This window comes from Heloderma suspectum, chromosome 12 (genome assembly GCF_057233095.1).
Source record: "Heloderma suspectum isolate Gila_16-S chromosome 12, 16-S_ref, whole genome shotgun sequence".
NCBI lineage: Eukaryota > Metazoa > Chordata > Lepidosauria > Squamata > Helodermatidae > Heloderma > Heloderma suspectum.
The window spans coordinates 9,772,335-9,888,373 of NC_139469.1; the positions used below are offsets into that span (position 1 = coordinate 9,772,335).

The 116,039-nt window shown below is 45.3% G+C and overlaps 1 protein-coding gene across 2 annotated transcripts; it reads left to right on the forward strand.

The window, feature by feature from the left end:
* The first annotated feature begins 4,534 nt into the window (after nucleotides 1–4,534).
* Nucleotides 4,535–96,657, forward strand: FOXK1 (forkhead box K1). Of its 2 annotated transcripts, none has more exons than XM_084818293.1 (9): nucleotides 4,535–5,230; nucleotides 54,906–55,103; nucleotides 80,997–81,153; nucleotides 82,842–82,988; nucleotides 83,096–83,289; nucleotides 84,602–84,768; nucleotides 87,129–87,410; nucleotides 90,362–90,586; nucleotides 93,372–96,657. In XM_084818293.1, the coding sequence occupies exons 1-9, from the start codon at nucleotides 4,803–4,805 to the stop codon at nucleotides 93,590–93,592; spliced, it is 2,019 nt and encodes a 672-aa protein (XP_084674419.1). In that variant the 5' UTR covers nucleotides 4,535–4,802; the 3' UTR covers nucleotides 93,593–96,657. The 2 variants fall into 2 exon arrangements, with proteins under 2 accessions (XP_084674419.1, XP_084674417.1); XM_084818291.1 differs by having other exon boundaries at nucleotides 4,702–5,230; nucleotides 87,129–87,398.
* The last annotated feature ends 19,382 nt before the right edge of the window (nucleotides 96,658–116,039 follow it).

Here is a 116,039-nt window from a genome sequence, read left to right on the forward strand (position 1 = left end):
GCTTAGTTTAAAAAAACACATTCAGGGTGCATTTTATTATAAATGAGAATATTTCTGCTTCCAAAGATGCGGGATGGGGGTGGGGTGCCTCTTCATTAAATGGAAAATAGGGGCAAAATGTTTCTCAGTTTACCGAAAACCTCAGCTGAGATCTGCCCTTGGGGTTTGGGGGTGGAGGTGCCGACTGCATATGGTTCGCCTAGGGTGCCAGTTGCTGGCAGCTAGTTGATATTGGTCACAAAAATTAGCTTTCTCCTTGATACTGAATACTGAATTTAGATTACCTCCATGGATATAGGTAGCTCCAAGTATATTCATCCTGATTTATAAATGATGGTAAGAAGAAGTGATTGATAGTGACAGAACTACGACTTTTACGGGTGTGATATTTGAGTGATTTGAAGTAGGAGCAGTTAGGTGTTTGATTTCTGAAACAGGTAAAGGATATTAAAATCCCGCAGAACCCAACAACTTGGGTTCAAAAGGTAAACTCTGTTCTAACTTGTATCCTTATTTTATTAGGTGACATTTCTTTTACTCTGAGCTTATTTTGCGAATGAATTATTTAGCCATCTGGATAATTTACATATCTATGCCCTTTTTATGAAAGACTTTATGGGCTCAGGTTGATGAGGCTTTCACTTTTAAAAATGATAAACACATAGAGTTGTGTGTAAGCACAATGAACTTATAATGAATGTAGTTAATAATAATTACATGTATAATGATCATTCTCATGTAATTGTGATCACTAGGTGTAGAACTCCATTACAAATGGCGCTTCTATTTACATGTTTAACTTTTTAAAATTTTATTTTTATTGAGGTGTTATGTTGTTCTAGGTTGACCAAGACCACAAAGTAGTAACTTCTGTGTCAAATCAGGAAGTATACAAGCAGCTACATATACATAAGTATTTGAAAAGTATAAAATACTTTTCAATGTATATCTGGTCCAATAACAATACAGCTACATAATTTGAAGGATGGGGGTACTGTGGAAACACATTCACTGCATTTTGTTCAGACATACAGTGGTCTTTCAAGGACTGAGCTCAGTTTTGGTCACCCCAACTAAAAAAAAAGAGGACATTGTAGAGTTGGAAAGGTGCAGAAAAGGGCAACCAAAATGATTAAGAGGCTGGAGCAACTCCCCTATGAGGAAAAGTTACAATATCTGGGACTGTTTAGTTTAGAAAAAGGGTGAGTATGTGGAGACATGATGGAAGTGTACAAAATTATGCAAGGTATAGTGATGGCTCCCAATTTAGAAGGCTTTAAAAGGGGATTAGACAGATTCATGGATGATAAAGCTATCAGTGGGTACTAGTCATGATGGCCATATATTACCTCCAGTATTGGGGGCAGTACACCTCCATATACCAATTGCTGGAGAACATGAGCGGGAGGGTGCTACTGCATTCATGTCCTCCTTGTGGGCTTCCCACAGGCATCTGGTTGGCTGCTGTGGAAACAGAATGCTGGACTAGATAGCCCTTTGGTCTGATCCAGCATGGCTGTTCTTAGGTTCTTACATGGAAAATGGTTTTGCCAGCTTGCAGCTGAAACAGGCTGTGTCAAAGGTACTGATTGGCTAGTACCTGTGCTGTCACGATTACACAGGCACACACACAAACAGAGCTCATGGTTTTTCGAAGACACCAAATGAACTTTTAATTGCATTACTGTACAAGTGGAACTTTAAACAATGGTGGGTGGGGGAGGGGAGGGGAAGCTACACATCCTACTTGAAGCATTGAGGAAGGGGAAAACTCGGAGCTAACTCAGCATTTGAATTAGTAACATGTTCATCTGATGACTGTACTGTGACAGCACAGAGGAAATATATATAAAAAACATGGTCAGTTTTAGGGTTATGCGAGGATTGTTTAGCCCTCATGTAACCCACACTCACCAGGTTTACACAACATGACAACCCCCAAGCGGGGGTTGCATATTCAAAATGGCCCCCACGGCATGTCATCCGAACCCAGTCAATACGACTAATTTCTGAGTAGAAATTATAGGATTGTGCTGTTAGTGGGTTCGTGGCGGAGGCAAGCAACAACTCAAGCTCACACTTAGCCATGGGAAGGGGGGAGCTTCACCTGCTGAATGTCTGCCTGCCAAATAGCTGCAATTGCACAAAAGCCCTTTCTCCCCCACCCCCAAATTGTTAACTTTGTAGCTGGATCTTATGTGCATTTTCTCAGAAGCAAGCAAAGCATTTGTTTACTTTGTTCGCTACTGTTGATATATAGATTGGAAGCTCCTAGAGGCAGAGATCTGCCTCTGGTGCTTATCTGAAGTACCATACAATACTGGTGGTGGGGCAGGGTGCTGTGAATGCCTACCCCCAACTGAAAGACCACCTAAAGCTGCAATCCTAAATACACTGATTTGGGATTAAGTCCAGTTGAAATGAGTGGGACTACCGTCTAAGAAAAGGTAGAAAGTATCACACTGCACATATGCATGGCTCCATTTGCACAGATCCACCCCACGGTAACCTTGCCTTTCTGTCCTTGCCCTTGTTTACACTACAGCTGATACTTAAAGCATAAGCTCCTCTAGGGCAAAGACCTTGCTCTCCTCCCTTATTTCCAGAGGGGGCAGTTGCTGCGATCTGTTGCGGTCTTTGTGATGCCACAAGATTCCTTGTTGCTTTTCTTGCTTATGTTATAACGTCAAAGTCCAAGAACGTTGGTGGTGCCGCTACATAAGCAAACCAACACTGAGCCCAAAGAGATTTACTCCCCAATTAAACGTGCCCAGGACCGCAGCCCTAGAAGGGACCTCTGGGCATGTCATAAAGCACTGCTGCCAATCGGAGCACATGCATTTTAATCCCCCCTCCCGCCAGTGCCACGTGGTTGCAGTTCAAGTTTTCCCCTTTCCCAAATGCGCATCTCACAGCCACACAGCCGTCACTGGTGGGAGGGAAGGAGGGGGGCAGAGGCGCGCCGATGTTAGCTGCACAATGCACGTACCCGCCCCCTCTTGCAATTGGCCCCGACCAGAGAAAGAAGCAAACGGGCCACGTTTGTTTATCGTGTCACGCGGCTGCACGAGCGTAGCCGCCTCTGTTCCTTCGTTGCACGCCCCGCCTTCGTGGCCCAGGAGGACTGACGTTGCGCGCCGTCTTTTCCCCTCCCTCCCACTCACCGACCCACCCACATTTCGCGATTGTCCCCCACAGGGGCTCGAGGTCCCCCCCCCGCGTGGCCACGCGGCTGCAGCCTTTCCCTTCCTCCCTTGCAAGAGAGTACGTGTGCATCGTCGCTACTGCGGGCGTGTCCCACAACGCACTCAGCATTTGCGTTTTGTGTGTGTCTGTCTCTCCGCGTGTTTTCCCTGCTTCCACACACATACGCACACCGCCCCTCGACTGAAAGAGACTTCGCCAACCTGGTGCCTTCCAAAGCTGTTGGACTGGGGGATTCTGGGAGTTGTAGTCCAACACATCTGGAGGGCACCAGCTTAGCTAAACCTCTTGTAGTGTCTGTATTCACCAACCTGGTGCCCCCAGATGTGTTGGACCACCCCCTAGAATCCCCAAACTAGGGGATGCTGGGAGCCGTAGTCCAACACATCTGGAGGGCACTAGCTTAGCTAAGTCTCTTGTAGTGTCTGTATTCACCAACCTGGTGCCCTCCAGATGTGTTGGACCACCCCCAGAATCCCCAAACTAGGGGATGCTGGGAGCCGTAGTCCAACACATCTGGGGGGCACCAGCTTAACGAAGTCTCTGCTAGTGTCTGTATTCACAAATCTGGCGCACTCCAGATGTGTTCGACCACAACCCCCAGAATCCCCAAACGGGGGTGCTGGGAGCTGTAGTCCAACACATCTGGAGGGCACCAGCTTGGCGGAGTCTCTTAGCGTCTGTCACCAACCTGGTGCTGTCCAGATGTGTTGGACTGCAACCCCTAGCATCCCCACACTGGGGGATGCTGGAAGCTGTAGTCCAACACATCTGGAGGACACCAGCTTGGTCTGTTCGCCAACCTGGTGCCCTCCGGATGTGTTGGGCTGCAACCCCCAGAATCCCCACACTGGGGGATGCTAGGAGTTGTTGTCCAACACATCTGGAGGGCACCAGGTTGGTGAAGTCTCGTTTCGTCGAGGAGCGGTGTGTGTGTGTGTGTCTATGTTTTAAAACAAGCAAATAAATAGCTTTTCACGACCGGAAGGAAAAAGTGGCATAGGGGGAGGCACGCGCTCCCCCGCATTGCCACGCGGTCCCATAAGTACATCCCCCCCCTTTTCCAAGTGTGTGTTTGTTCCGTGTCACACGAATAACTGCCGCCCTATGATCCACCCAAGCAAAGCAGCTGACGTTGCACCGACATATACAGACACACACCCATTTCTGGAATTACTCCCCCCCCTTTCGCTCTAAGGGAGGAGTGGCAAAAAGGGGGGGAGGAAGAGAGATGTTTGTTTACTTGTTTGTTTTCCCGTGCCACGCGGAGGCAGCGCGAGCGCCTGGCCGGTTTCCGCCCGTTGCACGCGTGTGTGCGCGCTGTGTGAGACACGCGCGTTGCCGTTGCGGCGGGCGGGCGGCAAAGCGAGGGAAGTTGCCGCTGCACACGCCCCTCGCTGCCACGGCCCCTCCGACACGCGCGCACGCGTTCACACGAAAGGAAGGGGAAGCAGCCAGCGCGGCAGGGCGCAGCGCGGCGCGGCGCGGCGCAGCGCAGGCTGCCGAGCCGGGCGAGGCGTCTCCGCAGCGGGGCCGCTCCCCCCTGCGGCCCCGCCCCGGAGGCCGGCGGTGTCGGCTGCTGCACGCTGGCTGGGAACATGGCTGAAGTCGGGGACGACGGCAGCGGGGCCCGGGCCTTGCTGGCGCTGCGCTCGGCGCCCTGCAGCCCCGCCGCCGCGGCCGCGCCGCCGCCCGCGCCGCAGCCGCTGCTGCTGCCGGCCTCGGCGGCGGCGCTGATGGCGCCGGCGGCGGCGGCGGGCCCCGCGCTGCTGCCGGCGCCGCTGGCCCGGCTGCAGGGCCGCGACTTCGAGTTCCTCATGCGGCAGGCGGCCGTGACCATAGGCCGCAACTCGTCGCAGGGCTCGGTGGACGTCAACATGGGCCACTCGAGCTTCATCTCGCGCCGCCACCTCGAGCTGGCCTTCCGCGCGCCCCACTTCTACCTGCGCTGCCTCGGCAAGAACGGCGTCTTCGTCGACGGCGCCTTCCAGCGGCGGGGCGGCGCGGCCCTGCAGCTGCCCCCGCAGTGAGTGCCGGGCGGCGGGGCCGGTGCGCCGCGAAGCCGCCCGCGCGTGGGCCGGGCGCTGGGCGCGGGGGGAGGCCGCGCGGAGGCTCGCGCGTGTGGCGGGCGGAGGGGCCTGGGGGCCGTCCCGAGGGGAAGCCCACGCACGTGTGTGTGCGTGTGTGTGTGTGTGGCGGGGGCTTGGGCACGGGTTTGTGGGGGCCTGGAGGAGGAGGAGGAGGAAGAAGGGGAGACTCTGAGGGGGTCTGGGGAGGCTCACGGGTGTGGCGGGCGGAAGGGGTCTGGGGAAGCGGGACCATCCCGAGGGGAAACGCGCACACGTGTCCATGCGTGTGTTTATGTGCCTTGTGAGGGAACCCTTCAGCATGGGTTTATGGGCCTCGGGCATGGGGTTAGGTGAGGAGGAAGAAGGGGGGTCTCTGAAGGGTCTGGGAAGGCGCAAGCGTGTGGTGGGCTGAAGGGGTCTGGGGAAGCGGGACCATCCTGAGGGGAAACGCGCACACGTGTCCATGCGTGTGTTTATGTGCCTTGTGAGGGAACCCTTCAGCATGGGTTTATGGGCCTTGGGCATGGGGTTAGGTGAGGAGGAAGAAGGGGGGTCTCTGAAGGGTCTGGGAAGGCGCAAGCGTGTGGTGGGCTGAAGGGGTCTGGGGAAGCGGGACCATCCTGAGGGGAAACGCGCACATGTGTCCATGCGTGTGTTTATGTGCCTTGTGAGGGAACCCTTCAGCATGGGTTTATGGGCCTTGGGCATGGGGTTAGGTGAGGAGGAAGAAGGGGGGTCTCTGAAGGGTCTGGGAAGGCGCAAGCGTGTGGTGGGCTGAAGGGGTCTGGGGAAGCGGGGACCACCCTGAGGGGAAGCCCACACAAGTGTGTATTTATGTTCCTTGTGAGAGAACCCTTCAACATGGGTTTATAGGCCTTGGGAATAGGGGTTAGGTGAGGAGGGAGAAGGGGGGGCTCTGAAGGGTCTGGGAAGGCGCAAGCGTGTGGTGGGCTGAAGGGGTCTGGGGAAGCGGGACCATCCTGAGGGGAAACGCGCACACGTGTCCATGCGTGTGTTTATGTGCCCTGTGAGGGAACCCTTCAGCATGGGTTTATGGGCCTTGGGCATAGGGGTTAGGTGAGGAGGAAGAAGCGGGGGCTCTGAAGGGTCTGGGAAGGCGCAAGCGTGTGGTGGGCGGAAGGGGTCTGGGGAAGCGGGACCATCCTGAGGGGAAACACGCACACGTGTCCATGCGTGTGTTTATGTGCCCTGTGAGGGAACCCTTCAGCATGGGTTTATGGGCCTTGGGCATAGGGGTTAGGTGAGGAGGAAGAAGCGGGGGCTCTGAAGGGTCTGGGAAGGCGCAAGCGTGTGGTGGGCGGAAGGGGTCTGGGGAAGCGGGACCATCCTGAGGGGAAACGCGCACACGTGTCCATGCGTGTGTTTATGTGCCCTGTGAGGGAACCCTTCAGCATGGGTTTATGGGCCTTGGGCATAGGGGTTAGGTGAGGAGGAAGAAGCGGGGGCTCTGAAGGGTCTGGGAAGGCGCAAGCGTGTGGTGGGCGGAAGGGGTCTGGGGAAGCGGGACCATCCTGAGGGGAAACGCGCACACGTGTCCATGCGTGTGTTTATGTGCCTTGTGAGGGAACCCTTCAGCATGGGTTTATGGGCCTCGGGCATGGGGTTAGGTGAGGAGGAAGAAGGGGGGTCTCTGAAGGGTCTGGGAAGGCGCAAGCGTGTGGTGGGCTGAAGGGGTCTGGGGAAGCGGGGACCACCCTGAGGGGAAGCCCACACAAGTGTGTATTTATGTTCCTTGTGAGAGAACCCTTCAACATGGGTTTATAGGCCTTGGGAATAGGGGTTAGGTGAGGAGGGAGAAGGGGGGGCTCTGAAGGGTCTGGGAAGGCGCAAGCGTGTGGTGGGCTGAAGGGGTCTGGGGAAGCGGGACCATCCTGAGGGGAAACGCGCACATGTGTCCATGCGTGTGTTTATGTGCCTTGTGAGGGAACCCTTCAGCATGGGTTTATGGGCCTTGGGCATAGGGGTTAGGTGAGGAGGAAGAAGGGGGGGCTCTGAAGGGTCTGGGAAGGCGCAAGCGTGTGGTGGGCTGAAGGGGTCTGGGGAAGCGGGGACCACCCTGAGGGGAAGCCCACACAAGTGTGTATTTATGTTCCTTGTGAGAGAACCCTTCAACATGGGTTTATAGGCCTTGGGAATAGGGGTTAGGTGAGGAGGGAGAAGGGGGGGCTCTGAAGGGACTGGGAAGGCGCAAGCATGTGGTGGGCTGAAGGGGTCTGGGGAAGCGGGACCATTCTGAGGGGAAACGCGCACACGTGTCCATGCGTGTGTTTATGTGCCTTGTGAGGGAACCCTTCAGCATGGGTTTATGGGCCTTGGGCATAGGGGTTAGGTGAGGAGGAAGAAGCGGGGGCTCTGAAGGGTCTGGGAAGGTGCACGGGTATGGCGGGCTGAAGGGGTCTGGGGAAACGGGGACCACCCTGAGGGGAAGCCCTCACAAGTGTGTATTTATGTGTCTTGATGGGGAAAAACATCAGCATGGGTTTATGGGTCTTGGGAATAGGGGTTAGAGGAAGAGGAGAAAGAAAGGGAGCTCCACTCTGAGGGAGTTGGGAGGTGGTTATATGTGTGATGGGCTTAAGGGGTCTTGAGAAATGGGTGACAATCTTAGGGGGAACCCACACACGTGTGTGTGTGTGCGCATGTGTCTTGAGAGGGAAAACTTAGCCATGGGTTTAGGGTCCTTGAGAATAGGGGTTAGAGCAGGAGGAGAAAGTGGGGGGACTCTGAGGGGGTTGGAGAGGTTCATGTGTGCTGGGTTGGTCTTGGGAAAAGGGGGACTATCCTGAGGGGAAACCCACACATGTGTGTATATGTGTGTTTGTCTTGAGCGGGAAAATTTGCATATGAGTTAATGGGTCTTGGGAAAGGGGATGAAACTCGCATGTGGGATTAAGGTATGTGTCTTAGGAAAGTTGAGCCCAGAGAGCCTGGGGAAACAAACACATGTGTTTTGTGTGTCTGCGGCCAGTGCCAACAAGGGGAGTGTCTGTGGGAGTGAAAACCCATACTTTGTGTAATGGGAGGGGAGCTGTGTATGGGTTAGTGGATCTTGAGAATGGGGGGAAGAAAAGCAAGGGGAACCCAGATTTGAAGGGGTGGGGGAATTAAACATGTGCATGTAAGAATTACTTTAAAAAACGGTGTCTAACCTGAGGGGAAGCCCACACTTATGTTTTGTGAATCTGTGAGAGTGAAAACTCACACGTAATTTTGAGAGGGGGATCCACATATGGGTTTTTGGGTCTTGTGAATGGTGGAAATGGAAGGCAAGACCCCGGGGGAAATCATGTGTAGGTGGAATAGATCTCAAGAAAGGGTGTCCCCCTGGAGATGGAAAGCCATACAGATGTGTTGATGTGTCTGAAGGGGCGAAAAGATTCCTCTTTTGATGGGGGGAACCCATGCATGGGTTTAATATGCCCGTTCTGAAGAGAAACCCACACACTTATATGTGTAGTTTTGTAAGGGAAACTTACACTCACTGTGAAAGGGGGAAGACGACATGTGGGTTGGTAGGTCTTGCAAAATGGAGGTGGGGGTGGGAAAGAAAGACGTGTCCATGCCGAGGAAGGACTCAGCGTGGGTTTCTGTCTTCAGAAGGGAGGAGACCCCATGTGCGGGTTGATGGGTCTTAGGAGGAGGGAACTTGCATGTGAGCTGGTATGTTTTGGGGAGGTGGGAGGGAGTGAAAGGGGCTTCAGTTCTGAGAGAGGGAAACTAGGGTGTGTGAGTGGTGTCTTTGGAGTGGAGCAAGTGTCCTACTGTAGGAAGGTTCTCCCTTCCTAGGAAGGAATTGGTGATCATCACGTGTACCATCTCCTGTCTGTGGCTAATTTTTCTTCAATCTATTAATAGAACAAAACAGGTACTAGAGCTCAAGCCTGCCTACCCAAGAGCACAGGTTTTCTTCACTTTTCTTTTCTGAGCTTTCACTCCCCCCCCCCCCATCTCAGGTAGATAGGTAGTGGCGGTGAAAAGCATAAATAGGTGGCCTGCCCATCATCTGGCAATCTTGCTAGGTGTAGTTACTCAGTGGAGCAGAATTGGATTTGGGTGTGTGTGCAGGGAAGAAATCATCCATATTGATCACTGGATTATTTTTATTTTCTGGGGCTTCAGCAGTCTTGGATGCCTTACTTCCCTAACCTCGGATGCAGTTCCTTCTTCTGGGCCGCCTGCTTTCTGCATATGCTTGAAAGCACTCTTTTCCTTGTTACCTCACAGTGTTCCATGCCTTGGCTATGAGGAGGAAAACCTGGCAAATGCAAGGAAAATTTTGTTTGTAAGGGAAATGGAGAGGGGCAGAAATCCCACACACAAATATTGCATGTGTTGAGACCAATTTTGGTTACTGAGAATACTTCTTTATAACTACCTCAGGTATTTCCGGGTTGTCCCTTGAAATTAATTCATAACAAGTTTGGGGGTGGGGGGGACTGGCTCAAATTAAGACCATGTGAATAGTCGTCTTCTTCTTCTGGCTAGGCAGTGCTTACCATTTAAGATATATTTGGACTCAAGCTTGCTTTGATTAGGGCTTCCCAACCCCCATCCCTGATGTCTGAGAGGCTGCCTGCGGTTATTCTATATGGAGAGAAAAGTTGGGAATGAATCCTGGTCTTGCGAAGTTAACTTGCATCACTAACACATGTTTCATGGCCGAGTCCCAGGTGTTTAAAACTGTTTTGAAAGTGAACCTTGGATCAAATTATGACATATCAGTAGGGGAACTATATGTGAAGGAAAGAGAGGGATTTGGGGGATCCCAACCGAAGAGGAAGTACGTGAGGTGGAAATTGTAGGAGAAGCATTTCCCATCTTGAGGTGAGGCATTTGAGTGAAGTGGGAAAAGGTGGGGGAACTTCTCAACCTTGAGAGGGGAAAAAGGATGCCATGAGTCAAATAAAGTGTGTGTGTGGGACGGGGGATACTAGGCCTGATGTCCTAAGTTTGGAGGCTTCCCATTTGAGGGAGACAGGAGCCCCTGAAGCAGATGTGTAGAAATGGGGTTCCCTTGGAAGAGAATGTAGTTACAAAAATTGATGATTCTGATAATGGAAATGTAGTTTTTAATCCAATAGAACATGTCTGGGAGAAAAAGTTATCTGTGGAGAATGTGATGGAAATATGCAAGAAGGAAATTAATTTTTGAATGAAAGGGAAGTTGTAGGAGGAAAAAAAGTTGTCTTAGCCAGCAGACTGCTGTGGAAGGTGTGGGGAAAGGCAATTATTCTTTGATCCTAAAGAGCATAGTTGGTGCTAATTATACATTAAATAGCCAGAATAGAACATCCCGGAGGCAAGACTGGTAGTATTAGATATCTCTGCTCCTTGGGGAATAGGTAGTCAGTATGGGAAGAGAGAAATTCCTGAGGGATGTTGGTTTGTGGGGGTGGAGAAAGAATTCCACAGATAGAAAAGGAGCAACAGCTGTGTATCTATCCAGGGATACACTTTATGTAGGATAAAGGGAAAGGGAAATGCCTCAGTTCATAAAGAATGGACAAATTATATGAGGAATTATGTGCTACTCTTTTGGATTCTATGGAGAAAGCAAAGTTATGATGCAAGAATCTGCAGTCCCTAGTCTTTCCAGTAGGAGGGGGCAGCCAAGTCATGACCTGGAGATCCCACCTGTCTCTGAAAAAGCTATGTAGCCGTACCTTCTCCTGCTCCTCCCCTGGTCTCCTCACACTCCCTTACCTGCTTGCTGAGGAGCATAGCGAGAGCCCTGCTTCCTCAATCTGGTTGGAGAGGAGAATGGGCAAAGGGGAAGAGTGGGGAAAGAGAAGCTGCAGCTGCCTCCTTTTTTGTTGGAGCAGGATGATCTGGCAACCCTACTAGTAGGAGATGCTCCGCTAGGGACTGGGGCACAAACAGGTTCCCTCTTGGCTTCCTCCTGTGCCACCATTACATGCTCTCTTGGTAGCATTCGGAATTAACGTGGCTATTGGCAATTAACGTGGCAGCACATTGCAGTGGTTTTCAAACAATATTTCATGGAACCTCGAGGAGGTTCCTTGAAAGGAATTTGAAGATCAGTAAGGGCGGACGTACTTCCGTGAAAGATAGCTTGCCAACCATTAATGATCTTTTCCTGCAATGCATAGCTCCAAGATAGTCTTGGGTACGTTCAAGGCAGTACTCTTAATTCATCCAGGGGCAATCATGAGACCCAATAAATTTGGCCAGTGCTCCATGTGAATTGAGTGTGCGCCTGAGAATGTGTCCAAGAAGCTTTTATATTGCCTGGGGGTGCCACTGCTAAGGGCCAGCAGACAAGCAGTGATTCCTTGGCTGACTAGTCGAAGTGAAAAGACTGCCCTGAAGGTAGAAAGTTTTGAAAATCACTGGCGTATTGGTATGAGGTGTCATCCCCCAGCATATTTATTTTTAATATCTTTTCACAACATACACAATGTTGTTTAGCTATGCCATATTATGAGTATCTTAAAACTTGACATTTGGAGGGGTGTGTGGAGGACATAGTACAATGCACCTCCATCACCAGAGACCTAAGGGTCTGACTCTTTTGCTCACCAGCCTCCTCTTTAATAAATGCTTTTAAAAAAAATAAGTTTCTTTTTCTGCAGGGTGTTTTCTTGTGTTTAGTAATTTAGTTATAAATCCCCAGCCACTTGCGTTCTCTGAGGCATTTAGGCTTTGAAATGTTTCTTTTTAGAAGGCGATACCCTTGGACTATGTCAGTGTAATTAATTTCTCCTTGTAAAACAAGCCGACTTTCCCCCCTCCCTTCTTGGAGCCAGCGGCATTCTTGTACTTCTCCCATAAGCTCTTAGTTTACTTGTGTACATTTCTTCTGTGCCTTGTTACTTCCTTTACTGAATTGTAAGCTTTGTGCTGAATTAAAGGAGGGTGAAACAAGCAGCCTCTACTCTTTTTTGAGGTGGGAGAGAGCCTTTCTCCTTTCAAACCCTTAATGGGGAGGGGTTTATTTACTGATTTTTATGCATCTAGGAGCCCTGAAGAATAAAATGCCTTCTCAACCACTGTTGGTGATCAGAGTAAATAGCCTTCATGCCCCTCCCTTTCTGAGTTGTAAAACAGATGACGCAACTACCCCTTTTTTCCTGAATGGAATTTGCCCTCTAGTTTCTTGAAGGTAAACAGTTTCAGTTCTTCCTGTGTTCTTTAGGGCATACCAGGGTTCAGGCCTCAAATATAGAAATGATTCTTGCTGGCTGTTGTTTCACTCAGCCCTGGAGGATGCATAAAAATGAAGTTTGTTTGTGTCCTACTGGGGAAGGGAAGTGCATGGAGTATGGGTATAATTGCTTGTTCGTGTAATGAACTCTACATATCTGTTGCTTCTAACAAATACTAGAAGGAAAAATGTAGGGGGGGAATCAACTTCTGTAATATATGTTCATCATATACCTTCCTATGTGTGATTTTGTTTGTCATTCGCCCTGATGCCTTGCAATTTTGGTAAGACAGAGGGCTGTTGCTTTCGTGCCCTGTTTCCAAAAGTATCTGGCTGGCTGCTGTGGGAAACAGGATACCAGACTAAGTGTATTCATGGTCTGATCCAGCAGGGCTCTTCCTGTGTTTGAAACCTGTCACTTACTGATCGAGCAGCAATCGAATCAAACGGTTGAAAGCAAGACTCACTTTGAATGTGCAAAGTGCTTATTTATTTTTCATGTTGTCGTTTTGCCCTTGATACAACTCTGTGAAGTAGGTGGTCATTCCTGTTTTACAGATGGGGAGTTGGCATTGAAACACGGCAGTCATGGAGATAGACAAGAATACATCACAATCCTTATCCACGCTTCTTGTCTAAAATGGAAATGATTTCCTACTCCATGGTTTTCAGCATAGAGATGCCAAGGGATAGAGCGACACCACTCTGCACCCAAAGAGAATATGGCCATTGGTATCTTTCCATTTGTACCAGAAGTTGTGGCCGTATGTCACTGTAGTCATTTTCTGTTTCTGTCATGGGGGGAGGGATTTGAAAACAAGTCAAACATTTTGGCATTAATTTCCAGTCTCCCTGAGGCGGATATTTAGGCCACGTTTGCACAAAACACTAAGCCAGAATTGCTGAGAATTCTGGCTTATTGGTAATGAGCAAGTATGCTAGTGTATGCTCCCCTTGACTCCTCTTGTAAGCGGAACTGCTATACTTATCAGGAATTTACCAGCCATAGAAAGCTTAGTGTTATGTCTGAACCTAGACTCCTGGCGTCTCGGTCCTCTAACAAGCCAGAGTTTGAAGCCAGAGTTTGTCATTGGCTTCTAGATCCTAGCTTGTTAGAGGACCGACAAACCAAAGTCCAGGTTTGGAAGTAACACTAAGCTGTCTATGGCAATAAATTCCTGGTTACTGCAACTGTGCTCACTTGGAGGAGGCGCCAAAGCAATCGGACAGCATGCACCAGCACACTTACTTGTTACCATTAAGCTAGAGTTCTCAGCAATTCTGGCTTAATGTTTTGCGTGAACGTGGCTAGTCTGTTTTGCAAACTAGCTGGTTATACTGACCAGGTTCGCATGATGAGGTGGGGGGGTGGGGGGATAAGCCACCGTAGCTTATTGCCTTGTCCGTGATAATACAAACAGGCCCATAGTGATGGAATACAGCTGGTGAAATATGTTTTTTTTAAAATATTAAGAACAAAAACACTTCATTGTTACTGGAAAGATAATGTGAATTGTAAGTGCACTTGCCAAACTGATATGTGATAGGTAATTTCTGTGCCAAATACTTCTATGAGGAAACATTTGAAGTTCCTATATAAGTTTAATTATTTGCAACACAATTAGGAAATTCACATCAAATATCCCTGACTTCTGCCTTGCTGTATAGCCATTTACATTGGATACATTAGGAAAATGCCATTTGTTTTTCTGTGTTCTATTATCCATCTCTATTAGAAACTGTGTCTCTGGATTAGCAGAATTTTATAGCTCAGTGGAACCTTAGCAGGGTCTACTGTGTCGCTTCCATAAGCCATGTGAGTTTATGCTCTGCTTCAGATAGAATGTCACTGCTGATCAGTAGGGTCATCTTTCACAGCTGTGTTGTTGTTGTATGTGTATACTTCACAGATTAAACAACATAACTGTGAAAAATAATTAAAGCACAAATACTAAAAGAGAGGCAAAATAATTAAAACACGATTACTAAAACGGGAGGCAGTTTCTTAGAGGTCACTGATCAGTAAGAAGCAAACTCAGCTGGAAGGCAGGTCTTGAAGTAAAAGCTGAATTTTTAAAAAAAAAACACTGATGGTTAACTGGAAATTCCCATTCTCTAGGATACTATTAGTTATAGAAATAGATCTGTTTGTTGGATTACAAAATTGCTTGATTTGTCTTGGAGAAGTATGGGGCCTGATACCAGTTTGTGTTTCTTTTGTGCCAGATTTGGAGGTGTGTGTAGGAGGAGCACACTCAATACCCCTGTGGTTGGAAAGTCAGCAGCTAACCACTTGAGTGACATTGTGACCTATATTTGCTGTTGCATGTGTCTGAGCTTTTTATTAAGGCATTTTAAAAGACCCAGTTGATACTGGAGGCATGTTAAGTCCAGTTTGCAAACCAGAATGGAGGTGGATATTATTTCTCATATTCCTTTTCTTGATAGCTTGACTTTAAAAAGCATATATTTGGAAAACCAGAAATGACCAGCTGCAGTCTTTTAAGCTGCAGGGCTGAACAATGTCACTAAAAGCACTGCACATCATGATTCTGCTTTCGTGTGTTTTGATGACCTCACAAGCCTCCTAGATGCTTCATTCTTGTGGTTAAAATGATGTTATCAGGATCCATATAGGTGTGCATGTGCCCAGGGTAAGAGAGGACAGCAAGCTCTGTTCTCTGAAAAACTATTTTGACCACATAACCACCAGTGCAAAACCAGAACTGTTTCTTAAGTACATACCTATTTTCTAATCATTTTCATCTGATGTTCTGTTTCCTATTCACTGCACAGTATAAGCTCAAGTAGAAAAAATTAAATCATGTCCCTTTTCCTCCTCTTAAGATTACTCTGAATTCAGTGTTATGTCTATGATTTAGATAGTTACTTTTTGTTCTATTGATTTCAAGAGACTCAAGCATTTATTTCAATCACTCCGATGATATCAACAGGACAGAAAACTGTTTAACGTTGATTTTGGTGTTTCTTTGTGTGTTTTTTGAACTGTATCTATTATTTATTTTTTCACTAATATGCTGGTGTTTTTCTAAGCAACATTATGGGAAGGTCTGTAGCTCAGTGGTAGAGCCCCTGCTTTGCATGCAGAAGATCCCAAGTTCAATCCTCAGCATCTCCAGGTAGGGCTAGGAAAGAATCCTGCCTGAAATCTTGGCGAGCCTCTGCTAGGCACTGTTGACAATACTGGGCTAGTTCAACCAATGGCCTGACTCATAAGACAACTTCCTATGTTCCTATAAACAAGCAAACAAAAAGTTCCTGCTCCAGGGTGCTTATAGTGCAAGCTTCAACTGGGAGGCAGAGGCACCAGAGGGAACTCCTTGAATATTTTAAACCTGTTTTGGAAGAGAATTGTCCATCTTCAGAGATGGAGCAAGTGAGGTGATATTTCTGTTGATGAAAGTGTTTATGCTTTAGAACCGTACTTTAAGACATTTGGAATTACCATTTGCTTCCAGCTGAAATTATCTCTTTGCTTGGCAACAATTTGAATTCTGTATTTTTATTTTTGATAAAGTTAAGGGAAGGCCCAGGGCAGGGCTAGAAAATTTACTCAAACACATAAAAAGTGATGTTTGCACCTAAGAATCTAAATATTTACTCAACTCTCCACAGATCTTGACTCATAGAAATCAGAAATACATGGTAAAAAAACAAACAAAAGATTGCCATGTTGGCCCTAAAAAAAAATCCAAAATCTATATTAGGCCAGTACCTTTATTAGACTAATCAGAATGTCACAAAGTCATGTGCACGTGATTTTGTTACATGTTGGTTAGCCTAATAAAGGTATTGCCCTAATAAGGATTTTGGAATATATTTGTTACCTAACACCATCCTGGAGTGGGACTTGAATTGAAGATCTAGTCCTGGACCCTGTTCAGCAACAGTGTTATAACAAGACTCCAACTTTTATTAATTTGGGTGAGGAATTAGACTCCCAAAGAACTTCTGCAATGCAATTTTTTAAATTCAGGATTACAACATTTATGCAAATATGCCTGTTTCTTTTAACTTATTCCAGTAATTGGTTTTTAATACAAAAGTTGGTTGTGTGTGTGTGTTTATTATATGTGTCAACTTCAAGGTCTTGTACAAATTCATGGTGGACAACCCTGTCAACTGCTATTAGCTATGATAGCTAAATCTAATCTCCCCATTTCGATGCAGTCTATCTCGGAATACCAATTGGTCAAATAACTGGACAGGGTTGAAGAACTTTCAGCCAAAGGGCCAAATTCCACTTCAGAGAAGATTTCAGGGGCCGCTTTCCAAAAGCAAAAGGAGGCAGAGCCAAAAAGACTAACACATTCTGCTTAAAGCTCTTACTGCCAGTAACTAGGAGAGCATTTCAAACTTTTAGATTGTGGTGAAAAACTGCACAAAAGCGGGGAAACCACCAAATGATGGGTGGTTGGGAGAAAAGGGGTGAAGCCACGGAAGGAGGTTATGGCCATCTAGGGAACCCTGGAGGGCCAGATTCCACCCGCAAGAGGGCTGGATTTAGCCCCTGGACTTGATGTTCCCGACCCCTGCAATAGGGGAAGGATGCTTTCGTTCCCTCCTTGTAAACTTCCCAGTAGCGTCTGGCTTGGGTCCCGAGCTAGGAAATTACATTCTGAGTTAGAGGAACCTTTGGTCCAATCCAGCAGGGGCCCTTGCTATGTTTTTCTGTTCACAGTTGTTGGAAACCACAAGGACTGGGGAAGCCAAGTTTGGAATGTATTGTAGAGAGGGGAAAAGAAGGAGCCTTTAGATAGTGGTTAAACCATTTTGGGGAATTGGGCAGCTGTCTCTAGCTGGCTTTGTTTGTTCTGGGATGGACCACTCCAATTGCCCAGCATCACGTCAAACCACCTGACATGTGCTGATCTAGTTCTGGAGTTGCTTCTGGCTGTGTGTCTGTGAGCCAGCAATGTCTGTGTGTTCTGTGTTTGTGGAGCCAAAAGGCGCTGTATCCTGAAATTCATAACAGAGCCAATCCCTGTTTGGCTTAGAGCGGCACAGATGCAGAGGAGCCAGTTTCCTGTCTCCAGTTCCGAGTGGAAATGTGGCATCTGTGGTTGAGAGCACATCTTGAGCGTTTGGGAGTTTTCCCCTTACTCCTTCATGACCTTGCATGTCAAAGAATACAACTTCAGGCAGCTCCTGTTGGAGTCCCATTTAAATCAGTGGTTTTGTATAGTGTGAGCCATTTGCAAATAGTCCCTTCAATATTTTTTTTTTCAACTTTTAAGGGTTTTTTTAAGTTGCCAGTTAAAATGGGTACTTACAGATCAGCTTCCCCTACTTATAAATATGTAGCTCTAGCCAGGGATATTAAGGGTGCATACTCATGGTGGTTGAATACAGATTAGTAACCCTTTAGCAACAACCTTGAATGGCTTTGGTTGTACTTGCAAAATGGGTGGCTAAAGTTGCCTTAACTAATTGCCTGGAGAAGACTCTCCACACCATTGGCGACTAAGCCAGTGGTTATCTCTAAACCAGTGTTAATAGCTGCAGAATAGAATGTACATATTGTTTCAATAGCACTGATTCCCGGGTAAGTGGGTATAGGGTTGCAGCCAGAGGGAACGATCCTATGGCTCCTAGATAGTGTCTATGATAGGGCCATAGGATAGTTTGGATTCCCAGATCCGAGGTCAGAGACAGTGCTTTGACCTCGGAGCTAGGAATCGGAGCTCTGACCCCTCTCCCCCTTGCAGCTGGGGTGGAAACAACCATGCCGGCTGCCTCTCTGAGGTTGGAAATGCAACCTCAGAGAGAGGGAAAAGGTGTTGGGGGTGGTGGGGAGAGACTGGAGAGGCTAGGATATGAGCTATCCTGAGGCATCCCCAGCCTCCTTCCCTCCCTCTCAGGCTTTTGCTAGATGGGCAAGAAAGCCTTCCTAGCAAAATTGCAGGGTCAGAGGTTGGGGAGGTAAAGATCACCTCTGCTGCTCCTTCCACCCGAGGTCGGAGGCTTACGATCATCGCAGTAGAATTGCACCCTTAGTGTACTGCACTGTGCCTTGGTACTCCAGAAACACTCCTTTACATATAAGGACAGATACTGTTAGGCTTTTGTTGTTACATTTTACATTTTCAGTCGGGCTTCAGGCCTGGGCATGGGACAGAAACGGCCGTGGTCACCTTGGTGGATGATATGAGGAGGGCTCTGGATAGGGGCGAATGCTCCTTCCTTGTTCTCTTCAACCTCTCAGCAGCTTTTGATACCGTTGACCACGGTATCCTCCTGGACCGCCTGGGGGGTTTGGGCATTGGAGACACTGTATTGCGGTGGTTCCAGTCCTTCCTCTCCGGCAGGTACCAGAGGATAGCACTGGGAGAGGGGGTTTCGGACCCGTGGCAGCTCACTTGTGAGGTGCCACAGGGTTCCATCCTCTCCCCGATACTATTTAACATCTTTGTGAAGCTGCTGGGGACTACCATCAGGAGGTTTGGGGGTGCGGTGTCATCAGTATGCGGATGACATGCCGCTCTACCTCTCGTTCAAATCTTCACCAAGGTTGGCCGTAGAATCCCTGTCCAAATGTCTGGAGATGGTGAGTGGCTGGATGGGGAGGAATAAGCTGAAGCTGAACCCTGACAGGACTGAGGTACTTTTGGCGGGAGACAAGAGGAGGTTGGGGGATGTTGACCTGGTGTTGAATGGGGTACGGCTACCCTTGAAAGACCAGGTCCGCAGCTTGGGGGTCATTTTAGACTTCCAGCTGTCCATGAAGACTCAGGTGTCAGCTGTGAGCCGGACAGCGCTGTACCAACTCCATTTGATACGGCGGCTGCGCCCCTACCTTCCCGACCATCTGCTCCCATCGGTAGTACATGCTCTGGTCTCCTCTCGTTTAGACTATTGTAATGTGCTCTACATGGGGTTACCCTTGAAGATGGTTCGGAAGCTGCAGCTGGTACAGAATGCGGCGGCTCGCCTGATTAAAGGCAGCCGCCAGCGAGATCACATCATTCCAGTGCTGAAGGAGTTGCACTGGTTACCAGTTGTTTTCCGGGCCAAATTCAAGGTGTTGGCTTTGCCCTTTAAAACCCTATATGGTTCCAGCCCAGCCTATCTTAAGGAGCTCCTCCAGCAACACCAGACAGGCCGCTTAACAAGATCAGCCTCGGATGGCCTTCTCTCTGTCCCATCAGCCAGGTCAGCTAGAGTGGTGAGGACGAGGGAGAGGGTCTTCTCTGTGGTGGCCCCCACTCTGTGGAACTCCCTCCCTAGGGAACTCCGCCATGCCCCCTCTTTAATGAGCTTCCACCACGCATTAAAAACGTGGTTGTTCAGGCAGGCATTTGGCGTGGGTTAGGGTATTTTTAGAAATACAATATTTTTAATGTAGGATTTTATTGTTTTAAACTGTTCTATTGTTGTACATCGCCCAGAGTGGCTGAGCGACTAGCCAGATGGGTGATTAATAAATTTAATACATACATACATACATACATACATACTGCTTTCTCATACATATCCAAATATTCTGTGCCTTTCTCTTGAGAAGGGGCTCTCTAAGAGCTAGGTTATGAATAGGGTTGCCACCTGGCTAGAATGTCATTCTTCTAGCCAGCTGCCAGAATAGGAAGATGCATATAACAGTCAGGGCCAGAAATATTGGAACAAGGATAACTGTTTTGGCAGTTGGCCTCTGCACACCACCACATTGAAGTTGAAAGGAAACAGACCTTGGTTTCATCAGTCCAAAGAATCTTATTCCAGAACTGGGCAGGCTTTTTTGGGTGTCTCCTCCCAAAGGCTAATCTGGCCTGTCTGTTCTTGAGCGATATGAGTGGTTTGCACCTTGTTATAAAGCCTCTGTATTTACATTCATAAAGCTGTCTCTTGACTGTAGATGTTGACAGTGACATGCCTACCTCCTCAAGAGCGTTCTTGACGTGGCTGGATGTTGTGAAAGGGTTCCTCTTCACCATGAGCAGAATTCTGCGGTCATCCACTTTAGTTGTCTTCCGTGGTCTTCCGGCCTTTTGCTGTTGCTGAGCTTGCCAGTTAATTCCTTCTTTTTTCAGGATGTTCCAAACTGTTGTGTTGGCCACTCTCACTGTTTTTGCTATCTCTCTGATGGGTTTATTTTGTTTCCTCAGCCTAATGATGGCCTCCTTCACTCGCATGGACACCTCTTTGGACCTCATGTTGGGAGTTCCAGTGAACAGCTACCAAATGCAAATGTAACACTCAGAACCACCTCCAGGCCTTTTATCTGCTGGATTGGTCATGGGGTACCCAGGAAACAGGCCACACCTGGCCATGCAGCTGCTTGTCAGCCATTCGTTCCGTTACTTATGAGCCACCAACGATGGGTGTGTGTGTATGCCACTGGCTGTACTTCCTGAATGGGTAGTGCCCCACTTTGTCCAACCCCTTGAATTACAGCTGAAAGTCCTGACTTCGCTCCCATCTGGGTGTGTTTCCTTTCAACTTCATTGTGGTGGTGTACAGAGGCCAACTGCCAAAACAGTTATCCTTGTTCCAATATATCTGGCCCTGACTGTATATGGAGGAAAGTTTTCTGTGAATAATTACTGATAGTTGGTGAGAAAGTTAATAATGGTGCACAAGTGTCCCTGAAAGACAGCTTGCCTACAACTATTCACTTTCCTCTGCAATGTGCAATCACAGTGGGAGTACTGGGTATATTCTAGTCAGAAGTCTCAGTTGGCATTTGGAAACATTCATGTTGGGCCTGAGAGGACCACCTGTAAAATGCCTAAGAATCTGATGTGCAGGAAGAATTCCATGGCAGCGAGACGAGACACTTGAATGTAGAAAGTTTGAGCACCCATTGTCTTGAGGTTTTACAGTCTTAGTAGAGTAGACTTTAAATTAACAACAGTTGGCAAGTTTCAGTTTGCGTCTCTCCCATTGGATTCAGGAAACCATTAGATCCTGTAAATTAACACTGCATACAAAAGTATTTCTTGTTGGCTTTGAATCTGTACGTTCATGTCAGTTGCCCGCAAGGTACCATTGGCTTAAAAGTGTGCATTAGGACAGGCTAAGCTTTTATGGTTCTTCATTTTCTATTATCCATGAACATTTCTGCACATCCATCTCCTTTTCAAAGACTGCTTTTGGAGCACTGCTTGTACATTGCTTATGGTGGTTAATTTTTCATGAAATGCATGCTTTTATTGGGCATTAAAAGGATTTTTAAGCTCTTAACTGAGTAATTAATATTTTGGGTGTTGCTGAGTTATTGTTTCAGTGTGATTTCTCCTGTATAATCCCACTAAAGAACTCTTGTGCCCTGGTCGCTTTTATCCGAAGTCAAAGTTTGGTGGAGGAGCTGAAGCAAAATAAAACTATGTAGTATATTTGTAAGTCCCATTAACAGGCTTAGAATTATGTTCTACAGTGTGGCTGCTGAAAGTCCAATGGGACTTACTCACTAGTAAACATGTTTAGGATCATAGCCTGCATGCATTATATTAAACCATATGTAGCATATAGAATCATAGAATTATAGGGTTGGAAGGGGCCTACAAGACGGTTGAGTCCAACCCCCTGCTCAGTACAGGAAGCCTGATTCCCAGGAGGTCTCCCATCCAAGTACTAACCAGGGCCGACCCTGCTTAGCTTCCGAGATCAGATGAGATCGGGTGTATCCAGCCTTTTGCTAAAATGGCTGTTTATAGAGAACGTGTTGAGTGGCGAAAAAAGTTTGTGAACCCTAATGCTAATTACAGAAATTCCATAGTTTTATCGTGATAGCCCTTGTGAATGAAAACCAGTCCTTTTCTAAATATACAATAGGGCTTATATTAACCAATTCCATGTCTTGTGAAATACAACAATGTATAAATTAGGCAAACAGTACTTAAGAGTCAGAGCATGTGCAAAAGTAAGTGAAACCCTAGTTGCATCAGCTAAGTTAAAGGGAATAATTATAATCAGGTGTTTAAGTAATTAGGTAGATCTTCAGGGGTGAGTTTGGGAGGTCCCACCCTATAAAAAGATAAGAAACTTTGTGAGTTTGGTTTTCACCATACTGTTGTGTGGTAACACGTCATGCCACGATCTCTGAGGACCTGCAGAAAGCAGTTATTGCTGCTCATCAGTCTAGAAAGGGTTACAAAACCATTTCTAAGGATTTGGGGCTCCACTAATCCACTGTCAGACAGATCGTCTACAAATGGAAGTTTAAGACCAGTCAGTCACTCTACCCAGGAGCGGTCATCCTACCAAGATCTCTCCAAGAACAAACCGGTGCATCATCCAGGAAATCAAAAAGAACCCCAGAGTAACATTCAAGGATCTGCAGCCCACTCACACCTTGGCTAATGTGAGTGTTCCTAGACGGCTTGCCATCATTAAACACAACCATGAATTCTGAAGTGTATCAGCAGATTCTAGAGGACAATGTCAGGCTATGCATCCATGTGCTGAAGCTGAACAGAAAGTGGGTCATGCAACAAGATAATGATCCTAAATATAGAAGCAGATCTACAAAAGAATGGCTGCGGAAGAAGAAATTCCATGTTTTAAAATGGCCTAGTCAAAAGTCCGGACCTAAACCCCATCGAAATGTTGTGGCAGGACCTGGACTGAGCTGAGGACTGAGCATGTAGCTTGGCCACAGAATGCCAAGTGTGTGTTGAGGCAAAGAAAGAAAGAAAAGGAGGAAAATTAGGTGAGGGGAAATGGAATGGAGTATTATGAAAGAGGGCATGTTTGGCTGGAACCCTGAACAGGAGCATTCCACATGGAAACATTTTGTTTCAGTTCCTGCTTGTTCCGTCTAGTACCAAACTTGGGTAGCCCCATGCCTATCCGTAGGACAGCAAAATGGGACCGCTTAAAAATAAGGTAGTGGTTTCTACATACTTGGTCTCCCTAAGTACACACAAACATATTTGTAAATTAAAAGAGAGACATTAAACAACAACAAATGGCTCACTAATGTCCTGTGCTCAGTGGTCTCCAGGATGTACAGAATGGTGTGGGGAGTGGACTCCCACAGTGTTGAGGGGATTGGGGTTGGGGGGAGGAAAATGGGCATGAGGGCATTGACCTGCTAAAACCTGCAGCTTATATTAGCATAGAGAGCAGCGACATGAGGTTAAACTTGCCATCGTGCAGTACATGTGGAGGCTTTAAAAAGAAGGAAAGGAAAAAGGACAACACCTTTTGTTGCTTCTACTCTGCAGAATCCCTGCCCTCTGCATAGCAATAAAGAATTCAGGTTTGTTGCTGGCAGCCAGCCCTGATCCCAAGTCCTTTAGGACTTTATAGTGTAACAACAGAGGAATGGTAGAAAATAAAAAGTGTCCTTTGAACCCTTTGTCCTCCCGCCTCCCTCACACTTTACGAATCCTTTCCTCGGCCTCTGTGAGTCCCAAACAAAATTACGAGGTTCCTGTTTCAGGTTGGCTGGAGTTTGGAGCAGGAGCCACTCCTATTAGGGGCTGGGAAGACAGCACAATATTTTGTTGTGGATGCTCCCTAGTTCTGCATTAATGCTTGTTAAACTATTGGAAGCTCAGCATTAATGTTTCTACTAGAATACTATAGTAGGATGGAGCTTAGAAGCTGGACCCAGATGAGTTTCTCACCGTCCTGCTTAAACCTGGGGTATAATCCCTGCTGGTCTGTAAGAAAGTGTGTGCGTGCATCTCTCTCTCTCTCTCCCTCTTCCCCCGCCCCTGCCCCAATTGGTCTCTGCTGGATAATTTACAGCTTGGCGTACTTAAAGAGAAGGAATCCTTGTGCTGTAGCCGTGGTTTTTAAACTGTGTTCTGGGAAGCACAGGAGTTCTTCAGAAACTTATTGAGGGTTTTAGAATGAGAAATTCAGTAATGGCAGACAAGCATCTTTGAAACAGCTTGCCCACTATTGTTAATGTTCCCATTTAATGCATAGCTGCAGGGGAATATTCGGTATGTTCTACAACACATTTCATTTACACAGGGTGATGGCGAATCCCAAGAAACCTGGCCAGTGCTTCATGTAAACTGTGTGGAGCCCTCAAAATATTTCCCCAAATTCAATTTGATTAAAAAAAAAATTGGAGTTCTTAGGATACTGAGGCCCAGTTCTGAATTCCATGCTTTTGCACTTTTTAACCCTCGAATAAACCACGGTGGCCGGGTTTGGATGACATCCTGCAACCCCATCAGGGGTTGCATATTCGTAGTAGCGGCTGCACACACTGCTGCTCATCATGGATTAAACAAGCCCAGAGTGTCCTGCAAACCAGGTCATGGTGGAGAAAAATATGTGCGTGCACAGACACCAGCAAATACGTGCAGATCTCTTTCGTTTGTGTAATTTATACTGGGTTCAGAATTTGACTTAAGAATTACGGTGAGTGTGTGTTTTTAAGTGCAAAGTATATAGAGCCTTTGCACTTAAAAACAGACACTCACCATAATTCTTAAGTCAAATTCTGAACCCAGTATAAATTACACAAATAGATCTGCATGTATCTGCTGGTGTCTGTGCACGTGCATATTTTTCTCCACCATGACCTGGTTTACAGGACACTCTGGGCTTGTTTAATCCATGATGAGCAGCAGTGTGTGTGGCCGCCACTATGAATATGTAACCCCTAATGGGGTTGCAGCATGTCATCCAAACCTGGCCACCGTGGTTTATTTGAGGGTTTTGTTTGTTTTTCTTTTAAGTGCAGAGTATATAGAGCCTTTGAACTGTGGTGCTGGAGGAAAATTCTGAGAGTGTCTTGGACTGCAAGAAGATCAAACCAGTCCATACTCCAGGAAATAAAGCCAGACTGCTCACTTGAGGGGATGATATTAAAGGCAAAACTGAAGTACTCTGGCCACATAATGAAAAGACAGGACACCCTGGAGAAGATGCTGATGCTAGGGAAAGTGGAAGGCAAAAGGAAGAGGGGCCGACCAAGGGCAAGATGGATGGATGATATTCTGGAGGTGACGAGCAACAGGAAGCTCTGGGCCGTGGGCTGGTCCATGAAGTCACGGAGAGTCCAAAGCGACTGAAGGAAAAAACAACATATAGAGCCTTATCATTGGGTTGTCCAGGTAGTTTGGATTAACTGACTCTTGAATCAGGCCGTTAGCAACCTTTAGTCTATTTAACGGTTAGTTAACTTCCTTCCATGCATAGAAGGAGTAAAATGAGTTTGTGAATTTGAGATTTCTCTATCTCTAATTTTACTTCAGGGCAATTCAGGTTTTTTTGAAACCTAAGATGTTTTGGGAGACCTCTGAGGGAGAGCAGCTGGTTCCTTCAAAGAAAACTTTGCAGTGATGAATGGCCCATTAAGAGAAAGTTGATGGCATAGCAAGTGTAATTTACATAACAATTAAACCAGTCTGGTGTATCCAACAAAGATGCCAACACAATGCCTCTCCCTTAGAGATTTTGCTATTAAGCTGCTTCATGAACTGGACTCTTTAAAGGGTTGCATTTTACTACTTCAGAGTGTGAAAATGCCTGAAGACTGGGGAGGCTGTAGTAATAGATTTTCCCTGCCCCTCCCTGCCACCCCCACCCCCCACTATCCCAATCATTAGATGCAATATATCCAACTGATTTTATGTATCTTTGTTATGCCAAGTGGGGAAGACTGTGTGAATCCCCTTCATTCTTTGTTAGTTCTGGGGCAATAAATAGGTAATATCACTAAAAGGTAATTGCTCCTCTCCCCCCCCCCCAGCATTTGGTGGGTTCCCTATAATTAAAGCAAGCATGAGGTAGGAGAGGTGGTACCTCAGTGATTGACCACACACTTTGCTTTCAGAAGGTCCCAAGTTCGATCCCTGACAGCTCCAGGTAGGGCAGGAAAAATTCCTGCCTGAAACCCTGGAGAGAGCTGCTGCCGGTCAGTATTGACAATACTGAGCTAGATGAACCAATGATCTGACTCAGCATAAGGCAGCTTCCTGTGTTTGTGTAAGGGTGCTTCATACATTCATGGTTTTTAGGTGAATATCTAAACATGTAAAGCACTCTACCCCAGCCTGGCACTCACCAGATGTTTTGGACTACAGAGCCCAGAATTCCTGACCATTGGGCATGGTGGCTGGGGTTGATCGGAGATGGAGTCCAAAACATCCGGAGGGCACCAGGTTGGCGAAAGCTGATGTAAAGCACGGATGTCGCAGTCATAAGGAAACTGCCTAATATGAGATGAGCAGGCTGTTTTGTGGGCACTGATGGGCAGCTGCTCTCCAGGTGCCAGGGAGAGGAGTCTTTCCCCATCACCCAGTACTTAACCCTTTTAACTGCAGATGCCAGGAATTGAACCTAGGACCTTCTGCATGCAAAGCATATGCTGTACCACTGAGCTATGATCCTTCCCCATTTTTGCAAACACATGTATTGCACAGGAGCCAGGATTGGCTGCACCTCCATGACAGGAGGACTGTTGGTGATAAGCTGCATTTGCTGCCTTCATAATGTGTGAAATGGCCCTAAGTGTTGGTTTGAACATGCCCTTCCTGTTGTCACAAGGAAGCCAAATCATCTGACCTATTCCTTCAGTCTTTTAACTGGTGTCTCAGGGTAGGTGAAAGTAGTAGCTGTTACCAATGGGCCATGCCAATTCCGCCCTCCCTTCTTTCCCAGCTCTTTTTGTAGCCCCATATGCTAAGGAGCTGATGACCAGGTTCCCTTAGGGATTGCCTCACCGCTTCTGTCCCTGCCTGGTTTTTGTGATCATTGGAGGGAGCGCTTCTGATGGTCCTGCGCTTGCAGTAGATTGTTTAGCATCCACCTTCTGGAACACATTACCAATTGTCATTAGACAGGCCTCCACAGTTCTGACATTCAGACATCTTCTTAAGAGCCATCTTTTCACACATGCTTTCCCTGAAGTGTGACCCAGTCAGTTGTGGTCTGTAGCACACAGTAGAGTGTGTAGTTTTACTGTTGATTAGCATTTATTTATTATTGTGCAGTTTTATTGTTATGTTTCATTGTTTTAATGGTAATGACATTGTATGTCCATAGCTTTGATAACTCTGTGGAAAATGATGTATAAATTTGAGTAAATGCAATAAATACATAAAACAAGAAAGGGGTTGTGCATGTCTCATTCAGCGCAACCCATCTAGGCTTTTCGTCAGTGCAATGTAGTCTTTTTGTTTAGCCTTTCATTGGGACCCCTTTCCTTTCTCTTCTACTTTGCCCCTACACTACCGCTGGTAATTCCATAAGAGTTGCGAAAGTGCCTGTTAATTACACACTATTATTGCGTATTCTGTGCAGCTGACTCTGGGAGGTGGTGTGAGGTGGTGTGCTGCCAGTGGTGCAGCCTTTCGATATGTTGTTAAACTGTCAGAATGACCCATCACTCTTTTCCAGTAAAGGTGCATGTGCATTTGTGTGGCTAAACAAACTTGGAACTGGATTCCAAAGCCAATAATACCTGCACAGCCAATACATGCATAGAACAGTCTATTTACCTGGTGAATGCGTTGCACACCTTGAAATATCTTTTAACATAATGGTAGTGTAGTTCTCCACCAAAGGTTACACTGGCAGGGAGGGAGCTACACTCCCATTTGATGTAGACTGCATGGAGAGTGTGCAACAAACATGGAAGACCAGGAGATTCTGCTAAGCGTTTCAAGTAACCAGGGCTTCTGTTTTGTATTTGGACACATAAACTGTTCTTTGTATATCCACAAAACACACATGCATACACTTCCTCCTTCTGATTGTCCAAGGGTCTGAGGGCACATGGTGTATCCACCTTGCCAAATCTTAGCAGGTCTGGGTCTGCTCAGTGCCTGGATAAGAGGCCACCTGGGAACCCACCTAAGTTCCACAATGGAAGAAAGATGGGATATACACATACTAAATAAAATAATTACAGCCTAGAAGAGGGGGAAAGCCCTGTCATACGGGGAATTAGGGTTGCTGATCCTTCATTTAAGCCTCATGTATTGGTCTTCAATGAGAGCCGTTCCTCTGTTCTTATTCTTGGGCTTGTTCAAATCTGTTTATTATTAAACATTGTTCAAACAGCCACATTAAGATGTATTGACATAGGAAGGTTGGGAGGCAGAGTACAGAAAATGATCGTCCAAGTACTACGCCATTACTTGTTTCCAGATGATCAGATATTTGTTGGCACACTTGAGGGCTGGTGTAACATAATGGTTAACAGCAAGGACTGGAAGCTCCCCCACCCCACCCCAGTTTCAAATCTCAGTTTAGCTGTGAACCCAATAGATCAGGGATGTGCAGATTCCAGGCTTGTGGGATCTATTTTGCATTACACTAGAACCCTGAAGTCTGCCACCCAGAGTCAGGTGCAAAATACTGTCTCAGGCGGGCTTACATATGCTAAGCATTAAGGATCAGGGTGCCTCTGAGCACATGCTCACAACAGGAATTTGTGATTGGTATCAGTACCAAACTCACAAGCCCTTTCACACAAAAATGCACTTCTGCTTTCCCCCAAAGCATTCTTTGCAGTGAGTTTTAGTGGGGAAAATCACTTCCTCATGCCCTACATTAGTCACTTTTTCAGTGATTAATTTAGGGGGAAAGGCTTCTTAGTTTCAGTTGTTGGACAATAGAAATCAGAAACCCTTGTGATCTACTGCAGATCAACCAGTAGATCCCAATCTGCCTTTTCCCCATCCCTGCAATAGATGGCCTAAGGCAAGATAACCTCTTCCAGCCTCCAAAATGTGGGGCTTACACATTACTAGAGTTGCTGTAAGAATAAGGGAGTAATCCCATGGCCCCTAGACAGTGTCTGGGGGGCCGTAGGATTTTTCAGATTCCTAGATCCGCGGTTGGAGATGGTGCTGTGACCTTGGACTTAGGAATCCCCGCCAATTCCCCTCGCAGTTGTTAGGCTAGCCTTATGGCAAGGCATATAGGGGCACTGCAGACTATCTGCCTATGAGGTCTTCAAAACCTACCATGTGGTTGCTTGGGTTTCCAAGACGTTGTGCGAGGTCACTTAGTGCAAGGGGGCTGGCAGATTGGTGGACAGGCAGGGATACCTTCCAAGTATCCCAAGTACCATGCAACTTCTAGGACATTCTCCTAGGTGAGAGCTAGGGCATGTGCCTGTTTTGTTATGTTTCTGAGATACTTGGAGCACCTCAGAAGTACAGTGGAACTGTGGGGGTGATAGCCTGGTTCCTTCCCCCTGGCTCCACGGTTGACAGGAAGGCCAAGGGTCATCACGTTTATCAGAGGAGAATAGAATAGTGAACCTTGGTTACTGTGTGTCAGGGTGGACACTGAGCCCATAGAATTCCAGAGTAGTTCTGATTCAGAGGAAGAGCAGTCGCTCCTGGGAGAGGAGCGCGCCCCTTTTTCCCAGGGCCCGCAGCTGACAGAGATTCCTCCCACCCACATTCCTAGATTAGAAAGCAGTCCAGGGAGCGACCCAGCACCGATAGCAGACTGGTTGGATGCGCAGCGCAGACGCAGAGAGCGGCACCAAATGGAGAGCGCGGAAAGGAGGCGTAGCGCCCAGTTGGCAGTCAAAGAACAGTTGCGCCCAGAGGATCCAAGGGAAAAGGGGAGGGATTCTCCCTAGTCCTTATATTCAGGGGACTGCCAGTAGCTGCTTTTCAAATGGGGACCAACTGTTCCAACTTAGGGCATAGGGATGCTGCTGCTCAGATCTAGTTGCTACCTGTAGAGTTGTAAGTTGTAAAAGAAGAATAAAGCTTTGAAAAGAATCCCTTTGTCTGCGTCTGGACTTGGCTACTGGATTAGACTGAGAGAGCCCTCCAAGGAGCCCTTGACACTGTGAGGGAATGAAATTTAAGTTATTTAGAAAATGTAATGAATGATAATAACCTTTAGCAATGTTGGGTAAAGTTTCTGTAAAATATGAACAATTCACTGAGCAGTTCTTCTCATTGGCTTTTATCCTAGAACAAGAGGGTCAGCCTGCAATTATTTTTTTCAAATTGAAATTAAAATGGAAATAAAGTCACAGCAACTATTTTTAAAAGGCATCTTTTAAAGGCAGTTGTGCTAAGAAGGCAGTAGGTCAATTCTTCAAGCATCAACAGCAGCATGGCTTTGTGGAATATCTTTATAGATTTGACCGTGGTCACATAATAGGTCAGTTGTAGAGCATACAACCCCTCGTTTCTAGGAATGGGGGAAAGTCCCAGTCTGCAATTTGTAAGATGGAATGGAGAAGATTTTAATCAGTCTTAACTCAATAAGATGGTTCTAGGTGCACTAAAGCAGTGGTCCCCAACCTTTTTGGGACCAAGGACCGGTCTGTGGAAGACAATTTTTCAACGGACCGGGCTGCAGTAGGGGTGTGGGAACCCCCCTTACCTTGCGTCCGCCGGGGGGGCGATCTGCTCCTCTCCCCCCGAATCCTCATCAGCCCTGGACTCGCCGTGGAGCTGCCAGCTGGCTCTGGCTGAGGGAGGACTTCTGGCCGCTGGGACGCAAATGCGGACACCATTTACGTCCCTGTTCTTTGCAGTAATAGGCTATTATTGCAAAGAACAGGGCCGGAGCAGGCCGGCAGCTTTGCGGACTTGCCGCGGAGATGGCCAGGGCCAGCAAGGATTCCGGGGCAGAGTGGAGGGATGGATCGCCTCCCCCCCCCCCATGGACCCAAGGTAAGGGGGGTTCCCACACCCCTACTGCAGCCCGGTCCCTAACAGGCCATGGACCGGTACCAATCTGCGGCCCTGGGGTTGAGGACCCCTGCACTAAAGAATTCAGGTTGACTAAAGGCAACTGGGAGGAAGCAGTAATGGCCTAAAAGCCAGCAGGTGTTTGCATCTGTCTATATCGTGAGTGCTTTGAGCATTTGGGGAAAGTGTTATACAAATACTTAATATTGTCGCCCAAAACATCTAGAGGCCACCAGGTTTCCTACCTCTTCCTTCGAGCAACTGTGGCAGTTAAGCGCGTTGTGTAGATATGTAATGTAGATATAACGCATGATCCTCCCCAATCTCAAAAACTTCAGCAGACACTGGGTTTCTCATTTTTTATGATAACTAAAAAGAGGCCATCTGATTTGTTGTTCAGTCGTTCAGTCGTGTCCGACTCTTCGTGACCCCATGGACCATAGCACGCCAGGCCTTCCTGTCCTGCGCTCTCTCCCGGAGCATGCTCAAGTTCATATTCATTGCATCCGTGATGCTATCTAGCCATCTCATCCTCTGCCGTCCCCTTCTCCTTTTGCCTTCAGTCTTTCCCAGCATCAGGGTCTTTTCCAGGGAGTTTTCTCTTCGCATTAGGTGGCCAAAATATTGGAGCTTCAGCTTCATTATCTGTCCTTCCAATGAGCACTCAGGGTTGATTTCCTTTAGGATGGACTGATTTGACCTCCTTGCAGTCCAGGGGACTCGTAAGAGTCTTCTCCAGCACCACAGTTCGAAAGCATCAATTCTTCGGCGCTCAGCCTTCCTTATAGTCCAGCTCTCACAGCCATACATTACTACTGGGAAAACCATAGCTTTGATTAGACGGACCTTTGTCGGCAAGGTGATGTCTCTGCTTCTTACTATGCTGTCTAGGTGTGCCATAGCTTTCCTCCCAAGGAGCAAGCGTCTTTTAATTTCATGGCTACAGTCACCGTCTGCGGTGATCTTGGAGCCCAAGAAAGTAAAATCTGTCACTGCTTCCATTTCTTCCCCTTCTATATGCCAGGAAGTGATGGGGCCAGATGCCATGATCTTAGTTTTTTTAATGTTGAGTTTCAAACCAGCTTTTGCACTCTCCTCTTTCACCCTCAACAAGAGGCTCTTTAGATCCTCTTCGCTTTCTGCCATTAGGGTGGTATCGTCTGCATATCGGAGGTTGTTGATAATTCTCCCAGCAATCTTAATTCCGACCTGTGATTCATCCAACCCGGCATTTCTCATGATGTACTCTGCATATAAGTTAAATAAGCAGGGTGACAATATGCAGCCTTGTCGTACTCCTTTCCCAATTTTGAACCAATCAGTTGTTCCATGTCTGGTTCTTACTGTTGCTTCTTGACCCTCGTACAGGTTTCTCAGGAGACAGGTAAGGTGGTCTGGTACTCCCATCACTTTCAGAATTTGCCACAGTTTGTTGTGATCCACACAATCAAAGGCTTTAGCGTAGTCAATGAAGCAGAAATAGACGTTTTTCTGGAATTCCCTTGCTTTCTCCATGCAGCAGCGAATGTTGGCGATTTGATCTCTAGTTCCTCTGCCTCTTCTAAACCCAGCTTGTACTTCCGGTAGTTCTCGGTTCGCATACTGCTGAAGCCTAGCTTGTAGGATTTTGAGCATCACCTTGCTGGCATGTGAAATGTGCGCAATTGTGCGGTAGTTTGAACACTCTTTGGCGTTGCCCTTCTTTGGAATTGGAATGTAAACTGACCTTTTCCAGTCTTGTGGCCACTGTTGAGTGTTCCAGATTTGTTGGCATATTGAATGCAGCACTTTAACAGCATCATCTTTTAGGATTTTAAATAGCTCGGCTGGAATACTGTCATCTCCGCTAGCTTTGTTGTTACTAATGCTTCCTAAGGCCCACTTGACTTCACTCTCTAGGATGTCCGGCTCAAGTTCAGTGAGCGCACTATCATGGCTATCAGGGGCATTCAGATCTTTCCTGTATAGTTCTTCTGTGTATTCTTTCCACCTCTTCTTAATCTCATCTGCTTCTGTTAGGTCCCTGCCTTCTTTGTCCTTTATCATGCCCGTCTTTGCACAAAACGTTCCCTTGAGATCTCCAATTTTCTTGAAAAGATCTCTAGTCTTTCCCATTCTGTTGTTTTCCTCGATTTCTTTGCATTGTTCATTTAAGAAGGCCTTCTTGTCTCTCCTTGCTATTCTCTGGAACGCTGCATTCAGTTGGGTATATCATCCCCTTTCTCCCTTGCTTTTCGCTTCCCTTCTTTCGTGAGTTACTTGTAAAGCCTCATCAGACAGCCACTTTGCTTTCTTGCATTTCTTTTTCTTTGGAATGGATTTCGTTGCTGCCTCCTGAACAATGTTACGGACCTCCGTCCATAGTTCCTCAGGCACTCTGTCTATCAGGTCTAATCCCTGAAATCTATTCCTCACCTCCACTGTATATTCATCAGGATATGATTTAGGTCATACCTGAACGGTTTAGTGGTTTTCCCGACGTTCTTCAATTTAAGCCGAAATTTTGCAAGAAGCAGCTCATGATCTGAGCCACAGTCAGCTCCAGGTCTTGTTTTGACTGACTGTATGGAGCTTCTCCATCTTTGGTTGCAAAGGACATAATCAATCTGATTTCGATATTGACCATCTGGTGACGTCCATGTGTAGAGTCGCCTCTTGTGCTGTTGGAAAAGAGTGTTTGCTATGATCAGCATGTTCTCTTGGCAAAACTCTATTAGCTTTTGTCCTGCTTCATTTTGTACACCAAGGCCATGCCTGCCTGTTATCCTGGTGATTTCTTGACTTCCTACTTTAGCATTCCAATCCCCTATGATGAAGAGGACATCTTTTTTTGGTGTTAGTTCTAGAAGGTGTTGTAGGTCTTCATAGAACCGATCAGCCTCAGCTTCTTCGACCTCAGTGGTTGGGGCATAGACTTGAATTACTGTGATGTTGAATGGTTTGCCTTGGATTCGTACTGAGATCATTCTATCATTTTTAAGATTGTACCCCAGTACTGCTTTTCCCACCCTTTTGTTGACTATGAGTGCTACTCCATTTCTTCTAAGGGATTCTTGCCCACAATAGTAGATATGATGGTGACCTGAATTAAATTCGCCCATGCCTGTCCATTTTAGTTCGCTGATTCCCAAGATGTCGATGTTCAATCTTGCCATCTCATGTTTGACCACCTCCAGCTTACCTTGATTCATTGAGCTGACATTCCAGGTTCCTAAACAATATTGTTCTTTACAGCATCGGATTTTCTTTTCACCACCAGACACATCCACATCTGAGTGTCCTTTCGGGTTTGGCCCAGCCGCTTCACTCTTTCTGGCACTACTTGGAAATACCCTCTGCTCTTCCCCAGTAGCATATTGGACACCTTCCGACCTGAGGGGCTCATCTTCCGGCGTCATCTCTTTTAGCCTTGTGATACGTTCCATGGGGTTTTCTTGGCAAGAATCCTGGAGTGGGTTGCCATTTCCTTCTCCAGTGGACCACATTTTGTCAGAACTCTCTGCCATGACCTGTCCGTCTTGGGTGGCCCTGCACGGCATAGCTTATGGCTTCACTGAGTTACGCAAGCCCCTTCGCCATCTGATTATTCACTTGCTATTGAGCAGGCATTTCGTGTGCCAAATGCTAAGGGACTGGCTATACAATTATAGTCCAATTTGCAAGAATTTCCACAAAGAATTAAATCCTGCGTTTGGCGAGAGAGGGTGGAAGTCTTTTTTGGAAACAAGATAAAGTTATGTTATTTCCAGATTGCATCAAAGAGGTGGCTGATAAAAGAAGGCAATTCATCAAGGTGAAAAATCTGGCAAAACAAATGAACTTACAATATCGCTTAAAATATCCTGCTACATTTTGCATTGTTTCTGAAATGATGGAGGCATGGCTGAATATAAAAATGCATGAGATTTCTGTTCCAGCCCCATGAACTGGAATCTCTAAACAAATTTTGTTAACTGTCTACGTTTAGTCTGCATGATTCAGGCTAGGCCAGAGATAACTGATTATACATATATTTGTTTGCTTTCTTTCATTTCATTTCATTTCTCTTCTCTTTTTTATTTTTCTTTAAATTCTTGTTCACTAAAATGGATATGATATGCTGTATTCAAATATATTGTTTGAGGGTGTATTGTGTACACTCATTTATATATCAAATATAAAATATATTACTGATGGTTGTAAGGTTGCTTCCAAGCTTTCTTATTGTATAACATAATTTCATCTATTATTATTATTATTATCATCATCATCATCATCATCATCATCACTACTATAAGACTACTTAGTAAAATTTTTGGTTGGTTAAACTGTTAAGCTTTATTATTACTATTATATTTTAACTTAAGGGCAATATATGGTTACTGAGAATGAATTGTAGACCTGCTGCCTTGCTATAAGACTGATGATATGATATTGAAATGTAAGGTTGATTATTAAATTGTAATATTGCTAATGTTATAAGTATAGATTTTAAAATAGAATGGAATCTGAAGCCCATGTGTATTGGAGTTTAAATTTAACCCTTTAAAAAAGAAAAAGGAAAAAATTATCCCCCCCCCCTTTTCCTTTCTTCTCCTTGTCGTTATTGTTGTGTCCTCCTAAGAATATTGTATTGTTGGGAAATTGTAGTTATTGATCAGATTGTTGGTATTGTTTATTTCATTTATAAAGACAAAAATAAATAAAAAGTTGATCATAATCTGCAGGTAGGCTTATACTGGGAGAGGTGCTGTGTCAGGTATTGTTGTCCTGAGCCATGTAAGGCTTTATAGGTCAAAGCCAGCACCTTGAATTGGGCTCAGAAAGGGCTGAGAAGGGCCCCTGTCTGAAATCTTGGAGAGCCACCACCAGTAACTGTAGACTATACGGAGTAGTTGGATGGACCAATGGTCTGGCTCCATATAAGGCAACTTCCTGTATGAAGATGGCCACTGCTTAAAATAATGTTTCATTGTCTTCCTTTTAACTGATCAAATGTGCCCTATTTTTAAAACCTAAATATAGGTGCCTTTTAAAGACAATTTAATAAAGAGCTGCCACTTGTTGGTAGAAAGTAAAGTCTTCTTTAATGTTTTCTTTTCATTCCCTGCTACGCTTATACGCCAGAACCAAAATAGTCACTGAGCAAGAAACAAATGTGCCCTTAAATCAACTTCTAAAGCTTCTAATTTATTGATTGATTAACCCCTTTGAAGTTTGCAGCCCTCGTGTTATGTTTGATCTTACTTATTGGCTCTTTTCTCTTGTGACTAATGTGTGAAGAAATTATAGCTCACTCATCCAGAGCTGTGATATTGTGGACAGAGCTTGGAAAGGATGCCCTTGTGGTTTTGAGCAGATCATTAAAATAGGTAATGATATGTGTATGTGAGGTGGATAAACAAAAGCAAAAGCATCCTCAAGCAGAACAGAATAAAATTTAACAATTAAGTGAAATGGCCCCATTGTTTCCTAACCTAACCCTGAGCCTCAATAGACAGAAAGCTCCTAGAGCTACCTATCAAAAGATACTGCAAAGCTATTCTGTCTTTCCCTCAATGATTTGTGTGTGTGTGGGGGGGGGGGGAGATAAAAGACTGAAGAAGCAGTGGGAAAACATGGGAGGATTACAAGTGGAAGATTATGACATCTGGATGCACACATCCTCCTGGTGCAATTCAGTGAATGAGGCAGGGTGATTGCATGATAACAGCCTTGTCTGGGAATCACCCTTACTCTTGGAATCTGAAGGAGGAGATAGTCCCATAAGAGAAAGGGGAGCTTCTCTTTGTCCCCTCCTGCTGGAACCCAACACATTAAAGATATAATTCAAAGGTTGCCCGTGGTAGATCTTGAGGACTGTAATAGATGCAGGGGAGCAGAAGGTGTCTAAGAGTTAATTCTGTTCCCTTTGTCTGTTCCCTTTGAATGCTAGACTGCAAGTTCCCCAAACATCTCATGGTGAGACGGAGAATCTCATTTTGGTATTTTGTCCTTTTGGGGGGCCTGCCCCAGAGCCAGAAGTGGAACCTTGCTTATTGTCCCCCAGAACCAACAACAGTCAGTTTGCTGACACACCCAAAAGCCTGTCATGAGCCACCATTTCATGTAGTTGCATCGTAGACCAAAAGCAGCAGGTTTGTTACAAAATGTCTCCTCCAGCCAAGCTCATGGAAAGTGCTTGAGCATTGAAATATCACAGAATGCTTTTCAACAAACCTGAGTGGGAAATGTTCGTTGCCTCTAACTTAACTGGTGTTCATAAAAGAGAAATCGCAGTGCGTAATTAGAGCTTTTGAAGATAATATTCTAAGGGCACACTCACTTTGCCTAAATGTGTGCATTGCTTTGCTGAAAATACCTGATCAGCATGCAGTAACATCCTGTGCTATGTTGTTTGTCAGATTATTTTGTGTTAGTGAATCTTTTGCTATATGCACACTTGCATGTATGTGTCCCCTGTGGTAAGAGACATCAGTAAAATGCGTTTGAGTGAAAACAATTAATGGTAGTTGGCAAATTTATTATTCAAAAGCAAAATGTGTTCCCAGTTTTATGTTCTCTTCTCCCTCTCCCCCGGCTTGTTGATGAACAAATGTTGGAAGCAAAAAGTGCTTGTGCTTGTAGGATCATAGCCTCCCAGTTGGAGCTGCACACTACAGCACTAACATTCCTTGCAAACACAATTGTGGGTTGCTATGGCAGGATTACCAAGGGGACAAGGTAATTTGGAAACACCCAATGGAATGCAGAATATACTTATGTGCTCATTCTCTACTGCTTGGAGAGGGTGGGATATAACAGGGCGAGGAAGAAATGATCCATATAATGCGTGTTCAAGTTGGAAATGATGCTGATTCAATTTGAATTGGTCTGTGGCAATTAAAATATATATATTCAGAACCTCTGACGTTCTGAATGTGTCAAGCCCCTGGTTTGTTTAGGTCAGAGGTTCTCAGACTTCATTCCATTTTGTGCCCCCAGGCTGAATAAAATATAAGTAAGCCACCTCAAAGGACCATTCAGTCAGTCCACAGCAACAAACTCAGGTTTGCCACTGCATGTAGTCTCAAGAAGGAGTAATTCCAGTTATCTCATGAGTGTACCTGTATGATAAATATGTTTTTCAAATACGTGCTGAAACTGTTTTTGTAAGTATGTACTTAAATATATATGAACTTGAGCACGCTCCGGGAGAGAGCGGAGGACAGGAAGGCCTGGCGTGCTATAGTCCATGGGGTCACGAAGAGTCGGACACGACTTAACGACTGAACAACAACAACACTTAAATATATAATGTGTAAAGAGATCTCAAGTATAACCAAATCAAAATAAGGGCTATGAGGTTTGGCAGTGGAAGCAGAATTGCTCTGGAAGTGATCTGACTAAAAGACCATTGTCTTCTGAGTAGTGTGTTCACCTATATTATCTTTAGCCCTGTTCTGGGTGCTTCTGCCTTCATAGTCTGGGTGGATGGCAACCAGGGATAAGTCCTGTTCTGTAGTGCTCCTGTCTTGGGAGCATCCTCTGCTTGGGACATACTTTTTTATTGTTTAGGTGCCCAGTGAAGACTACTAATTTCTCAGGCTTTCACTTCAATGATTCGAAGATTTTTTTCTGTTTTGCTGCTGTTGAGGGGAGGGTGGGGTGTGTGCTAGTATGAGGCTCCGCTCAGGCTTGCACAGGCTTTTGCACATAATGCTAAATCCTGGCTTAGAGTAATGTGCGAACCTAGCCATTCAAAACAAAGACAATCATACAGTGTTGAAATGTCTTCTTTGTGACCCAGTAGGGTTGATAAATTTTGCAGCAGCAGCCCAACACAAGAAGAGAAGGTTTGTGCAAGTAAATGCTGTAAGCTGTAAGTGATCATCGCTACGGTTTTGTTTACCTTATCTCCTTTCTAGAAAGCACAGATTTTTGTTTTGACAACCTTTACTATTTTTTTAAATGCTGATACTAAAATAATGTCAGTAACTAACATTTTTTTAAAAAAAACAGTTGGCCACACATCATTGTTATGACTTGTTTGGTTAAACAGTAAACTGAAACTGGAACTAGAATTATCACAAGCTCATTTCAGGAAGGTAGTATTATTAAATACCTTTCCTCACATAATATAACATTTCCCATAACTGGGAGATGGGAACTGGATGCACTCCTACAGCCAAATATGAAATGGCAACTTTCTTCTTTTTTACAACCTCCTCTCACCCTTTCAGTTTTCTTTCTTTATCTAATGGCACAAGAATGCAGACTACAACCAGGTACTGCAAGAATAGCAGCATTCAGCCTAGCTTAATAGGAGACACTTGAGGTCATATTATGGGGACTCTAGCAATGGGAGAAGGGGGTCTCACCCATTTGGTGACCACAGTTTTGTAATTTTAATCACAAAATTAAATGTGATTTTCTGATCAAACTTTGTTTTTAGCGGAACTAGGAAATTGCATGGTTTGTGTACAGAATGGTGAAGATTTTATTTTTTATTATTCAGTTTAAAATTCATATTCTACCACCTCTCCCAGAAGGGACTCAAGGGCCTTTTCTGTAGTGGCCCCTTAGTTGTGGTGGAAGGACCTCTCCAGAGAGGCCTTCCTGTTATGTACTGAACATCTTTCCAGTGCCACGTAAAGACTTTAAAGAAAATTCCCAGGCCTTTAAAATTATGTTATGGTTTTATACTGTTTTGGCTTGGATAAATCATTATGAATTACACCTTGAGGACATAAGAGAGGTGCATTTGCTCCCTGTTCTTGCACCTGCTTTATTGCTTACCAGTACACACCCAGTGTTGTGCTAAACAACTGATGATCAAATACAATCTGAGTCATCCAGCTCCTGTTCACCCGTCACAACTTACCTTTTCCCCATCTTGACTGCACTGCTTCAAGCTACTCCACAGCCTCTGAGATGGCCAGTGGCTGCAGGACTCAAGCAGCTTTGTCCACTGTGACCTGTGGCTTCTATGTCTCCTACCACACAGTCAGTGAGTCATTATGGGGTCTGGGACAGCCAACCCCTTTACTCTGCTTGTCTGCTTCCAGAGGCATCTAGCTTACCACTGCAGGAATAAGTCATATATCTTGGTTTGATTTTGCAAGGCAGTTTGTGTGCAAGTTGTGAGTGTAAGACGAGAGATAATAAGGTCTTCCAAACCTTTTTGTTTCTTACCTGGCATTGGGCAGAATCCAACGGAGTACTTATGCCCCCACTGACTCTCTTATGCCAATTCGGTTGCACTTGTAGGTCCCACTGCTGGCACAACAATGATTTAGTGCCTTTAGGGCAACCCTAAACAAGCAGAAACAGTTGTTTTTGGAAGGAGCGCATTACTAGAGCTCACATAAAGGAACTCCACTGACCTGCCTCCTTCCAGAAATGAGCGTTTCCACACATTTCAAGGCTCCGTTTAGGAAGTGCTAAATCTCCTTTGCATAAGCAGTGGATCCCACTTGCACAACAGAATTGGTGGGACCCACCGCTTGCAGAAAGGAATTAGTGGGGGCGTAAGTACCCCATTGGATTCTGCCTTTTATCACCTACTATGTACTTTTGTAACATGAAAAAGACTAATTAGTAAAACAGTATACTGTCATGTTAATGGTTTTGCAGAATTTTGCATTCCAGCAGAAGTTTTTTGCATTTTATGGGTACCTCTATTAAGGTCTCAAGGCTAAATAACCTGTTAGGAGTTGTAGTTCTTTTCAGGTTGCTTTTCCCTGATTCCCCTGGACTAATGGTGACGTGTTAACCAGTTTTAGCAGATGTTTTTTGTGTTGTGGGGAACTGTTCCCTAGAGCTGTTTTTAAACTCCCCATGCTGGCTGAAATTTTGCAGCTGGTGAACGTTGACTATCATCAGCTTTTTACTATTACAGTAACAGAACACAAATGCAGTGTTTTCCTACCCAATATTAGCAAAGTGGTGTGGCTGTATGCAGACTTTCACTGTGCCTAATTGAGAGGAGAGGTACTCGTACCATTGCAGGAAAATGACTCCTACCCTCCACCCCCAATCTGGCAGGGATCAAAGATTGTGCATGTGTGCTAACCTCATGGTGCCAAGGAATATCCATGGCAGCAGAGCTCAGGTGCATTAGCCCTTGACCAGCTGGGCCTTGTAGTTCAAGAAGCTGAAGGGGAGCAGCTGTGAGAAGATTTCCGTATCGTTCAACAGTATGGGCTGAAATACTGGATTCTGCTTCCCTTGCTCTTGTGAGGTGCCTCTTCCATGTGTGACATGGTGTCAAGATTCCACTTATGACCTGGACCCTCTCTCCTCCTTAAGAGTCCCACCTTCATTCTTTTAAATTTCCTTTTCCCAGTAACGTGGGGTTTAGGCTGTAGACGTGGGGTGATTGACACTCTAGACACTTGGGGTTTAACCACAACAGTTTATTGGTAAATTTAAAGCAGTCACAACTAAAGGTGTTTACACAATAGAGCTGAGTGATACAAAAAGCACTAAAAGAAAAAAGTTGCAAAATGCAAGTTCCTTTACCATAGCTGTCCTTAGACTTTTCTAGGCTGCTTTTTCCTGCTCACTCTTCAGACTCTGCTCTCACTTCAGACTCTGGCTGTCTCTGCTTTGCTGTTGCTTCGGCTGCTTGCCTGGTCTTTCTCTCTTACTGGCTCTGTCCCTCTTGTTATATACCCTCCTCCCTCAAAACCAAAAGTACTGCTTCAGACTTGAAGAAATGAAACTGATATTTAACTGGAGAAATGAAACTGCTCCTCTCATGGTTACCCCCTCCCAGCAGAAAACCTCAGGCCTCTAAGCCTGCCCTTTTCCCCATTATCTGTGTAGGCCTCAAACTTTCAAACATGGTGTTTAGAATACTTAGCAAGTATGATTTTTCTCTTGTTCTTGGTCTCCCCATCTTATGAATCCTGTGCTTATTATTTTGAATGCTCTTAGTGTAGGAGTGGGGAACCTCGGGTCCAGGGGCCAAATCTGGCCCTCCTGGTGTCCCAGTCCAGCCTTCCGGAGTTCCCTACATGGCCATGCCCCTTTTCCCCAACCACCGATAATTTGCTGGTTTCCTGGCTTTTGTGCAGTTCTTTCCCCCTTCTAATAGATTGAAATGCCTCTCCTAAGGCTTAGTTACTGGCAGAAGGCGATTTAAGCTAACATATACTGACTTCTTCTTTTTTGCTCCACCCCTTTGCCCCCACCCCCTCTGGAATCTGGCCACCAAGAGCTTCTCCAAAATTGAATTTGGCCCTCAGGCTAAAAGAGGTTCCTCACCCGTGGCTTAGTGCATAACTAGGTAATGCATGTGTTCAGGGTTCAAGACATGACTGTGTGGCTCTCTGTGTACTGTACTAAGTCTCGGGAGTGTGTGCTTGGAGCTCGATGAATTTGGAGATGTATCCAAGGTTTTCTAGCACTGCTGATAAATTGTCTTTTGAACACCAAGCAAACTTTGGAATGGGAAAGTATCTTCTGAGTGGCAAGGAATTCCTTTCAGTGTATAGAGTGCTTCATAGAGGTCCTAAGAAAAGAGATAGGTCCCTGCCCTAAAGAGCTTACAGTCTAAATTTGGACAGTGTAGGGGAGGAGAGGGAGAGGCCCCAGAGTAAGAAACAAAAAATATGAGCAAATACAGATCCGTATATTCAGGCCTCATGTGGAGGATTAAGGATTTGCCAAAGGCTTCACAGGAAAATGTTGGATTTTTGAGGACAGATTCAAAGGAAGTGTGTCCAGTGGCATCATATGTTAAGGAGCTATTTAAATACATAAAAACTTGCTAATAAGCAGCAGTGCTATTTACTCAGATCTTTGGCATATATTACTTATGTTTGTCTGCTAACGCCATTGTAGTGTCCAGCTACAAAAGCTTCCCTTAAAGCTAAGAAGGGACCTTGCTATTTTAGGCCGGTTGGGGTTTGGCTGAAATAATCCTTTCAGCCAGCCAGAGTGCTTTCCATGCTTAGTTTCAGGCTAAGAGCAAATATATTTTTGCCAGATTGGACAAAATATTGTAACTGGAATGCAAAAAGCAAACAGCTTTGCACTCTACTGTGTGTGTTTCTGTTTTTCTCTTTTTTTCTTCATGTTCGGATGAGATAAAACTAGCTTTGTACTGTTGAATGTGCTTGGATGTCATGTGCCCTATTGAGGCCACATATATTTTGCATCATTCTAGAGAATAAAATGGGATGAATTTAATCTGCCAGCTGAAGCATTGGAGTATGCATAACTCACTTCCATATTGAATAAAATTAGTATTATAATTTGACTTGCTTCAAAGCAGAGGTAAATTAGCTGATATGGTTTTCTGTGGACTTTGGGAACATTAATCTACTGCATAGTAATCCTTATAAACTGGGGATATGAGTTTAGTTTTCAGGGTCTGCCCCTTTCAGTAAGCACCTGGCCACTAGTAGGTTGCATTTACCCTCTCCCTTGGATTAATGGAGTCTGGCTATGATATCCATGCATCTAGCCTAAATATCTACTGATAACCCTCACAAACAAACAAGAATGCATATAAACGCTACAGCACTGGATACATTCACTATTGTTTCTAATAGTCAAAATCATCCTCAAATTATCTCCAAGCCTAATTCTTGCAAATGAGAAAGCTAATAACTTTGGCAATGGAAATTGGTATTCTCAGTGAAGTAACTAGACCTTGTATACATTGTCTTTTAAAATGTCCTATGTATGCATTTTTCTGAGACAGATTTCTTTCTCAGCTTCTGATAAGTACTAGTCATCTTCTCTGGGTTCACTTTCTGTTAATCACTTAAGTGTCAGTGTTGTTTAAATCCGCAGTTTTTGCTTTTCTTGTGTCACCTACCATCACAACTACTGTAATTAAAATGCTTTGGCCAGTTCACAATTTGTATGAAGCATTCTGTTCTTTTATTGCCTTATATAATGTAATAGTGCATTCCATGTTGTGGCCTATGGCTAATAGAGAAATAGACTTGATTTGAACTGAGTGAAATAAGTGCTTGCTTACTAAAGGCTTTGTGACTAAATAAGGTCTAGAAGATGTTTCCGATGGCCAAGTTAAGAGAGGGGTTTTCTTCATACATCACAGTTCGCACACTTTCTCTTCTGCCTGCCAATCTCTCCTGAGTCAAGCTCCCTTTCGCTTAATTTTTTCTATATGTTCTATTTTGCAATTAAATCAAGCTTGTAAAGCTACCTGATCACTCTAGTGAGTGGGAATCTCACAAGGGGTATCAGGTAGAGAAGCTCTAAACCAAGATTAACCAACGATTAAACCAAATGTTTGTATTTAGGAGTACACTTTCAGTTTGTTGTGTATCCCTGTGTAAGCCACCACCACCACCACCCATTTTCTTGGGGAAACAACTTGGGGCACACTTGTTGGGGGTCAAAACAGCCTAGTGCTGATGTTTTGGTTTGAGGCAGTCACTTGTCAATCTATAATATAAGGATGATATAAGGGGTAGGACCATAGCTCCGTTGGTAGAGTATACGAGTCCAGTTACATTCCTCCAGATAAGGTCTAGGAAAGAATCCTGCCTGAAACCCTGGAGAGCCGCTGCCAATCAGTGTTGACAATACTGGGCTAGATAAATGGACGAATGGTCTGATTCAATATGAGGCATGTTCCTATGATAGCAGAATGCTGCATTTGGTACCAAATGATGCATATCCTAATTTTTGCATCTGGTTTAATTTACCTGTTCCACAGCAACCTTCAGCTCAAATACAGAGTGATTAATGGACTAAACTGGATTGTTTAGTGAGATTCTACAGGGATTTCCTTGGACCTGCATTTGTTCAAAGCTTCATTCATGATTTTGCTGTGAAAGAAAAGACTGTACACTCAACAAATGCGTGAGTTAATTAAACTGCAAAATCAGTGACTTACGATGTGAGTGCCCAGAGACAGTCAGCATAGGTGTGTCTTTTGAACATCCCAGCGCTTACTGTCTAGTGTGGATAACAAGGATTACTGTCTTGAGATAACACTGCTGAGATAGCCACCTCTGAAACAGTTTGTAGCTCCTTGAGTGTGGAAACTAGCTCTTACAGTGCAAATATTTTCAAGGATTGAGTTATGTAAGATGTCTGTAGAATTTACAGTTCCACAGTGATTTATAGAAGCCTTCCTATTTATACAGTCTTGTTTACAGTTCCTAGTGCCCAGTGAACTGTAAAAAAAGGTATGCTTTTTAAAAAGAAAAGGAAATAAGGCCATGGGTCTTTTTCCATTCGGTTTGCTTTCAGCTTTCTTTTCTTTTTTTCTGTCATGGTTAATTTAAAAAATATTACTTTCTCATGTGCTTTCTGATCCTTGGCTTTCAAATACTGCTATTTCTCCTTTACAATTCCTTTTCGTTCGTATTTTGCATGCATTCCTAGCAGCAGTTGAATGCCAACTTTTTTTTTTTTTTGAATGCCACACAGAAGGGATTCACAAAGAAACCGAAATTTGCTATTCTCTTTTACTACTGTTATTTGGGATACAGTGTTTTATCCAATATACCAACTGAGAATGAGTGACTTTTGGGGTGAAAATGCATTCCTTTTGAAATTTAAAAAAACTACATTTTTAGTTTATTTATTACATTTCAGTGTAATAATTTCTTACTTTGCTGTGGCATGGGGGTTTATATATCTTGTAGATTTTTAATTTGAGATAATGTGATTAAAATGGTAGTAGTTTTCCATTACATATAGGGGTCTTTTCATTGTTTATGCATAAGGATACAAAGAAGTGCCTTGCTGCTTATGGAAATATAGTGGGGTAGGTGGGGAGGACACAGGTTCACAACTGGGGTGCGGGGAGGTCTGAGGTCAGCAACAGTGAAACCAAGATGGCATCATGGTAACTTTTACTTTACTCTGTCCTGGGGAGGACTTGCTGATAATGACATAGAAGAGCCCTGCTGGACCAGACCAACAGTCGATCCAGTCCAGCATTCTATTCACACAGTGGCCAACCAGCTGCCCATGGGAAACCCACATTCAAGGCATGAGTGCAACAGCATCATCCTACCCATGTTCCCCAGCAACTGGCGTACATAGGCACACTGCCTCTGATCGTAGAGGTGGCATATAGCCATCTGGACTAGTAGCCATTGATAGCCTTATCCTCCAGGAATGTGTCTAACCCTTTTTAAAGCCCTCCAAATTGGTGGCCATCACTATGTCTTGTGGTGGCAAACTCCATAGTTTAACTATGTGCTGTGTGAAGAAGTCCTTTGCACTGCAAGGGAATGTGCAAGGGAATGGGAGGTTGGCACGATGGCTGAGAGGGTGCAGAGTCCGCTGTTGACCAAGCAAAAAAATGGGAAGGAAGGCAAAGAACGAAGCTTTGAGGAAAAGAGCTGAGGAGATGGGAAACTGGTGGAAGAAGGAGCTAACTGTTTTGGAGGCTCTGAAGAAACTTCCTAGCACTTACATTCAGCATTGTGGAGGGAGAAAGAAAAGAGTTCTTGAGGAGAATGCCCCACTTTCTTTAACCACCTTGTATCTTGAAGAAAGACATCAGGCAGTTGCCTGAAAAGCTGGAATCTGAGGAGACAATAGGTGGTGCAGACTTAGGATGAAGAGTGGAGGATAGAATCATAGAATAGTAGGGTTGGAAGGGGCCTACAAGACCATCGAGTCCAACCCCCTGCTTAATGCAGGAATCCAAGTCAGAGCATCCCTGACAGATGGCTGTCCAGCCTCATCTTGAATGCCTCCAGTGTGGGAGAGCCCACTACCTCCCTAGGTTATTGGTTCCATTGTGGTATTGCTCTAACAGTCAGGAAGTTTTTCCTGATGTTCAGCCGGTATCTGGCTTCCTGTAACTTGAGCCTGTTATTCCGTGTCCTGCACTCTAGGATGATCGAGAAGAGATGCTGGCCTTCCTCTCTGTGACAACCTTTCAAGTACTTGAAGAGCGCTATCCTATCTCCCCTCAGTCTTCTCTTCTCAAGACTAAACATGCCCAGTTCTTTCAGTCTCTCTTCATAGGGCTTTGTTTCCAGTCCCCTGATCATCTTCGTTGCCCTCCTCTGAACCCTCTCCAGCTTGTCTGCATCCTTCTTAAAGTGCGGTGCCCAGAACTGGACACAGTACTCCAGGTGAGGCCTAACCAGTGCTGAGTAGAGGGGAACTAATACTTCCCAGGATTTGGAAGCTAGGCTTCTATTAATGCAGCCCAAAATAACACAATTCCAAGATCCTTCCCATTTGTAGTGTTGTTGAGCCAAGTATCCCCCATCTTGTAACTGTGCATTTGGTTTCTTTTTCCTAGGTGCAGAACTTGGCATTTATCTCTATTAAATTTCATTCCATTGTTTTCTGCCCAGCGCTCCAGTCTATCCAGATCACTTTGAATTTTGTTTCTGTCTTCCAAAGTATTAACTATCCCGCCCAATTTTGTGTCATCTGCAAATCTGATCAGCATTCCCTGCACCTCCTCCTCCAAGTCATTAATAAAAATGTGGAAGAGCACTGGGCCCAGGACTGAGCCCTGCAGTACCCCACTCGTTACCTCTCCCCAGTTTGAGAAGATCCCATTAATAAGCACCCTTTGAGTCCGATTCTGTAGCCAACTGTGGATCCACCGGATCGTTGCTTCATCTAACCCACTTTGAGCTATTTTGCTCATCAGGATATTTTGGGGCACTTTGTCGAAAGCTTTGCTGAAGTCGAGGTATACTATGTCCACAGCATTCCCACAGTCCACTAGGGAGGTTACTTGATCAAACAGTGAGATCAGATTAGTTTGGCAGGATTTGTTCTTGACAAATCCATGTTCGCTTCGAGTAATCACTGCAATCCACAGATGGATTGCTTTATAATCTGCTCCAGAATTTTCCCAGGGATTGATGTCAGACTGGCTGGTCTGTAGTTCTCAGGTTCTTCCTTTTTACCCTTTTTGAAGATAGAGACAACGTTAGCCCTCCTCCAGTCATCTGGCACTTTACCCATCCTCCATGATTGCTCAAAGGTAATAGACAGTGGTTCTGAGAGTTCTTCTGCCAGTTCCTTTATTACTCTAGGATGCAGTTCATCTGGCCCTGGAGATTTGAACTCATTCAAAGTAATTAGGTGTTCCTTGACCATATGCCTATCGATCTCAAGCTGCAATCCTGCCCCTTCAGCCTGTACTTTGCCTTTGCCAGGGGGGTCATAGACCCTCTTTTGGGAGAAGACTGAGCCAAAGTAGGAATTGAGCACTTCTGCCTTTTCTTTGTCATCTGTTATCATTTTGCCACCCTTACTTAATAGCTGAACCACCATTTCTTTCTTCTGTCTTTTACTATGCACGTAGCTGTAGAAAGCTTTTTTGTTGCTTTTAGCATCCCTCGCTAACCTCAGCTCGTTCTCAGCTGTAGCCTTCCTGACACCATCCCTGAAATTCTGTGCTACCTGCCTGTACTCTTCCTTTGTTGCTTGGCCTTCCTTCCACTTCCTATATGTGTCCTTTTTTTGTTTTCAGGTCATCTCTAAGCTTTTTGTGAAGCTACATTGGCTTCTTCTGTTGTCTTCCACCTTTTTTTCTTGTTGGAATTGTTTGTAATTGTGCCTTGAGAATTTCCTTTTTTAAAAGCTCCCACCCATCTTAGACTCCTTTTCTCGTAAGAATCACTTGCCATGGGACCTTACTGATCATTGTTCTGAGTTTATTAAAATCAGCTTTCCTAAAATCCAGGGTACGCGTTTGGCTACACCTGGCTTTTGCTTCCTTTAGAACCAAGAACTCAAGTATAACATGGTGTCAGGGTGGATACTGAGCCCATAGAATCCCAGAGTAGTTCTGATTCTGAGGAAGAGGAGTCGCTCCTGGGAGAGGAGCGCACTCCTCTTTCCCAGGGCCAACAGCTGATGGAGATTCCTCCCACCGGCATTCCTAGCTTAGATAGCAGTCCTGGGAGTGACAAAGCGCAGGAAGCATACTTGATGGACGTGCGACGCCGACGCAGAGAGCGGCGCCAAATGGAGGGTGCGAAATGAGGCATAGTGCCCGGTTGGCGCGCAAACAACGGCTGCACCCAGAGGATCCAAGGGAAAAGGGGAGGGACTCTCCCTAGCCCTTAAGTTCAGGAGTCTGCCAGTGATTCCCTTTCAGACAGGGACCAACTGTTCCAACTTAGGGCATAGGTACTCTGCTGCTCATATCTAGTTGCTAACAGTAGAATTGTTAAGTTGTAAGAGAGGAATAAAGCTTTGAAAAGAATCCCTTTGTCTGTGTCTGGACTTGGCTACTGGATTAGACTGAGAGAGGCCTCCAAGGAGCCCTTGACACATGGTCGCTTTCCCCCAGAGTTCCTGTAACTGCTACTTTATCCACTAAGTGATCTCTGTTGGTTAGGATAGCCAATCCTCTAGTTCCTTCCTTTACTTTCTGTAGGAGAAAGTTAGCCACCACACAAGTCAGGAATTTTCTGGAGGGGCCATGTTTTGCAGAATTTGTCTCCCAACAAATGTCAGGGAAATTGAAGTCCCCCATTACTACTACATCATGCTTCCTTGAAACATGGGCCATTTGCTTTTCAAAAGTTTCATCCTCGTCTTCTCCTTGATTGGGTGGCCGGTAGTAGACTCTGACCACCATGTTCCTTTTATTCTTTGCTCCATTTATTTTAACCCAGATGCTCTCAATGGGGCTACTAAGCTCATCCTACTGTATTTCTGTGCAGATAGATCTATTTTTCACATACAGTGCCACTCCACCTCCCTTTCTGTTCCTCCTGTTGTTTTTGAACAAGTTATATCCTTCAGTTGCTGTATTCCAGTCATGAGAGTCATCCCACCAAGTCTCAGTTACACCTATCAAGTCATAATTTCCCTCCTGTATTAAGAGTTCAAGTTCGTTCTGCTTGTTTCCCATACTCTGGGCATTAGTATATAGTCATCAAAGACCATGTGCTTCATGGTCTGGCTTTCTTCCTACATGTTTGTGAAGACTATTATTGGGCGCTATTAGAACTGTTCTTTCCGTTGCGGTGCATGAGCCTTCATCCATTGTTACCCCCAACTTTATGTCTCCCTTCCCCATAGGATTCAGTATAAAGCCCTCCTGATAAAGTTCTTCATGCTGTGGCCAAACACATTCTTCTCATCCTTTGTGAGGTGCAACCCGTCCCTTGCCAACAGCCCATCTTCCAGGAAGTCTAGCTCGTGGTCCCAGAATCCAAATCTCTCTTGTCAGCACCACCTTCATAGCCAGTCATTCACCCGGAATATTTTTCTTTCCCTTTCTATCCCTCTGGAAAGATGGATGAGAAAACACTCTGGGCCCCAAAGTTCTTGAGTTTCCTTCCCAAAGCTTCAAAGTCTGACGTGTTTTCTTTGTAGCTCCACTTGGTGGTATAATTTGTTCCCACATGGATGGGAAGAAGGGGATACCTGTCAGCGGGCCTTAGGAGTGCAGGCAACCCTTCAGTCACGTCTCTAATCTCTCCTCCCAGGAGACAGCATATCTGGCGAGTCCATGGGTCTTTGCAACATACTTGGGTTTCGATCCCACGCAGCAAGGAGTCTCTCACTACTACTACTACTCTCGTTGTTGTAGACCCTGGTTTCATTGCCTCTGCTTGATTGACCTTCAGCCTCTTGCTCGCTCTCATGCGGGGTCCCCTGTAATTCTTCCTCTGCAGGCTGTCCTCCAGCCTCATCCTCAAGTACCTGGAAACAGTTCCACAGCTCCACTGCTTCCACTGGTGCAGAGTGGCGTCTAGTTGTTCTTCTCCTAACTGTCACCCCTTTCCAAGGAGTATCCTCTACTGCATTTTTCCTCTCCTCAGCATTTCCCACTTCATCCTCAGCTTGCTGTTGCTCTTCAAGCTTCTGGTCTTCACTTTGCTGGTGTAGTTCCACCTTTCTGTCCAAGAACTCTTCATGTTCTCTTATTCCTTGGAGCGTCGACACTCGCCGCTCCAGTCCTCTTTCTTTTTCTTCCAAAATAAAGGAGCCAAATAAATGGGTAGTATTGGGACAAAACTACATGTAGGGTCTACGCGCGAGACAGGAGGGGCTGTTCACCATTGGCAAGAAAGAAATGGGAAGGCAAATGAAGAACCCAAGGGGTTGTGGTGTGAGATGCTGATACAAGTTCTGACATTTGTGGATTCTTACTGTCATTGCAGCATTGTGACCTTGCTGGGAGGGCCAAGAAGTAGTTGGGGTGTGTGTGTTGAATGTCACACATTGATTTGAACTAACTAGCCAATTCATTTGTTTGTAGACTTCTATTCTTTGTGAATTGTTGTAAAAGCAGTAATGGGTGTAGGTTGGGCATAGGAATTTGTTCGTTTTGCATTTCAAAGCGAACCAATTCATCTGCATCTCCTAGATTAAAGTGTGGATTGGGACAGAGTTATACTCTGGATTTCACACTACTTACAATGACACAGTTCACACATAATGCTAGGAAATTCCTGGGTTGTTTAACCCACGTATTATGAGACAAGCAGAGCATGCATCACATGCTGGTTGCTTCCGCTTTTAATCAACAACTCAGGAATGCCCTGTTCCTGGGTTGTTTCATGACATATAAACCCAGAAACTCTGGGTTGTTCAACCCAGAGTTAGCCCAACAATTGCCCATGGTTTGTTGTTGTGTTAACTCTGGATTGTTAAACCCATAATCAATCCAGCATTTTTAGATTTTCACATCATAAAACAACCAGGAATGCCTGGTGTTATGTTTGAACTGGGTCATTGTTACAGGGTGGTCCTAGACATTATTGCCATTTCTTCTACCATACATTGTCTCTGGAAGAGACAGCATGTCATCACATTACATTGTTCCTGAGGTGTTTGCAGCTCCATATGTATTTTGGTAGCAAACGAAAACTTTAAAGGCAGCCTTTAAACCCCACCTACTAACAGTATAAGTAAACACAAATTTTAGTGTAACCAGAAAGGGGGCAGAAAAGACTTGAGAGAGCCAGTGTGGTGTAGTGGCAAGAGTGTTGGACTAGGAGCTGGGAGATCCGGGTTCTAGTCCCCACTCGGTCATGGAAGCTCACTGGGTGACTTTGGGCCAGTCACAGACTTTCAGCCCAGCCCACCTCACAGGGTTGTTGTTGTGAGGATAAAATGGAGAGGAGGAGGATAATGTAAGCCGCCTTGGGTTCCTTGCAAGAGGAAAAAAGGCAGGGTATAAATGCAATGCAATAATGTGAGCGAAACTGAGATGGACTGTAAATCAGCTGATCCATCCGTAATTTGGCGTTCCTTGTTTCTGGAGAGCATTGTATTCTCTTTGGAGCTGAGAAGCATATGCATCTACGAAACCTTAATATTTTTTTCCCCTGGAGAAACAATCAGAATAATTAACTGAGAGTGCTTAGCAGAAGCAGTTGTGTGCCCCCCAAAACGGGAATTTTGCTCTTGGCATTTCTGTTTGCAATAAATTATTCTCTCCACTTTTTCCTCCCATAAAATCTCTCAAAACTGGAATAGCAATCTCACATTTTTTAAAAGATTGCCATTGGAGAGATGTAGTGGTGTAAGAATAACCTTGGCAAGGTGCGCTTCACAATCCTGGCAAGAAAAATGCAATAGCAGAAAATTGACTTGTATGATATAACGTCCATCATAACTGTCTGTACTTATAGCATGTTTGTTATCTGTGTGGCCAGTTACAACCAGATTTAACTGCTGATGGAGAAAATGTCAGACAAAATGGAGTAGGTATGGGCATTTCCTTGAACAAAACAGCACAGTTTTTCGGTTTTGGTAGGCAGTGTGCATTTTGCAAGACCCCCAGATCTTGCAGAATAGTGATGTGTTGCTCCCAAGGTGCAGGTTGAAGACTTGCTTTGCTTCTGGAAAATGCCTAGAAATCCTAAAAAGTTCAGACAGTGTTAATTTCTTCAACATCTTCTAAAATGGAGAGGCAGATCTAGACTTCTAAAAAAAGCAGCTCCATCTTTGCTTGTAATATTGTGAGACAACCCGGCGTAAGAGGGCTCAATAGCACACAAACACATTCTGTGTTTCCTGGTTTATTGCCTCAGCCTGTGACGCTCAGGACAGATTATAAAGCTTTCTGGGAGGGAAGCCATGGAGTGTATAAAAGCTCAAAAATGTGTGTGTCATTTCTTCAAAAGATTGCGCTGCTGCATGTGAGTTTTCCGTACCCCTTCTCCTGTTTCCAAGGGTTGATCCTGGAGCCCTGTCCTTTATACCCCTCAGCAAGCAAGTGGCACTAACAATATTTTGCCTGGAGCTCAAAAGGCACAGAGCGAATCTGCTGAGGAGTGAGGGGAGGCGGTTATATCTCTGAAGGATAGCTGAAAGTGGCCCGGTGACCATGCTGAGTAGGCCTATTTTCCACTTGGGTCTTTTTGAAGCAATTTTGGAACAAAGAAAATGCCTGCCATGCTTGGCTTCTGGGCTGCTGAGCAAGTTTCTTCCAGATAAATTGGGAAGCAGGGTCATTTTCCAGAATGATGGCTCTGCCCTCTACGAATTGCTGCATTGTGCTGGCAGAAGTGGGTACCGCCAATTGCTTGCTATAGACCAGGAATGGGCAACCTTCACCCTGTTTCAAAAGCCCTCTGGCAAGTGCGAGCTGTCTGTCCTACAACGCCATGTTTGGTGCTGCCCATTGCCAACATACAGCCCCTGACAGATCACCCACAAGGGGAATGCAGCCCTCAACAGAAAAAAGGTTCCCCATCCTCTGGTGTAGTGAGACGGGAGCTGCTCTGGCTCTTCCTCCTCAGCACTAAGTTCAGAGGAGGCATCAGCAGTCTTGTCTGTGTCTTCTGGGTTCTGCTGCTGCTGAAGCATTCGGCACAGCCAGCTTCTGCTTTGCTGACCTTCCAGGGAATTATGCATCAGCTTGATGCTACAGCAGTGGTTTACGAAGGATGCTGATGTGCAAATTGAGCACATCTTATCACTACAGACAATGCAGGACTTGTGGCACGGCTCACGGTGGTATTATGGGACAGCCTCCCTTGCAGCCAAGAGGACTGGTGCAGTCAGCATGAGCAAAGCAATCTGCACAGAAAAAGGGGGAGGAAAATCCTTTTCCTGGGGAAGGTTGCATTTGGAAGGGGGCATGGCTCAGCAGTATGTAGAAAGGCATGGGTTCAGTCCCGGACAGCTAGGGCTGGGAAAGACTCTTGTCTGAAACTCTGGATTGCTGCTAGACAATTGTCTGACTTAAAGCAACAACCTAGGTCCCTGTGCATTCAGAAAGGAGAAGCTTTGCTGTGAACGGAGATAAATCGGGGCTTGATTGGGATCTGGGAAGTACTGGGTGTGGGGCAACTGTGCTTGCAGGAGGAAGAGGGATGCCTTATCAATTCATCAGTGTAGCTATTCCAGCAGGTTGTATGGAGGGAGATGAGAAGGAGAAGTAGGGCCATTCCACCAGCCTTGCTGAAAGACTACTTAATTTTTTCCTCTTCCCTCCCCATTCCTTTTTCCTTGTGTGTCGTATCTTTTTAGCTTGTAAGCCTGCAGGATAGGACTGTCTTGTTCTAATATATGTAAGTCGCTCTGGGAGCCTTTTCGGCTGAGGAGAGGCATAAAAATACTTCAAATAATAATAAGTCACAGACCAATTAGGAGTTGTTGCAGCAATAGTGATTACAGGAAGGAGGAGTTCATTGGGGAGAGTGGTAGAATAGGTCTATGTTGTATGAGAGGTGAGTTTGGTGAGGATGTGCAAATGAAAAGGGTTTTGAGGTGTGTATTTCAGTAATGGTGGCTTGAAGCCACACGACTCAGATGCTCCACTTGCCAATCTGCCCCTTTTGATTTGTGTCAAACATCTGATATCTTTCCAATTCTGTAGGGAATTGTGTTAAAATTCAACCATTTTGGAAAATGTGCCTTGTTGTATGTACCCTCAAAGGGCTTTGATGGTCTGCAAAGTGCTGAATCCTTCTCTTCCTTTCTTTTCCTCAGATGTACTTTCCGATTCCCTAGCACAGTCATCAAGATCCAATTCACGTCGCTCTACCATAAAGAGGAGGTGAAAGAGGAAGCCTCGTCACCTCCACTTCGGCCGCTCTACCCTCAAATAACGCCTCTTAAGATCCACATTCCGGAGCCGGATCTCCGGATGTTAGGCAGTCCCCTGCCCTCCCCAACTGGCACCATCAGGTAAGGACCTTTATTCCCTAGTACATTGCTATCAATCAAGGCCTATCTGTAGATTCTGGCACTGCTCTCCCCGCCCCTTTCTGAAAAACAAATGCCTCTCAGAATTCTGTTGCTCACTTGCTGTGTTTGATCTGTAAAACTAGTAAAACACCTGTCACTATGATGACTGTGGTCAGCAGAGAGTCCACCTATGTTGCAGGGGTTTGGAGTAGGATGGCGAGCAAAACTCAGTTCTCTGCCTCTTAGCACTCATTTTTAGTGGAGGTTGGGCCTCTTGGGGCAGGGGGTAAGTTCTCAGGGGCACCAGTGTCGTAGTGGTTAAACTTGCCCCTGCTGACCTCAGTTTCTCGGCAGTGGCATCTTCTTTGCATGCCCCATGCAAATTAATGAGATCCATCATAAATCATGGCCAAATTCTGTTCCTTGGTCATGCTAGAACAACCTTCCCCAATCTCATGCCCTCCAGATGTGTTGGACTACAATATGTTGGCTGGGGGATTCTGGGAGTTGTAGTCTAAAACATCTGGAGGGCCCCAGGTTGGAGAAGGCTGTGCTAGAGTAACATTTAAAGTGTGACCAAGAGACAGAACCCAGGACCTGGCTTTTATATAGATGATAACTAGCTTATTTACAAATTTTAGCCCATTGCTCAAATAAGGTTTTAATAATGGAGTGCTAAAGTGAGCTTTTTACTACTGTTCTCGGTCACTGGTCCAAACTAGTGTTCTGAAAATGTTTTCATGCAGGAAGTTTTAACTCTGTTTTAAGTTATTGTCAAAGAAAGAAGTATAATTGGAGATGTAGTCATCTTTATCCCCTTTTTTCTTTTCTGCTACTGCATTTGCAACCTTGCAAGTAAGTTCACAAGTTACTAGTCCACATAGTTATGTTACTTATCCGTGGCATGTTAACTGTCTTGAAGAAAGGAGAAGCAACCAACTTGCATCAACCCTAACCCTTGGTTTGCCTGAAGGCAAGCCTGTTACTTGCCAGAGGCAACCAGGAAATGGCTACTCATGTGCTTATGTATTTATTTGCTGGCTGTTCTGTGTAACGCAATACAGTGAAATATGTTTCTCTAGTCTTTGGCTGTCTCTAAGGAGGTCTAAGTTGTTGTTCAGAGAGGCGAGAGCCCCTTCCTACTTGGTGGGGAAAAAATGGAGGTCCGTTATTAATCAATCAATCAATTAATTAATTAATATAAACTTATATGGCAATGGTGATCGTGATACCTTTATAAAGACCAACTCAAAGGTCACAAAGAAATGTGCAAGCTTTTGATTTCCACAAAACTCTTCAGGTCAGAAGTTAAGCATAAAAACATTAAAGCTGTTGGGGTGTGGGAATGTTCCTGAACAAGATGAAAAAGCCCAAGTCTGCAAATGGAATGGGGAAGCAGGATTTCATCCCTGTTTTATAACTGCCTACTCAGAAGTAAAGTTCATTGACACTTACATCCCAGGTAACTGTGTATAGGATTGCAGCCTTAAGTAGGTTAGGCTGTGATTGGTGCAAAAATAAAGTTCTGGGGTTGTACCAAATGCTACAGCAAGAGAGGAGCATGGCTGCTCTCCCTTTGAAAGTCAGCACTTACTTGGTTCTGTCTGAATTCAGTCTGTGTAACACCTTCCCAATTTCATCTCAAGACTATTGCAAACTGCAGATGAGAGCTTTTTTAAAAAAATATTGCCTGGGAATTAATCTGTTTTAAAAATGAAATAACTCTGAGGTGCACACCTCTGTGGTCCCCTTAGTAGGTATGCCCGGTTTTAGGTGTTTGAGTTTAATGGTTGTGGCCATTCTCTTTTATTATTATAGATAAATTGTTCTGCGTTATGCTGTGAATCTGCTCACAGGGCCCATTGGGTAAAATAAAGGGTATAAATAACTTAATTTGTCTTTATCAGCTTTGTTAACATTTTGATATCACAATGCTTTTACTGGATTACTTTTTAGAGGGTTGTGTTTTTTTTTTAACCCACGCTTACTCTGTATGGAGAGTATTTTTGGTTTGCGTGTAGCATTCACATGGAGAAAGTTGGCTTCTATCATGTTCCATGTCAAGCTCTGCTTCTCAGCTATTTGCCCTGGTGCATGCTTAGGGTTTCCAGAATTGATAGAAAACAGGGCTCCTCTGCCTTTGGTAGTTGTGTAGGCTGGGAATTTTCAGCCAGTGGAATATTTCTTGTCATAGTACTAAGACAGTGTGATACAATGGCCTGATTCACATGTAACAACAACCCATGGATTGTTGGGGCCAACCACAACCACTTCCACTTTGCATCCGCTTTCCAAAACAAGCCAGGAGCACCCCGTTCCTAGGTTGTTAGTTGTGACAGCAGAACCAGGCACTCTGGGTTGTTGAGGATTAAACAACCCAGAGTTTGAACCCAACAACAAACCATGGGTTTAAACTCTGTGTTGTTTAATCCTCAACAGCCCAGAGTGCTGGGTTTGGAAATCATGACTAACAACGTAAAGTGGATGCAAAGCAGAAATGGCAAGTAAACAGCAGGCAGTGCACTTGCTCTGTCTCCCACGTGGCCACGCCAATTCATGGCTTGTTTAAGACATGAATTGGCATTACATACAAACCAGGTCATAAGCTAGATTCCTGGGTATGGACTGGAGGGACCCATATTCATGTCCTTGCAAAGCCATGAACCTCACTAAATGTGGCCTTGTGTAAGTTGTTATCTCTCAGGCTCAGTTTTTATGAGGATAAAACAGGATAACCCCATGTATGCTGCCCTGACTTTACAGAAAGATGCAAGACACAAATGTTAGTGGTAAGAAAAACTGCACCTGTCCTTCGTCCAAACTTCTGTGCAACAATTAAAGGCACAGGAGCCATGGCTTTCTTTTAGTTTGCATGGTAAATACTGGCTGAGCACATGTTTTGCATGCAGGAGGTCCCAGGGAAAGGCCTCTGCCACTTGAGAAGTCGCTGCTGTTTATGGAACAATATCGGGCCAGGGTCTCTTGCAGTATAAGGCAGCATCAGATGACAGAGCCATTCAAGGGTAATTTCATAGAATCATAGAATAGTAGGGTTGGAAGGGGCCTACAAGGCCACAGAGTCCAACCCCCTGCTCAATGTAGAAATCCAAGTCAGAGCATCCCTGAGCCTTGTCTTGAATGCCTCCAGTGTGGGAGAGCCCACCACCTCCCTAGGGAATTGGCTGCATTGTCATATTGTGTACTCCAGATGAGGCCTAACCAGTGCTGAGTAGAGGGGGACTAGTACTTCCTGGGACTTTGAAGCTATGCTTCTGTTAATGCAGCCCAAAATAGCATTTGCCTTTTTTGCAGCCACATCACATTTTTGGCTCCTATTCAGCCTGTGATCTTCAACAATTCCATTTGTTCTTGACAAATCCATGTTGGCTTCGAGCAATCACTGCATTGTTTTCAAGGTGCTTTTGTGAAACTGACGTGGTAAAATCATCTATTGCCGCCATTACCATGTCACCAAATTAATGGGAGAGCTATGGTGGCCAGGTTGCTTTCACTTTCTGTGATTACTTCACATCATCCAGCGTGTGTATTCAGTGTGCAAAAATGTACATTCAGGTGGTCTCACCCTAGATTCACTGTTGACATCTGCAGGCAGACATGAGCTTGCTCCTAGAAGGTACATCAGGAGCCTAGTGTGGGCAGGCCTTTTGCCAGCCTGCAAGAGGGAGAGACTATATTACAGTGGCAAGAGCCCCTGCTTTCCATGTGGAAGGTCCCATGCATGGTGTGGAGAAAGTGGATAGGGAGACGTTTTTCTCCCTCTCCCATAATACTAGAACCCACAGGGGTCATCCCATGAAGCTGATTGGTGGAAGATTCAGGACAGATAAAAAGTAGTTAAAACTATGGAATTCGCTTCCACAAGATGGAGTGGTAGCCACTAATTTGGATGGCTTTAAAAGGAGATAAGACAAATTCTTGGAGGAGAAGTTTATCAATGGTTACTAGTCGTGATGGCTATATGCCACCTTTAGTATCAGAGGCAGTGTGCCTATGTACACCAGTTGCTGGGGAACATGGGCAGGATGGTGTTATTGCACTCATGCCCTGCATGTGGCTTTCCTGTGGGGAGCTGGTAGGCCACTGCAGGAACAGAATGCTGGACTGGATGGGCTGTTGGTCTGATCCAGTAGGGCTTTTCTTAAGTTCAATCCCTGGGATCTCCAGTTAGATGAATCAGGTAGCAGGAGCTGGGGGGCGGGGGGGACTTTCTCTTCCTGAAAAGCAGCTGCCAGTCAGAATAGACAACATTGGGCTAAAGATGGACAAGTAGTCTGGCCTCAGGGAGGTAGTGAATGTGCGTTGCATTCAGAAGGTCCTGAATTTGATCCCCAGCATCTCCAGGTAGGACTAGGAAAGAATCCTGCCTGAACCCCTGAAGAGCTGCTGCCAGTCAGTGTTGACAGTACTGGGCTTGATGGACCAATGATCTGACTCAGCATAAGGAAGCTTCCTATGTTCTGCCATTGTCTTGGCTGATGGGTGAGAGATGTAGGGAGTCTGAAGATAGGAGAGAAGAAGGGTAGCTGCTAAGCCGAGTGGTTCTTGTCACTGTGTTTCGAAGTTCACATTAAAAATAGGAGAGCGAAAGGAGTAGCTTCTAAATTCAGTGTGTCTTAGCAGCACTATTTGTGGTTTTATCTTCTAACATCCTCTTTTGATGAAAATAGCTACACCTTGCCAACATACAGTAATTGGTTTCCATACTGTCACATTTGGGGGCAAACCAACCCTGCGTATGCCCTGCATTTGTGACGCTGCCGTCTGTCCACCGCTAATAATAGATTTTACACACACACTCTCAGAAAGCTGCTTTGGCTTGAAGAAAAAGTGTGAGAATACACTGACTTCTCCTGCCCAATCCTGCAGAAGAATGTTTTAGAAGACGCTCCAATGCTTTAACATCCGTTGGGGCTTAGCAAAAGCACATCTATCTGTGCTTCTTGAAAAACCTCAAAAGACTTTTGAGGTTTTCTTCTTTTACCTAACCTTTTTCATTCTCAGTTCTTCCTTGCAGGGGAAGGGCTGCTATGTTTATAAACACCCCTTTCCTGGTATGCACCACACAGGAGTCTCTGTGTGCTGCTTACTTTTCTGTTGGAAAAGATGAAATCTCTTGGATGAAATGTGGATGAAATCTGTTGCTTTCAGAATATGTGAATACTGTATTATTTATGTGGCACTTTTTTAAAAGCAGGGGGGGAAACCATGCGAAGTACTCTACAATCGCTCCTCTCCACCATGAAGCTCGCTAGATGGCTTTGGGTGGGCCAGCCCCTATCTCTCAGCCAAACCTACCTCACAGGGCTATTGAGAGGATAAAATAGAGGGAAAGAAGCCCAAAGAGGGGATGTGAGTTCCAGAGGCCTCCTTGGATGTCAGGGGTTGAAGTGGTGATGCTGTTGCTGCTGCTTCTTGCATTGCATAATAAACTTGCAGAATGTGTGATGGCCACTGGCTTCAGTGACTGTGGATTAAACACATTTACAGGAGGAGTTCAGAGGCACAGTACCCCTCTGCGTGCCAACTGCTGGAATCAAACAGGGAGGAAGAGCTTTTGCCTCTGTGCCCTGCTTGTAAGTTCCCCAGATACTTCTGGCTGACCACTGCTGGAAACAGAATACTGAATCCAGTAGGGCAGTCCTTGTCCATGGTAGCACACAGCCTTCCTCACTACACAGATAACCAGACTTCCAAAATGTGGCTCTTTGGGGCAGAGGAATATCAACAGCCCTTGTAAGAAGGGAGAGGGGCCTACTAACCCTTCCCTTCTATTCCCTTCTGGTGTGTTAGGAAGCTGTTCTCATTAGCTCAGCTTTCCTCTTCTTGTGCCTGTCTGTTTCTCTCTCTCCCTCTCCCCCTCCCTGCTCCCTTTGGAAACATTCACTTGCCTAATTTGGTGTGTGTTTGCCTTGCTGCCCCCTGATTGGTCATTGGGAATCTTTGCTGTAGCTTTTAGAGATCCTGAGTTAGTTTCCTTTTTGGAAATCGAAGCTTGGCCCTCCCCTCCGCCGCTTCCCAACTTCTTGCGTGGAAGGGGCAGGTTTGGCTGTGCGGAACAGGAACACAAACACAACACACAGGCTGCTGAAAACAAACAGTCCCAGCCCTGCCCCCTTTGACCCTGTACTTCTAGCAGCCTGCCTCTCTGTGTTTACTTTCTAGCTTGTTTTCCTGCCAGGTTCTCCTCCACTTTGAAAGCCTTTTCAGTTTTCTTTTCTTATGTTCATATTCTCTCTCTCTTCCCCACCCCTCTCCTCCCTCTGTCAATTTGTTTATTTTCTCAGAACACTACCTAGAGAAGGGTTGAGCTTTAACTAAACCAAACAAAACCTACCCACTTCAGCAGTTCCGCAGTGTGAAATGTACAAAAACACTGTTGCTTTTAGGAATTATTAGCCTCCTTTTTCTTTCTCCTCCTCCTCAACCCCTCCTTTTTAATTTTTTTTCTTTTTTGCTTAGTCAATTGCTTTGCTTCTAGGAGACACTATTTATCAAATCTGTTGCTGTTTTCAGGGTTTGAAACGGGGAGGGGGGATACTCTGCTTGTGCTAGAGTTAGTGAGAAGTAGCGATGTAAACATTTAGTCTTGTTTTAGCCTTGTTTCGAATTTGGAGAGTGAGCTTTATTATTATTTTTTAAAAATCTGTTTATCTTCTTGCACAATGTGGAGAAAGATGGGCTGTGGCCATGTGTAGAAAGCCAGTAGAAACATCCTGTCTATGAGATCATGGTTAGTGAGAATGGCCAGAACAGCAGCCTGTTTCAGGCGAAAAGGTCTTATAGAAACTATAAGGCAGAAATGTTGGGTATAAAGGTTGTGGGATGTATGTGTGCTGATCAGGCGTTTGGTTGCTCTGGTGTGGCCTGTTGGCTCCTGTAGCTCAGGGGTGGACAGCAGGTAGATCTCCAGATGTTTTGGACTTCAACTCCCAGAAGCCCCTGCCAGCATGGCCAGTGGTAAAGAATGCTGGGAACTGAAGTCCAAAACATCTAGAGAACTACTTTCTTCCCACCCTTGCACTTACTGCACTACAGGACTAAACCATCTCTAGCAGCCGGCCCCAGGTTGGGAAAGGCTAATCTTTATGGTTAGGAAGTTGATGTCCTTGGCAAGAGAAAGGGGCTCATTCGCCAAAGGGGCTGACTCACGAAAGGCTGCTAATGCAAGCCACAGCATAATCCCCTTCTCTCCCATTTCTTCCCTTGGTGGGTCTACCCATGTAGCGTAATGAGGTGACAGAGTTCTAGGTGGTAGAATGGTCTGTTCCCATTTTGGACTGCAAGTGGGGGGGGGGGAGGATGAAACTGTCTTTTTTAGTGCTCTTGTTTAAAACGTTCCCAGCAAGAAGAAAGACAACCCAGTCAGAACAGGTTGAGCTAAAACCTTCACGGTATTATTTATTCATTCATTCATTGATTCGTGGCATTTATATACTACTGAAAATTAAAAAATCTCTCAGCAGTTCACAGTATTAAAATACAGCATTAAAAACACTTCCAGCTACAGTAAAAATCAAGGAGCAGTCAAATGGAGCAGCATAATTCATTTATTTACTGCCTGGGTGAAGAAGCCTGGGTGAACAGGTGTGTTTTCAGGTGGTGTTTGAAAGATGCCACATTTTCCGCCTCCTGAACTGCTCAAGGGAGGGTTTTCCAGAGGGTAGGTGCCACTGCGGAGAAGGCCTGCCATCTGGGTATTTCACAGCGACATCCCATTTGTTTTGGGATGACCAGCAGGTCCTCCTCTGCTGATCTTAAAGGTTGCCTGGGTGTGTATAAGGGAAGGCGGTCTGCTAGGTATCCTGGTCCCAAGTTGTTTAGGGCTTTGTATAACAATAATGTAACCTTGTACGTGGTTCTGTTTCCTAGATATTGTACAGAGCTTAAAAAACAAGACAGTCCCATCACACAGCCTCATTGTGTATATGTAGAGCAGCCTTCCCCAACCTGTGACCTCCAACTCCCATTATCCCTTACTGGTTATACTGGCTGAGGCTGGTGGGAGTTGGAGTACAAAACATCTGGAAGACACCAAGTTGGGGAAGACTGGCATAGGGTTTTGTTTTGTGTTATTGCAGTCTGTTATAAGCTGCTTTGAAGATCATTCCGTCAAAAGGAAGGGTATACAGCTTCTAAATAAAATAAAGCAAACTGGCATTGACACTTAGAGCCCCATTTGCTCCTGTTTTGCGTGAGTGGATAAACAAGCCAGGCAGGGATAGCTTAGTGTGATGTCCAAACCTGGGATTATGGTTTATTGTGCCCAAACAAGCCAGGATCGTAAGCCAGATTCAAACCAGGATTTGTTGTTAACTTACAAATCCTAGCTTGTCATGGTAAGCTATCCCTGCCTGGTTTATTTACTTGCATGCTCAAAGAGAGGAACAAAGTGGAAATGAACAGGTGCTGTGCACCAGCATGCACCTTATTTGCATGGTGGTTTAATAAGCCAAGATTCCTAGCTTTATTGTTTTATGTATGAACACATCCATTGACTAAATGTTGGATAGGCCCTGGCTGCCCTGCCCCTGAATCCAAGACTCAGTCCTAATATAGTTTGTTGCACAGCAAACAAAATCCCCTGCTCCATTTCACAGGATTGTCTTTGTGCAGGATACATGGATAACCCATCCCTAATGATTACTCTGACCTGTGTGTGTATTCATAGGAGTCCTTTTATAAACACAGATCATCATTTTGTTGCAGCCCCCAAAATCACTTGTACGCGAAAGGCTGCTGAATATCCTGATCCATTGTAAACATTTGTGATTTTATCATTAAATTAACGCAGCGATATCTAGAAATTTGGGTTCTGTGTCACATTGAACATTTTACTTGCAGAATGACCTAGCAACTCTGAAGTGCAGGTAGCAGCAATGATCGTGGCCTGTAATCCACAAAGGTGCTTTGCCAGTGTTGTAACAGCAGCTGTGCTGAACATCTGGAAGTTCCCTATTTGGTCCACAGGGGACGTCTGTGTTGCTGGCACATGAGAAATAGAAAAACGAAACTCTGCAGAGGCTCACAATAAACGGAAATGGGGACATAGAGACACAGAGAATGAAAGTGTTTAAATATGTTCAGCTTCAGAGACGTAGAATATGAATGGTAGATAGGATGATTCAGCTTCAATCTCAGATCTGACTAGCAAAGCAAATATGGGTTTCTCATGTTCAGAAATGTGTTTTTAAAAATATATAATTGTGTTGCTTTATTTTCAGAGATTTGTGTGCTTTTTCAAATGGGTTATGTGACTGTTGTTTGTGATCTTGGCTGTATGTATTCTGCTTTTCATAACGCATGTCTAAATTGAATGCTGCCCTAATTGGAAACAGCATGTTTCTATGGAAGAAGCATGAGACTGGAATTGCTTGGATTATCTTCATTGCTTTTTTAATTTGTTTAGCATTGGCAAAGGCTCCTGAGAGACATTGCGGTTGTGTGGCTGGTGTGTCACATTTCGATCTCGTGTTTCCAGGCTCACGTCCCTGCTTAGACTCACTGGTGGCCTTTGGTAAGCTATTGGCCATAGTCTGATAAATCATGTGCCTTTAAACCTGTTAGTTTCTATTGCCTTAAGTCTGCTTAAGTCTGCGCTGTTGTCTTTCTGCCTCAGTTTTGCAATTCTGAAATGGGGATAAGGGGATCCCTCGCAGGGTTCATTGTGAGAATGAATAAGGTAATGCTAACGCACTTCACACACTATTTACAAGTACTATTAACACTTTTATCTCAAGTTTCTTGATTTGTGCCATGTAAATAAAACTGATCCTCTAGAGCAGGGCTGGGCAACCTGTGGCCCTCCAGATGTTCTGGCCTGCAACACCGATCAGCCCTCACCATTGGCTATGCTGACTAAGGATGATGGGAGTGATAGGCTAAAAGACCTGGTGGGCCCCAACTTGCCATCATAAAACCATATCAACATTGTGAATTTAACATGCTGACAGTTAAGGAATCAGCATGTTGACGGTTTTATTGTTCTTTACATATAAATCTGGTACACTGTATACAGTGTTAATCTGTATTCACACTGGGCTGAATTGCCCCTCCGTCCGAATGCAGCCCATGACAAGGTATTTAATGTTATGAAAATGACTTCCCCTCTCTCTCCCTGTTTTAGAATAACCAGCTTCTGTTTTAGATTAACCGTCATGTAGGATGTTGTCTGAACCTGGACAAACTGGTGAATCTATGATTACTTGGAAGTAATTATTTGAAGCTGCTTCTTTCCAGTCCAAGTCCAGCACTCTGTCACACGGGCTCCATTAGAGAGCTGTCTTTGAGAGACAGGAGGTGAAAATCCAAAGGGGTGTCCTAGTCCCTGTGAGTAGAAATCTGAAGTTTGGGTACAGTCCCCAACCTTTCATCTTTCTGGCTTTTAGCATGCAGTTATGCTTACCAACTGGCAAAGGAAGGGTGGGTGTTGGTGGGGAATGGAATGCAGCAGCACCAGGTCTGTGGAGACACCAGTCCTGTGTAATATCTTCGTTAGCCTGGAGCTGTTAAGGTAACAGGCATCACATCCCGAGGAGGAGCTGGGAACCCCAGTTATCTCTGCCTGGGTGTGAGTGGCTCTATCCAATCTTCCACAAAATATTGCAGTATGGAGTGCTCCTTTCAGGGTTCCAGCCATCCATGCCCTCTTCTAGGTTCTTCCATTCCACTCTCCCCACCCCCACCACTGCTTCTGCAAACTTTGAGTTTCCCCCGAGGTGCCTTGTGTCTCCCTCTTTTGTGGGCATGGTGCCATTTTGGCTACATAAGAATAGGCACCTTGGCCTTGGTCTCATTAGAAGAATGAGCTTGCTATTAGTTTATAGCAGTGTTTCTCAAACTGTGTCTCAGGACCCACCAGTGGGTCTCACCCCACTTTCAGGTAGGTCTCTCAATGCTTCAGGCTGCCCAATGCCTCTTTGCTTGACCACACTGTGCCACGGCCATGCTATGCACCCTTCCATACAAAGGTGTGGCAGTGAGCATTGTCTAGAGAGCAAGGCTACTATTTTTTAATAATAATAATTTTAAAAAATTGGGATTAAAGAGGAATGGGATAAGATAGGGGAACCTGTTATAAGAGGAAGTGAATGCAAAAGCAGCAGCAGAGAGGGATGAATGAAACTGGCGGTTTCCCGGGAACACAAGTTAGGTGTGAAAGAAGAAGGGGTGATTACATTTCTTTTCATTTTGCATTTATTACATTTTATACCACCCAATAACCAAAGGTGTCTGAGCGTTTTACAGATTAAAAACATTAAAAATACAATATTGAGCATACTATAAAAACAGTTTAGATACAAATATAAACAGACAGCACACACACGCGCGCGCGCGCGCGCACACACACACACACCTCTCCAAACAATTTTATGACAGGAGATGGGTAAGAACACTTTGAGAGGCATGTGGGGAAGGAGGAAAACGATATAAAATAAATCTTCTCTAAGAGCCTCTAGATCAGCAAATTCTGCCTGAAATCGGGAGGCTGAGCAGTGGTACCTCTCAGAGCCAGCGTCTGTATTTAGTTAAAGAAAGCTGAACTATAGAACTCCCTGCTACAAGGAAATAGCTGTGGCAAAGAATGTTGTAATTTTGAAATTTCTTAACCCTTCCAAAGAGGGATTAAGTATCAATATACATTGATACTTATTTCAGTAATTGCCAGCTGATAGTGCCAAACTCCACTTCCATCTGCCGACCCTACACTACAATTTTGTGACTGGTGGGCCTCAGTCCTTTTCACTTCTCTCAAGACTGCCCTGGGGATCAAACTTTGAGAAACCTGGTTTATAGGATTGTTTATCAGAGATGCATCTTTCTTTCTCCCTCTCTTTTTTTCTCCTCCCTCCCCAGTCCATTGGTAACTTTCTCTGATGTGGTTTAATTTGCATGGCAAGCCTGTTATCTCAAGGATTTATCAAGGAAGTCATGACTGGATTATAATAAGATCCGTTCTCATTTTCTGCATAATCCTAAACCATGTGGCTCTTGATTTTATTTTATTTTGATGCATTTGTTTCCTTGTTCTATGAAGCAGATGCAAAAATGTGTGTGCGTCAAGGTCAGAAAACAGACTTCATTTGCTTTCACAAGTGCCTCTGTTTACGTGTCTTCTAGAAAAAAGTATGATGTGTATGTATGTGTGTGTGTGTATCTATAATATATATATATATACACACACGCACGCACACACACACACACAGAGTTCTTGATCTAGGACAAATTCTCTCTCACACACACACAAGGATAATCTAATCACAGCTGGCTAAGTGTGTGGTCAACATCTAGTGAAATAGTTGTTTTTTTCTGACAATACAGATTCCAGAAAGTCATGTCTTTGACTGTGAGCAATAAGGCTTTCCCACTTACTCTCCTGTTCAAGTCTGGATCAGTGGCTGGGCAACCTGGGAAGCTTACCCCAGGGCCACACAGCTGATGGAGGGAGGATGCAGCTGCTTACAAGGATGCTAGTAGAAAGTGTGGTAGGGGGCTTCTGTTTCCTCACATTCTGGGTGCTCATAAGGGGTGACGCTGCTGCTGCTGCTGCTTGGCAGTTCTTTTCTGCTGCCCACTCCTCTAGTCTCACAGCCACCTCTAAGTTTTGGCGAGCTCAGTGCTCCAAGAAGAGATGAAGCCCCTGTGGAGGAGGAGATGGAGGAACAAGGAAGCCAGAGCCAAGGACAGCGGGAGAGGGGCAAGCTCTTGCCAAGTCCCAAAGCAGTCCTTAATGGCACTTCCAGTACTAAACTGATCTGGTCAGCATTCTCTATGCCAGTGCCAGGCATATAGGGCTCTCACCATAGAGATGCAGAGACAGCGTGACACCCCATTTGTGTTAATTGAGATTCATGGTTGATAGTTTGAAGTCCAGACTGCGTTACTGTAGTATTTCCTTCTTATCTCTATGGCTTTTGCCAGCTGTTTTAGGTGGGAGGATTTTGGAATTCGCAGTTTTGCATGGTATTCCCATGCATGGTTCCATGCTGTTCTTGCCACCAATTTGGATATGTCCAATGTGTCTAGATTTTCCTGGCTTGAGGAAGATAGTGAGAGATGGTACGGCCCTCTTTAGAGATTCAGCTTTCTCCTGTTAGAGGTTTGCTGCTTCATACACACTATTCAGATTAACTTTGATTATCTGATCTTCATGTGTTGCTTATTGAGCACCCACCCAGATACTAGCATCTATCCTTTGTGGGAATACTAAGAGTACATGGTCATGCGTAATGTCATAGAAATGTAGGAAGCTGCCTTATACCAGGTGAGACTATTTGTTCACCTAGCCCAATATACATCGACTGGCAACAGTTCTCCAGGGGCTCTGGCAGAGGTCTTTTCCATTACCTGTTACCTGATTCTGTTAGGTGGAGATGTTGGGCATTGAACCTGAAACCTTCTATATGCAAAGCATGTGCTTAACCACGGAAATAAGGTCCTTCCCCTCCCTGTCATGAGACAAAGAACAGAGGTGCAGAAGCAACCTAAATAAGGAACTGGATTTTTCACACCTCTGCATCCTGAAATAAGCTTTGAGCTAGCAAAAATCATACACTCCTAACATTAGGAGGCTGTTGCTTATGAGATGTTCCAGCCTCATCTCTGGACCAAAGTTTTGTTTCTATGCACTGCGTTTTAACATGTAATGCCCCCAGATCAATGCATAGCAATAAGAAACTGAAGGATTTGCATCCCGCAAAAGCTTTGGGTGTGGAATTGTAAGGTCTGGGTGGCCCAAGGCTTATTTTGTGGCGCGGAGGTGTGCAATTTTTTATTCGGGCTGCACGTGCACTTGTGTTGCAGGAGGAGCTGAGAACCAGGAGTTTTCTTCAGCCTCACTTGAGACGGCAAGAATCTTCCTGGGGACTGCATATGTTCCTTGTGTGTGCTTAACATTTCTTGTAAGAACCTTAGTGCTGTGGTAAGCAGGATGAAAAAAAGAAAAGAATGTAAGTATAAATGACAGCAGCCAATGCGAGAAGAGGTGAGACACACAGGGTTCTCTTCTTCTCCTCGTACAGTCGAATTCCTTTGTCAGAGGCACACCAGCATTCTCCTTCAGGAACCGTCAGACTGTACTGCAGATTCCGTTTTCTAAACATGCATGTGCATACACACCCCTCTTGAGGTGAAAGTGTGGGCCTGAGAAACCTCACTTTTCCTCTGTATTGGATCGCAGCAGGTCTTGTTTGCGTCTCGCAATTTGTAGGTAGAAGTATAAGTTACGTCAATCCTTAAATGGAAGCCTAACTCATTTCTCAGACTCTCTTTTGCTATCGCTTAAGGACATCAGTTCAAAGAACGATCATTGTCCATTCCCAGGCCTTGCTTATGGCTGGCCCTGCCACGCAGCAGAGTGAAATAACCTGCTTCAGACGCCATCATGGGGGTGGAGTAGGGGCAATAGAGGAAGGCAGGAACTAGTGTCTGGTGCAGCATGGCATTTTTAAAAAAGTATTGGGCCTGGTACGGCAAGAAGAGCACCATTTGGTCTCTACTTCAGGCATTAACATGTCTTGGGCTGGCACTGGAGCATAGGAAGTTGCTTATACTTATTATGACCCTTGATCCATCTAGCCCAGTGTTGTCGTCACTGATTAGCAGCAGCACTCCAGGGTTTCAGGCAGCAGTTTTTCCAGAACCTACCTGGATAAGCCAGGAGTCAAACCTGGGACTTTCTGCATGCAAAGCAGGTGCTCTCTCACTGTGCTACTGGCATTGCTCATTCATTATAGCAGTAGGACAGATTCAGTAACCCCTAAAAATCATCTCCTTCCCCACCTCCACAAATAAAAAAAAACTCTCTTACTAGAGGCATAAGCTATTTTGGGGAAGACCCCACAATGTGCTTTTGCTCACCCTCCCTACACAGTCCTATGACATCCTCATGAGCAGGGTTCCTTTGCTCGAAGTGGGTGGAGTGGCAGTAATTGATGTCCCATGTTCAACCTTGCCAGCAGTTTGTGGCCTGATGATGGCAGAGGAGGAGCTGTGTGTGTGTGTGTGTGTGTGTGTGTGTGTTTATTTATTTATTTATTTATTTATTTCTCTGTCGCCCAATAGCCGAAGCTCTTTGGGCGGTTCACAAAAATTAAAACCAAACAGCACACAATAAAACAATTTAAAATATATAGAACATTAAAGCCACAATATAACAATGCAACCACAATAAAACCTAGCAGCAGTGCAGGAGTTTAAAATACAGATTTAAAACAACAAAGCTAAAAATTCAGAAAGCTAAAATGCTAAAATGCCTGGGAGAATAAAAAGGTCTTCACCTGGCGCCGAAAGGAATACAATGTAGGTGCCAGGCGAACCTCGCTAGGATGCTCATTCCAGAGCCGGGGTGCCACAGCAGAAAAAGCCCTCGTCCTAGTAGCCACCCGCCCCACTCCCTTTGGCAGGGGCTCACGGAGGAGGGCTGCTGCTGATGATCTTAAGGTCTGGGTAGGCACATATGGGAGGAGGCAATCCTTCAGGTAACCTGGCCCCAAGCCATTAAGGGCTTTAAATGTTAATACCAGCACTTTGAATCGGGCCTGGAAATGGACTGGCAGCCAGTGCAGCTGGAAAAGTACTGGCGTAATATGAGCTCGCAGGCCAGTCCCTGTTAACAATCTTGCTGCCCTGTTTTGGACCAGCTGAAGTTTCCGGACCGTTTTCAAAGGCAGCCCCACGTATAACGCATTGCAGTAATCCAGACGAGAAGTTATCAGAGCATGGATCACTGTAGCTAGGCTATTTCTGTCCAGATAAGGGCGTAGTTGGTATACCAGCCTAAGCTGATAAAAAGTGCTCCATGTCACTGAGTTCACCTGTGCCTCAAGTGACAGTTCTGGATCCAAGAGCACCCCCAAACTACGAACCTGATCCTTTAGGGGGAGTGCAACCCCCTCCAGAACAGGTTGGATATCACCTAGCCGGGCAGACGAACCACCCACTAACAGTACCTCTGTCTTGTCTGAATTGAGTTTCAGTTTATTGCCCCTCATTCAGTCCATTACCGTGCCCAGGCCCTGATTCAGAACAGCCACTGCCTCACCTGGATTTGATGAGAAAGAGAGGTAGAGCTGGGTGTCATCCGCATATTGATGGCACCTCAGCCCACACCTCCGGATAACCTCCCCCAGCGGTTTCATGTAGATGTTAAACAGCATAGGGGATAAAATAGAGCCCTGTGGAACCCCATGGCACAATTTCCATGGCACAGAGCAATAATCCCCCAGCACCACCTTCTGGAATCGGCCATCCAAGTAGGAGTGGAACCACTGTAATGCAGTGCCTCCAACTCCCCACCCAGACAACCTATCCAGAAGGATACCATGGTCAGTGGTATCGAAAGCCGCTGAGAGGTCCAGAAGAATCAACAGGGTCGCACTCCCCCTGTCCCTCTCCCGGCAGAGGTCATCCCACAGGGCGACCAAGGCAGTTTCCATTCCAAAACCAGGCCTGAAGCCCAGTTGAAATGGATCTAGATAATCTGTTTCATTCAACAGTGCCTGGAGCTGTCCTACAACCACTCGCTCAAACACCTTGCCCAGGAAGGGGATGTTGGCCACTGGCCTATAATTGTTAACATCCTCTGGGTCCAGTTTAGGCTTTTTCAGGAGTGGTCTAATTACCGCCTCTTTTAAAGCAGCAGGCACCACTCCCTCTCTCAAGGAGGAATTTACAACCTCTTGGACCCAGCCGGACATCCCCTCCTTGTTTGATTTAATAAGCCATGAAGGGCAAGGGTCAAGCACACAAGTGGTCGATTGGACTTGGCCAAGCACCTTGTCCACATCCTCAGGCCTCAGTAACTGAAACTCATCCAATAAAACTGGACCAGACGGTGCTCTGAACGCCTCTACCAATGGAACTGCATTAATCATGGTGTCCAATTCATGACGAATCTGAGCGACTTTATCTTCAAAGTGCCTTGCAAACTTATCACAGCGTGCTGCCGAGGGTTCCACCGTCTCTCTCCCTGGCCCAGACTGTAACAGGCCACGAACCACTCGGAAAAGCTCCGCTGGACGACACTGAGAAGATGCAATGCTGGTGGAAAAGTACTGTCTCTTTGCCACCCTCACCGCCACAGAGTAGGCTTGATAGTGGGCTCTTACCTGTGTTCGGTCAGACTCAGCACGAGTTTTCCTCCATCTGCATTCTAGCCATCTCCCTTCTTGCTTCATTGCCCTTAGCTCAGGTGTATACCAAGGAGCTGGCCGGGCTCTGCTCAGGGGGAGAGGGCTCTTGGGCACGATCGTGTCAACCGCCCGAGTCATCTCTGCATTCCACAGAGCGACCTGGGCTTCGACAGGAGCACCAGCCATACCAGCAGGAAAATCCCCTAGAGCCCTCTGGAATCCATCAGAATCCATTAATCTCCGGGGGCGGACCATTTTAATAGATCCCCCACCCTTGCAGAGGGGGAAGGCCGCCAGGAGTCTAAACCTCAGCAGGAAGTGATCTGGTCATGACAAAGGGACAGATGTTAATTCCTCCACTTTCAGATCACTATCCTCCTGTCCAGTCGAGAAAACCAGATCAAGCGTGTGTCCTTTTATATGCGTTGGGCTGATGACATGTTGGGACAGCCCCATGGTTGACATGGCGGCCATGAAGTCCTGAGCCGCCCCGGATACAGCAGCCTCGGCATGGAAGTTGAGATCCCCCAGGACCATCATCCTAGGGGTCCTCAACACCAAGTCCGAGACCACCTCCGTCAGCTCAGGCAGGGAGACTGATGGGCAGCGGGGTGGGCGGTACACCAACAGAATCCCCAATCTGTCCCGGATACCCAACACAAGGTACAAACACTCACGATCTGCACTCGAATGAGCAGGAAGCCTGGAGAGGGAGATTGAATTCCTATAGACCACAGCAACCCCCCCTCCCTGACCCTCAAGTCGGTGTTGGTGCTGCACCGAGTACCCAGGAGGGCACAGCTGGGAGAGAGTGACCCCTCCCAGTTCCCCCACCCAGGTCTCAGTAATACATACCAGGTCAGCCCCCTCATCCACAATCAAATCATGGATGAGGGAGATTTTATTTTGGGCCAACCTGGCATTCAGCAGCAGCACCACCAGGCCCGAGGGCAGACTGGTAAGGCTGCCAGGAACCATCAGGTTGGGGGAAGAACCAGAAGAGGGGACAGCTGTAAGATGTCTAGCCCCTCTTCTCCTCAGCTGGCCTGTTAATCCCCCAATGCCATACCTCCCCCTGCCCGTGACCACAGTTATAGTGGCACCTCCCCAACCCCCTGAGTTGCCCAATAGTCCTCCCAGGCACATATTAAAATGTTAAGATATAAAATGCACAACAGTTTAAAAGAATATTAAAAAGATAAAAGAGAACAGCAGCTAAGAAGGAGCAAATAAAGTCCACTTTTGCCCCTTTCTCCCTGGTCTTTAAAGCTGCTGCCCTCTGCTGCTGCTATTTGCTGCTGGTATCTGTGGCTGCTGGTGTCTCTGGAGAAGCAAGTGGGCGGGTCTGCAGGTGCTGTTCCGTGCGACTCCAAGTGCGACGCTAAGTGCGCACTTAGCATCGCACTTGGCGCGACGCCGAGGCGCTGCCTCTGGCAGCCCCGCCTTAGTACCTGTTTGGCGGGGGCAGAAGCAGGCTCAGGATCCACCCGGTGCAGCTGCTGGCTGGTCCTCCTTCCCCCAGGCTCCTTCCTGTGTATGTGGCTTCCATTCACAACACTCAAATTTCACTTCACTACCGCAGAGTAGTAATGTGATTTTATTTTTGCAACTTTTGAGTAATCCCCTGAGTGTGTTTTTCTAGCCTTTTAACTAAGAAGGAGAGAGACAGAGTTGGGGTTAGGGGGTGGGGATATGTTTTTTTTAATTATTTATAATAACATTCATATCCTGCCTTTTCTCCTCTTGCAAGGAACCCTAGGTGACTTGCATGGCCCTCCTCCTCTCCATTTAATCCTCACAACAACCCTGTGAGGTAAGTTAGGTTGAGAGTTACTGACCCAGTCACCCAGTGAGCTTCATGGTAGAGTGGCAACTAGAACCTGGATTTCTCGAGCCCCAGTCCAACAATAACCACTACATCATACTGGCTTTCAGTTCACTGACACTGGTTAGCTAATGGCCATATTCTTGTCAGCATTGCTCCATGCAGGCAACTGCATGTTCATTTTGTCAATTGTGAGAAAGTTCTGTTTTATTCAGGGCACAGATTGTCACCTGCTTTGTGCCGCTTAATTCAGTTCTTGTGTGTACCGTTCCTGACTCTTTTCTTCCCTCTCCTGTTAGCACAGAAATGGGGGGCAGGAGGAAGACTTTCAGGAAGGGGAATTTTGACAACATGACATGTAATCAATTCGATGTGCATTTTTTGCCTTCTCTGCTTCAGAAGAGAAAACAGTAATAGTCATTATTCGCTGTTCATGTTACGTGGGATAAGGTTCAGGGTTCAAGTTAAGTGTGAAATTTTATTGGTTGGGTCGAGTCCGCTCGAGTAGGAGCAGAGCCTCAGAGTGTTTTAATGTGAGGTAATGGCTGAGAGGCTAAGCTGTGAACCAGGAAGTCTCTGATTCTTCCCTCAGCAGGATGCAACTAATGAAACTTGTACAGCAAATATTGTACAATCGATTATCAAGCTGAAAACTGGTCCAGTTTCAAAGAGGGGCAGACCTCTTTTCCTTGAACTGAATCCCCCTAAAAAATGTATTGATCCAAATCCCACAGAGTTCGTGGGAGTCTTGTTCGCTTTCCATCTTATATGTTCCTTCTCAAGCTGAAAAACCTGAGGTTGGGGAGGGCAGGAGGATTCTTGTGTATGGTTTTGCATACAAGTCCATTAGCTAAACATTAGTGCTTTCCACAGTGATACTTAAAGAGTTGCAATTTGATTTCCTGATCATATTTTGCATGCATATAGGGACTGTGAATATGCAGCATGCACAACCATAATGGTGTTCTTTTCAGAGTACTTTGCGTGTTGCTTCAGCTGTTGGCGTGCACCTTGCAAATGAAGGGGCCAGCAAGAACACTTTGACAGGCAACCCACCTTTCTCACTCGTCCCGTTGCAGTTCAGCCACCCCCACCCAAAAAACTGTTTGATCGTCAGTCTTGACTCGTTTATTAATCCTCCCACAGCATAGCTGCTCCTGTATTGTCTGAGAGATGCAGTAGTTTAAGCAAGCATTCATTATTCTGTGTTTTGTTCCTTGTGTTCTCCCCTGCCCCCCCTTGGTTCACAGCTTGTGCCATGAGTGCCATCTTGTGGCACTTTTCCTAACTGTGATTTTTCCACCACCCTCTCTGCACAAAGCTACATGACTCCATTGTTGGACATTGTATTAACATCAATAATCCCCACTGACGTGTGCTGTAGGATAAGAAGATAGGTGTCTGTTTAGTCCAGCGGGTTTCAAACTTTATTAAGAAAACTCTTCCATATGTTTACCATGCATCCTGTCCACCTTGAGGACGATTCTAGGGCATGTACCAGGCCTATTTGGGATCTCCATACCCTTGTGTGAACGAAGTTCATCCTAAAAAGAAACTCAGCGTTCTGCACTGACTGTGAATATCAGCCAACATCTGTAATTAATAGTTAAGCTGTCTTTTTAGGGGCACTCTTCAGCTAGTACTGATCTCCTCTTCGGGGAATACCAGAGCTCCCTGGAACACAAGTCTGAAAACCAGACAGATGGCCAATTACTGGCCCTCAAAGCAAATCTATATGGCCCCTGATGGCTCTACCAAAGTCTAATCAAGATAGAGGGGAATGTAGGGCTGCAACCGTTAATCATTTAGTTTAAAACATACTGAGCAGCTAATAAGGTATCCCTGACTAATCAAGCACCATTTTTAAATGTTAATTATTTTAAATATAAATAATTACAACATTGCAGAAGGCACATGCCATCTTCAGTAAGGGGTTGCTTCTTCACTCCCATACAGGAGGAGGTGCCTTTTGTAAGGAAGTGCCTACTGAAACATATGCATGCGCCATTTAAACCTAAAGTGTGATTTTTCCCTTCAAAACCTTTGTGTTATTCATATACAGATTTAATTAAGAGACTCAACACATACAACTAAGATTTCTTTGATCAGGTAACAAGCCTGGTAAAAAGCTTGCCCACCGTTTCACGCAGAAGGAGATGTTTTAAAAGGCAGAGTAATGTTACATCAGTCTTTGGATTTTGTACATCATGCTGTAGATCAGCCTTCCCAACCTGGGGTCTTTCCCAACCCCACTGGGAGTTGCTGCATGCAAAGCATGTGTTCTGCCATTGAGCAATTGGCCTCCACTGAAAAACAAAGTTTCCAGTCCTCATTGTTCTGAATACAGGGTTGAACTAAGTAGGAGAATAGGAAAGCTCCCTTACACCCAGTTGAACCATTGATCCATCCACTGAGCTCAGTGTTTTTTACACCGATTGGCAGGTGATATTACTGTAAATTGCTTTGTAAAAATGGGTTATGAACGGAATAATGGAAGTAGAGTTTGAACTTTGGAAAATAGGCTGTAAACCCAAGGCAAGCATCTCATTTGCCTGCCTTGCCAACAAACGTAGGAGAACTTGCCTGTGTTCGTCCTGTCCCTTCTTCCCAGCTTCCATCATCTACTCAGCTGATTTCCCTTCATCCTATTGCCAACCACTTGTCTTACTGCTGTAATGCTCAATCCCTCTCCCCTATTGCTGCCATCTGTTATTACTCTTGATTCTAGTCAGAGAACACAGAACAGCTCTATGGCAGTCATTATCCTTCCTTCCTTCCTTCCTTCCTTTCTCTCTCTCTCTCTCTCTCCAAGGCATTCCTTTAAAACTTGGAGAAGATAGGGGAGTGAGTGAATGAATAAGGGTGCAATCCTTGTTTAGACAGAAAAAAGTCCTACAATTCCCAGCAGGCCCCAGCCAGCCAGCGTACCCCAGATAGAAAATAATCCTACAACACCTATTTCATGGACTTAAACAGAGTTCTGGGGCATGCTAATGACTGACAGGAGACCACTTCCATTAAATGCATGGAAAAGAGCATATGAATGTGTGTGGAGGGGTGGGTAATTTTTTAGTTTATTTACAGTGCAATCCTATGCATGTTTAGACAGGAAAAAGTTCTACAACTCCCAGCATGCCCCAGCCAGTGTGTGTGTGTGGTGACAGTGGTAAACATGACCTTCAGTGCAGGGTTGAAAGGAGGGAATTGAGCATTTGACCAGTCAAAAAAGATGTGGTCAATTAGCTGGTCAAATATTGTCAAATAATGGCTAAATGTTTGTTAAACCATTAACTTTATTAGAACAATGAAAAAGATAATTTAATCATCAACAGGTTTGATGCTTACACTAACTGCAAAGTCAAATCCGTAACTCTTGTTGTGAAACAATGAAAGTAACTTTTTAAATCAAATGATGAATCTGAGTTTAGTAGTCAACCAACCATAAGACATGCCAAACAAGGAACAAGGCAAAAGGCAAGTAGGTAGTCTGCTTTATCAGGAACAATTCTAATTGTCAAGCATTAAAGATCTAGTATTAATAACAATGTTTAAGAATTTGGCTACTAACAAAGCAACATTGATGTTGACCACATCAAAACAAAAACACGCTGAAATTCATCTGTCAGGAAGTGTCCATGTTCATGAAACAGTAAGTGTTCCCTTTGCGCACTTATAAAAATTACAATTAAAAGCATATGTGGAAGAGATTCAGTTGCACCTGAGTTACAAGGGCAAGGTCTTTGCATGAGCAATTGCATAGCATTACACCTACCCCCGCCCAAGCCTCTTCTATATTTGGGCATAGATTATGATGATTATTTATTCAATTTATATCCTGCCTATATACAAAATACCCTAGGCGGTATCAAATAAGGAGCCTAATCCTTCAGGTTCAAAATGCACAAGCCATGATCCAAATGAGAGCAGACACAATGAAGGAGAGCGAACAGACTCAGTTTATCAATACCCCGAATCCTGTGTTTGGTTTCATATTTTACATGAGTGCTATTAAATGTAGGTAACTGTGCTGGAGAAAAACCCAAAGAATGGATCTTTGAGAAAACAGCTGTCTACCATGAAGAAATAATGAATATGAATATGAACATTAAGCTATGGTGATGGTGACCAACTTGGAGGGCTTTAAAAGAGGATTAGACAAATTCTTGAAGGAGAAGGCTATCAATGGCTACTAGTCCTGATGGCTGTATGCTCCTTCCAGTATCTCAGACAGTATGCCTGTGTACACCAGTTGCTGGGGAATATGGGCAGGAGGGTGCTGTTGCACTCATGTCCTGCTTGTGGGCTTCCCATAGGCATCTGGTTGGCCACTGTGAGAAGAGAATGCTGCACCAAATAGGCTTTTGATCTGATCCAGCATGGCTCTTATGTACTAATATTATGTTTAATTGCTTGTGGAGAGCCAGTATTAAACTATTGATTTGTTTAAAAATTGAGTGCGTTGTTATAATGTTTAACAATTTTAGGGTACGGTTTTCATACACATCAACAGGCTTTTCTTCTGGAACATGTCAGCCTGTGTTTACGAAATGTTTAATAGCAGTTATTTAGAAACAAAACAGAAGCAGCAGCTTTTAAAGGCGAGTATGTTAAGAAGGCAGCAGGCCGGTTCTTCCAAGCATAATCCACATCATGGCTTTGTGGAATATTTGATTCTAGTTGACCACAGCTACACTATAGGCGGTCAGTTTAACAGTATTTGACTGGGCAATTGATTGGCGTATCTGCAGTAAGCTGTGCAGTTTGTCACTTGGTTGCTTGTCGAGGGAGTGGTTGATCACCCTAATTGAGTAGATGAGGAGCCAGTTGCAAGTGTATGGTATGCTGCTGAACTTGAGTATTTGTGCAGAGATAGGTAAACCCTTTTCAAGGCAATGAATAGAGCAACAAGTGCTGATTTCACCTTGGCAACAAACGGCAGCTGTCAGCTTTGTAATAAAAGGTTACCGTTTTAGAGTCACTTCTCTTGGGATTTATTTAGTCTAAATGGCCATCCTGTTCCGTGTGTTGTCTATATCATGGGTGCATAGAAGTCTGGAATTTTGAGGATCTCTTTCTGTCTCGGTCGTTGAATCAGAGCAGTACCTTAGCCTGGTCATTTTAGGATTTATACATCACAGGGCTGGGTGGGTCTGCATTGAAAATATGTCAGGGATGGAACTGGAGGGTTCCAGATACTTTTATGTCATTTGCATGTCATTTTCATAAATATGACAAAGGGCAAGCAGGCAGTTGGCAGATCGGTGCTACTTACTTCCCAGTATTCTTATTTTTAGGGCAACAGTTTCAGAGTAATGAAAACAGCTTTTGAGAGAAGGTAGAGATGTGGACTTCAGAAATCACAAATGTTGAACAACCAGTGATGTCAGCTTGCTGATTTTAACTCGTTTTCCATTTTTCATCACTTTTTATGTATATTGCTGCAGTCAGGAGGGCAAAGCTGGGATTTAAAAGACTTGAGCTTCTTAGAAAGCTAGCAAGCGGGACGTGGCTATCCAAGTGCATTTCCAGAGCTGTCCCCCTTGATTTAGCATCTTATTACTGGAAGGAAATAAAGGGTCAGGAAGTTCAGCCTCCTGGTTAGAATGTTGGACTTGGATGGGAGAGACCTGGGTCCAGAGCCCTGCTCAGCCATGAAGCTTACCGGGTGGTTTTGGCTCAGTCACACTTAGCCTAACCTACTTCACAGGGTTGTTATGAGGATAACAAAATGGGTGGTAAGAACAGTGTTTGCTGCCCTATGCTTCATGGAGGAAGGGCAAGGTAAAAAGTGAATATGTAAATAGTAAGTATTAGCCCCCTGTTGATTAATCCACATGCATAAAGCCAAAGATCCATTGCATTACTTGCTGATAGGGTAAGACAGACTCTCTCAGAATCACCAGCCAATTTGACCTGAGGATTTTTTTTTCACCTTGAATGTGTTTTACTCAGATTTATAGAGGTTTAGAGCCGTTTCACACATTATGCAGAGATGAAGCTGAGTTTTCCACTGACTGTATACTAAGAAACTAAGGGAGCAATCCTGTGGCAGCTAGACAGCGGCTAGACAGCCGTATTGTTTTCCAGAAACCAGCCTCGGAGCCCACGCTCTGAGGTCGGTTCCCGGAGAACTGACCTTCCCCCCACTTCCACGCTGCCTCAGAGGCAGCTCGGAGAAGCCCCATCCTCTGCGCTCACGAGAGGAGTGCAGAGTGGCCGAAAAGGGGCATGTCTGGGGGCGTTCTGGGGCAGGGAGGGAGGAAATGCCTATATGACACATCCAATGTGTTGTACAGCAGCCTCCTCCCCCGCTCGGCCCTCCACAGCTAGACAGCTGAAATTGGCTGTCTAGCCGAAAATGCAGGGCAGGAGGAATGCGGAGGGAATGATCCCCTCCGTGCTTCTCCTGCCTTGCTATGGATAGGCGGTCGCCTCCGAGTTCAGAGGCGGCCGCCTATCTGAACAGGATTGCGCCCTGAGTAAACTAAGAGCTAGTGCCTGAGTTTTGCTTATTTTTGTTTCCTCTTCCCTTCCAATCCCTTTTCCTTTTGTGTCGTGTATTTTAGATTGTAAGCCTGTGGGCAGGGACTGTCATCATAATTCTTTGTAAGCCGCTGTGGAAGCCTTTTTGGGGCTGAAGTAAAAATGCTGTAAATAAAGAAAGAAACAAACGAGCTGTAAACTCAAAAGGGAGTTGCAGCTGATCTCCGCTTGAAGAGTCTGCTTGTATTTTGCTGCAGTAAAATGCAAGCATATACGTTTTTAGGTATATGCTCCAAATCTTGGGCATTTATCTCGAAAGCATAATGTGTGAAGTGCCTTTCTATTATTCACGCTTTTCACTTGGTGTATGCTTGTTGCTGATGCTGACATACAACTGAGAAATCTCTATTGCATATATCATTCCTTCTCCTGCAGTGTTCCCAACTCGTGCCCGGCCAGTCCTCGTGGCGCTGGCTCCTCAGGATATCGCTTTACTCAGAATATTACCTCGGACCTGCAGCTGGCAGCAGAATATGCGGCAAAGGCTACATCAGAGCAGCAGGCAGACGCGTCTGGTGGGGACAGCCCAAAGGTTCTAAGAAACTTTGTCTATTTATCTGAACCTTTGCAAAAGCCGTTGTGCCTGGCAGTGCATCAAGCACTGCTAATTGTACATAGATGAGTCTGATAGCACTTTCTTCTTTATGTGGTTATGGGTTGGCACTATTTCCAGGCTGTTGAGTAACTTGAACTTGCAGAGAACAATTCTTACTAAAGAATTCACAAGATCAGCCTTGGATGGCCTCCTCTCTGTCCCATCAGGACAGCTAGACTGGTGAGGATGAGGGAGAGGGCCTTCTCTGTGGTGGCCCCCACTCTGTGGAACACTCTCCCTAGGGAACTCCACCATGCCCCCTCTTTAATGAGCTTCCTCCATGCATTAAAAACGTTGTTGTTCAGGCAGGCATTTGAGGTGGGTTAGGGTATTTTTAGAAATATGATGTTTTTAATGTAGAATTTTATTGTTTTAAACTGTTTCTAATATTGTACATCGCCCAGAGTGGCTGGGTGACCAGCCAGATGGGCGATTAATAAATTTAATAAATAAACATACAAACAAACAAATAAATAAATAGGCTTTGCCCTTTGGTGTCAGGCAAGAGCTACTTACTCTCTCTCACCTTGTCCGGACATCACGCTGAACCATTGTTTAACATGAGAAGAACTAGCATAGCTGAGGCTCAGGATCAAAAACAGAAGGGAAAGCTTCCGAACTCCCTGTGGCTGCACCGGAAGGGGGCACTCTCTTACGCTCTCCTAGGCTCATCATGCTAAACTGTTGTTTAGGGTGATGTCCGAACTGGGCCTCTGACCGACAAGCTACTGCAACATTAACCACTGGATTGGTTAGCCCCTAAGCAACCCAGCGGTCCGAGTTCATACGTCGCACTCACAATCTCCTATCAGGTTGTTTGCAGAAAGCTAAATTGGCTCGCTTCCCCACAGATCGTGACATGCAAACTGGGTCACGATGTCTCAGGGCATCTGTAGGGTTTTGGAATCTGTGGTTTCCCAGTTTTGCTTCTTTATTAGTTAAAATCCTCACACTTGAAAAATATTTAAGACAGAATGTCTGAAGTCACTAATGCAAGGGACACAAAATTATGATCTATCTATATAAGAAGAGCTATGCTAAATCTGATCAAAGGCCCATCTAGTCCTTCATCATGTTGACCCACAGTGTGGCCAGCCAGATACCTCCAGGAAACCCCAAAACAGGGCATGAGGATCATATGATCATAGAAGAGTAGGGTTGGAAGGGGCCTGTAAGACCATTGAGTCCAACCCCCTACTCAACACAGGAATCTAAGTCAAAGCATCCCTGACAGATGGCTGTCCAGCTTCATCTTGAGGACAATAGTCTGTCCCCATTGTTTCAATCCATAAAAGTGTTGATGTGATGTCCAATAATAATAATAATAATAATAATAATAGCAACTTATTAATAATAAGAAATACACGCTGCTCTGCCAGTGGCTATATGGTCGTCTGTTTGGTGCTAAAGGGAATTATGATTTGGCCTTACAAGTGGAGATAAATGGGGGAATTTCCACAGCAAAAACAGTTTTCTGGGTTATTTGTGTGTGTGTGTCTTAACTTGAAAGGCATCTGCTTGGCTGGCTCCTGCCTTGTTAGACAAGCTCCGGCCTAAATTATTAATGAACCATGAAGCTGCTAAAAACTCCCTTGTGCGTCTGTGTTTGTGTTGCTTGTCCGCAGGACGAGTCCAAGCCGCCATATTCGTATGCCCAGCTAATTGTTCAAGCTATCTCATCAGCCCAGGACAAGCAATTAACACTAAGTGGGATCTATGCCCACATCACCAAGCATTATCCATATTACAGGACAGCTGATAAAGGCTGGCAGGTGAGTGCTTAACACAAGGATCTGTGATGATACAGCTCTTTATTTATTCATTCATTAAGAACATCTTCACTTTGGAATAACCATTCCCCTGTCTCTGCTCCCGGCAGAATTCCATTCGGCACAACCTTTCTTTGAACCGTTATTTTATTAAAGTCCCGCGTTCCCAAGAGGAGCCTGGAAAGGGCTCTTTTTGGAGGATAGATCCTCCTTCAGAAGGCAAACTGGTGGAGCAGGCATTCCGAAAACGGAGACAGAGGGGCGTGTCCTGCTTCCGAACCCCTTTCGGGCCTCTCTCTTCCCGGTAAGTTCAGTTCGACAGTAGAACCAAAGGGGGGAGTCATCATTGTGTAGCTGCAAAGGGAACCCTAGGTACATGTTCCAGATGTAGTCTGTAGTCTTGATTGGGGATGAGTTTCAACTTCTGTAATGTGCAGTCAGGAAAGGGAATGGGGGGGAAAGGGAATAGGGGAGGAACTATTAGAATATTGGTGTGAGCCTGGACCAAAATTCATGTTTGCACTGTGGCTTGAAAAGCAGGAGCTAGCTTTGGGGAAATGCATGTTTCCTGGCCAGCGTGAATTCCCTTCCTTTGTCTTCCTTAACATGATTTTAGCATTACATCTCTGTCAACCCGAACCATGGTAAACCTTAACCAGTAGATCTGCAAACGCTGTTCTAGATGGAATGTGGTAAGCAATCAGCCATGGGTTAGTGGCAGTTGCAGATGTAATGCAAAATCATTATGGTGAAATTACATCTGCATAGCAGTATTGACAGAGATTTCTGAGGACAACTATTTTAAATTACAACATTCCAGTTTCCCCCTTTTGTGCTTTAACATGTTAATCGATCGAGCTAGGGGCCGATAATAGCTTAGGGCTAGGCTTTTAATATTACTTTAGCTGAGTTCAACAGAGAAGATGGGGGATTTTAAGTTATAAGAGAGACCTGGTTCGCATATAATGCTAGTCCGTGGTTTGTTTAGCCTTTGGTTTGTTGCCCTATCCAGGGTTTATCTGACAAATGATCAAACAGACTGGTTCCTTTTCTCAGCCCATGGGTTGTTGTTTCCCTCCTCCTTCATCCACTCCCTCCTGTATCCCAAATGCCTTTATGGCACTGTAGTACTTGTATGTAGAGCAGCTGGGGGTTTTTTTAAACCACTCTTGCCCACTGCCTCTGTACCCTGCTGAAAGAACCCATGAACAACCCACAGTTCTAGGTTCGCACATAATGTCAACCCATGGTTTAAACAACCCACAGTTCACAACCCAACAAAAAACATGTGTTCTCTGTCTAGGTTGTTAGTGCAGCCAGGTTCACACATCACAACAGCCCAGAATTCAACAACCCATGGGTTAAATAAACCATGGGTTAGTGTTATGTATGGACCAAGTCAGTGTAGACTTTGGGGGTGTACTGAGGACTAGAGAGGTGGCTTTGTTAAAAGGTGAGGTTCTCAGAAGTCAGATGAATGTAGTAGGTTCCAAACTGAAGTCCTGATTACATGATTCACATGGCACTACGATCCACACAAGTTTTGGGTCTCTTATTTCCTTATCTTTGGCAATCTAACATGTCTTCTTCCTTGGCCCTGTGCTCTTCCCTACCAGGAGTGCCCCTGCTTCCCCTACTCATCCGGGCCTGCTGTCTCCTCACACTAGTGGCCTACAGACTCCAGAGTGCCTGTCACGGGAGGGCTCACCGATTCCACATGACCATGATTTTGGCTCAAAATTAGCCTCTGTTCCAGAGTATCGGTATTCACAAAGTGCGCCCGGTAAGTAACATGCGGCTTTTCTTGGCAGGAGAGATGTGTTGATGAACTCCAGTGACACACTCAGAATTCATTCTCACATTACTAGCATTGTTGGGCTTTCAAAGCAGCAAACAATCTCTAAAAGTTTCATACTGAGATACAGTAAAAACAGAAATAGAAAATGTTACACTAAAGTAGGGGTGGTGAACCTCTTTCAGCCTGAGGGCCGAGTTCAATTTGAAGGCGCTGTGGGGGCCACATGCCAATGGTGGGCGGAGCTGTGGGGCCAAAACCTCCAAAATACCAGCCTCTTGTAGCTTAAAGCTCTCACTGCCAGTAACAAAGCCTTAGGAGAGGCATTTCAACCTCTTAGAATGCCCGGGGGGTGGGGGGAGACTGCACAAAAGCCAGGAAACCACCAGAAGATCAGTGGGCAATGGAAAGTGGGTGAGGTCAGGGGAACTGGGCATAGCAAACTGGGGAAACCCAGAGGGCTAGAGTGGGCCCAAGGCAGACTGAATTTGGCCCCCAGGACTGAGGTTTAACCCCCTTGCACTAAAACATTTTCAAGCACAAAGAGCAGAGGACTACAAAGGTGGGATTTTTTTTAAAGAAAGAACTCAATGAAACCAGCCCCTGGTTGCCTCCCAGCAACCCAAACTCCTCCCTAAATAAAAAGGTTTTAACCAACCTTCTAAAAGGGAGGAGTGAGCTGATTGGCAGGGATTCCTTGGGAAAGGAGCTCCGTAGAGAAGGCACCATTGCGGAGAACTGGTAGCCTAGCCACCTGCTGAACCACCATCATTGGAAAGGCACGTGAAGCAGGACATTTTTGCTAATAGTTGTGGGGTGTAACTGGGAGCAGGATGGAGAAGGGACATCCTTCAAATATTTTCGTTCCTTATTTAACACATTTATATCCCCCCCCCTTTCCAAAAACTTCAAAGTAGCTAGCGAAGAAATAGAAACACAATATGAGATTTTTTAAAATGTAGTAAACCAATTAAAATAAATCACTAAAATATAAGATGGAGAGGAGGATAAAAATGAAAGATATTTAAACACTGTTTTTTAAAATAGAAATCAGATTTTTTAAAAATGGAAATTGGAGTGTCTAAATTTAGAAATCAATAAAACATAGGGCTTTCTCGTTGGTGACTTAAATCATGGTTTAAATCAATGATTGAAATCCCCTCAATTTAAATAAATCCACCCTGCTTAAAAGTAACAACCAAGGAGGAAAATCCAGAAAGATAAAACCCCAAGAACAGTAGTGAAAGTCTATCAGCGAGTTCACTTAAGGCACAATTCTATGCATGTTTAGAAAGAAACATGCATAGGATTGCGCTCTTAACAACAGAAGTCTTTCCTAAAAAGGAAGGTCTTTGCACTGCAGCAGAAGACCATCTGGGAAGGGGCGAGGTGGAGCTCTCTGAGCAGGGAATTCCATAACCTGGGTGCAGCCATTAAAAAGGCCCTTTATTGTTCATAACTAGGTCTGTTTTCAGTCATCTGATACAAGTATTGGAAGACTGAATGGGGTAGGAAGCTGATGAGAACCAGTGTGGTGTAATGAAACCCAGATTCAAATCCCCCCTCAGCCACAAAGCTTACTGGGTGTCTTCAGCCCAGTTGCCATCTCTCAGCCTTACCTGCCTCACAGGGTTGTTGTTTTGAGGATAATATGAACAGATTGGGGGCGGGGGGAACCATGTATGCCAGAGGTCCCCAACGCAGTGCCTTCAGGCACCATGGCACCCATGAGGACCTCCAACAGTACTCAATTTTTTTAAAATAAAAATCTTGGAAAATGTTAGGGCTGTCTTCTTTCTCTCCCTTTCTAGCCTTGTCCTTTGTCTCCCCTCTACCCCTTTGCCTTGTTGTTTTCCCCTCCCTCCCAGCCTCTAGCCTCACTATTCCCCCCACCTTCTTTAGCTCACTGTTGAATAGCCAGGCCCCCGTGGCAGCTATTGTGTGACTGGCCACACCCTCTGTGGGAGCCATTTTGTGGTGGTGCCCGCAGCGGTTTCTCAAATATGCCCACAGGTCCAAAAAGGTTGGGGACCCCCGATGTATGTTGTCTTGAGTTTGGAGGAATGGTGGGATAACAATTCAGTACGTAAATAAAGTTATTGAGATTGGGAATAGGTAGGGGCTGGAGCCAGGGCAAGGAATAAGTAGTTGTTGGGGATGGGGCAAAGAGCTGAGCCTGCCCTGCTAGCACCTCTCTGGCTTCTCAAACTTTGCCCAAGGGTTTATAGAGTTTTCTCTACCACCATGAGGGCCAGAAACCTATTTTTGCTTTTACATGAATGCTGAGCTCCTTGGATTTCAGTCCCGTCTCCTGACTTGATGGTTAACCTGTTTTTCCTCTTCTTCAGGCTCGCCTGTAAGTGCCCAGCCAGTGATCATGGCAGTCCCTCCTCGACCATCCGCCCTCATGGCCAAGCCAGTGGCCTACATGCCGGCCTCCATAGTGACCTCTCAGCAGCCTTCGGGTCATGCCATCCATGTGGTTCAGCAAGCCCCCACCGTGACCATGGTCAGGGTTGTGACCAGCTCGGCCAACTCGGCCAACGGATACATACTGACCAATCAGGGGCCCGCAGGCAGTGCCCACGAAGCAGCCGGAACCGTCTTGGACTTGGCTGGTGAGCCTCGAGGTAGTGTACTAGCCATGAGAAGGCGTGGATCTACCCCCCCCCCCCCCGGTAGCTCTTAGTTGGGTATATAAGCTGCCTTGAGTGCCACTTTTTAGAAAGGTGGGGGACAAATATTTTATACTTTGAAAAAATGGGGAAGCACCCTCTTCTTTGCCCGGCAGCCCTAGGTGCATCCTGCAGTCTGTCTCACACGTAACAAGGTTAAGAGAGCAATCCTGTGGTCCCTGGGAGAGCGCCCCAGGGATCATCGGATTGCTTGTAAAATCCCTCCAAGGTCAGGGGCCTTCTGGCCTCGGAAGCTGGAGTCAGAGATCCGACCCACTCGCCTTGGAGATGGGGGAAAGGGAGTGTTCCGGTGGGCTGGGAGGGGAGGAGACAGGTTAGGTCAGGATACGAGTTATCCTGAGCCTCTTGCAGCCTCCATCCCCCCCCCCCCGGAAGCACTCTCACTAAACGGTCTACAAAGCTCGTCTGGCGAAATCTACAGGGCGGGACGACAGGGAGGTGAAGACCACCTCCGGCACTCCTCCCGCCTTGCACCGGATGATCAGACAGCTCTGAGTCTGGGAGCTTCTGATCACTGAGGGTGTAATCGACAGGACCGCCCCAATCCAGTTATGTCTGCCTAACTCCTCCTGCACTTCATCTTAGGAGTGTCATTAACTGCAGATGGGGGCAACGGCATCACACTTATTATTTATTTACAGTATTTTTACCCTACCCTTCAGCTGAAAAAGGCTCCCAGAGCTGCTTACAAAGATTAGTCATGAGACAGTCTCTGCCAGCAGGTATACAATTTAAAAGACATTTGCACAAGGAAAAGGGATTGGGAGGGAGGAGGAAAAAAGCAAAACTCGGGCACCAATTCCTAATTTCAAAGTTCTTATAGGTGTTCTTTCTGGCAGGGAAGGGAGAAACAAGCTCTCTGCCGCTGTTCCTTCTTTGCTCCCCACCACTACCACACTTGTGGTCATCTAACATCCAGCCTGGAGATCATGGAAGTTCCTCTTTAGCCATCTGCCCTTGTGGTCATGCCGGTTGAGAACTTGAAAGCTTACTCACAACCTCATGCCATTTTGAGTGGTCCTAATAAAAGTATTGCCATATTGTGACTTTGGGTGCTTCCAGACGAGGCTTTTATTACGCAATCACCCTGCCTCATTCACAGAACATTACAGATGTTGTCTTCTACTTAGAACCCTCCTGTGTTTTCCCACCGTTGTTCTCATCTTTTCTCTTTCAACAAAAAAATCAGTTAAGGAGGAAAAGATAGAATAGCTGCACAGTGTCTGTTGATTGGTAACTAGTGCTGGACGCACCCTTTCTTTCCATCACAACTGAGCTAAGAATTTTGCCGTTGGATGTATTGCTTCACACATTATATTGGTGGCAGAGATCATTTCTCGTCTTTAAAAATAGCTGAAACTTCCATAACAGTTCTCATGAGACGCTTATGGCAACATATGCAATTTGTTTTGTGTTATGGGTAGGTAGTAATTTTGTTTGTTTGACCATAGTCCATAACGGAAGGATGCTACACAATAAATCAGATCAATAATTAACAAAAGGACAAAATTGCAGAGCCACAAAACCAATTAAGAAAATAAACACTAACGACAATTACATCACATAAATTCAGTTGTCCAAATAACTCTGTCGCATTAGTATCCAAGCACTTTTGCTGCTGCTTTGCCAGAGTCAATGCAGGAAGGTATTTTTGCATCTTCTTATCACTTGCAAGGGGAAAAAAATCGATTTTTGTCCAGCACTGATTGGTTTGACAAAAACCTGATTTTTTTGCTTGGCAAGTGTCACTTGAATTGTGTTGGGAGAGGGAATTTAGTCCACTTTGAGAGACGAGATATATGTGCACGCGCCACATACACATGCACACAAACGGAGGAATGTCTTTGATTTTTCCTTTCACCATAGAGGCAATGGTGGAAATTAAAGGGATTATTACAAAGAATATTTCTTTATCACTCACCCAGTGTTACTGAGGGCATTTGCTGAAACCTGAGAGGACTAAGTGCTCTCAGTGAAAAGCTACTTTAAGTAATCTAAATAATGTTCACAACCATGCTGATATTTTATCATTACATGGTTAAGAAGGAGTTTTTATGTTTGATAATAAAGATCCTGCTGTGTGAATGTGTTGTGGGATTTCTTCCTAAATTCATGTTTGCGTTGATTGAGTGTGAGTATATCTAGTTGCCTTTTAGTCAAGGTCTACAAATATGGTCAGCAGTAACAGCTAGAAGTTTAATTTTGGAGACCAGCTGGGAAAACATATATTCCCCTCACTGCAGTGGTTTTTATAAGTCGCCAGCAAGTCAGAGCTGATTCTGGCCCTAAAGACCTAGCTATTCTGCTCTGCTTTTAATTAAGCTGTTGGTCTGGAAAGTTCTTAAACGGCTGCTGTTTTCATGCAAGATGGTTTTAGTTTCGTATCTTAGGGTTTGAATTGTTTTTTTATTTTAATTGTGAACTGTGTTTGTGAGGGCCCCTGCTCATAAAAAAGTGGCATACTACTATGATGCCGATGACGATAGTGATAATGGGACATTGCATTCGTGTTGTAGGTTGAAGGGAAGGGATTGTGACATACGTGCATGTATGCATGCCATGTCCACTGCTCCTTCCTTGTAATGCCAGCACGCTTAGGGAGCAGACACAAAAGGGATGCATTTTGTTTCTCTGGAGCAGGTAGCAAGGAAGTCAAGCTTTGCTGGCTATTCGATATGATAGCCAAAATGTTTGGCCTCCTCCCTGCTCACAGAAGGAGGGAGTAAGAGGAAAAACCAGGCAAAGGGAATTCCACCCCACTGTATGCCTGTGCGCGCACATACAGTACTTCAGCAACATTCTCCAACTGTGCCTCGAATGAACGGGAAGCAAAGATGGTTCACGAGGCTGACAGTTGTGGGTGACAATCGCTTCTGTTTCTGTAGGGATGGATGAGAAGCCGACCATTGCGTTTGCCGCGATACCCACCGCCAGCCGAGTTATTCAGACAGTTGCCAGTCAGATGGCTCAGAGCATCCCGGGACAGACAGTCACCATCCTCCAGCAAGCTGCACCCATGACCATTGGACAACACCAGCTCCCTGTCCGAGCAGTGACGCAAAATGGGAAGCACGCCGTCTCCACCAACAGCATATCTGGCAGCGCTTACGGTACACGCGGCCCCCCTTTTGAATACGCTGCTCGCCTTTTGAGTTTTGCCCTGGAGGGGGGCACCCATGTGGAACACCCAGAACAAACCACTTGTCACTAGCACCTGGGTTCCATCTCTGAGGCCTGTGCTAATGCTGCAGCCCCACAAGCAAAGTACGGCGGGAGCCTTTGTTTCCCCTTTCATTTTGCACCCCCAAATTGTGCCAGGGTGTAACTAGGTTTTGGACCAAAATAGAGAACCTCTGTGTAAATCAAAATATGTGTATACATTTACTCATTTTTCACAGTTCTGCATATGCTGCTCAGAACAGCGAAGGGCTGCATAGTACACAGAACCCTTTTGCCCCCTGATCATCGAGTCCTGCTCAGCCCAGCTTCTGAGTTTTCAGTAGGATCCAGCCTATCATCTTAGCCCTTAAGGGCTGGAAAGTTACTTCACACAGTGATGATTGGCTTGGGAAAGAGAGCCGGTGTGGTGTGGTGGTTAGAGTGCTGGCCTGAGACTCGGGAGACCTGAGTTCTAGTCCCCACTCAACCATGAAGCTCACTGGGCAAACTTTGGGCCAGTCACTGACTCTCAGCCTAACCTACCTCACAGGGTTGCTGTGAGGATAAAATGGAGAGGAGGAGGACCATGTAAGTCACCTTCGGTTCCTTGCAAGAGGAGAAAAGGTGGGATATGAATATAATATCTTTGTTGAGCTTCCGCCAGGCTTTAAAAACCTGGCTGTTCAGGCGGGCATTTGGGGTGGGTTAGGGTTTTGTAGAGCAGTGTTATTTTGTTACGTTGTTTTGTTCAGTTGCTTATGTTAATTCATTGTATTTTGTGTTATTAGTATTGTACACCGCCTAGAGTGGCTGGGTAGCTGGCCAGATGGGCGGCAAATACATTCATACATACATACATACATACATACATACATACAAGATCCCTTACTCTCTTTCAATCTCAGTAAAGCCTCCAAAAGTAATATTAACATGTGCTCAGTGGTTGCTTTCACTTGGAGTTTTGGTGTTTTTGCCTTTGGGGTATTCCAGAATCTCTTTTTATTTTCCTAGTGTGCCAAAGCTGGTTAATTGAATTTATGCCTTAATTGCATAATATGTATTAATAATAAGATTTAGAAAATAAAACCTACAGACAGCCACTCAACAAAATTTGATAGAGCGTAGGATGTTAGATAATTGCCCATTGTACGTGAGGCCCTCTAACAATGACCTGGAATTTGTCTTGAACCACTTTGTAAGCAGGAAGTTATGATTAGTAAATCTCCTGCAAATGCACCTTTAGGTGGAGGGTGATTTTCTGGGCTAAAAATAGAAGACATTTCTGTTCTCCTTTACACTGTTGGAAACTTCATTTTCCCCCTCATCAGGACAACCCTAACAACGTTCCCTCAGAAGCAAGTCCTGCTATTGGATTGCAATAAGATTGCACTTCTGAGAGCTTCAGCTGCAGGGCGAATCATACATTAAGTAAACAAATGCATTAATTGGTGGCTAATTACCTTGCTTTATTTAACTATTCATCAGGAGGGGTCCTACCTATGGATGGAGGAACCAGTCTGTATCCAGTTCATGTCAGTTCTGCACGTATTCAGACATAAGTTCATTCCGTCCAGTTTCCTCATCAGTCTACACAATTTTGAAAAGAAACACATGGAAATGTGCATTTATTTTTGCTTACAAACATACGCATTTTGGAGTCCAGTTTCTCTAATATATACATTTTTGGTATGCAGTGTTTGAGCCTGCATCACAAAATTTAGAGACGTGTGCAGTCCAAAGGATAACGGTTCTGGTCCACATATTAGTCCAGGAAGTACAGATTTGGTCTGTTCCCTCAAAAATGCAGAGCAAACGAATGCAGACCCACCCCTAGTCCCCTACCTCAGCAGTCAATGAGGATAACAGAGGCTTCCTGGCTTTGCCATGCTGCCTTAATGCTCATAGTGAGAGAGAGAGAGAGAGAGAGAGAGAACGAACCCTGGTCTTGGCTGAGTTCTAGACAAATAGAATGAGACTTGGGGGGGTTTCAGGTGTGTTTAGAGCTTAAGATACACTGGGTGTGTGTATCCTGCTGTATGTTGCTGCCATTTTTTGGTTTTGGCTTTCATTTGTATCGTGTTACATTTTAAGAACATTTTGTACTGCACGGTGCATTGAGCAGGGATGAGGAAACCTCAGGCCCAGGGCCTGATCCGGTGCTCCTGAGGTCCCAGTCCAGCCCTCTGGGGTCCCTCAGAGAGCCATACCCCCTTTCCCCCAACCACCAATTGTTTGGGGGGTTCCTCTGCTTTTGTGCAGGTTTCCCCCCTTTTCTAAAAAGTTGAAATGCCTCTCCTGCAGCTTACTTACCAGCAGTAGGAGCTTTAAGCCAGACTGTGCTGGTATTTTTGGCCCCACCCCTTTTGCCTTTGGCTCCGCACACCACTGGAATGCAGCCTCGAGATCGTCTCCAAAACTGAATTCAGATCTTAGTCTGAAAGAGCCCCCCCCCCCCCCCCGCTGGCCTTCAGTATTCCTATGGTGAGATGTTAAATTTTACAGATTTAGGGTGGACTGCAACTAAAGTCCTATTTAGAATAGACCCATTAAAATGAATGCAATTTAAATTAGTCATGACTAACATGCTCCATTCATTTAAGTGGCTCTACTCTAAGTAGGACTTCACTTAGAGGCTACCGTTAATAGATGCTCAGAAAAATACTGTGAAATTTCTGTGCGGTAGCTTTGCAAATATATATTTTAAAGTATCACTTTATTTCTCTCTATCTTCCCCAGCCCTGACAAATCCACTGCAGCTCCTTGCAGCCCAAGCCAGTTCATCCACTCCGGTGGTCGTCAGCCAGCAGGTGGGAGAGGCGGGGACTAAAGATGCAGAAGAGCCTCCGAGCGAACCGGATGTCAAAAGGTCTCGGATGGAGGAGTCAAGAGGACCGGCTGCATTGCAGACCGGCGTTATCACTTCAACAGCCCCTCAAGGACAGGCTGCTAGCGAATGAGGAACCAGAAAGTTCTGAAAGGGCAGCATAGGCTTTGGAGATTTTTTTTTTTTTTTTAAGAAAAACTACAATCTTGGCATTTTCAGAAAGATTTTTTTAAAATAAAAAGCTCCTTTCAAAATAAGATTTTAAAGGACAGGCCAGCAGTTTTAGAATCTCAAGGTGCCAAATGAACGGGCAAAACTTCCACCTATCTGTACCCAGAAGTCTGTTCTGCCTTTTAACTTCGGAGATTCCCCCCCCCCCTTTTTAGATTAAAAACAACACAGAGACAATTTGATTGTATGACTGCTGGGATTTTTTCCCATTAATTTTCTTTTTCCTCCAAGCATGGTAGTTGTATGAAAGCATATTAAAAATGCTGGACAGAGGCATGTACTCTTGGGGATGGGGGCTTCTGGTCTCCAAAGACAACTTCTCTGTCTTTCACTCACTTGCACACAAACACACACACACACCCTTTCACCTCTCAAAGCTCTTAAGCCTAAAATCTAGAGGAACCCTATCTATGAATGCCTTTGCAAAATGTTAGTCTGGAACTAGACATTGCAATATGCACGTAAGTGCCACCAAAAATGGCAGGCACATGTCTAGTTTCCTCCCTGTCACCTGTCTTAACTAATCCAATTTACCCATGTCCTGACATCATGGTGGTGTTCATTCTCTCCCCCACCCCCACCAGTCTGTCGATATCGTCAAGCAGGGATGAAGAAACCTGCAACATGTTGATGTCAGGATACTGATAAGTTGGACTAGACCATACTGGGTTTGGAAAGTGGGCTGAGCTTGACACATGTCTAATTCTGGTCTTCAGAGTGCAGCTTCCGAGTATTAACATAGTACAATATGAACAAGTAAAGACAAAGTTTTTGGTGTGTTTCTACAAACTGTCTTATCTGGGGATTTGTGGAGCAACCAGCTGGGATCTTTGGTATCATTCCTGTTGATTGAGTTTGAAAGACGAGGCAGTGGGGGGAGATTGGCTGAGATAGATAGGAATAGAATTACTTTTAACCCTTAGGCCCAATGTAGCCACACTGCTTCTGATACCTGAAGAGCCAATATTGTGAAAAGAGCAGGGGCGGGGACCCTGTGGCCCCCCTGATGTTGTTGGACTCCAGTTCCCATCAACCCCAGCCAGCATGACCAATGGTCAGGGGTGACAACATTTGCTGTCCAGCCCAGTCTGGAGGCCCACATATTCCCCACCCCTGGGTTAAGAGTGTTGGACTAAGTCTAGAGAGACCTGGGTTCAAATGCTCTACTTGGCCATGAAGCTCATTGGAACGCTTTGGTGCCAGTCACTATCTCTCTCAGTTTAACCTACCTCACAGGGTTGTTGTGAGGATAAAATGAGGATGAGGAGAATTTTGTGTGCCACCTTGAACTCCTTGGAGGAAGTGCAGAATAAAAACGTAATAATCATAGTTTAAGGCAGGGATTGGGAATACGTGGTCCTCCAGATGTTGGTCTGGAACTCCCATCATCCCTCACCATTGGCTATACTTATCAGGGTGGATGGGAGTTGCAGTCTAACAGCATCTGGAGGGCTACACATTCTCCACCCAGGTTTAACATATCAGCTGCACGATCCCTCTCTCGGCATGCCATGGTTGAAGGTTATGACATCAACTGCTTAATGCTCATAGGGCTTCTGTAGTAATCAAGGTTCTGAAAGGGATTTCAAAACCCTGATTAATAATCTTGTTTATGGTTGAGGTTGATAGAGGGAGGGGAGGTGATTCGCATCAGAGATGTCTGAGGTAGCACAAGATCCCATGTCCTGCTGCCATTCCTTAACTATGGTTAAGCAATTACCTGTGCATAGGCAAACTTAGGATTTGGCCCTGTTTGTGTTCCCGCTAAGTTATTGCACACACAAGGAAGTAACCCTTTGAACTTCTTCATGTGTACTGGGCGGGGTGTCATTCCCAGTTTCCTCCTTGTTTGTAAGGCAGTAAGTGGGAGTGGGTTTGTTCATGAAAATGGTCCTAGTCAATCTTACAGTCTTAGGGGGTTGGGGTTGGCCATGTATAATGATGAACTGCTGATCTTTCTTTGAAGGAGAATTGGAGTTGGTGTCCCATGATGATAAAACTCCATAGGTGAGGGAGAACAGAAATAAAAATAGCATTTGACTGCAGAGGCAAAGGTGAAGAAAGACATGCGTGCACACACACACCCCATTCTCTGCATGAAAAAGCTGCTCACATTTTTTAGAAAAAAGATTCCTTCCCTCCCCCTTGAAGTTGAAAGCATTTTGGTGCTAAAATCTCAACCCATCCCACCAAAAGCCAATATAATTGGAGTAACGGAATAGTAGCAGGAATTTAATTATCGTTTGGTTAACGCGAGTTCTTTCTCGGCATCCTTTTTTTTTTTTTTTAGTACTTAACTACTTTTGTGGACTGTTCAATATGCTCCATTTCCCTATGCAAGCAATAATTACACCCATGTTTAGGGGGGAGAAAAAGTGTGTGCCCCCATGTGCTACCAGAGGCATAAATGAGAGAGTTCTACCTGGCTGTGTGCCACATGCATTAGCTTCCGGATGCAAGCACCCAGTCCCCAGTACTTGTGCAGGAAACAGTTAACACATGAGGACAACTGCAGACATCTGCCGCTCGCATTGTCTTGGAACACAACTCTGCTCGAGCAAGGAAACAGGATAGACCTTTGTCTCCAGAGTCAACCAGCTGCACAGCAACCTGCCAGCCAGCATACCTTCTTCGCAAACACTGAGGGCTTTTGTTAAAATTCCCATTCCAGCTGGCGATTTCGGTTACAGTGAAAATGAGCTGACCTCAGGGGCGCCCTCGTAGTTCCTTTCACATGGAGGACTGTTGCTCAGTGTAAGCTGAGTTAAATTGCTGGTGTTTGTTTTCTTGCTTTTGCAAAACCTGACATGCGGAGGAGGGATGGGCCCTCTCAGCTTTGGGAGTATGGACTTGAGACTTCCCTGACGAACTATGGGCTAATCTACTACCTTGACCATTTGTGGGTCGTAAGGCAGAATGCAGTTTAAAAAAAAAAAAAAATTCTGACAATTATCAGGGAGAGGAAAAGCAGTCCTCATGTTACGGACAAACAGTGGACATTCATCATTGTCTGGGTGTTGCTCTCTGTTTTGCCCTGCACTGTACTAAATTTGAGAGCCCAGGTAAAAAGGTTTCAAATGCTCCTTTTTAAGCACTTCTGCCCCGTTGATTATTTAAAGCCACTTTTGAAAACAAAACACAGTTTTTAATGGCCTCGACTGAGGTGAGGCTTTTGGGATGCTCCTTTGGAGCAAGCAACGGCTCTTGAGCTCAGCAAACATGTTTCTGCTGTGGGTGCAGGACTGACTTAAGTCTGTGTCTGTGCAGGATTTCCTGAATCCAGGGGTAACAAACCACAAGGTTATGATGTCCCTGATGGGTGTCCTGTTGTGGGGGTCCTGTAAAGCAGCCTTCCCCCTCCTGGTGCCCTGAAGATGTTTTGAACTACAACTCCCAGAATTCCTAACCATTGGTCATGCTGGCTGGGGCTGAGAGGCATTGGAAGTCCAAAGCCACTGGAGGGCACCAGGTTGGGGAAAGGCTGTTGTAAGGAGCGGGGGGAATCTGCCTACAGTAGCGGTTTTCAAGTAGTGGGTTCTGGGATGCTGCCTGACACACATTAACTATCCAGGCTTCAGCATTGCTTGAGCAGAGGACACCTTACCATAAGGCAAGATGAGGCAGTGCTGGATTACGGTAGTCGTGGTGTCATTAAGGCCACCAGAAGATGGATCTGGCTCATAGGACACAATCTGGTGGGAGTTTCTCCTGCACAAGCCCCCTTTAGTGCTAGAACTTTCAGCAAGTATGTCCTCGTGCTTTGTGTCCCATGTTAATTTAGTGGGAGTGGGCACTCTTTGAATTCCCCACCTCAAGCACCAAAGTGTGTCTTGAAACAGCCCTTGAACTGGAAAGCCACCCCGAAACAGGATTCCTCAATCAGATTCTTTGGACTATAACTCTGAACATTCCCAGCCATGCTGGCTGGGGGATGGTGGGAATTGTAGTCTGAGATCTGGAGCGTACCAGACTGGGGAAGGCTGCCTTGGAATATGCCAATGCTCTCCCATGGCTCCATGTTGCAGGGGAAGCTTGCTTGTAGATACTGATCTTGTCAAAGTGGAACCCTTGCATTTCAAGTCTTGCTTTCCTGCAGGTCAGTTATAATAATATATATGTGCGTTATCCAGAAAGCAGTGAAGCCTTGTGTACTTGGATTTAAATGATTGTGCACCTCATGTACCCAATCACTTCAGTTCTCATGGAGCATTGACGGCTTGCTGAGTCTCAAGCTGACTTATCCAGCAATACTGGCTTATGAATCAACCTTGCAAAGGGGCATTCAGTTACCGTGGCTTGTGAATAACCATATGCCTGCTCACCTGTAGCATGTAAGAATCCCTTCCAGGCAACTAGGCAGTGAAGCTCAGTTTTTATATTCTTCTAGCATCACCGATGCAATGAATATGGACTTGAGCACACTCCGGGAGAGAGTGCAGGACAGGAAGGCCTGGCGTGCCATGATCCATGGGGTCACGAAGAGTCGGACACGACTGAACGACTGAACAACAACAAGACCACAAGTGACTGACACGCAGGGATGCATGGACAAGTGCGATAATAAAAATGGTTGTAGGCTAGTGATTTTTATGGGCTTATTTGCAAGTCAGCTATTAGTTATTTATCTGACCTGTTAGTTTGAGCATAGCTTGGCTGTATTGCTTTCAGATTAGTTTTATAAACAACAATGAATCTCTAAGGTTTGTATCTTCAGCCATGGCACTTGCTGGAGACAATCAGAATTGAGACCCTGAACAGCACAAACAGATCCTCTTCATGTTTCAGTCCCAAGCAAGTTTTCTTAGCTGTAAGACCCATGAATTTCTCAACACATCTCAAGGTGATTTAAATGTAATACTGGGTGGGGCTAAGAAGAGCTTACTTTTGCAGCACTGAACATGCCTGGCATCTAATTTAAACTGGCTCACTTCTGCACGTGCAGTGTTATAACAGGGATCCATAGGACGCTGGGTGGGCACTACATGGCATGCTAACATTGAATGCTTACCACCTAAGGGCCTGGCTGAAATGAGTCAATGGGTATGTCTGAAGCACTGTGTGGGTCAGTTCTTGCCCGCCCAGCATTGTCTTAAATCAAGTCTTGCTTCTGACTGTGTGTTGCATCAAAGGCCAGTCTTCCTCAACCTGGTGCCCTCCAGACACCTCCCAGCATTCCTGACTATTAGCCATGCCGGCTGGGGCTGATGAAGTCCAAAACATCTGGAGGGCACCAGGTTGAGGAAGGCTGTCACAGGCTGTGCGCCAGCCTGGGGCCATCAATGGAATGAGTGCATTTTAGAGCACATTTTGTCTACAAGCCACTGGACAAAAGTAATGATCATGGACTGTGATGGTATCTGTTGCCCCCATTGGGCACAGCTTTGTCTCTTAGGAGCATGAAGATTAGTTGTCACTCAGAAATTGTTAGTTTTCCTTGGATCCATGATTTTATAGAAGCTGCTACCATTTCTTAAAATAACATGAAAGTGCAGGAAAACATTGCGAATGATTGCGCAGTGTTTTCACCATTGCATGGTGAAAGTGCAGGAAAACATTGCGATCATGGGTGAATGGTCCTTCCATGCTAATATACCTCTGCAATCCATTTGGAGCTGGGTGGTGGGCAACTTGTAGCCCTCCAGATGTTTTGGCCTGCAACTCCCATCATCCCTCATCATTGGCTATGCTGCTTAGTGCTGGTGGGAACTGTAGGTAAAAACATCTGAAGGCCTGCAAGTTCCCCACCCCTGATTTAGAGTGACACTCTCTTATCAAGATATTTAAATGGCTTACTTAACCAGTTTCTTAAGCCAGTGCTTGATTAATGGTAGACAAATGCAGTATCTATGTCTAATTTATAAATTTAAGGGTTCGGCAGCTGAGACCCCCTGGACCAAATCTGGCCCCATAGGGATTGCAGTTTAGTCCCCCAATTGCCCACAGAGAGGCAGTTGAGAGAACTTAAGAAGAGCCATGCTGGATCAGACCAAGGTTCATCTAGTCTAGCGTTCTGTTTACACAGTGGCCAACCAGCTGCTACCCACAGGAAACCCACAAGCAGGAGTTAGTGAAACTTCATGGCAAATTGCCAGACCTGATTACAAGCCTTCAGGACATGGAGGGGCCTACTCCCTGCCCGACACAACTGTCTGACAAACCTAATTCCTGAGTGATGGATTCCACCCCAATTCATGAACTTACATTTCCTTTCTTCATCTGCACATTCCTTAGCCAGGTAGTGCAGTCTACCTCAGTTTTGGCAAGAGTGAGTGGTTCTGTGAGCCGAAAGCCCTTGCAGTACAGAATTCGCTCTGTTGCGTCTCCTCAGGTCCACGGAGCTACTCAGCCATGAGAGGCTCAAAAGATATACGCTGTGCATCAAGCATCCGGTATCCAGGATGAATTTCCTAGCGTTGCTGAAAGAAAACTAAATACAAGAATGCCTAGTTGCAATGAAAAACTCTATTAAAATGGTCATGTATTAAGTTTGTAACTGCATGAACAAAGGGAGGGATGCCGTCTCCATAACACCCCCTCTGGTCACATAATTTCTTTAGGATAGTAAAGATAACAATGTGTGTTCAATTAGTGTGTGTGTGTGTGTGTGTGTGTGTGTGCAAAGACTGATCCCTCAAGGCATGTTTCCTCTCATCCTACACAGTTGCTGGGATGGGACGGTCAAGGGCTGGGTGCTGTTGCTTGTATGGACAAATCAAATTCTGTGGGAAGCCCACAAGCAGAACGAGTTCAAGAGCAACCGGTATGCAGCAACACAGCTAGCATATAGCCATCAATATACTAACCACCACCTCCAGCTGTTTTAAGGATCTCCAGCAGGGTTGAGAGAGACCATGGCCCCCAAGACCCCAGAGAACTGTTGCAATTCAAAACAGGCAATACTGGACTAGATGATCCAAGTCAGTAGAAGGGCTGGGGAGTACTGCCATTCCTCAGAACCGGAGAAAAGTCAAATGTAGCGAACACAGCAGAACTAGGCTTCCTTTTTTTAAAAAAACAAAGCTTATGGTTGAAAACATGTGCTTGAAGGCTGCAAAGGTAGGCTTGGAAGTGTGTGTCAGTGGCTGCTAAAACCTCTAGAAGCCAGAGAATTTGCTGGAGATGGTTTCCCATGGTTGGATGGTGTAGGGCTTGAGCATTTTTCTTGCCCCTCCCTGTGACTACCAAAAGCAGAACCAACGGTGCAATCCTGTGGTTTACTCTGAAGTAAGTCCAACCGTGTTGTGTCGGTCTTACTCTCGGGTAACTTTGCATAGGGTTGCAGTCTAAATGCAGGATGCAAAATGAAATCATGCAAAACTTGCTTAACTTAAAAGAATTTAGACAATTCAGCTTAAGTTGTGATACAATTTTGTTTACTTTGATGCAGGTTTGGGGGGTGTTTTTATATTTAGTGCAACGTTCACACCATCCTTGGTGCAATGCAACTCCGTTTTGCCCTTAAATGGTCAACTTTATGAACATTTTGCAGCTACTGTTAATCTTTTTTTAAAAAATCTAGCGGTGCAGAAACCCTTCAGCCCTATACTTTCTTGGAGCATCAAGGAACATGTTTATCTCATAGCACGAGTTGTACAGAATGTGATAGAAGGGGGGGGGGCTTACAGGAATGGTAACAATTTCCAGAGGGGCAGCCATGTTTAGTCAATTGGAGCAAAAACAACAGAGAGCCTTGTGGCAACTTAAGCCTAACAAATTTATTTTTGTGCAAACTTTTATGGGCTAGCATTCGATGAGGTGGACTACAGTCCATGAATGTTTCTGTCTAATAAATGTGTCGGCCTTTAAAGTGCACTGTTTTTTACAACAGTTCTAGTGTTCTTGATCCGAAACCCATTGTGTAGAGAAGCTGAAGTTTGGGCTTATAAGTTCCCAGAAGCTTGTGCTTCTTCAGTTTCTTGGGAGTCAAATAAACGGGCCAGTGTGCTAGCTGAAATCAAGAAATGCTCTCATTTTATGCAGAATGTGTATATTGGGCTGATGGCTGTTTGTGTGTGTTTTGGATCTCAAGGGTCTAACTTCATCTCTATTCACCTGGTTTTAGATGAGGAGGCTATTTGTCTCCACATCCTTGGGTGGGCAGTCCAGAGAGCATTACAGATACAAAATTAGCATTCCTTCCCCCCTCCTGCTTCTGTGTCCCTTTTATGCTTGCTGTTGTGCTTCAGATCCACCTCCCAAACTGGTTTGTCATTGTCAATACCTAAAATAAGCTAGTAGTTGACCTGAAATTAAGGTAATTTTTGCCCATTGCTTTCTCTGTGTGGGGTGGGGAGAATTCTCCAACAATAAGAAACTGCAAAAAAAAATAAAATTAAAAAATGTCTGCCTCTTTTTAAAATGTCCCAGTTGTTATATGAGAACAGGAAAAATGTGTTTAAATTTTAAACTTCTAAACCAAAATTAAATAAGCTTTCTTCTGAAACCTCGAGCACGTGTTTATATTTCAATACTTTTTCCCATCTTCAGTGGCATGGTCACTGTGCCATTCAGACAACTGACAGTGTTAACAAAGATGGTGGATTAAGGTTTTCTGTGGTTTCCCAGTGGGATGGCTATTTTCTGGCCAACCCAGCAATTAAATGGACTTAGGGCTCAATCCTATTCAGATAGGCGACCGCCTCCGAACTCGAAGGCGACTGCCTGTTCAATGCAGGGAAGGAGAAGCACGGAGGGGATTGTTCCCTCCGAGCTCCTCCTGCCCTGCATTTTCAGCTAGACAGCCGATTTCACTGTCTAGCGGTGGGAGGGCCCCGCCCCGCAACGCCTTCCGGGAACACCCCTTTCCAGCCGCTCCATGCTCCTCTTGCAAGTGCAGAGAACAGGGCTGTTCCATGCTGCCTCTGAGGCAGCGTGGAGGTGGGGGAAGGTCAGTTCCCGGAAAACCAGATATCCTATGGCCATCTAGCCACTGACTAGCGGCCACAGGATTGCTCCCTTAATCTAGTAGGCCGAGGAAGTCAAACAATTCACAGAAGTGGTGTTGGTCCCACCATTTCCTAATGTAGTGCAGGCCATAGAAATTGGTATCTTACCCACACTAACTTGATAGGCCAGAAAGTGATACTGAATTGATACCTGCTTTCATGGTCATGTAGATTCCCTTTTTGTTCAGATAGGCCAAAGCAGCTATAGCTGGTTCATTTCGTGATCTTGAAAGATATGGGAGATGAAAACAGCTTGTTCTTCCAGGCCCATATCTCACAGCTCAGTTTCCAGTCTCGCACAAGCTGCATGGCTGTTGTTAGCCCTTCCAAACCGATAGAATCACAGAGTTTTAGATTTGGACAATGCAGGATCTATAATGCAGGATTCCATCCGTTATTTCTAGTCCTACCCACTGGAGCAACAGAGAACACATCTGTCCCACCCAAATGAACTTCTGCACAGTGTTTCCCCACCTCTCCTTACCATGTAGTGCTCTAGACTATATAACTTCCATTGCCATTGCTAAAGACGCCAAATGAACCATTGGTATAGTCCAGGATTCCAGCTGGCACTGTTGACTATGTTCGGACAACACGCTAACCCACACTCAGTGGTTGAGTGTGGGTTGTTGAATCGTGGGTTGTCTGTTGAACCGTGGGTTAGCATGTTGTTTGAATGATCGCAGGGTGGCTTGTTAACCATGCTGATTTTTCTCGAACAAGCCACCTTGAGAACCCAGGGTTGGTTGCTGGGTTGTTCAGAGTGTTTAACAAGCCACCCTGTGTACATTCAGACAACAGGCTAAACCACAGTCCAACAAACAACCCACAATTCAACCACTGAGTGTGGATTGGCGTGTCGTCTGAACAGCTAATTGTGCTGAGCCACAACAGATTGCAGAGAGCTCATGTCCTGGATGTGGGGGTAACTGCTGTTGTGTTTGCATTTGTGCTGCAGCACCTCATCCATTCTGGGGTGGAGGAATCCCCAGGACAAGCTGGAACGTGAGATGAGATATGTGCATTGCCAAAACAATTTAAAATGCAAGCTCCATTGAATTTGGTCTTTGTTGCCTTGAGGAATTTGAGCACCCACAGCAAAAACACCCCCACCGTGGGCCCCCATAGCTAGGCACACCCACCTCATCTCTTGCTGCTTTTGACTTTTTTAAGGGGTCCTCCATGAAAAGTGAGAGTCGCTGGAGCAGTGGGCCGAGCCTGACCTTGCCACTCAAGCCAGTTAGAAAGCTTCTCAAGATTTCATTTCAGACTCTCTTTACTCTGAGCTGGGAGAGACTAGACTCAGGGGTTGGGGAACTGGTGTCCCTCCAGATGTTGCTGGCCTCAAACTCCTGTCATCCCATGCTAGCTGGGGCTGATGGAAGTTGGGGTCCAGTAATATCTGGGAGGGGCACCAGTTCCCCCCCCCCCCGGGCTAGAGCATTAGCTTGGCTACAACTTGATCCCTGCTGGATCAGACCAAAGGTCCACCTAGTCCAGGGGTGTTTAACCTCTTCCAGCCCGAGGGCCAAATCTCATTTCAGATAAACTGTTGGGGGCCGCATTCCAGTGGTGGGAGGGCCCAAAGGTAAAGGGGCGGAGCCAAAAGAGCAGCCTATTTTATCTTAAAGCTCTTCCTGCCAGTAGCTAAGCCCTAGGAGAGGCATTTCAAATTTTTAGAATGGAGGGACACTGCACAAAACCAGGAAACCACGAAACAATCCGTGGTTAGGAGAAATGGGGCGTGGCCACCTGGTTGTGCTGGCTGTTGCCCTCATCACCTGCCACTCTCTGGGAGGTCATTTGGGGGGCCCTCCATTGTGGGGCCCCACAACAGCCTACAGTTCCTTCGTTTCATACTCCTGCACCTCGAGGATCAGACTAGAAATCAAGCGACACGAAATTTGGACACCATTTTCAAATGGGTATATTAGAAATGAATATCTGCATATGAAAGAGTGTCTTCGGAAGCCATGAAATCCTACTGACAGTGAGATCTTCATGGCTTTGACAGCATATTTCTTGGCACCACATCAACCACCACCGCACACACACCCCGCCCCAAATGTACTGTGAAAAACGTATGGGGGGATAGCTTTCTGGATTTTTAACATCTGCCATCTTCATTTTAATTGCAGGTCATTTATCAATTCTTAATGTGTTCATGGGCCTCCTGCAACACCGGTTATAAACCCTCTTCCATTTTTAATTGTAAAAATGTCCAGGGTCGTTGTTCTTGTATTAATGACACAGTCGATTTGAACAAAGATGTGAATGCCTGCGCTCTTGAGTTATGATCGACAGCTGTGCTCGGAGTGCAATGTGTTCGTATAATGGAACATTTACCCCAGTTAAATTTCTATCATCCAAGAGCAGCAAACAATTGACCTAGGGGCACGATTGCAGTTTCGAACCTGCTTGTACAAGCATTTTCTCCCCTTGCGATTTCCATATCAAAAACATTTTAATAACTTCAGGGCATAAATCTAACAGGCGAGAACTTGCTGACCTCAATTTGCATGAAGTTTGTGGAACAAACTCTTGAGTTTACCGCAGGTTGGCGCTGAGTTATATTTGATGTCGCTTGTCCATGCGGCTTCTTGGCTGAAATATAAATGGGGATTTCTGCACCACGGGCACCACTAGAGAGGATATTGTGTGGTTAATCAAAATCTGGTGAGCGTAGAGATAAAATGGGGGAAAGGATCACCAAATGGTGGGAGCATGGAAGGAAATGGTGGCCGTTTTGATGGGTTACATTTCATGACATGGGCTGTCGCAGCGAAAATGTCAGACTAGGACTGAGGAGAGCCAGGTTCAAATCTACTCAACCATCAAGCTCAAGGAGTGACTCACTATCTCTCAGCCTCACCTACCTCACAGGGTGGTTAGGTGGATGCAAAGGGGGCTGGGTGGAAAACCATGTATGCCAAAGTGAGCTCTTTGGAGGAAAGGCAGGTTATCAATGTAATAAAATAAAGTGTGGCAAACTGGGGCTGGGGAGGAAAGTCAGCTTCTTTGTTGGTTTGAGGCTGGGGGCAATTGCTAGAGAAGCAAGGCCAAGTTTAATAGAAAAGTGTTTCTATTACACTGGGCACCTCAGTTTAATAGACAGTACTCACACCACCTGCTCTACCCGTTTAAAACGGGGGTGCAGAACCTCAGTTCTAGGGGCCAATCCAGCCATTCATACTCCCTTTCTTCCATTCACCAATCATTGGATGCTTTCCTAGTTCTTGTGCAGTTTTTTCCCCCTCATTCTAAATGGTTGGAATGCTTCTCCTAAGGCTTAGTTACTGGCAGAAATCGCTTTAAGCTACAATATGCTGGTATTTGGTCCCACCCGTTTTGCCTTTGGCCACTCTCCTTTTGCCTTTGGCCCTGCCCCCCACCGGAATGCAGCCCCTGAGAGTGTCTCCAAAATGGAATCCATCCCTCAGGCTGAAAGAGGTTCACCCCTGGTTTAAAAGGATCAAGTGATGGGGAAAACTGTTCTCTTCTTGAGTCCTTGGAGAGGTGCTGCTAGCCAGAGTGGAGAGTCCTGGGTTAGATGGGCACACAGGGCTGGATCCAGATTTAGTCATACTTGAAGTAGACCCGTTGAAATCAATAATGTTTTGCTTCTGTTTTTAACTAACCACGGTTTAACATTATGTCAGAGGCTGGACAAATTGTGGTTAGGCTTAACTATGGTTTACTGAAATGTTGCAAAAGCCTTCCCCAATCTGGTGCCCTCCAGATGTTTTTGACTACAACTCCCAGCATTCCTATTGGCCATGCTGGCTGAAGCTGATGGGAGTTGAAGTCCAACACATCTGGAAGAACCAGCTTGGGGAAAGCTGAGTTAGAGCCTGGGGATCACATGCCGATTCTGCCTTCCTAATTTGCAACAAACAGAGGGACGGTTCACAAGCTCAAACAGCCCACCTTGACTTATTTAAACCACAGTGGGCTGCAGTGTGCGAGTGTTAATTTTGAATATTCAAGCCATGGCCATGGCTTGTTGTGTTGTCTGAACCTGGGTGGTGGGGGTTATAATCAACCCTCGCATAACCCATAGCCTGTTCTAGGGTTACGCAAGAGTTGTTTAACCTTTGTACAACCCACACTGGCCGGGTTTGGACGACACGACAAAACATGACTTGAATATTGAAAACTGCACAGTACAGCAGGCCACTGTGATCATACAAACTGGGAGTGCGTGCTTGCCCTGCAAACCAGGGCTTGCAAACCAGGGATTGATATGGATTTTCAGGGGAAGTGCACACCAGACCATAGTTTGCTCATTTGGATGAAATGGCCAACTTCTATTTGCCACAAACCAGAATCGGGGGAAGAGAAAGAATCACAGCATGCGAGGGAAGGGAAATCATGCAGTCCCGAAGCTGAACTCCTCTTTGCTCATTCATACACCATCAAACCATGGCTTGGTGTTACATCTGTCGATCTCAAAAATACAATAATGATACTTATGCAATTTCATCTTACAATTGAAAGGAGATTAACATGAAGGGATCTTAAAGTTGTCAGTCATTTTCTGATGTACTTTTTTTTGTGGGGGGGAGGGGGAGATAAAACCTGCCTAGCAGTTTTTAGACAACATTCTTTCTAGTCTCTAGTTGATGAGCTATGACAGTGCATGAAGGTTTTCTGCTTGACGCCAAGAGAAATCCAGCTGTAAATTTTTTTACTGTGTCAAGACACTAAAATAAAACCCATCTCTAGCAAACATGCTTTGCATTTATATTATCTTTAAATTCCTGACAGAGAGGATGGCTGAAGACACAATCGGATGCTGCAAAGCTAGTTATATAGCATTAGTCTTTCTTTCTCCACACTCTAGAATGCCATTTTGGTCCACAGAACACAGGAGCGTGTCTTGAAATCTTGGACAAAATATAACCTCTCTAGTACAGGAACATCCCCTTTTGTTAATTTTTTTTTTAAATGATTTTTTTGGCAGGACAGTTGTTAATCTAGAACCTGTGGTACAATATAATGCATGGTTTTCACCCCTCCCTGGGCGAAATTCACAAACCACTAGAAAAAGTCTTCTGTGTAGCTATGGTGCCGAGTGGTCCAAGAGGTATGCTGGTAAACATGGGTTGATTGATATGACTGGTTCTGACTGAAAGGTGGGTTCAGAATGGAATGCACAGGGTGTTTTCCCCCCTTCAGTTTACAGTGCTTAGAGTGTGAGACTGAAGCTGTGGAGACCAAGGCTCAGATCTCTGGTCAGCTACAAAGCTTACTGGGTGACCCTGGGCCAGCCATTCTCTCTCGGCCTAAACTACATCACAGGGCTGTTGTGAGGATAAAAGTCTGTGGGTAGGGCGAAGAACCATGTATGCTGAGCTCCTTGGAGGAAGGGTGAGATAATACAGAAATCAAATGAAACAGCTATTCTTTCCCATTATTTTTCTGACCTAATTACAGGCTGGAAATCAACCTCATTGCGGGATGGAACCAGGACTGTTGCTAGAGGAGGGGTAACCAACCTGGTGCCCTCCAGGTGTTTTGGACTACAACTCCCATAAGCCCCAACCAGCATTGCCAAGGGTCAGTAATTGGGGGGGTAGTTATTTATTTTATTTTTATTTATTACATTTATATCCCGCCTTTTTTCCTCCTTAAGGAGCCCAAGGCGGCATACATAATCCTCCTCCTCTCCATTTTGTCCGCACAACAACAACCCTGTGAGGTGGGTTGGGCTGAGAGTCTGTGACTGGCCCAAAGTCACCCAGTGAGCTTCCATGGCCGAGTGGGGACTAGAACCCAGGTCTCCCGGCTCCCAGTCCAACACTCTCGCCAACATCTATAGGCATCAAGCTGCAGTGCCAAGTCCAGGTTTTGGAGGGCCCTGGGGCAAGACACCCTCCATTGGCCCCCTTCCTCTGTGAGTGTACTTTCTCACCACCATCGTTACCAGCTGCCATTGCTCCTCATCCGCTTTCTCATCATTGCTACCACTTGCTTTCTGGATGGAGAGCCAGGGAGCCAGAAGGCAGCGGCATCTCCTGCTCCTCCTTCTCAGCACCACCGCTGTCTGGGCCAGGGCGAGAGGCAGGTGAACAAGCAGGTTGCCATGGTGAAGAGGAGGGGCAACGCCAGGGGGCTTTGATCAGTGGGCCCTGCAGGCCCTCAGGATGTGCCCAACCATACCGTAAATAAAATAAATTGCATTCCAACGCTGGCCTCCATGTAATGTAAAGGACTCCCTGTACACAGATAAAACGAGCATGTCTGAGTGAAAGCTAATGCAGTTTCTAACACTGCAGTCCTCAGTGCACTTACTTGGGAGTAGGCCCCACTGAACTTACTGGGCCTTACTTCTGAGAAAACGTGCAGAATCGTACTGCACTGAGGCCGAAATCTACACTCAGTCCAAATGCCCTGATGCAGAATGAGCTCCCGCTCCTAGGCACACAGATCAACTGGTCACAATTGTCCACACTGCTCATTGGAAGGACAGATACTGAAGCTGAAGCTCAAATATTTTGGCCAACTGATACGAAGAGAAAACTCCCTGGAAAAGACCCTGATGCTGGGAAAGACTGAAGGCAAAAGGAAAAGGGGATGGCAGAGGATGAGATGGCTAGATAGCATCACCGATGCAATGGATATGGACTTGAGCATGCTCCGGGAGAGAGCGCAGGACAGGAAGGCCTGGCGTGCTCTGGTCCATGGGGTCACGAAGAGTCGGACACGACTGAACGACTGAACAACAACAATAGTGAGATGTAGGAAATTTTTTTAAATGTTTTTTAAAAACTGTTTTTAATTCAAAGTTGTTTCTAGTTATATGTTTGTATATATTGTCCATATGTTTTATGTAAATGATTTTTAAACTTTGTACATTGCATTTTAATGTTTTAACGTTTGTAAACTGCCCAGAGAGCTTCGGCTATGGGGCGGTATAGAAACATACTAAATAATAATACCTATGATGCCAGACCTGCCAAGTTGCCTACCTGAGTTGAAGATGCGGCGATGGTGGGCCACAAATCTACACATAACAGCTAGAGACCTAGAGACCAACATGCTTAAAGTTATTTAATTTATTTTAACAAGCTAAATGGACTTCTTAATTGTTATTATGTACCCTCAGCCAGGACATATGGTGCCTTATGGAGCAGCTGCATAAACAAAAGCAGGAAGAGTCCCAAGGATTTACAGTTTAAATTTAAAATGTAGGGAAGGCCACAGAGAGAGGAAAGAGAGAGGGCCAGGCGAACAGGAGAGAGGACCATGTGCAAATCTGCCCCTAGGCTGCCGCCCTATACACACTTCCCTGGGAGTGAGGCCCATTGAACCCAATGGGGCTTACTTCTGAATGGGGAGCAAGCAACCTCCAGATGTTTCATACTATAACTCCTATCAGAACCAGCCAGCACGGCCAATGGTCAGGGGCGATGGGAGGAGAGCACCAGGTTGCCGGCCCCTGTCCTGAATAATAACCACGCATAGGATTGCACAGCAAGGCTTTATCTTGGTATTCATTCATTCATTCATTCATTCATTCATTCATTCCATTTCTATACCGCCCAATAGCCAAAGCTCTCTGGGCGGTTCACAAAATTAAAACTGAAGAGCACACAGTAAAACAATACAAAATATATAAAACATTAAAAACACAGTAAACAATACAACCAGAATAAAACCTAGCAGCAGTGCAGGGATTTAAAATACAGATTTTAAACAGCAAAGCTAAAAGTTTAGAAAGCGAAAATGCTAAAATGCCTGGGAAAATAAAAAGGTCTTCACCTGGCGCTGGAAAGAATACAATGTAGGTGCCAGGCGAACCTCACTAGGGAGCTCATTCCAGAGCCGGGGTGCCACAGCAGAAAAAGCCCTCCTCCTAGTAGCCACCCGCCTCACTTCCTTTGGCAGGGGCTCACGGAGAAGGGCCGCTGAGGATGATCTTAAGGTCCGGGCAGGTACATATGGGAGGAGGCGATCCTTCAGATAAGCTGGCCCCAAGCCATGTAGGGCTTTGAATGTTAACACCAGCACTTTGAAATGAAATGAATCACTCCAGTGCCTCTGTGCTGGGACATCTGAGAGCGGCTGCTGGTCAGAACAGACAATACTGTACAAATAGTCCAGCAGTGAAAAGCAGCTTCGTACCTTCATATATCCTCTGCTACAGCTAGGGTAGCCACATGTCCCTTTTTGCCGAGGACAGTATTCGAATGCATTCTCTGCCTGGTCCGAGTCCAGTTTAAAGATAAAGAACCATAAAGAACCGTCTGAAGTGGGCCGTGAGGTTCCCATCAACACTCAGCAGTTCATCACCCAGGGGCAGAAATCCGCATCAATACTGGGCTTTCTCCATCCGGTTTCATCATGGGATTAGATTGGGCTCCTTTACCCAGTTGTTTCTATCTCATTAAATTCCACTCCTTTCCTTTTCACGGGTTGGCTACATTTCCACGAAAAGACATTACACACTGGGGGCATCGCAAAATTTCCTCCCTGGTTCCTGCCCCTTTCCCTCCCCCCACAGATTACTGGTGGTTTGGCTGTGATTGACACGCAACGCGGGCGGACAGCAACTTCCACCGAACTGCCCAACCCCTGCCCCCGCAGGCACCAGCTTCCCGGCGAACTGCTGGAATGCCAACATGCAGCATGCTGGCCATTCTGTGATGTAGAGTAAGCAGCCAAAGTCTGGAGGAAAAGACACTGCATTGCATTTAGTCACGGCACGCCAGCAAGCCAGCACACCGACACACCCACCACCCCAACGTTGCTGCCGTCGTCATCGTGACCGCAACCCCAACAAACCAAAGCAAGCACCCACAGCCATGCGCACACAGTGGTTTCTTCACGCTATGGGAGAAATACACGGGGAGGTCATGGTGCTGCTGTTGCACGGGCTGAAAAAATGCTGTATTTTTTTCCATTTGGGAATAATACGGGATAAGTAGGGGAAAATGGCAGGAAAATCACTGGAGGATTACGATGTTGTATAATGGACCCGCAAACATCTGTGAGTGTCCAGTCATGAATGTGTGATAAATTGCAGGTGTAGAGATGCCCTTAAACAGCAGATTGAATAGGCACACAAGTCACCTGGCCACTAGGATGAGATGTATTTTATTTCTATTTAAAATACAGGAACTATTTATCCATTTGTATTTATATATAAATTGCACATTTATGTCCTTTTTTCCCCCTCTTTGGGGTGATGCAAAAGTGGACACCATAACTACAGAGCTTTTGTTCCTTTTCGTCATCTCAGTCCTCACTGGGTATATTTATTTTGGCTCCACAACAAAGGTATTAATAAAGAGCGAGTTTCCTTTTTTCCCATTTTGATTTCAGTTCCCCAATACTTCCAAAATCATGAGTCATGCAAGATTTAAATGTGGAGGTAGGCAAGCTACCAAATTCAGCCCCTTAGCTCAGATGTCATTTGGATCCCTAACCAAGTACTCTTCACCCGTAGGCGAGATCCGTGTACTAGAGACTACGCAGACCAGCGAGAGGAAGGCATGTAACTTAATGCCTGATGTGATCAGCGGGTTAATTAAAATAACTGCTGCGTGAGAATCATGAAATCTCATTAAGCGAGTAGTAGTAGACCAAGTCCTACAATCTTTTAAAAAGCAATTTGCTGTAAGAAGCATCAGTCGACACGGCACAGAGCCCTGTTCGTAATCTGAAGGAACAGAAAAGGTTAAGTCTCTGCACTGCTCTGTTTGATTTAGGAGGAGGAGGAGGAGGAGGAAGCTGAGGGAGACAGTGGCAAAAACAATGACTATATAAAACAAATCCCTGTTGTTGTTGTTGTTCTTGTTATTATTTAATACATTCTATACCACCCAATAGCCAAAGCTCTCTGGGCGGTTTACAAAGATTAAAAACATTAAAAAATACAGTATACAGAGATTAAAAGCCATTTACATAAAAGCACACCAACGGACAATATACACCGGAGAACATACATCTAAAACAACTTCAAACAAGCCAACACTCATAATCATACAATAATCTAGGATTGATTAAACTTATCATATGCTGCCAAATGCCCGGGAGAAGAGCAAGGTCTGAACCTGGCGCTGAAAAGATAGCAATGCTGGCACCAGGCAAGCCTCATCAGGGAGATCATTCAGTAATTAAGGGACCACCACTGAGAAGGCCTTCTCCCTGTTGTCAGGTGCTGCTTCCTATCAGCATGTAACACCTCCGCTGAAGGTTCTGCACTGCTTGCCCAGCTTGGGCCAGGTTTAACATTCTGGTACTGGTCTACAAAGCCCTGAACAACTAGGGACCAAAATACTTGAGGACACGCCTTCTCCCTTCTCATCCTGCCAGACCACTGAGGTGCAGGATGAGGTGCCGCGCCACGGGGGCAGATCCCCTTGGAAACCACCAGAAATAGGGTTCTCAGGGTGCAATCCTATGCATGTTTAGACAGAAAAAGTCCTACAGCTCCCAGCATGCCCCAGCATGTTTTTCCTGGCTAAGCATGCATAGGATTGCACCTTTCATGTGTCTACTTCCATCCTGTGGAATGCCCTTCCAAGTGAGATCAGGCTCATGCCTTCATTACTTTGTGTTCAGCGTTTGCTGAAAATTTTCCTTTTTGGACCAGCATTTCCTGACTGATGATGAATTTCCAGCCCTTGTTTTATTGATGTATTTGTTTTTTATTGTGATTTTTTTGTATTTGGTGTCTAACTTGTTGTACACAACTCTGGCATCTTTTGATGCGGAGCAGTTTATAAATCCTATAATTAAAACAAGCTAATAAATAAATAAGGCTCCCAAATGATAATATTCCAGCAGTTCCACTTAAATCAGGGTGCCCTCCAAATGTATTGGACTACAACTCCAATCATCCCCAGCCAGCCTGGCCCATGGGGGTAATGGGAGTTGTAGTCCAACATATAGCACCAGGTTGGGGAAAGCTGATCTAAACTGAGATGGTAGCATGTGTACTGCACTGTTTAAAGTTTTCAAATTAGTTCACATACATTATCTTAGTAATTGTTACAAAATAGGCCAGTATTCTTATCTCTGTACTACACATGGGAATCGGATTCCTCCTTAGAGAAATTAGGTTGGCTCCATTGTTATTGGCCTTTACATGGATGGTAAAAACTATACTGTTCTGGCAAACTCTTAGTGATTAACACCACTCCTTGATTTTAGAGGTTTCCCCTCTCTTATTGTAATATATGCATCTTATCTGTTTTGTTTTTAGGTTTAAACAAACAAACAAAAAATCCTATACATTTTTAAATGGTTTTATTGTAAATCGGTTTGTGCAATCATTGAGTGGATGGGTGATTCAAAAATGCATTCAATGAATGAATGAATATATATAGTGGCTTGCCAAAAACCACCTAGTAAGCTCATGGCTGAGGGCTATATATAGAGCCTGATTCAATGGATATTTACTCAGAAGTCAGTATTGCTGGAAAGTCTGATGTGACTTACAGCAGGGTTGCATTATATAGAGAAAGCGTGGCAACACAGCATTTAATATTAGAGGCAATAAACACAGGCTAGAGCCAGTTTAAAGGAAGTTCAAGTCAACTTACTTTATTATTGCTTTGATACACATCGTCAGAGAAGGCTATCTAACACTGTTGAACAACAAGCACCCCCTAAAGGTGTGTGTGTTAGTGTAAATAAGCAAAGGCATGAGATATGATTACTTGCTTTCTCTCAGGCACACAGGTCACTTGGTAACAGTCTTCCCCATTATGATGAGATGGATCTGTTCAACCAGTATTTCTGGTTAAGTTATAGTAATTATTTCCAAATTTGCATCTGTACATATAAATTAGCACACATAAATTTTATGCAAATCTATGCCCTCTTTTTTTGCGATGCATTTCCTCTCCCTTTTTTGCTGATGTGTAAGTAGCTACCCTCTCTATGATCCTATCTTCCTGGCTCAGAGCTCTTAATTCAACTTTAATGGCTTTCTCTTCTCTTTTTTAAAAATACAGAGCAAAGCAATTGCATCAATTAAAGGGAGAAATAATAGGGACTTTTTTTGCAGCTCACCATTCCTCCCTATCCTTTTTAGGAACTTTTGAATCTATTAGGTATTTTCCAAACCTTTGTACAAATCTGTCCTTGCTCAGACACCTATCAGTTTCTTTCAGCTCCTTAACACAGTGATGAATTTCTGACTGGAAATAGGGCAGAGGTATTATCCAGTTCAGTGGAGAATAGACAGTTTTGCTTCCTTGTAATTACTTTCCCCCAATTTATTCATGCTAATAGCTGACAAATGCTTGCACACCTCAGGGAAATGCCAGCAAATTTAACATTGACAGCATGCCTTCCTGGTAGGGATGTACGAAAGTCACTTACCTTTTCGAAGGGTGACATTCGCGGTGGGGGGGAGGTGCTCCATCCCTCCCCCCGAAATTCTCTCTGGCCAGCTCCGCTCGGCAGCGACCACAGGTGCGCAAATGGCGGCTGCCATAGCCTGTATTTTGCTGTGATAGGCTACGTATATATTTATACAGCTACAGCAGCCGCCATTTGCGTTCCCTTTTTTTGCTGAGATAGGCTACGTAAATATTTACGTAGCCTATCACGGCCTCCTCAGGGACGCAAATGGCACCTTGCGTTAGCCGTGATAGGCTACATAATTATTTACGTAGCCTATCACGGCTATAATGAAGCGAATGGCGACCGCACCATTCACAAAGCAGCGCGAACAGCAAAAAGTAAGTGCTGCGTTTCGCACACCTTTTGCGGGATGGGGGGGCAGGGGGCTTCGTTCCGCCACAGATTTCGGGTGGCCGAATGCACTGGCATTTGGCCTCACCGAGATCTGTAGCGGAATTCTCTGACATCCCTACTTCCTGGCAAAATCTTTCTGCAACCTATCATCACAAGAAGCTTTTGGCTTGTAGCAGTCAGAGTGGTACTAATGTGAAGACATTAATGGCTTTAATGTGAAAACATTAATGACTTTTAACCTTTTCTTATCAAATACAACTGCATACCATGCAGCCATTTTTAATACTTTCCTTTAGTCTTCTCAAGGCAATGTTCCATAGGGTGCATTACCAGTGTTATGAAATTCTCCCTTTAAAGAAGAAGAAGAAGAAGAAGGGGGGGGGAAGGGGGGGAGAAAAGGGCCATCCATGTACATTGATAGAGTAATGATAATTAATAACAACAACCTATTTCCTTAAGGATTGTTCTCTCAATATTTCACAAAGGTGGAAATCTGTAATCAAAGGGACGTCTCAAGAAACCCTTTGAACATAAAAGAGCGCGGATGTAGCGCATGCATGTAGCAAATAAATAACGAAGGGGGCAATCCTAGGCATGTTTAGACAGAACAAAGTCCTACACCTCCCAGCATTCTTTTGTTCTGTCTAAACATGCCTAGGATTGTGCCCTAAAAGAGAAAAAAGGCGGAAA

Excerpts from the sequence above, each read along its gene's own strand:
- FOXK1 (XM_084818293.1), top strand. The coding sequence starts at position 4,803 with ATGGCTGAAGTCGGGGACGACGGCAGCGGGGCCCGGGCCTTGCTGGCG. Across the intron at positions 5,231-54,905 it reads GCCCTGCAGCTGCCCCCGCA|ATGTACTTTCCGATTCCCTA; the intron begins GTGAGTGCCGGG and ends TCTTTTCCTCAG. Across the intron at positions 83,290-84,601 it reads TTCGGGCCTCTCTCTTCCCG|GAGTGCCCCTGCTTCCCCTA; the intron begins GTAAGTTCAGTT and ends CTTCCCTACCAG.